The sequence below is a fragment of the Nesoenas mayeri genome (assembly GCF_963082525.1).
Source record: "Nesoenas mayeri genome assembly, chromosome: 31".
Classification (NCBI taxonomy): Eukaryota; Metazoa; Chordata; class Aves; order Columbiformes; family Columbidae; genus Nesoenas; species Nesoenas mayeri.
In genome coordinates this window covers 219958-362142 of record NC_137567.1, presented here as the reverse complement: position 1 = coordinate 362142, position 142185 = coordinate 219958, and the positions used below count along the sequence as shown (strand labels likewise).

At 53.6% G+C, this 142185-nt stretch overlaps 5 protein-coding genes across 16 annotated transcripts in view; all 5 read left to right on the top strand.

The window, feature by feature from the left end:
• Nucleotides 1-15036, top strand: part of WIZ (WIZ zinc finger) — a 57874-nt gene extending 42838 nt beyond the window's left edge. Inside the window, 9 exon segments of the mRNA XM_080361377.1 lie at nt 1037-1125; nt 1127-1202; nt 2647-3123; nt 4650-4927; nt 5027-5156; nt 8066-8596; nt 9641-10069; nt 12493-12688; nt 12796-15036. Of these exon segments, the coding sequence (XP_080217503.1) occupies nt 1037-1125; nt 1127-1202; nt 2647-3123; nt 4650-4927; nt 5027-5156; nt 8066-8596; nt 9641-10069; nt 12493-12688; nt 12796-12964 (2375 nt within the window). The 3' untranslated portion in view covers nt 12965-15036.
• Nucleotides 15037-16885: 1849 nt separating this feature from the next.
• On the top strand, nt 16886-29298 carry AKAP8L (A-kinase anchoring protein 8 like). 2 transcript variants are annotated; one of them, XM_080361379.1, is made up of 14 exons: nt 16886-16931; nt 17847-17879; nt 18135-18354; nt 19883-20351; nt 20793-20910; nt 20993-21048; nt 21272-21308; nt 21748-21856; nt 23043-23184; nt 24913-25018; nt 26211-26341; nt 26699-26794; nt 27724-28135; nt 29207-29298. In XM_080361379.1, the coding sequence occupies exons 1-14, from the start codon at nt 16919-16921 to the stop codon at nt 29215-29217; spliced, it is 1953 nt and encodes a 650-aa protein (XP_080217505.1). In that variant the 5' UTR covers nt 16886-16918; the 3' UTR covers nt 29218-29298. The 2 variants fall into 2 exon arrangements, with proteins under 2 accessions (XP_080217505.1, XP_080217504.1); XM_080361378.1 differs by lacking the exon at nt 29207-29298 and having other exon boundaries at nt 27724-28741.
• Nucleotides 29299-33386: 4088 nt separating this feature from the next.
• AKAP8 (A-kinase anchoring protein 8) lies at nt 33387-55246 on the top strand. Of its 6 annotated transcripts, XR_013923435.1 has the most exons (15): nt 35278-35386; nt 37259-37297; nt 38471-38503; nt 38616-38889; nt 40133-40724; nt 42309-42450; nt 44438-44487; nt 45000-45030; nt 45823-45913; nt 46439-46580; nt 48728-48821; nt 50320-50450; nt 52332-52427; nt 53402-53574; nt 54367-54503. XR_013923435.1 is itself a non-coding variant. In XM_080361369.1 (14 exons), the coding sequence occupies exons 1-14, from the start codon at nt 33462-33464 to the stop codon at nt 54775-54777; spliced, it is 2145 nt and encodes a 714-aa protein (XP_080217495.1). In that variant the 5' UTR covers nt 33387-33461; the 3' UTR covers nt 54778-55244. The 6 variants fall into 6 exon arrangements, 5 of the variants coding, with proteins under 5 accessions (XP_080217495.1, XP_080217492.1, XP_080217491.1 ...); XM_080361369.1 differs by lacking the exons at nt 35278-35386; nt 53402-53574 and adding an exon at nt 33387-33480 and having other exon boundaries at nt 54367-55244; XM_080361366.1 differs by lacking the exon at nt 53402-53574 and having other exon boundaries at nt 44441-44487; nt 54367-55246.
• Nucleotides 55247-56743: 1497 nt separating this feature from the next.
• Nucleotides 56744-119576, top strand: BRD4 (bromodomain containing 4). Of its 6 annotated transcripts, none has more exons than XM_080361340.1 (22): nt 56744-56883; nt 73188-73270; nt 76479-76595; nt 77887-78205; nt 79199-79336; nt 80710-80845; nt 82029-82297; nt 83796-84155; nt 86395-86523; nt 90163-90372; nt 91929-92128; nt 94065-94363; nt 94938-95048; nt 100420-100472; nt 101755-102118; nt 102901-103443; nt 107691-107803; nt 107946-108105; nt 110473-110603; nt 113945-114156; nt 117357-117585; nt 118578-119576. In XM_080361340.1, exons 3-22 carry the CDS (start codon nt 76576-76578, stop codon nt 118644-118646), a joined length of 4065 nt encoding a protein of 1354 aa, XP_080217466.1. In that variant the 5' UTR covers nt 56744-56883; nt 73188-73270; nt 76479-76575; the 3' UTR covers nt 118647-119576. The 6 variants fall into 6 exon arrangements, with proteins under 6 accessions (XP_080217466.1, XP_080217462.1, XP_080217464.1 ...); XM_080361336.1 differs by having other exon boundaries at nt 94062-94363; XM_080361338.1 differs by having other exon boundaries at nt 76476-76595; nt 94062-94363.
• A 3056-nt stretch (nt 119577-122632) lies between these two features.
• LOC308051030 (epoxide hydrolase 3-like) lies at nt 122633-138175 on the top strand (the record flags this gene model as incomplete). Its single annotated transcript, XM_080361303.1, has 7 exons — nt 122633-122646; nt 125124-125388; nt 126616-126701; nt 129057-129373; nt 132155-132258; nt 136064-136212; nt 137947-138175. 7 exons carry the CDS (start codon nt 122633-122635, stop codon nt 138173-138175), a joined length of 1164 nt encoding a protein of 387 aa, XP_080217429.1.
• Nucleotides 138176-142185: the final 4010 nt, after the last annotated feature.

Sequence of the window (142185 nt, the reverse complement as noted above, 5' to 3'; positions counted from 1 at the left end):
TGTCCCCTTCCCCACTATGAGGTGCCACCTGCTCTGTCCCCTTCCCCACAGGGAGGTGCCACCACTGGTGTCCCCTTCCCCACTATGAGCTGCCACCATCGGTGTCCCCTTCCCCACAGGGAGGTGCCACCATCAGTGTCCCCTTCCCCACAGTGAGGTGCCACCACTGGTGTCCCCTTCCCCACAGGGAGGTGCCACCATCAGTGTCCCTATCCCCACAGGGAGGTGCCACCATCGGTGTCCCCTTCCCCACAGGGAGCTGCCACCATTGGTGTCCCCTTCCCCACTATGAGCTGCCACCATCGGTGTCCCCTTCCCCACAGGGAGGTGCCACCATCAGTGTCCCCTTCCCCACAGTGAGGTGCCACCACTGGTGTCCCCTTCCCCACAGGGAGGTGCCACCATCAGTGTCCCTATCCCCACAGGGAGGTGCCACCATCGGTGTCCCCCTTCCCACAGGGAGCTGCCACCGTCACTGTCCCCTCCCTGGTAGGGAGGTGCCACCGTCCCTGTCCCTTTCCCTACAGGGAGCTGCCACCTTCCCTGTCCCCTCCCCACAGGGAAATGCCACTGTCCCTGTCCTCCCTGCTACAGCGAGGTGCCACCATCAGTGTCCCCTCCCCACAGGGAGGTGCCACCTGCTCTGTCCCTTTCCCCACAGGAAAGTGTCACCTTCCTTGTCCCTCCCCAACAGGGAGGTGCCACCATCAGTGTCCCCTCCCTGGTAGGGCGGTGCCACCGTCCCTGTCCCATCCCCACAGGGACCTGTCAGAGCTGTCACCTTCCCTGTTCCCTCCCTGGTTGGGAGGTGCCACCATCAGTGTCACCCCATGAAACCAACACCGTCCCCTCCAAGGGACCTTCCACCCACCACGTCACCGCGTCTCAACGCCGTGTCACCTGTCACCGGGGCCATTGTCCCCTCCTTACCCCCCACCCCTGTGCGCAACACCTTAAATCCTCCCCACCCCCCCCCTAGTGACCCCTCTCGGTCACATTTACCCACCGGCGGGGTGACAATGTCCTTCTCTTGCAGTCCTGGCTCCGGAGGACGACGACTTGGTGGCCATGGAGTTGGGGTCCCCTCCGCTCCCCAAAAAACCCACCCCCGGGGGGCAGCTGGACCCGCCCCCCCCCCCGCATCGGGACCAAACTCTCCCCGGAGCCGCCTGGGAACAAACCGGAGCCCCAGGACCCCAAAAGTGAGTATTTCACCCCATTTTTCCTCATTTCCAACAGTCGTTGTCGTGGGGAACCCGGCGGGTGTTTGTTTAACACAATCCAGCAGGGGGGGTCAGGTCCTTTTGCTTAATTAATCCTGTAATTAAGCAGGCGGCCGCATTGCTCCCCAGTATCGCTGCTTTGCATTCCCTAGTCGCTCTTAAAACCGGGAGCGACGTGTCCATCCTAAACCCCCCCAGTCAACCCTTCCCCTCCTAATTAACAATGTTCCCCTCCTAATTAACAGTGTTCCCCTCCTAATTAACAAGAAGCAGGAGAACCTCTCTGACCTACTGAGCACCCCCTTCTAATCCCCCCCAGGTCCCATTGGCTTCCTGGCCACAAGGGCCCAGTGCTGGCTCAGCCTACAGCACCCGCTATTCCCAGCTGGTCTCCCATCCAAGCACTGACCGGGCCCGACCCTGCTTAGCTTCCCACATCAGACGAGATAGGGCATTCTCAGGGTGCTATGGCTGTATATATTATATATATTTGTATATATATATATTCCCCAAGTATATCTTGATAATATCTCAACTAAAGGGCAGAGTAGAGGGCCAGGAGAACCTCTCTGACCTACTGACCACCCCCCTTCTAACCCACGCCAGGTACCATTGGTCTCCCATCCAAGCACTGACCGGGCCCGACCCTGCTTAGCTTCCCACATCAGATGAGATGGGGTGTTCTCAGGGTGCTATGGCTGCATATATATATATAAAATATATGTTCCCCGAGTATATCCTGACAGTATCTGAACTAAACCCTTTACTCAAGGGCAGAGCAGAGGGGCAGGAGAACCTCTCTGACCTACTCACCACCCCCTTCTAATCCATTCCAAGTACCACTGGCCTTCTGGTGGTCTCCCATCCAAGCACTGACCGGGCCCGACCCTGCTTAGCTTCCCAGATCAGATGAGATAGGGCGTTCCCAGGGTGCTAAAGCTGTTTATATTTTATATATATCTATATGTTCCCCAAGTATATCTTGATAATATCTGAACTAAAGGGCATAGCAGAGGGGCAGGAGAACCTCTCTGACCTACCAACCACCCCCTTCTAGCCCCCCCCAGGTCCCATTTGCTTCCTGGCCACAAGGGCCCAGTGCTGGCTCATGGTCACCCTGCTGTCCCCAGGACCCGCTGTTCTCTAACAGCTCATTCCCCAACTCACACTGGACCCTGGGGCTGTTCCTGCCCAGATCAACACTCTACACTTGCCCTTATTATATTTCTCTTTAAATTCCTTTCTCTTTAAATTCCTTTCTCTTTCTTTTTCAAATTTCTCTTTTGCCACCTCTTTTAAAACTTCCCTTTAAAACCTCATTTTCCTTCACTTCTTCCCCATTTTTTTTTGGTCTCTCCATCACATTTTCCCTTCGAAAACCCCCATTTCTCTTTCCTAACCCTTTTCCCTTCACCTCCCGCAGCCCAGAGCCTGACGACGTGCGAGGTGTGCGGCGCCTGCTTCGAGACGCGCAAGGGCCTGTCCAGCCACGCTCGCTCCCACCTGCGCCAGCTCGGCGTGGCCGAGTCCGAGAGCAGCGGCGCCCCCATCGACCTCCTCTACGAGCTCATGAAGCACAAACCCAACAGTGGTGCTCCCGGCGTCCCCCTGCTCACCAAAAAACCCCCCAAAGACGCATCCGCCGCCCGCCCGCCGCTGCTGCCGCTGGCCGAGCGCCCTCCCGACGCTCCCCTCAACAAAGCCATTAAATCCCCGCCCGGCTTCGCCAAAACCCTCACCCGCCCGGCTTCTCCCGGCCTCAAGAAGGTGCCGGCGGCTCTTTCGGGGTCCCCGTCGCCTAAAAACTCCGAGGAGAAAAGCTCCAAGCTGTCGTTGAGCCCTTTACAGAGCTCCCCAAAGGCGCAGTGGCCGCAGGACGAGGAAGGACCCCTCAATTTAAGTGAGTTGCTGTGCTTTTTGCTATTTGCCCTTCGGCGGTTTCTCGCGGCGTTCGGTAACAGGGGGAACACGCGCCGCCCCATCGCGTTTCACTGATTTTCCACCCCCCTGAGCCCTTCGTGTCTCTTCCCTCTGCACCAAAACGGTGGGTTTGGCCGGTCCCCGACGCCGTCCCCACCGCGTCCCTTGTTGTCCCCAAGCTCCATCGGTGGCTTATTGTGTGACCACCAGGGGTTTTCTGCCCCCGCGAGGGTTTTGGAGCCATCAGGCGGTGAAATCGCCGCTGCTTCAATCTTCCCAAGCTGGAAAACACCGGGGTGGTAAAAACGGTGCCGATTCTCCACCGGAGAAGGGAGACGCTGCATTCGGCCCCGGGGCGTCCTTGCGGCTCCTTAAATGCTGGGAGCAGGGGCAAGAAAACACTTTGTGCTCATCTCGGAGCTGCTGCCGCGATTAATCGTCGTTAAGCTGCCTGCTAATGAAGCTGTAGGAGCAGATGAGCGGCCGGTGGATCCCAAACTGCAGCATGAGAAGCTGGCTGGTGCATCCCAAACGGCGGCGTGAGGAACCAGCCGACAGGGCCCAAAGCGCAGCTGAAGGATCTGGCCAATGGATCCCGAACTGTGGGTCAAAGATCTGGCCGACAGATCCCAAATCACGGCATGAGGGTCTGGCCAATGGATCCCAAACTGCGGCTCAAGGATCTGGCCGACAGATCCCAAACCGCGGCTCAAGGATCTGGCCAATGGATCCCAAACCGCGACATGAGGAACCGGCCGACAGATCCCAAACCGCGGCTCAAGGATCTGACTGACAGATTCCAAACCGCGGCTCAAGGATCTGGCCGACAGATCCCAAACCACGGCATGAGGATCTGGCCAATAGATCCCAAACCGCGACTCGAGGATCTGACCGACAGATCCCAAACCGCGGCACGAGGATCTGGCCAATAGATCCCAAACCGCGGCACAAGGATCTGGCCAGTAGATCCCAAACCGCGGCATGAGGATCTGGCCAATAGATCCCAAACCACGGCACGAGAATCTGGCCAACAGATCCCAAACCACGGCTCAAGGATCTGACCAACAGATCCCAAACCGCAGCTCAAGGATCTGGCCGACAGATCCCAAACCGCAGCTCAAGGATCTGACCGACAGATCCCAAACCGCAGCTCAAAGATCCGACCGACAGATCCCAAACCACGGCTCAAGGATCTGACTGACAGATCCCAAACCGCAGCTCAAGGATCTGGCCGACAGATCCCAAACCACAGCACGAGGATCTGGCCAATAGATCCCAAACCACGGCACGAGGATCTGACCGTGGGGTTTTCCAGTTCCCAGTGGGGTCGTGCCTCAGTTTCCCCTTCCCACCCAGTGCCGCTGGTTCAGGTTGCGCCTTGTTTTTGGTGTCCCGTGTCGTCTTCCTCCTCCTCCTCTTCCCCATCCGCGCGTCCAGCGACCGGCTCCGGCCGCGTCCGTCTGTCCGACCGCCGCCGATGTCTCTGTTCTCCCCCTCTCTCCGCAGCCTCGGGGTCGGAGCCGGTGCGCGACATCCGCTGCGAGTTCTGCGGCGAATACTTCGAGAACCGCAAAGGTTTGTCGAGCCACGCGCGCTCCCACCTGCGCCAGATGGGGGTGACCGAGTGGTACGTCAACGGCTCCCCCATCGACACCCTGCGCGAGATCCTCAAACGCCGCACCCAGCACAACCCCCCCGCTCCCAAATCCATGGCCAAGACCCTCCTGGGACCTTTGGAACCGCGCGGCGCCGGCGACATTCACATCCCCGCCCTCGGCAAGAAGGTCCAGCCACCCGGCAGCCCCGTGGGGGCTTCTCCTACCTCGTCCCCACCTCCCACCGCCCGCAAGATGTTTCCAGGCCTTTCTCCTCCCTCCTTGCAGAAGAAACTCAAACAAGATCAGCTGCGGATGGAAATCAAGCGGGAGATGCTGGCGGGAGGACTGCACGGGGAGCTGCACCCCTCGGACCCCGCCTGGGCCCCCCGGGACGACATGTCGCCCCTCAACCTCTGTGAGTCGCTGGGTGGCGCTGGATGGGGACACGGGGGGCTGAGGAAGCCACATCATCTTCTATGGGTCGTGGTTTTGCACCGGGATGGGGACACGGGGGGCTGGGGGAGCTGCATTGGCATCCGTGGGTCATGATTTTGCACTGGGATGGGGTCATGGGGGTCTTGGGGAGCCACATCATCATCTGTGGGTCGTGGTTTTGCACTGGGATGGGGTCATGGGGGTCTTGGGGAGCCACATCATCATCTGTGGGTCGTGGTTTTGCACTGGGATGGGGACATGGGGGTCTGGGGGGACCTGTGTTGGCTTCCATGGGTCATGGTTTGTACCACAGTGGGAACACGGGGGTCTTGGGGAGCCACATTATCGTCTGTGGGTCGTGGTTTTGCACTGGGATGGGGACATGGGGGTCTGAGGGGGCTGTGTTGGATTCCATGGGTCGTGGTTTTGCACCGGGATGGGGACACAGGGCTCTGGGAGAGCCACGTCACCTTCCATTGGTCATGGTTTGCACCAGGATGGGGACACGGGGTCTTGGGGAGCCACATCATCATCTGTGGGTCGTGGTTTCGCGCTGGGATGGGGTCACGGGGGGCTGGGGGAGCTGCATTGGCATCCATGGGTCATGGTTTTGCACCGGGATGGGGTCACGGGGGTCTGAGGGGGCTGTGTTGGATTCCATGGGTCGTGGTTTTGCACCGGGATGGGGTCATGGGGGTCTGGGGGAGCCACATCATCATCTGTGGGTCGTGGTTTTGCACCAGGATGGGGACACGGGGGTCTTGGGGAGCCACATCATCATCTGTGGGTCGTGGTTTTGCACCAGGATGGGGACACGGGGGGCTGGGGGAGATGCATCGGCATCCGTGGGTCGTGGTTTTGCACCGTGGTGGGGATACGGGGGTCTGAGAGGGCCACATCATCATCTGTGGGTCGTGGTTTTGCACCAGGATGGGGACACGAGGGGCTGGAGGAGCCACATCGTCTTCTATGGGTCGTGGTTTTGCACTGGGATGGGGACATGGGGGTCTGAGGGGACTGTGTTGGATTCCATGGGTCGTGGTTTTGCACCGGGGTGGAGAAACAGGGGTCTGGGGGAGCCACATCATCTTCTATGGTTCGTGGTTTTGCACCAGGATGGGGACACGGGGGGCTGGGGGAGCCACATCATCATCTGTGGGTCGTGGTTTTGCACCGGGATGGGGACACGGGGGGCTGGGGGAGCCACATCGTCTTCTATGGGTCATGGTTTTGCACCAGGATGGGGACACGGGGGGCTGGGGTAGCCGCATTGTCTTCTGTGGGTCGTGGTTTTGCACTGGGATGGGGACATGGGGGTCTGAGGGGACTGTGTTGGATTCCATGGGTCGTGGTTTGCACCGGGATGGGGACACGGGGGTCTGGGGGAGCTGTGTTTGCTTCCATTGGTCATGGTTTGCACCGGGATGGGGACATGGGGGTCTTGGGGAGCCACATCATCATCTGTGGGTCGTGGTTTCACACCGGGATGGGGACACGGGATCTGAGGGAGCCATGTCGTCTTCTATGGGTCATGGTTTTGCACCGGGATGGGACACGAGGGTCTGGGGGAGCCGCATTGTCTTCTATGGATCGTGGTTTTGCACTGGGATGGGGACATGGAGGTCTGAGGGGGCTGTGTTGGATTCCATGGGTCGTGATTTTGCACTAGGATGGAGACACGGGGACTTGGGTGAACTGCATTGTCATCTGTGGGTCGTGATTTTGCACTGGGATGGGGTCACGGGGGGCTGGGGGAGCCACATCATCATCTGTGGGTCGTGGTTTTGCACTGGGATGGGGACATGGGGGGCTGGGGAGACCTGTGTTGGCTTCCATGGGTCATGGTTTGCACCACGATGGGGACATGGGGGTCTTGGGGACCCACATCATCATCCGTGGGTCATGGTTTTGCACCAGGATGGGGACACGGGGGCTTGGGTGAACTGCATTGTCATCTGTGGGTCGTGGTTTTGCACTGGGATGGGGTCACGGGGTTCTTGGGGAGCCACATCATCATCTGTGGGTCGTGGTTTTGCACCGGGATGGGGACACAGAGGCTGGGGAAGCCACATCGTCTTCTATGGGTCATGGTTTTGCACCAGGATGGGGACACAGGGATCTAGGGGAGCCACATCATCTTCTATGGGTCGTGGTTTTGCACCGGGATGGGGACACGGGGGGCTGGGGGAGCTGCATCGGCATCCGTGGGTCGTGGTTTTGCACCGGGATGGGGACATAGGGGTCTGGGGGAGCTGTGTTGGCTTCCATGGGTCATGGTTTGTACCACAGTGGGAACACGGGGGTCTTGGGGAGCCACATTATCGTCTGTGGGTCGTGGTTTTGCACCAGAATGGGGACACGGGGGGCTGGAGGAGCCACATCGTCTTCTATGGGTCGTGGTTTTGCACTGGGATGGGGACATGGGGGGCTGGGGGAGCTGCATCGGCATCCGTGGGTCGTGGTTTTGCACTGGGATGGGGACATGGGGGGCTGGGGGGACCTATGTTGGCTTCCATGGGTCATGGTTTGCACCACAATGGGGACACGGGGGTCTGGGGGAGCCGCGTTGTCTTCTATGGGTCGTGATTTTGCACTGGGATGGGGACACGGGGGTCTTGGGGACCTATGTTGGCTTCCATGGGTCATGGTTTGTACCACAGTGGGAACATGGGGCTCTTGGGGAGCCACATCACCATCTGTGGGTCGTGGTTTTGCACCGGGATGGGGACACGGGGGTTTGGGGGAGCTGCATTGGCTTCCATGGGTCGTGGTTTCGCACCACAACAGGCTCACGGGGGTCTTGCGGAGCCTCATCATCACCCATGGGTCGCGGTTTCGGGGGTTTTGAGCACCCAGGGGGGCGTCAAAGCCGCCGTTTCCTCCCCACAGCCTCCCGAGCCGACCCGGTGCGCGACATCCGCTGCGAGTTCTGCGGCGAATACTTCGAGAACCGCAAAGGTTTGTCGAGCCACGCGCGCTCCCACCTGCGCCAAATGGGGGTGACCGAGTGGTCGGTCAACGGCTCCCCCATCGACACCCTGCGCGAGATCCTCAAAAAGAAAACCAAACCGTGCGTTATCAAGAAAGAACCGCACCCCGCCGCCATCGAACCCCCGAAATCCATCGGGGACGACGGGTCGGAGCCCAAATCCCCCGGTAAACTCCTGCAGGGTCTCGGTTTACCCGCGTTAAGCGGGCGACCGGGCAAACCGGGTCCCGGCGCCGCATCGCTCGGCCGGGACATCACGTTGGTGCCGTTGAGCGCCAAAGCCACCGGTGGCTTCCTGACGCCGTTATCGGCCAAACGGCCGCTACCGGATGATCGGTTGGGACCTCCCGGCGACGTGAAGCACAAGACGTTCATCCAGAGCGAGCTGCCCTTCAAGGCCAAGGCCGCGCACGAGAAACACGCGCACACGTGTGAGTGGGGGACCGAACCGGGTCGGGGGGACGCGGTGTCGCCCCCTGTGCTGCGGCCAAGTGGAGATTTGGGGGTGTCATTTCCCCTTAAGCCAAATCTCATTGGTTTATTGGGTGGCTTCCCCAGTTCAGACCCCCCCAGGGAGCTGGAAAATGAGGAGGATTTCCACAATTTGTAGATTTTGGAGAATTTGGGGGGGGGTGGGATTAAATTGGGGTGGAAGGGTTAGATAGGGTTGATGGGTTTAATTGAGGTGGAGGGGTTAGATTGGGTGGGGGGTTTAATTGGGGTGGAGGGGTTAGATTGGGGTGAGGGGTTTAATTAGGGTGGGTAGATCAGGGTTGGGAGGGGTTTAGACCAGGCTGGGGGGCTTTAGACCAGGCCGGGGGGGGGTTATACCAGGCTGGGGGGCTTTAGACCAGGCTGGGGGGCTTTAGATTGGGGTGGGGGGGTTTAGACGGGGCTGGGGGGGTTTAGACCAAGGTGACGGTGTTTAGACCAGGGTGAGGAGGATTTAGACCAGGCTGGGGGGGCTTAGACAGGGGTGTGGGGGTTTAGATGGGGCTGGGGGGGTTTAGACCAAGGTGAGGGTGTTTAGACCAGGGTGAGGGGTGTTTAGACCAGGCTGGGGGGGCTTAGGCTAGGCTGGGGTGCTTTAGACCAGCCTGGGGGGGCTTAGACAGGGGTGTGGGGGTTTAGACCAGGGTGAGGGGGGTTTAGACCAGAGTGAGGGGAGTTTAGACAGGGGTGTGGGGGTTTAGACCAAGGTGAGGGTGTTTAGACCAGGGTGAGGGTGTTTAGACCAGGGTGAGGGTGTTTATACAGGGGTGTGGGGGTTTAGACCAAGGTGAGGGTGTTTAGACCAGGGTGAGGGTGTTTATACAGGGGTGTGGAGGTTTAGACCAGGGTGAGGGTGTTTAGACCAGGGTGAGGGGGGTTTAGACCAGGCTGGGGATCTTAGACCAAGCATGGGGGGGTTTAGACCAGGCTTGGGGGGGAAACGTCTCCCTGCTCACCCCCATGTATTTTGTGTCCCCCCACAGCCACCGAAGCCTGTTGCGAACTCTGCGGCCTCTACTTCGAGAACCGCAAAGCCCTGGCCAGCCACGCGCGGGCCCACCTGCGGCAATTCGGCGTCACCGAGTGGTGCGTCAACGGTTCCCCCATCGAGACGCTGAGCGAGTGGATCCGGCACCGCCCCCAAAAAGCCGGCGCTTACCGGAGTTACATCCAGGGGGGTCGACCCTTCACCAAGAAGTTCCGTAACTCGGCGCACGCCGGCGGCGCTCGCCGGGTGCCGTTGGGGCTCCAGGGCGGCGCCGTGGCGCTGCTGGGGAAGGGTTTGCCGGGAGATTTGGCGCACGGCGACGCCGCGAAGCTGCTGGACGGGGGGAGCGGCGCCGAGAGGCCCCTGGTCACGTCCCCCCTGTCGCTGGTGAAGCTGGAGGAGCATCAACGATCCAACATCAGTAGTGAGTTGGGGGGAAATAAAGCACCCCAGGCTGGTCTAAACCTCCCCAGGCTGGTCTAAACCCTCCCCAGGCTGGTCTAAAACCCCCCAGGCTGGTCTAAAACCCCCCAGCCTGGTCTAAACCCGCTCACCCTGGTCTAAAACCTCTCACCCTGGTCTAAAACCTCTCACCCTGGTCTAAAACCTCTCACCTTGGTCTACACCCCCTCACCTTGGTCTAAACCCCCTCACCCTGGTCTAAAACCTCTCACCCTGGTCTAAACCCCTCTCACCCTGGTCTAAACCCCCTCACTCTGGTCTAAACCCCCTCACTCTGGTCTAAACCCCCTCACCCTGGTCTAAAACCTCTCACCCTGCTCTAAAACCTCTCACCCTGGTCTAAACCCTCTCACCCTGGTCTAAACCCTCTCACCCTGGTCTAAACCCTCTCACCCTGGTCTAAACCCTCTCACCCTGGTCTAAACCCTCTCACCCTGGTCTAAAACCTCTCACCCTGGTCTAAAACTTCTCACCCTGGTCTAAACCCCCTCACTCTGGTCTAAACCCCCTCACCTTGGTCTAAACCCCCTCACCCTGGTCTAAAACCTCTCACCTTGGTCTAAACCCCCTCACCCTGGTCTAAACCCCCTCACCCTGGTCTAAACCCCCTCACCCTGGTCTAAACCCCCTCACCCTGGTCTAAACCCCCTGACCCTGGTCTAAACCACCCCCAGCCTGGTCTAACACCCCCCCAGCCCTGTCTAAACCCCCTCATCCTCGTCTAAACACCCTCACCCTGGTCTAAACCCCCCTAGCCCCATCTAAACCCCCACACCCCTGTCTAAGCCCCCCCAGCCTGGTCTAAAGCCCCCAAGCCCGGTCTAAACCCCCTCACCCTGGTCTAAACTCCCCCAACCTGGTCTAACCACCCTCCCAGCCTGATCTAAACCCCCCCACCCTGATCTCCCCCCCGCCCTAATCTAAACCCCCCACTCCAATGTAAACCCCCTCACCCTAGTTAAACCCCCCATTCCAATCTAATCCCACCACCCTAATCTAACCCTTCACCCCAATTAGACCCCCCACTCCAATTAGACCCCCCACCCCAATTAAACCCCCCACCCATCTAACTCCCCCGCCCAATCTAACCCCCCCATTAGACCCCCCACCCCAATTAGACCCCCCCACCCCAATTAAACCCCCTACCCTAATCTAACCCCCCCAATCTAACCCCCCACCCCAATCTAACCCCCCCAATCTAATCCCCCCACCTCAATTAAACCCCCCACCCCAATTAAACACCCCCCCAATCTAATCCCCCCACCTCAATCTAACCCTTCCACCCCAATCTAATCCCCCCCACCCCAATCTAATCCCTCCACCCCAATCTACCCCCCCCCAATTAAACCCCCCACCCCAATCTAACCCCCCCAATCTAATCCCCCCACCCCAATTAAACCTCCCACCCCATTTAAACCCCCCACCCCAATCTAACCCCCCACCCCAATCTAACCCCCCACCCCAATCTAAACCCCTACCCCAATCTAACCCCCCACCCTAATCTAACCCCCCACCCTAATCTAACCCCCCACCCTAATCTAACCCCCCACCCCAATCAAACCTCCCACCCCAAACCCCCCCACCCCAATTAAACCCCCCACCCCAATCTAACCCCCCCAATCTAATCCCCCCCACCCTCAATCTCCACCACCACCAATCTAACCCCCCACCCCAATCTAACCCCCCACCCCAATCTAAACCCCTACCCCAATCTAACCCCCCACCCTAATCTAACCCCCCCAATCTAACCCCTCACCCCAATCAAACCTCCCACCCCAAACCCCTCACCCCAATTAAACCCCCCACCCCAATCTAACCCCCCCAATCTAATCCCCCCACCTCAATCTAACCCCACCACCACCAATCTAATCCCCCCACCCCAATCTAATCCCCCCACCCCAATCTAATCCCCCCACCCCAATCTAACCCCCCACCCCAATCTAACCCCCCACCCCAATTAAACCGCCTCAATCTAACCCCCCACCCTAATCTAACCCCCCTAATCTAACCCCCACACCCTCATCTCACCCCCCCACCCCCATCTCACCCCCCACCCCCATCTCACCCCCCACCCCAATCTAACCCCCCCACCCCAATCTAACCCCCCACCCCAATCTAATCCCCCCAATCTAATCCCCCCAATCTAATCCCCCCAATCTAATCCCTCCACCCCAATTAAACCCCCCACCCCAATCTAATCCCCCACCCCAATGAAACCCCATACCCCAATCTACCCCCCCCCCAATCTAATCCCCCCACCCCAATCTAACCCCCCACTGCAAATAACCCTCCAGCCCCAATCTAACCCCCCCTACCCCAATCTAACCCCCTCCCCCCACAACGAACCCCCACCCCCCCATCTAACCCCTCCACCTCCCCCCGCAGAGTTCGAGCGGCGCCAGCCCCGTTCCCTGGACCCCCCCCTGCGCCGCGACAAGGACGGCGCCGAATTCCCCCCCAAGCTGGAGGAGCCGCGGCGGCCGCCCCCTCCCCGCGTGCGCCCCGTGCCCTCCCTGGTCCCGCGGCCCCCCCAGACCTCCCTGGTCAAGTTCGTGGGGAACATCTACACCCTCAAGTGCAGGTAGGGAACAACACCCATCCAAAATCACCCATTTCCCCCCCCCATTTCACACCCCCCTCACGGTTCAAACCGCGGCCGTCCCGGCGCTGAAACCCCTTTATCCGCAGGTTCTGCGAGATGGAATTCCAGGGCCCCTTGTCCATCCAGGAGCAGTGGGTCCGGCACCTCCAGCACCACATCCTCGAGATGAATTTTGCCAAAACGGATCCGTTGCTTGGGGGGGGCGAAGCTCCCCCGGCCCCCGAGCCGCCGCCTCCCCTCGCCGAGGCTCAGTAACGGCGCCGCCGAAACCCCCTTTCTCGCGTTTGGGGGGGAAAACGGGGCTGAAATCGCTGCGTTTCGCCCCCTTTTTACCCCAAATTTGGCTATGGGGGGGGGGGGGTAACCCCAGCACTACACGGATCCCACCGGGGATCGCTCCTCGCACCCCGTTTTTGGAACCCAAAGAACAAACGGTGTCGCCTTCACCGGCGGCGAGGGGGGCGAAACCGCCGGGGAAAACTCTGTGGATTTTGTATATGACCCTTAGATTAATGTATATTCGATTTTTCGGTTGGTTTTTATTTTTTCTCCATAGGCGACGATGGGATTTAGTGTCGCGTAGGTGTCGGAATCGCTTGGTTCCGGGGCTTGCATGTTGCCCAAAATCCCCTTTTCCCACACCGAAAGAGCCGCCGGTTTGCCGGCGCTTTGCCACCGCGGCAAAACCAATGGCAACGGATTCAGCGTTTCATCCCCCGCGGCCGGTTCGCCTCGAATTGCGCCGGAGACGGTGAAAGAGCAACGGGGGGATGGGGAAATTTCCGGGAAATTCATGGGAAATTTCCAGGAAATTTCCGGGAAGCTCCTGGGAAATTTCCGGGAAATTCATGGGAAATTCGTGGGAAATTTCCGGGAAATTAATGGGAAATTTCCAGGATATTTTCGGGAAATTAATGGGAAATTCCTGGGAAATTTCCAGGAAATTCGTGGGAAGGTCTTAGAAAATTTCTAGAAAATTCCTAAAAAATTTCTGGGAAATTTCCAGGAAATTCCTAGAAAATTCCTGGGAAATTCACAGGAAGTTCTTGGGAAGTTCCTGGCAAATTCCTGGAAAATTTCTAGAAGATTCCTGGGAAAATTCCTAAAAGATTTATGGAAAATTTCCAGGAAATTCCTGGGAAAAATGCCTAAAAAATTTTGGGGAAATTTCCAGGAAATTTCTGGGAAAATACCTAAAAAAATTTTGGGGAAATTTCCAGGAAATTTCTGGGAAAATGCCTAAAAAAAATTGGGGAAATTCCCAGGAAATTTCCAGAAAAATTCTTGGGAAATTCCTAGATAATTCCTGGGAAATTTCCAGAAAAATTCCCCAGATATTTCCAGAATATTCCTAGAAAATTTGGGGGAAATTCACAGAAAATTCCTAGAAAAATTCCCCCCAAAATCCTGGGAAGTTTCCAGAAAATTCCCCAAAAAAATCCTGTGAAATTTCTGGGAAATTCCTGGGAAATTCCCGGGAAATTATCAGAAGAATTCCTGGGAAAATTCTGGAAAAATTGCCATGAAATTCCTGGGAAGTTTCCAGAATATTCCTAGAAAATTTCTGGGAAATTCACAGGAAATTCCTGGGAAATTTCCAGAAAATTCCCCCCAAAATTCCTGTGAAATTCCAGAAAATTCCTGGGAAATTCCTGGGAAATTCCTGGGAAATTATGACACAAAAATCCTGGGAAAATTCTGGAAAAAAATCCCAAGAAATTCCTGGGAAATTTCCAGAACATTCCCAGAAAATTTTGGGGAAATTCACAGAAAATTCCTAGAAAAATTCCCCCAAAATTCCTGGGAAATTTCCGGAAAATTCCCCCAAAATTCCTGTGAAATTTCCGGAAAATTCCTAGAAAATTTCTGGGAAATTCCGGGGAAATTATGAGACAAAATTCCTGGGAAAATTCCCTGGAAATTTCCAGATTATTCCTAGAAAATTCCAGGGAAATTTCTAGAAAAATTCGGGGGAAATTTCTACAAAGTTTCTGGGAACTTCCCGGAAACTTCCTGGAAACTTCCTGGAAACTTCCCGGAAACTTCCCGCAAGTTTCACGTCCTTCTCTCTTTATTTCCCGTTTCTCCTCGTCTAGTTCCATAGACTCGACTTTTTTAAGCTCTAGATTTGTGTAGAAATGAGGAACGTTCGTTCACTTTGCTTTGGAAAACTCCCACAATTCCACATTTCCGAAGGAATTTTAATGGTTCGTATTTTTGGGTTTATTTTTTTCCCCTTTTTTTTTTTAAATTTCCGATTATTTTTGGGGCACATTCTGGTGATTCTTGTACCCGGGAATATGGGACGATGGATTAAATTCTTCTGGAAATGACACGGGGGGAGTCTCTGGTACCCGAGATGGGGGGACGGGGACGTCCCCGCAGGGGTGGGGACACAGTTTTGGGGACCATTTGGGTGGTTTTAGGTGAAGTTTAAAGGAACAGGGGGTGGGTTGTGACCTTGACCTTGGAAATGGGGACACTGGGGTCATAATGTGGCCTTGACGCTGGCAATGGGGACACAGGGGTCACAATGTGACCTTGACCCTGGAAATGGGGACACCAGGGTCACAATGTGGCCCTGTCCTCCAATAAGGGGACACTGGGGTCAGGATGTGACCTTGACCCTGGAAATGGGGACACTGGGGTCAGGATGTGACCTTGACCCTGGAAATGGGGACACTGGGGTCACAATGGGATTGTGTCCTAAAATATGGGGACGCTGGGGTCAGGATGTGACCTTGACCTTGGAAATGGGGACATTGGGGTCACAATGTGGCCCTGTCCTCCAATAAGGGGACACTGGGGTCGGGATGTGACCTTAACCCTGGAAATGGGGACACTGGGGTCACAATGTGACCTTGACCCTGGACATGGGGACATCAGGGTCACAATGGGGTTGTGTCCTAAAATATGGGGACACTGGGATCAGGATGTGACCTTGACCCTGGAAATGGGGACACGGGGGTCAGGATGTGGCCTTGACCCTGGAAATGGGGACATGGGGGTCAGGATGTGGCCTTGACCCTGGAATTGGGGACATTGGGGTCAGGATGTGGCCCTGTCCTCCAATAAGGGGACACTGGGGCCAGGATGTGACCTTGACCCCTGGAAATGGGGACACTGGGATCACAATGAGGGTGTGTCCTCAAATAAGGGGACACTGGGGTCAGGATGTGACCTTGACCCTGGAAATGGGGACACCGGGGTCACAATGTGGCCCTGTCCTCCCATAAGGGGACACTGGGGTCAGGATGTGGCCTTGACCTTGGAAATGGGGACACTGGGGTCAGGATGTGACCTTGACCCTGGAAATGGGGACACTGGGGTCACAATGTGACCTTGACTCTGGAAATGGGGACATCGGGGTCACAATGGGTTTATGTCCTCAAATAAGGGGACACTGGGGTCAGGATGTGGCCTTGACCTTGGAAATGGGGACACTGGGGTCAGGATGTGACCTTGACCCTGGAAATGGGGACACCGGGGTCACAATGTGGACCTGTCCTCCCATAAGGGGACACTGGGGTCAGGATGTGGCCTTGACCCCTGGAAATGGGGACACTGGGGTCAGGATGTGGCCAGATCTCATGGACATGGGGACCCACATGTGGCTCCATGTCCTGGGATATGGGGACATGGGGGCGACATGACCCTGTTCTCACCTATGGGGACACCGGGGTCAGGGCGAGGCCACGCCCACTATGGCCACAACCACGGGGGGTGTGTCCCTTTAAATGGTGCCGCGCAGGTCCCCGGCGGGGCGGGGCTTCCTCAGCCTCAGCCAATAGCAGGAGGCGCCGCGGCGCGGGGAGGCGGGTGTGCAGTCCCATTGGCGCTCCCAGGGGCAGCCCGCCCCTCCGCTGGCCAATCACAGATCAGAGCGGTGGCGCTCACGGCCCCTCGCGAGCTTTACCAATCAGCGCTCGCCATTGAGCGAGCAACCCCCGGCGCTCTGATTGACATCCCCATTCACCAATCACCGCGGGCGCCGCCCCGTGGCACGCCAGGGAGGCGGCGAGCGTCATCCAATGAGACCCACGCATCACGCGGGGAGGCTGGACCAACAGCGGCGGGGCGCGGAGCCGCTGACCAATGAGAGCTGAGGAGGCGGAGCGGCGCGGCCAATGGGGCGGGGAGGCGGGGCCCGCGCGCCGCCGTTACCGTGTCGCGCAGGAGGAGGCGGCGGCCGCCGGCGGCGCCGCCATCATGAGTTACTCAGGTGAGGGGCGGCGGCGCCGCAAGATGGCGGCGGGGGCGGCCCCGCGGGGCACCGGGGGGGTGTCTGTGAGGCGGGGGGATCCCGCACCCCGCGGGGGGCGGCGGGCGCTGCCGCTTCCCGCTGCCCGCAGGGCCTGAGGCGCCTCCTGCCCCGTCCCCGCGGAGTCCCCGGTGCCCCCCCCCCCCCCCCCACGCTGTTTCTGACAGGAAAATTACTCAAAATTACGCTTTTACCCCTCATTCCTGTGGCGAATTCCTCGGCCGTTCTTCTCCTCGCCCGGTTTAGCGGCGCTTTCACCTTTTCCTCCCGTTAATCTTGAGGTTTTTACCCCTTTGGCTCCTCACCTGTGGAGCGAAGCGATTTCCCGCTTTATTCACCATCATTCCTTTGATTCTGTGAGGAAAAACTTCCAATTCAAAGGGAAATCACCATAAGAACCCTCAAGGTGTTGCTGTTTCCCACATGGCTTGAGGCGCTTTGCATACAAACCCTGGTTAACGAGGCTGGAATTAATTAACACGGCAAATTAATTGGGGAAACTAAGGGTTTCTCGCCCGGACAAAGCGCGGAGACATTTTACCCCAAAGCATCAATCCCCATATAAATAATGAAATTAAAATACCTCAAATTGCCCCTAATCTTGCTTATTTTAGGGCTTCATTCCGCGCGAGATCCCGAATGTTTCACCCAAATTTCAGCGCTGAAAATGGTTCCCAGCTTAAAATTAAACCTGGTTTTGTGTAAGACAAGTGAATAGTGGTGACGTTAAAGTCCCGTTTTTGGCCATTTGCTGTAAAATTAATGGATTCTTGGGAGCGCCGCTAAGTTTGGAAGCTTCAAAACGACCGTTTCTTCATTAGCGAGCGCCCCCGCTAACGAGAAACTCATTTCTAATTGCTCTGTGCTCTTTTTTAGGTTATGGAGACTGGAACTCTGGGACAAATAGAGGCAAGTATGGTAAAACCATGAGGAAATCGTTGGTAAATTGGTTTGTTACCTTCTAGGAGGGAACTAAACGCTGTGGTTGTGATTTATGGGACTTAAGCATCAATTCCATTCAAGCTTTATGAGGTTTATTAGCGGCTTAAATAGAAATTTGAGCGGGGTTTTTAATTATAACGCCCCGCGGCGTTTCCTTGGGGTAATAAACAATTAGCAAAGGTGGATCTAAAGCAAAGCGTTGAGTTGTTGCCGTCCTTGCAGGTTATGAGGGTTATGGTTACGGCTATGGCTACGGTCAGGACAACTCGGGGAGTTACGGCTACGGCGTCGCCGCCTCCAATTCATGGGAAATGGGCAATTCGGACGTGGACGTGAACCCCGAGGGCTCCGGCGGCGCCGAAATGGGGAAGATGAACCAGCGCTTGGATATGGTGCCGCACATGGACGCCGACGCCATGCCCGGCGGCCACTATGGCGACAGGTGGGTGCTAACGACCTCGTTAAGCTCATTAAGCATCATTGGGTTGTTCCTTGTCTCTTTGTGCCTTTTCCAGCGTCACGAGGCGGCTCCGTCGTCCTCCTAAAATAGGATTTAATGCTTCATTTTCATCAATATCTTGCAAAAATAGATGTAAATATAGGGCGGGCGGCTTTTCCGGTGGTCGCGGAATTGCGGGTTCTTAAGGAAAACCATAATTATGATTAATGAATTTATGATTAATGAATTTATGATTAATGAAATTATGATTATGAATGTTCTCACGGCTTGTTTCTGTCCTAGAGCGGTTCTAAGCAAAACAAGGCGCTATTTCATACTTAATCTCAGCTTAAGTCACAATATCATATTTAAGCTTGATGAACGGGTTGATCACAGCGAGAGTCTTGTAGCCAATCACCCACCTCCCCGCTGATGGTTATTAACGCTTAAATACTAATCAATGGGATTATTTCGCCGTCTATTTCAAATTTATGAATGTACGCTGTAGATTTTGAGCCAGGACTTGGTATTTTTACCAAGTGGTCGCTTCTTAATGCTTAAAATGAGTAAAAGATTTTTCCCCTGACATTGGAGCGGGGAAAACATCATTTTCCCCCCAATTCCTCCCTCTGTGCGCTCGATGTGACGATGGGGACTCATTTGGCCTCGCGATCTTCTCTTGAGCATCAGGTCACTCGAAGCGCCCAAATTATGCTACAAAATGTTTTAATATCGTCGATATTAAAAAATCTTTCGCTGCTTTATTTCCAGGGGGTGGTCAGTAGGTCAGAGAGGTTCTCTTGCCCCTCTGCTCTGCCCTTTAGTTCAGATGCTATCAGGATATACTTGGGGAACATATATATATATACATATACATAATATATACAGCCATAGCACCGTGAGAACGCCCCATCTCGTCTGATCTGGGAAGCTAAGCAGGGTCGGGCCCGGTCAGTGCTTGGATGGGAGACCAATGGTACCTGGGGTGGATTAGAAGGGGGGTGGTCGGTAGGTCAGAGAGGTTCTCCTGGCCCTCTGCTCTGCCCTTGAAAAAAGGGTTTAGTTCAGATATTATCAGGATATACTTGGGGAACATATATATGTACATATATATAATACATACAGCCATAGCACCCTTGAGAACGCCCCATCTCTTCTGATCAGGGAAGCTAAGCAGGGTCGGGCCCGGTCAGTGCTTGGATGGGAGACCAATGGTATCTGGGGTGGATTTGAAGGGGGTGGTCAGTAGGTCAGAGAGGTTCTCCTGCCCCTCTGCTCTGCCCTTGATAAAAGGGTTTAGTTCAGATACTATCAGGATATACTTAGGGAACATATATATACATATATATATATATATATATATATATATATATAATATATACAGCCACAGCACCCCCTCCTCTGCCACCAGAACGAAAACCTTTGAGCTCCACCAGCAGCAAAACATGTCCCTATTGAAAAATAACCCTAAAACCCCCATTTTGGCCACTTTTTACTCACCGGCGACATCCGCCCTTCGCGTCTCTTGCAGATACGACACATACGACCCCTACGACTCCAGATCTCCCATGAACGACCGCAACATGTACCGCTCCGGCTACGACTACGACTACACCGAATCGGAACACGACAACGACAACGCCTACGAGGGGCCCTACGATAACTTCTACGGGAACCGTCGCGAGCAGTATCAGAACCGATACAACCGGGACAACTTTGCTCAACGGGGGCAGAACTGGGGTCGGGACGGTCGGAACAACCGCTCCGGCTCGTCCCCATACGGCGGGCGCGCGGGGGGACAGTGGGACGAGCCCCCACCGTCCGTTGCTTCTCGAGGCTTCGGTTCCAACCGCCTCCCGTCCCTTTTCTCCCATAACATCATCCCCGAGCTCAACATGTTCCAAGGCATGCGGGGATTTTCGGGAAACATGCGGTACGGGGGAGGGATGATGAAACAACGCATGAGGAGAAACTGGAGGATGTGGGACTCGGATTTTAGGGTGAGTATTTGCACCGTGTCGTTATTTCCCGACAGACGGGCTCCAAAATACACCCCGGGGAAGCGAAAAGCTTTATAGCGGGTTTTCTGTGCTTGGTTGCGGAGCAACATTGATACAGGATTGTGTCCCCACCTCGGAGCCGAGAAAACACCTATTTCCCCCCAATTCCTCTCTCCGTGCGCTTGTTGTGATGATGGAGCCTCGTTAGACGGGGCTTTTGGTACAGGAGATGTTTTAACCCTCAAAATGTTGAAGGAAGGAGAATCTTACGGCCCTTTTGGGTTTAATTCCTTATATTCTGGGGTAGGCTGTGGTGGGTTATATCCATCCCGCTCAAACTTAACGCGCGAAGCTTCGCTCGCTAAAAACCACTAAAATAAGACGTTTTTATCGCGGATTAATCCCACAAGGATTCACTTCTCAACCTCCCTCTCCTCCCAGAGAAAGAAAATGAGGAAAGACCCCACGGCGAAGAAACGGAAGCAAACGAACAGCTCGGATGAGCCCGACAGCAAAGCGGCCAAGACAGATTGTTCCGACAACTCCGATTCGGACAACGGTGAGTCTTGATTTTAGGCGGCGTCGCGGGTTTAAGGTGCCGGTTGAGCCGGTTCTTTCTAGCAATGCCACGTTTCTTTCAGACGAGGGAACGGAAGGTGAATCGGGGGAAAGAGAAGACAGAGAAGGTTCCAGAGGGGTGAGTAACTCTTGGAAAGTGCTTTATTGAGGTGAAAAGGCGCAATGAGGGTGGATTCCCCACCTTATTCCCAAAGGGATTCGGCTGAGTTTGGGGTGAGGATGGGAAGATAAAGCTCCTTTAAGGGAAGCGTCGGGAGCTTCTCAATGAAGAGTAAAATACCCGTTTAATTAAAAACCCTCTTAATGGGTTTAACTTTAACCTCCCCCCATTGTGTTCGCAGGAGGGGGAGGATGAAGAAGGGAGAGATTTGGAGAAAGGTGAGTTGGGAGCTCTGATTTCCAATTAAATCCCGGTCTAATTAGCGCCTTGGAGTCTTTGTTTTGGCCCTTCTGGTCTTGTTGATCTGAGTTAAACCTTCTTGGTGATGAGAAATGCAGCCGCATAGAAAACCAGCTTTTCTGTCCCCAAAATCAACGCTGGAAACTCAGCCGAGTGTTATTGCGACGTCAGGGCGATGTTAATCAAACCTGTAATTAATGAACTATTCAAACCTTATCAAACCACTAGAAGGGAAGAGTAATTACAATCAAGAGCTGAGAAGTCACACTAGAGTCTGTGGTTCCCCTCCGCTCGCCAAAACTGTCCCAGCGTGGCTTTTTTAGGGGGAAAAAAGGTAATTTGGGGTGGGCGATGCTGTGGTTTGTGTGTTGGCCTCGGCTCGTTAGGGGAATGGTCGTTAACGAGCTGTTTTCCCAGGTGCGCTGACCATCCAGGAGGAGATCAGCCAGATCAAGCGCAAACTGCAGGCGGGTCGGAAAACCCAGGACAGGCAGAAGAAGAGACACCGGGACCGCATGGTGGAGAGGTGGGCGCTCCGCACCGCCGAGGCTTGCTTGGACTGCTTCCTTTGGCTTTTAATCTGCTTGCCCCCCCCCTTGCTCCGCCCCCCTTGCTCCGCCCCCCTTGCTCCGCCCCCCTTGCTCCGCCCCCCTTGCTCCGCCCCCCCCTTGCTCCGCCCCCCCTTGCTCCGCGCCCCCCTTGCTCCGCGCCCCCCCCCTTGCTCCAACCTTGCTCCCCGCCTTGCACCTCCTCTCTTGCCCCCCCCTTTCTAGCCCCCCCCCTTTCTAGCCCCCCCTTTCTAGCCCCCCCTTTCTAGCCCCCCCTTTCTAGCCCCCCCTTTCTAGCCCCCCCCTTTCTAGCCCCCCCCCCCCTTTCTAGCCCCCCCCCCTTTCTAGCCCCCCCCTTTCTAGCCCCCCCTTTCTAGCCCCCCCCCTTTCTAGCCCCCCCTTTCTAGCCCCCCCTTTCTAGCCCCCCCCCTTTCTAGCCCCCCCCCCTTTCTAGCCCCCCCCCCCTTTCTAGCCCCCCCTTCTTGCCCCCCCCTTTCTTGCCCCTCCCCCCTTTCTTGCCCCTCGCCTCTTTCTTGCCCCTCCCCTCTTTCTTGCCCCTCCCCCCTTTCTTGCCCCTCCCCCCTTTCTTGCCCCTCCCCCCCTTTCTTGCCCCTCCCCCCCTTCTTGCCCCTCCCCCCCTTCTTGCCCCCCCTTCCCCACCTTCCCCCCTTCCCCCCCTTTCTTGCCCCTCCCCCCTTTCTTGCCCCCCCCTTTCTTGCCCCCCCCTTTCTTGCCCTCCCCCCTTTCTTGCCCTCCCCCCTTTCTTGCCCTCCCCCCTTTCTTGCCCCTCCCCCCCTTCTTGCCCCCCCTTCCCCGCCTTCCCCCCCTTCCCCCCCCTCTCTTGCCCCCCCCTTGCCCCCCCTCCTCTCTTGCCCCCCCCTCCTCTCTTGCCCACCCCCCCCCTTGCCCCTCCTCCTCTCTTGCCCACCCCCTCCTCTCTTGCCCCCTTCCTCTCTTGCCCCCTCGCCCCCTCCTTTGCACCCCCCTTTGCCCCCCTGCCCCCCCCTTGCCCACCCCCCTTCTCTCTCGCCCCCTCTCCTTCCTTCCCCCCTTCCTTTTTCTTTAGTACATCCCATCGCTATCCAAAGGCTTGGAAACCTCATTAATGGAATCACTTCATTATCTCGCCCCTTGACGTCTCTCTCCCTCGGCCTCTCTCGCCAGGATCCAGTTCGTGTGCTCGCTCTGCAAGTACCGAACCTTCTACGACGACGAGATGAACAACCACCTGGAGAGCAAATTCCACAAGGAGCATTTCAAGTTCGTGGGCACCAAATTACCCCAACAAACGGCCGATTTCCTCCAGGTGAGCGTCTCCACCCCCTCCGCTTCCAATCGGGGGTCGTTTAATTACTATTAATCACAGTATCACAGTATGTTTGGGATTGGAAGGGACCTCAAAAGCTCATCCAGTGCAATCCCCCCATGGAGCAGGAGCGCCCAGGTGAGGTCGCACAGGAACATGTCCAGGTGGGTTGGAATGTCTGCAGAGAAGGAGACTCCACACCCCCTGGGTACCCCGTTCCAGGCTCCGTCACCCTCACTGAGAAGATGTTTCTTCTCATATTTAAGTGGAACCTCTTGTGTTCCAGCTTGATCCCATTCCCCCTTGTCCTATCACTGTTTCCCACCCAGAAGAGCCTGGCTCCATCCTCGTGGCACTCACCCTTTAGATATTGATAAACATTAATAAGGTCACCCCTCAGGCTCCTCTTCTCCAAACTAAAGAGCCCCAGCTCCCTCATTCTTTCTTCATAAGGGAGATGCTCCACTCCCTTCATCATCTTCATTGCCCTACGCTGGACCCTCTCCAGCAGTTCCCTGTCCTGCTGGAACTGAGGGGCCACAACTGGACACACTATTCCAGATGTGGCCTCACCAGGGTGGAATAGAGGGGCAGGAGAACCTCTCTGACCCACTGACCACCCCCTTCTAACCCACCCCAGGTCCCATGGGCTTCCTGGCCACAAGGGCCCAGTGCTGGCTCAGCCCACAGCACCCGCTATTCCCAGCTGGTCTCCCATCCAAGCACTGACCGGGCCCGACCCTGCTTAGCTTCCCACATCAGACGGGATGGGGTGTTCTCAGGGTGCTGTGACTGTATATATTATATGTGTATATATATGTGTTCCCCAAGTATATCCTGATAGTATCTGAACTAAAGGGCAGAGTAGAGGGGCAGGAGAACCTCTCTGACTCACTGACCACCCCCTTCTAACCCACCCCAGGTCCCATTGGTCTCCCATCTAAGCACTGACCGGGCCTGACCCTGCTTAGCTTCCCAGATCAGCCGAGATGGGGTGTTCTCAGGGTGCTATGGCTGTATATATTATATAGATATGTATATATATGTGTTCCCCAACTATATCCTGATAATATCTGAACTAAAAGGCAGAGTAGAGGGGCAGGAGAACCTCTCTGACTCACTGACCACCCCCTTCTAATCCCCCCCAGGTCCCAGCTGGTCTCCCATCCAAGCACTGACCGGGCCCGACCCTGCTTAGCTTCCCACATCAGATGAGATCGGGCGTTCTCAGGGTGCTATGGCTGTATATATTATATATATATATGTTCCCCAAGTATAACCTGATAGTATCTGAACTAAAGGGCAGAGCAGAGGGGCAGGAGAACCTCTCTGACCTACTGACCACCCCCTTCTAATCCCCCCCAGGTCCCATTGGCTTCCTGGCCACAAGGGCCCAGTGCTGGCTCATGGTCACCCTGCTGTCCCCAGGACCCCCAGGTCCCTTTCCCCTACACGTCTCTCTAATATATAATTTCCCAACCTATACTGGACCCTAGGGCTGTTCCTGCCCAGATCAAGACTCTACACTTTCCCTTGTTAAATTTCATCAGGCTTTGGTGAAGCCAAAGTAGACCACATTCATATCATAATTAATTTGGAGACACCCTGAAGCTCCCAAACTGCTCCTCTGAGTAACCTCATTGCAAAACGCTCCAAAAAGCGGAATATACTCGAGCTAAAGCGTCGGAGCCGCTGCTTTGGGTGACCGGGAAATGTTGTGTCGTCCAGGAATACGTCGCCAATAAAACGCGCAAAACCGAGGAGCGGCGTCAAGCGATCGACGACATCAACGCGGTGATCCAGCAGATCTACAGGGACCAGGATCTCACGCAAGGTCAGAGTTCTGTGCCGGATCGGCCGCCGCGGGAGTTCCATTAATAGGGAGCTCGTGGTGGCCAAACTGGGAGCTTGTGGTGGCCAAAAACTAGCACTCGTGGTGGCCAAACCAGGAGGTTGTGGTGGCCAAAAAACAGCACTTGCAGTGCCCAAACTGGGAGCTCGTGGTGGCCAAACACCAGAGCTCGTGGTGGCCAAACTGGGAGCTCGTGGTGGCCAAAAGCCAGCACTTGCAGTGCCCAAGCCACAAGGTCGTGGTGGCCAAAACCCAGAACTCATGGTGGCCAAATAGGAGCTCGTGGTGGCCAAAAGCCAGTGCTCATGGTGGCCAAACCAGGAGCACATGGTGGCCAAAGAACAGAGCTTGTGGTGGCCAAAACCAGCACTTGTGGTGTCCTAACCAGGAGCTTGTGGTGGCCAAAACCCAGAGCTCATGGTGGCCAAATGGGAGCTTGTGGTAGCCAAAAGCCAGTGCTCATAGTGGCCAAACCAGGAGCACATGGTGGCCGAAGACCAGAGCTTGTGGTGGCCAAACAACAGCACTTGTGGTGGCCAAAAACCAGCACTTGTAGTGTCTAAACTGGGAGCTTGTGGTGGCCAAATGGGAGCTTGTGGTGGCCAAAACCCAGAGCTCGTGGTGGCCAAAAGCCAGTGCTCATGGTGGCCAAATGGGAGCTTGTGGTGGCCAAAAACCAGCACTTGCGGTGGCCAAATGGGAGCTTGTGGTAGCCAAAAGCCAGTGCTCATGGTGGCCAAACCAGGAGCACATGGTGGCCAAAAAACAGAGCTCATGGTGGCCAAAAGCCAGTGCTCATGGTGGCCAAACCAGGAGCACATGGTGGCCAAATGGGAGCTTGTGGTGGCCAAAAACCAGCACTCGCGGTGGCCAAACCAGGAGCTCGTGGTGGCCAAAACCCAGTGCTCATGGTGGCCAAACCAGGAGCACATGGTGGCCAAACAGAGCTTGTGGTGGCCAAAACCAGCACTTGTGGTGGCCAAACCAGGAGCTCGTGGTGGCCAAAGCCCAGAGCTCATGGTGGCCAAATGGGAGCTTGTGGTAGCCAAAAGCCAGTGCTCATGGTGGCCAAACCAGGAGCTTGTGGTAGCCAAAACCACACGTAGAATTGATGCTGGGCCGAGGTGCATCGCTCGGATTGTTTTGTGGCGCGTGACGCCGGTTTGGTTTGCAGACGTGGGCATGGAGCATTTCATCAAGAAGGTGGAGGCCGCTCACTGCGCCGCCTGCGACCTCTTCATCCCCATGCAGTTCGGCCTCATCCAGAAACACCTCAAGTCGCTCGACCACAACCACAACCGCCGGGTGAGCCGGAGCCCCAATTTGGGGCGGGTTTGGTTAATTTGCTTCTTGAAACCACTGGGGGCTTTTCACCATCCTCTTCGGTGCTTCTTTCTGGTTTGCGGTTCATTTTGATGGTCTTATATCCCCCAAAACCTCAATCTGCCCTTAATTGGGTGGTTTTACGTCCCCTTTGCGACGCCGTTGATCGAGGCGTTCGCAGGATTAAACCCCCTCCCGCAAATCCTCCCAACACAAGACCTTGTTTCAAGCTTTTCTCACCTAAACGTATCATCACCCACTGAGCTGTGACTAATTAACGGCCTTGCGTTAATTGAGGGCGCAGTCTAAGTGCGTTTTGTGCTTTTCTCCGCGGTCCAGGCCATGATGGAGCAGTCCAAGCGCTCGTCGCTCGTGGTGGCGAGGAGCATCCTCAACAACAAGCTCATCAGTAAGAAACTGGAGCGGTACCTAAAGGTGGGTGTCCAGCCGCAGCTCAATTTTGAGGCGATTCGGGGTGTTTTGAGAACATATCGGATTTCCGATCACTGCTTATTGAGTCTGCGGTGTGGGTGACTTATTCATCATCTCCTGAGCGACTAGGATGAGCTTAAACTTGGGCCTAAGAGCTGACTATTGCACATGGTCTGCCTTGGCTTGAGTAAGGCGTTGGACACAGCACCCTCAGCGCAACTCAGGGAGCACGGGCTAGATGAGCGGGTGGGGATTAGAAGGGGGTGGTCGGTAGGTCAGAGAGGTTCTCCTGCCCCTCTACCCTGCCCTTTAGTTCAGATACTATCAGGATATAGTTGGAGAACATATATATATATACACATATATAATAATATATACAGCCATAGCACCCTGAGAACGCCCCATCCCATCTGATATGGGAAGCTAAGCAGGGTCGGGCCCGGTCAGTGCTTGGATGGGAGACCAATGGTATCTGGGGTGGGTTAAAAGTGGGTGGTCAGTGAGTCAGAGAGGTTCTCCTGCCCCTCTACTCTGCCTTTTAGTTCAGATATTATCAGGATAGAGTTGGGGAACACATATATATACATATATATATAATATATACAGCCACAGCACCCTGAGAACGCCCCATCTCGTCTGATCTGGGAAGCTAAGCAGGGTCGGGCCTGGTCAGTGCTTGGATGGGAGACCAGCTGGGAATAGCGGGTGCTGTGGGCTGAGCCAGCACTGGGCCCTTGTGGCCAGGAAGCCAATGGGACCTGGGAGGGATTAGAAGGGGGTGGTTGGTAGGTCAGAGAGGTTCTCCTGCCCCTCTGCTCTGCCCTGGGGAGGCCACATCTGGAATATTGTGTCACATCTGGAATAGTGTCTCCAGTTGTGGCCCCTCGGTTCAAGTCTGCGGCAGCAGACGAACGTTTGTCTTCTGGTTTTAGGGTGAGAATCCATTCACGGACGACCCGGAGGAAAAGGAGGAGCACGAGGAAGGAGATGGAGGAACCAGCGGAAACGTGGAGGAAGGAACAGCGGAAGGAGGGGATGAAAACAAGGATGAGGAGGAAAACCCGGAGGAGGAAAATCCCGAGGAGGAAAACCCGGAGGAGGAAAACCCCGAGGAGGAAAATCCCAAAGAGGAAAACCCAGAGGCGGAAAATCCGGGTGATGAAACTAAAGATCCCGACAAATCGGAAGATACAGATCCCGAGAAATCGGAAGCGGAAGGAGCCGAAAACGAAGGGGAGCGAGAAGAGCCGGCAACAGAGACACAAACGGAAGCACCAACGCAACGGGGGGAAGACGCGGAGCAGCCGGATTCGGCGCCGGCCGAGGAAGAGGATGAGGAGGAAGGTGAGGAAGCCGCCGCAGCGCCTGACGCCGACGCCAAGTAGCAAAGACCCGTTGTTTCCTTTCGAAACCATAACTATCTGTGAATTTCATAGCACACGTTCCGAGTTCTCATTCTAAACACATTTAGGCAGTTGAAGCCTTTACTGTAAAGTGGTTTCTTTTGAAAAATAGATGAATTTTGTCTCTTTTTGTTACCAAATCTTCATTTTCGTAGCTCGGTTTAGTGCGGTCTCTTTTTTAGATGGCTTTGTACTAGATTTTCCTTTCGAGCATGTGTGCGAATCTGTACGACTTCATCCAACCGACGGAACTTATTGCCCTTTAAATTGACATATTTTCTATATTTAACAAAAATGTGGTTTGTCCCCTTCACTTGTCTGTCTGAAAACACCCCAAAAACACCCCAGATTCCATTCCGGGGGTTTAATTAAGTTCTGCGTAACATCCACGCGACCGTAACGTTCCCCCGGATGTTTTATTCTTCATTGAAACGCGGAGCGAAACTTAAACGGTGTCGACGTTGTGTTGTTTGTAAAATGTTTTCATTTGAAAGGTGGATGTTTGGTGAGTGGAGATAAAAAAGGACCTTCCTGAGGTCGCCTGTGATTCTGCCTTAATTTCCTGGTAAAGCTCGGGAGAGGTTCGACTTAGACCCGACCTACAAACCCGCGCTCTGGGTTGTTCCTTGGGTTGGGCTCAGCTTTATTGCAGCGCTGAGGATGGAGCTGTAAATGCTTCATTGAAGCTACCATTGGTTAATTATCAACTGGAGTATTGATTGTGCTGCCTGAAATGATTGAGGAATAGAGAAATCAGCGTTTAGGACGTGAAAATTGTTTGTATGAGCCAAGTTTTCCGCCAGCAAAATGTGATGAGCTCCAGAATATCGAACATTTTACCCATTTTGTGCTGGGATGGATGTGACGAGCTCCAGAATATTGAACATTTCACCCACTTTGTGCTGGTGATTAGTGCAACAAACTCCAGAATATTGACCATTTCACCTATTTTGTGCTGGGATGGATGTGACGAGCTCCAGAATATTGACCATTTCACCCACTTTGTGTCCAGGATGGATGTGACGAGCTCCAGAATATGGAACATTTCACCCATTTCATGTCCAGGATGGATGGGACCAACTCCAGAATATTGACCATTTCACCCATTTTGTGCCGGGATGGATGTGATGAACATCTCACCCACTTCTGCTGGGGATGGATGTGACGAGCTCCAGAATCTTGAACGTTTCACCCACTTTGTGCCGGTGATTAATGCAACAAACTCCAGAATATTGAACATTTCACCCATTTTGTGCTGGGATGGATGTGATGAGCTCCAGAATATTGACCATTTCACCCACTTTGTGTCCAGGATGGATGTGACGAGCTCCAGAAATGGTACAATTCACCTAATTTGTGCTGGTGATGAATGCAACAACCTCCAGAAAATCAACCATTTCACCCACTTTGTGCTGGGGATGGATGTGACGAGCTCCAGAATATTGAACATTTCACCCACTTTGTGCCGGTGATTAATGCAACAAACTCCAGAATATTGAACATTTCACCCATTTTGTGCTGGGATGGATGTGACGAGCTCCAGAAATTGTACAATTCACCCACTTTGTGCTGGTGATGAATGCAACAACCTCCAGAAAATCAACCGTTTCACCCATTTCGTGCTGGAAACGGACGCAACAACCTCCAGAAAATGAACCGTTTCACCCATTTCGTGCTGGAAACGGACGCAACAACCTCCAGAAAATGAACCGTTTCACCCATTTCGTGCTGGAAACGGACGCAACAACCTCCAGAACAGCAACCGTTTCACCCATTTCGTGCTGGAAACGGACGCAACAACCTCCAGAAAATGAACCATTTCACCCATTTCGTGCTGGAAACGGACGCAACAACCTCCAGGACATCAACCATTTCACCGCTCCGTGCCGGTAGGTGTATTCCCCATGCAACACCCAACCGGTCACCGCGACGTCACCCCCTCGCCTCCCTACACCGTGACCCCATCTCCTGTGAACAACGTGTCCAACCCATCCTGGAGGATTCTTTCCAGACATAATTAATACCCTGAGGCACTAAAAAGCTCGTCAGCGCTGTAATTAATTTGGTTTCTCCCCGTTAAGCCCACGGGTTGTTGGGAATCAACCGCTCGCCGCTTTATCCATGGGTTTAATTGCCCGTTTTGGGGTGTTTTGATGCATTAAACCTGATCTCAGGTCCCGCTTTGATGCCCAATTGAGAAGAGGGACCATGGGGAGGGGGGTAGGTTGTGTTGGACAAGCTGTGGAACATCTGGCATCATGCAGAACATCTGGCATTGACCAAAACATCTGCAGAACTTCTGACATTGAACAACATCTGGAGAAGTTCCGGTGTCGACGTAGCAGTTCTGGTGTCAACCAAAACATCTGTAGAACTTCTGGCATCAACCAACAGCATCTGTAGAATCTGTGATGTCAAACAACAACATCTGTAGAACCTCTCGTGTCAACCGAAACATCTCGGAGGAGCCATCGCGGATGGAACGGGATGGAATGGAATGGGATGGAATGGAATGGGATGGAATGGAATGGAATGGAGGAGCTGTCCCTGAGGATGACATGAAGGAGCCATCACTGAGGGGATGGGATGAAGGAGCCATCAGGGATGGGATGGGATGGGATGGGATGGGATGGAGGAGCCATCAGGGATGGGATGGGATGGGATGGGGGAGCTGTCCCTGGGGATGACATGGAGGAGCCATTGCTGAGGGGATGGGATGGGATGGAGATAGAGGAGCTGTTACTGAAGGGATGAGATGGAGGAGCCATCAGGGATGGGATGGGATGGAGGAGCTGTTAGTGATGGGATGGGAGAGCCATGGTGGATGGGATGGGATAGGATGGAGGAGCCATTGCTGAGAGGATGGGATGGGATGGGATGGGATGGGATGGGATGGGATGGGGGAGCCATCGCTGATAGGATGGAATGGAGGAGCCATTGTGGATGGGATGGGAGGGAAGAGCCATTGCAGATGGGATGGGATGGAAGAGCCATTGGGGATGGGATGGGATGGGATGGAGGAGCCATTGCTGAGGGGATGGGAGGGAGGAGCCATTGCGGATAGGATGGGATGGGCTGGCAGAGCCATTGCTGATGGGATGGGATGGGGGAGCCATCTCTGAGGGGATGGGATGGGTTGGGGGAGCCATCACTGAGGAGATGGGATGGGATGGAGGAGCCATCACTGAGGGGATGGGATGGGAGAGCCATCGCAAATGGGATGGATGGGAGGGGATGCAGGAGCCGTTGCTGAGGGGATGGGAGGGAAGAGCCATTATAGATGGGATGGGATGGGGGAGCCGTCACTGAGGGGATGGGATGGAGGAGCCATTGTGGATGGGAAGGGATGGGATGGGATGGGGGAGCCATCACTGAGGGGATGGGAGGGAGGAGCCATCACGGATGGGATGGGATGGGATGGAGGAGCCATCACAAATGGGATGGATGGGATGGGATGCAGGAGCCGTTGCTGAGGGGATGGGATACAGGAGCCATCGCTGATAGGATGGGATGGAGGAGCCATCACTGAGGGGATGGGATGGGGGAGCTGTCGCTGATGGGATGGGATGGGATGGGGGAGCCATCACTGAGGGGATGGGATGGGATGGGATGGGATGGAGGAGCCATCACAAATGGGATGGATGGGATGGGATGGGATGGGATGCAGGAGCCATCGCTGATAGGATGGGATGGAGGAGCCATTGCAGATGGGATGGGAGGGAAGAGCCATTGCAGATGGGATGGGAGGGAAGAGCCATCACTGAGGGGATGGGATGGGATGAGATGGGATGGAGGAGCCATCATGGATGGAATGGGATGGGATGGGGGAGCCATCGCAAATGGGATGGATGGGATGGGATGCAGGAGCCGTTGCTGAGTGGATGGGAGGGAGAAGCCATTGCGGATGGGTTGGGATGGAGGAGCCATCACTGAGGGGATGGGAGGGAGGAGTCGTTGCAGATGGGATGGGATGGGATGGGACGGGATGGGATGGGATGGAGGAGCCATCGCAAATGGGATGGATGGGATGGGATGCAGGAGCCGTTGCTGAGGGGATGGGAGGGAAGAGCCATTGGGGATGGGATGGGATGGAGGAGCCATCACTGAGAGGATGGGATGGGATGGGATGGGATGGGGGAGCCATCGCAAATGGGATGGATGGGATGGGATGGGATGCAGGAGCCGTTGTTGAGGGGATGGAAGAGCCATTATAGATGGGATGGGATGGGGGAGCCGTCACTGAGGGGATGGGATGGAGGAGCCATTGTGGATGGGATGGGATGGGATGGGAGGGATGGGATGGAGGAGCCATTGCAAATGGGATGGATGGGATGGGATGCAGGAGCCGTTGCTGAGGGGATGGGAGGGAGGAGCCATTGCGGATGGGATGGGATGGGGGAGCCATTGTGGATGGGGTGGGATGGGATGGGATGGAGGAGCCGTCACTGATGGGATGGGATGGGATGGAGGAGCCGTCACTGAGGGGATGGGATGGGATGGGATGGGATGGGATGGGATGGAGGAGCCGTCACTGAGGGGATGGGATGGAGGAGCCATCCCTGAGAGGATGGGACAGGATGGGATGCGATGGGGGAGCCATTGTTGATGGGATGGGATGGGATGGGATGGGATGGGATGCAATGGGGGAGCCATTGTTGAGGGGATGGGATGGGATAGAGGAGCCATCGCTGAGGGGATGAGACGGGGGAACTATCGTGGATGGGATGCGATGGAGACGGAGGAGCTGTCACTGAGGAGATGGCGGAACCATCGCTGAGGGGCTGGAGTTGAGGGTAATCGATATTCTATTAATAATTACAATTGCATGGTAAATTGAGGGGCTGGAGCTGAGCTGGGGCAGCCCCTGGGGTCATGGCCGGGGACCCTGGGGACACTGAAGAGCCGCTTGGGGAGCCGAGAGGCGAAGGTGCCGGGTGAGAGCCATGGAGACCCCGCCACCGCCATCATCCACCCTGAGCAGGCGCGCCCCGCGCCGCCGCCCAATCAGAACAGGGAATGCCTGTGATTGACAGGCACGGAGGCAGCGCCTCCACCAATAGGATCGAGGGATGCACGACGAAAAGGGCGGGCTGCTCAGTGGCGAGCTCGGCCAATGGCAGGCGCGGGGGGCGGGCTTCTGGAGCGCGGCCAATGAAGAGCTTCGTGGGCGGGCCAGAGCGGACGCAGCGACCAATGGGTGGCGGGCGCCGTGCGCCTGCGCAGCGGGCGGGCAGTGCGGAGCCGCTGGCCGGAGGCGGAGGGCAGCGATGGAGCAGGGATACGGCGGTAAGTGCGGGGCGGCCCGGGGGCGCCGCGGGGACCGGCCCTTCCCCTCCCCCGGGACGGCGTCTCGCTTCCCCCGCCGCCTCAGCGTCGCTTCCCCGCGGCGGCGGGGGGTTCAACCCCTACGGGAGGCGTTATGCCCGCCTCCCATGAGGAGGAGGGGGGGGGCGCGGCCGTTGATTGGCTGAGCGCCGCGTCGCTCCGCGCTAGGGCGTCGCTGATTGGTGGGCGGGTGCTGGTCAAGGCGGGAGTTGCGGGGGGGGGGGGGTTGTTGTGTGAGGCGGCGGGGGGGGGGGGGGGGGGAAATGGAGCCGGTCCCATTTTTGAAGACGACACAAAATGGCGGCCGCGCGGCCACGCCCCCCGCCGCGTGCGGCGCGTTCCCGCCTCTTCCCGAAGCCTCTGAGGGGACCCGGCGCCTTTTGGGGGGTCCCGGGGGGGTTTAATGAGGGGGGTTTTCCTCATGGATCAACTAAACCCCCCTTCCCGGTATCGACTTCACCGCGGGGGCGGCCGAAAACCCCCCTGGGGAGCAGCAGCGGTTGGATGTGAGGAAAAACTCCCCCCCAAAAGGGTTTTTAGGGGTTGGAAGAGGCTGTGGTGGCGCCGCCATCCCTGTGGGGGGGTGAAAACATGAGCTCCTTGGGGATATTTAGTGACACATTATGGTTGGACTCAATCTTGAGGGGCTTCCCCACCCAAAACGATTCTGTGATGCCACAAGAACCACCCGTGACCGCTCAGACACCCACTCGTGTTTTCACCCTGAGGCTTTTCCTTCCTCTTTAACATCAATTCAACCAAACGGAGCCCAAAAAACCACCAAACCAGCGCAAAAAACACCATTATTGCTCTTACGGGCTCAATTTGTGACACAAAAACCCATCGGCAAAGCAGCAAACGCTGCCGAGTCCTCCTTGGCTGTTTATTTTATACCTTTTTTACCAAACTGGCAGGAAGTCGCCACAATTTACGTCGAATATTCAAGTCCCTCGGTGAAGCTTATTTAGAGACGCACAAGAACCACTTTTACTTCGCTATTTCAAACGCCTCCTTGGGTTTTATACCATAATTACCATTATAACCAACACCAAGCGCTTCTGTGGGTGTTTTAGCAAGTTCCCAAGACCCCACAAAGTCACTTTTTCTATGGAGATTGTTAATAATTAACCCGAATGCCACGTTGAGGTCAAACCTGTGGACAAGTTGCTTTTAAAGCGCTTCAATCCGTTCTTAAGGTGTCAAAATGAGAAGCTGCGATTGGATTAAAACCACCCAAAACGTGGGTTGAATCCTACAAGTGCTGGTTTTTGTTCGCCGAGCCCAATAAACACCTGGGGAGAGCGCCCTTTATAATTAAGCTTTGCGAGTGGGTTAATTAGCCACCGAGCTCTTAATTACCGCGGTTTTAAGATGGAGCGAAAGCTTGAGGGCTTTGCTTGAAAAGTCAAGGTCTTGGCTTAACGCGGATTAATTAATTTATTGATATAAGATGATAATTGGGGATGAATGCGACGTGTCTCAGCGAGCCCGATACCGACGTGTACGCACGGGGATGAACCACGAGGAGCTTCATCCTATAGAATGCGGAGGTTTGGCTGGAAAACGGGGCATTTTGGGCCAAACAGCCTCTGTTTTCCTCAAGGGTTTGCGCTGGACCTGGTTTTACTGCCTGGATTAGCGGATGGTTTAAGAAGCGAAGGGGAGGAGCTCATTTAGACCTGACATCTGCTTGGGGTCGATAACACGAGGGCTGGGCCTGGTTTTGGCGTCGATGGGTGAAAAACAGATGGACCGACCCACGGAGAAGCTGATTTTGGGTTCTTTTCCCCATTTATGGTGCCAACAAGCGCGTCCGGTGACAACCGGGGACGCGGCATCACTCGATACGGTCACCTGTGTTCGGGGGGTTCGTTTCTAGAGGTGGAGGAGGGAGCTTTAGAACTGGGTTCTGGTTTAAAGTCAGGCTTTAGGAGGCTGGAATTGGGGTTTATCCTCAATTTCTGTTCTCTGACACAACCGAGGAGGTTTAGAACTGAGTTCTGGTTTAAAGTTAAAGTCAGTCTTTGGGTGGCTGAATTGGGGTTTATCCTCCATTTCTGTGCTCTGGCACAACTGGGGAGCTCTGGATTCAAGTCAGGCTTTGGGAGGCTTGAATTGGGGTTTATCCTCCATTTTTGTTCTCTGACACAACCGAGGAGGTTTAGAACTGAGTTCTGGTTTAAAGTCAGGCTTTGGGTGGCTGAATTGGGGTTTATCCTCCATTTCTGTGCTCTGGCGCAACTGAGGAGCTCTGGATTCAAGTCAGGCTTTGGGAGGCTGGAATTGGGGTTTATCCTCCATTTCTGTTCTCTGACACAACCGAGGAGGTTTAGAACTGACTTCTGGTTTAAAGTTAAAGTCAGTCTTTGGGTGGCTGAATTGGGGTTTATCCTCCATTTCTGTGCTCTGGCACAACTGGGGAGCTCTGGTTTCAAGTCTGGCTTTGGGAGGCTGGAATTGGGGTTTATCCTCCATTTCTGTTCTCTGACACAACCGAGGAGGTTTAGAACTGAGTTCTGGTTTAAAGTCAGGCTTTGGGTGGCTGAATTGGGGTTTATCCTCCATTTCTGTGCTCTGGCACAACTGGGGAGCTCTGGTTTCAAGTCAGGCTTTGGGAGGCTTGAATTGGGTTTATCCTCCATTTTTGTTCTCTGACACAACCGAGGAGGTTTAGAACTGAGTTCTGGTTTAAAGTCAGGCTTTGGGTGACTGAATTGGGGTTTATCCTCCATTTCTGTGCTCTGGCACAACTGGGGAGCTCTGGTTTCAAGTCAGGCTTTGGGAGGCTTGAATTGGGGTTTATCCTCCATTTTTGTTCTCTGACACAACCGAGGAGGTTTAGAACTGAGTTCTGGTTTAAAGTCAGGCTTTGGGTGGCTGAATTGGGGTTTATCCTCCATTTCTGTGCTCTGGCACAACTGGGGAGCTCTGGATTCAAGTCAGGCTTTGGGAGGCTTGAATTGGGGTTTATCCTCCATTTTTGTTCTCTGACACAACCGAGGAGGTTTAGAACTGAGTTCTGGTTAAAGTCAGGCTTTGGGTGACTGAATTGGGGTTTATCCTCCATTTCTGTGCTCTGGCACAACTGGGGAGCTCTGGTTTCAAGTCTGGCTTTGGGAGGCTGGAATTGGGGGTTTATCCTCAATTTCCGTGCTCCAGCTGAACTGGGGAGCTCTGGTTTAAAGTCAGGCTTTGGGAGGCTTGAATTGGGGTTTATCCTCCATTTTTGTTCTCTGACACAACCGAGGAGGTTTAGAACTGAGTTCTGGTTTCAAGTCAGTCTTTGGGTGGCTGAATTGGGGTTTATTCTCCATTTCTGTGCTCTGGCACAACCAGGGAGCTCTGGTTTCAAGTCAGGCTTTGGGAGGCTATGGTTGGGGTTTATCTTAATTTTGATGCTCAGGCTCAACTGGGCAGCTCTGGTTTCAAGTCAGGCTTTGGAAGCTGGAATTGGGGGTTTATCCTCAATTTCTGTTCTCTAACACAAATGGGGAGCTCTGGTTTTAAGTCCGGCTTTAGGAGGCTGCAGTTGGGGGTTTATCCTTAATTTCCGTGCTCTGGCTCAACTGGGGAGCTCTGGTTTCAAGTCAGGCTTTGGGAGGCTGAATTGGGGGTTTATCCCTCATTTCTGTTCTCTGACACAACCGAGGAGCTTAGAGCTGAGCTCTGGTTTCAATTCCGGCTTTGGGAGGCTGGAACTGGGGTTTATCCCTCTGATGGCCCGCTGTCTGTTTTGCAGGTTACGGCACCTGGAACGCCGGCGCCACCAACGCTCAGGGTCAGTTTGCTTTTCCTTCCCCGCCCTTTTTCCTGCCCCCCGCCTTTTCCCCTTCCCCCCCTTTTTCCTGCCCCCCTTTCCCCCCCTTTTTCCTGCCCCCCTTTCCCCCCCCTTTTTCCTGCCCCCCTTCCCCCCCCTTTTTTCCCGCCCCCCTTTCCCCCCCCTTTTTTCCCACCCCCCCTTTCCCTCCTTTTTTCCCGCCTCCCATTTCCCCCCTTTCCCCCCCTCCATTTCCCCTGTTTTTTCCCCACCCCTCCATTTCCCCCCTTTTTTCCCCGCCCCCCCTTCCCCCCTTTTTCCCGCCCCCCCCCCCCTTTTCCCACCCCCCTTTTTTCCCACCTCCCCTTCCCCCCCTTTTCCCCGCCCCCCTTCCCCCCTTTTTTCCCACCCCCTCTTTTTTCCTGCCCCCCTTTTTCCCCATTCCCCCCTTTTTCCCTGTCCCCCCTTCCCCCCCTTCTCCCCCTTTTCCCTCCCTTTTCCCACCCCCCCTTCCCCCCCTTTTTCCCACCCCCTCTTCCCCTCTCTTTTTCCCACCCCCTCTTCCCCCCCCTTTTTCCCGCCCCTCTTTTTTCCCCACCCCCTTTCCCCCCTTTTTCCCGTCCCCTTTTTCTTGCCCCCCTTCCCCCCCTTTTTCCCACCCCCCTTCCCCCCCTTTTTCCCACCCCCTCTTCCCCCCCTTTTTTCCCTCCCCTCTTTTTTCCCCACCCCCTTTCCCCCCTTTTTCCCGTCCCCCTTTTTCTTGCCCCCCTTCCCCCCCCTTTTCTTCCCCCCATCCCCCCCCTTTTCTTCCCCTCCATCCCCCCCCTTTTCTTCCCTCCATCCCCCCCCTTTTCTTCCCCCCTTCCCCCCCCTTTTTCTCACCCCCTTTCCCCCCCTCTTTTTCTCACCCCCTCTTCCCCCTCCATTTTTTCCTGCCCCACTTTTTTCCCCTCCCCCCTTTTTCCCACCCCCCTTTTTTTTTGCCCCCTTCCCCCCTTTTTCTCGCCCCCTCCTTTTCCCCCCTTTTCCCTGCCCCCCCTTTTTTCCTCCCTCTTTTCCACACATTCCCCCCCTTTTCCCGCCCCCTTTCCCCCCCTTTTCTCCCCCCATTTCCCCTCAATGAAACCCAACAATCCCTATTGAACCTCCTGTCTCCATTTCTTTGCACTGACCCTTTTCCTTTGCCCCATGCAGGTACCTACGCGGCCAACGCTCCGAGCTGGCAAGGTGAGCGCTCCCCCAATTCCCCCCGTGCTCCCCACCCCGGCACCTCCATTCGCCTCTCAACCCTCCGCCCTCGTTATAATCATCACCCTAATTGGATTGAATTTGATAACAGGCTATGAAGGCTACGACTACTACAACCCCCAAACCACGGCCGCCAACACCGCGGCCACTTACAACTACGCGGCCGGCGGCTCCGGCGCCTGGGAGACGCCCAAGGGCGCGGAGCTGGGGCTGAGTGCTGGCGTAACCGCTGCCATCCCGGCCTACGGCGCCGAGCCCGCGCCCGCCGAGAGCTCCGACTCCATCATCGCCAAGATCAACCAGCGCCTGGACATGCTGTCCAAGGAGGGCAGCGCCGCCGGCGACGGGCTGGACGATCAGGAGAGGTGACGGTTGTTTTACGTGCCCCCATGTTTTTATATATATATATATATATATATATGTATAGATTAAACATATTAAGGCTTTTCGCTGCTATAAGTTCAGGTCAAGCCGTTGTGGTTGCGCAGACGCGATGCAGCGTTTGCTCCCTGGAAAAGGAGTTTGACTCTTATTGTTTTATCTGTAGGCAGATGTGTTCGTATTTTACATATATAGAGAAATATCTATCTATCTATATCCATGTCTATCTATATCTATCTAGATCTATATAGAGAGATATCTGTGTCTATATCTATCTATATCCATCTATAGAGATATCTGTGTCTATGTCTATCTAGATCTATCTACAGAGATATCTATATCTATCTAGATCTATCTATAGAGATATCTATCTAGATCTATCTATAGAGATATCTATCTATATCTATCTATAGAGCTATCTGTCTATATCTATCTATAGAGCTATCTGTCTATAGAGCTATCTATATCTGTCTATATAGATATCAATCTATATCTATCTATAGAGCTGTCTATCTATATATCTATATACCTATATATCTATATATTTTTTTATATATCTATATCTAGAGATATCTATGTCTATATCTATCTATCTATATATAGAGTTATCTACGTCTGTACCTATCTATCTATATCTATATATAGAGATATCTATGTCTATATCTATCTATATCTATATGTAGGGATGTCTCTCCCTCTCTGTCTGTCTGTGTCTCTCTGTCTCTCTGTGTCTCCATATCAATCTCTATACCTCAAACATATCAAGGCTTTTAACTGCTATAAATTCAGATCAAGATGTTCTGGTTGTGCAGGCATGACGCAGCGTCTTTATTTTTATATATATATATATGTATGTATGTATCTATATAAAACATACCAAGGCTTTCAATGACTATAAATTCAGATTAAGCTGTTCTGGTTGCGCTGGCGCGATCCAGCGTTCACTCCCTAGAAAATGGGCTTGTCTCTTATTGTTTAACTGCACACATACATGCACGTATATTATATATATATGTATTTTTATATATATATATATGTATATTTATATATAAAAGCATATGAAGGGAGAGTAAATCAAGCCGAAGCAGGTGCAGAAAATTATGGTTACGCTTGGTTTATAAATATTTTAATCCCATTTTTCTGGCTAAAGACATTGAGATTACGATACAAACCGACGCGAACGCACATCAGGTGTTAATTTAGGTCCCGATTGTCGTCCCCCCGCAGCTCCTTCCGCTTCGAATCCTTCGACTCGTACGACTCGCGGCCCTCGCTCAACGACCGCGACGTGTTCCGCCCCGGCTACGACTACGGCGACGCGGCCGCCGAGCGCGGCGACTCCTTCGGCGGCCAATTCGACGCCCGCCGGGATCAATCCCGCAACAGGGGGAACAACTACGGGCTGATCCGCGGCCGGGGCCAGAACCGCGCGCCGAACCGCGGCCGCTCGGGTGGATTCAACCGCTCCGAGCACTTGATGCCGTCGTCCAGCTCCGAGCGGCTCTCGGCGCGGTGGAATGAGCTCAACTACATGGGCGGGCGCGGGATGGGCGGCGGCGGCTCCAACCGCCTCCCGTCCCTCTTCTCCCAAGCGCTCGTCCCCGATTATGGCGATTACGGCGACTACGGCGATTACGGTGACTATGGGGATTACGGGGATTATGGAGATTACGGAGATTACGGCGATTACGGCGACTACGACTACGGAGCCATGGGGATGGCGGGCATGGGCCGGTACGGGAACGCGCCGTACGGGATGGGGCGGCAGCGCAACCGGGAGCGCGCGGGCGCCGCGCCCTGGCACCTCAGCACGCTCGCCGTAAGTTGGGCAAGTCGGGGGGGAATGGGGGAGATTTCCCTGGATAGAGCAGAATGTCCCCTTATATTATTCTGTTATTCTATTATTAATAGTATTAATAGTATTAATATTATTATAATAATATATTCCCTGGGTAGAGCAGAATGTCCCCATATATGTATATAATATATATACATATATCTATATCTATAAAAAATATATATTCCCTGGATAGGGCAGAATGTCCCCATATATATATATATATACACACATATATATACACATTAAAAATATATATATATACACATTAAAAATATATATATACACACATTAAAAATATATATATTCCCTGGATAGAGCAGAATGTCCCGAGATATATATATATATATATATATATATATATATATATATATATAATGTATCTCTATAAATACAGACACACACACATATAGATATATAGATAAAAACCACCCATTTGCACCTAAAATAGAAGCTCTGGAAATCATTTACATTTCCTGGATAGAGCAGAATGTCCCCATATACATATATATATGTGCGTGTGTATATATATGTGTGTGTGTGTATATATATACGTATAGATATGTGCGCGTGTGTGTATATATATACGTATATATATGTGCGCATGTGTGTGTATATACGTATATATATGTGCGTGTGTGTGTATATACGTATATATATGTGCGCATGTGTGTGTATATACGTATATATATGTGCGTCTGTGTGTATATACGTATATATATGTGCGTCTGTGTGTTTATACGTATATATATGTGCGTGTGTGTGTTTATACGTATATATGTGCGTGTGTGTGTTTATACGTATATATATGTGCGTCTGTGTGTTTATACGTATATATGTGCGTGTGTGTGTTTATACGTATATATATGTGCGTGTGTGTGTTTATACGTATATATATGTGTGTGTATACATGCATACAAATATATATACATGCATACACAAGTGTATATACACGCATGCAAATATATATACACGCATACAAATTATATATATATATATTTATGTTTCTCTGTATATGTCTACATGCACACACACACACACACACACATATATATATATATATGAAAAACACCAATTTGCACCTAAACCAGAACCTCTGGAAAGAATTTCAGTATCACTGGATAGAGCAAAACGTCACCATTTATATACATATGTATATATATGTGCGTAGATATATATATGTGTGTGTATATATCTCTACATGCACACACACATTCTTATACATATATGTATATACATATATATATACACACACGTTCTTATACATATATGTATATACATATATATACAGACACACACACACACATATATATGTGTATATATATATATGTATATGTGTGTATATATATATATATAAAACACCAATTTGCACCTAAAATAAACCCTCTGAGCTCTCCTTGTGTCCCACACCCGCTCCTCGGGGCCTTAACCCCCCTATAAATCCTTTATCACCCCAAACCCCTCTATGGGACACCCCAAATTTCACCCATAGCAACGAGACTCCCCCCTTCGATTTGAAGCTTTTTTGTTAACCAGGGACTAACAACCAATTTCTTGGCATTTCAGCCCAAACGAAGAGGTTTCCGGAGCCGCTCGGGCGGGCGCCTGGAGGGCGACGGAGCCCGCAAGCGCAAACAGTCGCAGAGCGGCGACGAGCCCGACAGCAAACAGGCCAAGAGCGACAGCGACGCCGACGACTCTGACAACGGTACCTTCACCCTTCCCCCCTGTTCAGTGCTTTAATCTCTCAATTAACCCATAATTAGCCCATTCAAAGGTGTTTTTAGCCATTAGCGTTGTTATAATCTACGTATTTCGTGCCCACGGACAAAATTCGATGCCCAAGAAGTCACGACCATCGGGACAATTTACAGGAGCAACCAGTGAGCCCTTGGTGACCTCACAGGCGTTTTGAGCCGTTATCCCACTTTCTGGTGCTTTTTAGGCCCCTTGGAGCATTAAAGGAGAGAAAACCCCCCAACACAACCCTTTCCCCCCAATTTTCGGTGGTTTATCTCTCAATTAACCCATAATTGTCCTATTCAAAGGTATTTTAGCCCTTAGCGTTGTTATAACACTCCGTAGCTTTTATAATCTGTGGATTTCGTGCCCAAGGGACCCAAAGTGTTGTGACCATCGGGACAATTTACAGGAGCAACCAGTGAGCCCTTGGTGACCTCATGGGCGTTTTGAGCCGTTATCCCACTTTCTGGTGCTTTTTATGCCCCTTGGAGCATTAAATGGGAGAAAACCCCCCAACACAACCCTTTCCCCCCAATTTTCAGTGGTTTATCTCAATTAACCCATAATTGTCCCATTCAAAGCTTTTTAGCCCTTAGGGTTGTTATAACACTCTGTAGCTTTTATAATCTGTGGATTTCGTGCCCACGGGACCCAAAATGTCGTGACCATCGGGACAATTTACAGGAGCAACCAGTGAGCCCTTGGTGACCTCACGGGCGTTTTGAGCCGTTATCCCACTTTCTGGTGCTTTTTAGGCCCCTTGGAGCGTTAAAGGAGAGAAAACCCCCCCAACCTGACCCTTTCCCCCCAATTTTTGGTGGTTTATCTCTCAACCAACTCATAGTTGTTCCATTCAAAGGTGTTTAACATCTTTATTGATGATGTCGATGAGGGGATTGAGACCGTGATGATGGCACCAAGTTGGGGGGAGTGTGGAGCTGCTGGAAGGCAGGAGGGATCTGGATAGACCGGAGAATGAGCCGAACCCAATGGGATGAAGTTCAACAAGGCCAAGTGGCCACAACACCCCCCTGCAGCGCTCCGGGCTGGGCACAGAGTGGCCAAAAGGGACCTGGGGGGACTAATGGCCGGGAAGCTCAACATGAGCCACCAGTGTGGCCAAGAAGGCCAATGGTGTCCTGTCCTGGATCCAAAATGGCGTAGTTGGCAGGATAAGGGCAGTGATGCTCCCCCTGTGCTCTGCATTGGGGAGGCCACACCTGGAGTGTTGTGCTCAGTTCTGGACCCCTCAGGTCAGGAAAGAGATTGAAGTGCTGGAGCGGGTCCAAAGAGCAACAAGACTGGGGAAGGATTGAACACAAGCCCTATGGGGAGAGGCTGAGGGAGCTGGGCTTGTTTAGGCTGGACAAGAGGCTTAGAGGTGAGCTCAGAACTCTCTAGAACCACCTGAAGGGAAGTCAGAGCCAGGGGAGGATTGGGCTCTTCTCCCAGGCTCTTCGCAATAGGACAAGGGGGCTTAAACTTGAATTTAAGCTGGAGATTAGGAAGCAATTCTGTGCAGAGAGGCATTGGAATGGCTGCCCAGGGAGGTGCTGGACTCGCCGGCCCTGGAGGGTTTTAAACTAAGACTGGACTTAGTGCCATGATCTAGTGAACGGGCTGGAGTTGGACCAAGCCTTGAACTTGATGATTTCTGAGGGCTTTTCCACCCCACTCCATTCTGGGATTCTGTGATTTTAGCCCTTAGCGTTGTTATAACACTCCGTAGGTTTTATACTCCAGATATTTCATGGCAACGGACAAAATTCAACGCCCGTAACGCTGTGACCATCGGGACAACTTCCAAGAGCGCCCAGCGAGCCCTTGGTGACCTCACGGGCGTTTTGAGCCGTTATCCCCCTTCCTGATGCTTTTTTAGGCCCCTTGGAGCACTAAATGAGACAAACCCCCCCCCACACCATCTAAACGATGATTATTTTGCCTTCCCGCAGCAGACGAAGGCGACGGGGACGACAAATCCGCGGACGAAGCCGACAAAGGTGTAAGTAGCTCCTTTTGATGAGTTTTATGGCAAATACTCAAGCGATCCCTTCTCTCTTTCCACCTCACCGAGGGGCGGAACATTTAACCCCCATCAATGCCATTTTAAGCCTATATATTGTGGAATATTCGCTCCTCGTCGTTTCCTTGGCCTTATAATGAAAGGTCGGATGCTGCGCTTGTATTGCGCTCCCGGCGCGGCTCGTTAGGCCTGAATTCCAATTAGTGGTCGCTTCCTTTCCTCGTTTGGGCTCGTTGCCGCGTGTTTTATTCGCCACCATCACTCATTGCTCCTTTAGGCATCTCCCAATTATTTAAATATATAGCGACAAGCTATAAATTAGAAACACAGCAACAAACGCCACTCGGCAACGGCTACGACCCCATAGATTAAAAACGGCGCTATTTTTGAATTAAAACAGGTTTTAAATCCCCAAACGGCCCAAATATCGCGCCGAGAACCCCCAAACCCCCCAAAATAACCGCGGTGCCTTTTGTGTTTCTCTTTTCCAGGAGATCCGGGGCCGTTTGGCGGCTGAATTTGGTGCATTACCCCTATGGGATTAACCCCGCGCGTGCCCCATCGCCTTCAATACCAAAAACGTGATGCTGTTAATTGATTTTAGTTTCTATCATTCGTTGGTATTGAGTTTATTTCAATCACTGGTTTGTTTTCATTTTATTAATCAATGGGGATGTATCGAGGTGCATTAGAACACTTGATATAGAACAAGGTGGTGTCTGAAGCAGCTGAAACATCTTGAGCTGCTTTGGGATCGTTCTTTATGGGTCACGACACATCAAAACCACACGTGGGATTTTCTCGCCACGTCGAGGTTGTTTTTAGGGTTAAACCATCGGAGCTGGATGTTCAATTCTTATTTTATCCCATATTCAGCTCCATTCAAAGAATACGAGGAGAATAAAACCAAGTTGCGTCTTCACAAATGAAGAGGAAATTAGGGGGTGTTGGAAAAGTCCCTTTTCCCCACGTTTTCCGCTTCAGATCCCCAAAATCCTTCTATAATTCTAAAATATTCACTCACCGCTGAGCAAATTCAATACAAGTTGTTTCCAAACCATTTCCCCAAAACACCCAATAATTTAATCGGAATATTCCCTGATGCTTGGTTTGATTAAATCACTGCGTTTCTCTAAAGGCCTCATCATCACCCCAAGTTTTAGTGACAAAATGACGCTTAACGAGAGAGAAACTTAATTAAAAGGTGCTTTTATAGCCTGGTTTCCCTCCAACGCCGCTTATAATCGGGTCCCAAAATCCCTCGGTGGTCGATTTGTAGTCGCAATAATCCTGATTTATCCTTTTCCTCCCCAGCATCTGGTTGTGAAGATGATGATGAGGAGGTGAAGAAGAAGAGGGAGAAGCAGCGGAGAAGAGATCGGATGCGGGATCGCGCTATGGACAGGTGAATAATGTTAATAATATGAATATATACCCCGGTTATTCCTCCCCGCGATCCCGGTTTGGGGCTCCACTTGCTGATTTCAACCCATTTATCCCCCCGCTTTTGTGTGTTTTACGACTGTTTTAAGACGAGAACACGGTGGTGTTTATAAGCAATAATCTATACATTCAGAGGGTGTTTTAAGTGGTGTTATGTGCAGCTTTAGTATTCAAATCAGACTAAACTACTGACATTTCTATACGTTGAGTCTTTCCCACCCCAAGGAGATGATTTTAATCTCCAGGAGTTTAATTCACCTCCCACCATTGCGATTCCTCCGGTTGCTTTTAAACTCCTGCGGGGTTTTAATGTCCAGTTCTGTAGCATAAACCAGGTTTTACGGAGACGTAGGCGCAGGTTTTAGAGCCGTTACAAAGTAAAATTGGGCAGGAAAAACGAAGAGGTGGAAAATACAAGGGGCTGGTGCCGTCTCCGTGTTGATGTGCTTGTTAAGCTGAGCTCATTCCTAATTCGCCGCCCATTTAGGATCCAGTTTGCCTGTTCCGTCTGCAAGTTCCGCAGCTTTGAGGAGGAGGAGATCCAGAAGCACCTCCAGAGCAAGTTCCACAAGGAGACCCTGCGGTACATCGGCACCAAGCTCCCCGACAAAACCGTCGAGTTCCTGCAGGTACCGGGGCTGCTCGGCTTCAATGCAGCCCTTCCGGCGCCCGAGGGGACGGCCAGGCTTAGGTTGGGTCAGCTAGGCTTAATAAGGGGCATGCAGGCTTAGCGTGGGGTGTCCAGGCTTAGTGTGGGACGTCCAGGCTTAGTTTGGGTCAGCTAGTCTTAATAAGGGGCATCCAGGCTTAGTTTGGGTCATCGAGTCTTAATAAGGGGCATCCAGGCTTAGCGTGGGACAGCCAGGCTTAGTTTGGGTCATCTAGTCTTAAAAAGGGGTGTCCAGGCTTAGCATGGGACGGCCAGGCTTAGTGTGGGTCATCTAGGCTTAATAAGGGACGGCCAGGCTTAGTTTGGGTCATCTAGGCTTAATAAGGGGCGTCCAGGCTTAGTTTAGGTCATCTAGGCTTAATAAGGGGCGTCCAGGCTTAGTTTGGGTCATCTAGGTTTAATAAGGGACGTCCAGGCTTAGCGTGGGGCAGCCAGGCTTAGTTTGGGTCATCTAGTCTTAGTAAGTGACATCCAGGCTTAGGTTGGGTCAGCTAGTCTTAATAAGGGGCATCCAGGCTTAGCGTGTGGCAACCAGGCTTAGTTTGGGAGATCTAGGCTTAATAAGGGATGTCCAGGCTTAGTTTGGGTCATCTAGGCTTAATAAGGGACATCCAGGCTTAGTTTGGGTCATCTAGGCTTAATAAGGGACATCCAGGCTTAGTTTGGGTCATCGAGGCTTAATAAGGGGCATCCAGGCTTAGCGTGGAGCATTCAGGCTTAGTTTGGGATATCTAGTCTTAATAAGTGACATCCAGGCTTAGGTTGGGTCAGCTAGGCTTAATAAGGGGCATCCAGGCTTAGCATAGGACGGCCAGGCTTAGTTTGGGTCATCTAGGCTTAATAAGGGACGTCTAGGCTTAGTTTGGGTCATCTAGGCTTAATAAGGGACATCCAGGCTTAGTTTAGGTCATCTAGGCTTAATGGACATCCAGGCTTAGCGTGGGATGTCCAGGCTTAGTTTGGGTCATCTAGGATTAATAAGAGACGTGCAGGCTTAGTAAGTGACATCCAGACTTCTCATGGGGTGTCCCGGCTTAGTTTGGGGTGTCCAGACTTAATAAGGGACATCCAGGCTTAGCATGGGATGTTCAGGCTTAGTTTGGGTCAGCTAGGCTTAATAAGGGACATCCAGGCTTAGTGTGGATCGTCCAAGCTTAGCATGAGTCATTTAGGCTTAATAAGGGATGTCCAGGCTTAGTGTGGGTCATCCAAGCTTAATAAGGGATGTCCAGGCTTAGTTTGGGTCATCTGGGCTTAATAAGGGACGTCCAGGCTTAGTTTGGGTCATTTAGGCTTAATAAGGGACGTCCAGGCTTAGTTTGGGTCATTTAGGATTAATAAGGGACGTCCAGGCTTAGTTTGGGTCATTTAGGCTTAATAAGGGACGTCCAGGCTTAGTTTGGGTCATTTAGGCTTAATAAGGGACGTCCAGGCTTAGTTTGGGTCATTTAGGATTAATAAGGAACGTCCAGCTTAGTTTGGGTCATTTAGGCTTAATAAGGGACATCCAGGCTTAGTTTGGGTCATCTGGGCTTAATAAGGGACATCCAGGCTTAGTTTGGGGTTTCCTGGCTTAGTTTGGGTTATCTAGTCTTAGTGTGGTACATCCAGGCTTAACATGGGATATTTGGGCTTAAGGGGGGATTTCCAGGCTTAGTTTGGGATTTCCAGGCTCCGTGTGGCACATCCAGGCTTAGTTTGGGATTTTTAGGCTTAACGAGGGATATCTAGGCTGAAATTTGGGCTTTCCAGGCCCAGTTTGGGATTTTTAGGCTCACGCGAGCGCCTAAAGGGGCTACAAACTCATCTCTCATACGGCAGAGATTGTTTCCACCATCTCCACATCTAAAGCTGAGGAAGGAGAGATGAGAACCGAGACGGTGACCAACGTTTTGGGGCCGTTTATCGAGGATTTGGGCTTTCCCATGAGGAATTTGATGGCGACGCCAGAACGGGGCTCATTTTGGGGCCGATTCGGTCCAAATTAGAGGCGATGGGGAGGGGAAAACAACTGCCTGGTCTCGTTAACTCGCCCCAGTTTGCTCTGGAGAGCTCGTTTCCCTTTGGATGCGTATTAAGGAGGAGTTTTGTCCCGGTCCTTTCCAGGAATACATTGTCAACCGGAATAAGAAGATCGAGAAGCGGCGCCAGGAGCTGACGGAGAAGGAGGGAACGAAACAGAAACCGGATCCTTTCAAGGGTGAGTGACCCAAAGAGACCAACGCAAAGGTGAAGGATTTAGGGCAGGTCCTGAGGATCCCGTAGCGCTGAGGCCCCAGGGGAAGGGCAGGATGATGGAGCTTGAAACTGATGGAACGACTTCTCCTTCTCCAGCGCAACTGAGGGAGTGACTGCGAACTGGGGAAGGGAAGAAGCCAGAGAGTCATGGGATAATGGGGCAGAGGCCACTTGGGGCCACGGGTCTATATTATTCGATATATCCATCAATGATTTGGTAGAGGGAATAGAGTGACTGTCACCCAGTTTGCTGGTGCCACCAAGCTGGAGCAGCGGTGACACTGGGAGCTGTGCTGCCATCAGAGACCTGGACAGGCTGGGGAGGAGAAACTCAATGAAATAGAACAAGTGTAGAGTGTTGATGTGGGCAGGAACAGCCCCAGGGTCCAGTATAGGTTGGGAAATTATACATTAGAGAGCAGTGTAGGGGAAAGGGAGCTGGGGGTCCTGGGGACAACAGGGTGACCATGAGCCAGCACTGGGCCCTTGTGGCCAGGAAGCCAATGGGACCTGGGCGGGATTAGAAGAGGGTGGTCAGTAGGTCAGAGAGGTTCTCCTGCCCCTTTACTCTGCCCTTTAGTTCAGATGCTGTCAGGATATACTTGGGGAGCATATATATATACACATATATAACATACACAGCCATAGCACCCTGAGAACGCCCGATCTCATCTGACCTGGGAAGCTAAGCAGGGTCGGGCTCGGTCAGTGCTTGGATGGGAGACCAGAGGTACCTGGGGTGGATTAGAAGGGGGTGGTCGGTAGGTCAAAGAGGTTCTCCTGCCCCTCTACTCTGCCATTGAAGAAAGGGTTTAGTTCAGATACTATCAGGATATACTTGGGGAACATACAGATATGTAATATATACAGCCATAGCACCCTGAGAATGCCACATCTCATCTGATCTGGGAAGCTAAGCAGGGTCGGGCCCGGTCAGTGCTTGGATGGGAGACCAGCTGGGAACAGCGGGTGCTGTGGGCTGAGCCAGCACTGGGCCCTTGTGGCCAGGAAGCCAATGGGACCTGGGGGGGATTAGAAGGGGGTGCTCAGTAGGTCAGAGAGGTTCTCCTGCCCCTCTGCTCTGCCCTGGGGAGGCCACATCTGGAATAGTGTGTCACATGTGGAATATTGTGTCCAATTGTGGCCCCTCAGTTCCAGGACAGGACACATTCCTGTGTCACCTCAGCTGGGTGTTCCCGCTCCGGGGGGTTGGATGGATGAGCTTTGAGGTCCCTTCAACCCTTGATATCTCATGATTATGTGAACAAACCTTCTGTTCCTCTTATACTCGGGTGCCGTATACGCTCTGTTTTAGAGGCAGAAATAAACCTCTCTTAGAGCAACGTAGTGATTGGTTTTGTGTCTGGAAGCAGAAACCGGAAGGAACGTTGGCGCTGGGGTTGTTGGGGGGCGAGAAGGCGACGTGAACTGACCGTGTCTGTTTTTTGGGGGGGCCGCAGGGATCGGCCAGGAGCATTTCTTCAAGAAGATCGAAGCCGCTCACTGCTTGGCCTGCGACATGTTGATCCCGGCGCAGAACCACCTCCTGCAGCGGCACCTGCGATCGGCCGACCACAACCGCAACCGCAGGGTGAGCCCACAACCTCCCCGGTCCACACGCTGTCCAATGGGGTTTGTGACACACACGCTGTCCAATGGGGTTTGTGACAGACACCCTGTCCAATGGGGTTTGTGACACACACGCTGTCCAGGGGTGTTTGTGACACACACGCTGTCCAATGGAGTTTGTGACACACACACTGTCCAATGGGGTTTGTGACACAGACGCTGTCCAGGGGTGTTTGTGACATACACGTTGTCCAATGGGGTTTGTGACACACACACTATCCAATGGGGTTTGTGACACACACGCTGTCCAATGGGGGTTTGTGACACACACACTGTCCAATGGGGTTTGTGACACACACACTGTCCAGTGGGGTTTGTGACACACACGCTGTCCAATGGGGGTTTGTGACACACACACTGTCCAATGGGGTTTGTGACACACACACTGTCCAGTGGGGTTTGTGACAGACACCCTGTCCAGGGGTGTTTGTGACACACACCCTGTCCAGGGGTGTTTGTGACACAAACGCTGTCCAATGGGGTTTGTGATACACACACTGTCCAATAGGGTTCGTGACACACACGCTCTCCAGGGGTGTTTGTGACACACACGCTGTCCAATGGGGTTTGTGACACACAAGTTGTCCAATGGGGTTTGTGACACACACACTGTCCAATGGGGTTTGTGACACTCACACTGTCCAGGGGGGTTTATGACACACACGTTGTCCAATGGGATTTGTGACACACATGATATCCAATGGGGTTTGTGATACACACCCTGTCCAGGGGTGTTTGTGACACAAACGCTGTCCAATGGAGTTTGTGACACACACCCTGTCCAAGGGGGTTTGTGACACACACGCTGTCCAATGGGGTTTGTGACAGACACGCTGTCCATGGCGGTTTGTGACACACAGGCTGTCCAGGGGTGTTTGTGACACACAGGCTGTCCAGGGGTGTTTGTGACACACACGCTGTCCAATGGGGTTTGTGACACACGCGCTGTCCAGGGGTGTTTGTGACACACACACTGTCCAGGGGGGGTTGTGACACACACGCTGTCCAATGGGGTTTGTGACAGACACCCTGTCCAGGGGTGTTTGTGACACACGTTGTCCAATGGGGTTTGTGACACACACCCTGTCCAATGGTGTCTGTGACACACACTCTGTCCAATGGGGTTTGTGACACACACGCTGTCCAATGGGGTTTGTGACAGACACGCTGTCCATGGCAGTTTGTGACACACACGCTGTCCAATGGGGTTTGTGACACACACACTGTCCAGGGGTGTTTGTGACACACACGTTGTCCAATGGGGTTTATGACACACACACTGTCTAGGGGGGTTTGTGACACACACGCTGTCCAGTGGGGGTTTATGACACACACGCTGTCCAATGGGGTTTGTGTCACACACACTGTCCAAGGGGGTTTGTGACACACACGCTGTCCAATGGGGTTTGTGACACACACCCTGTCCAGGGGTGTTTGTGACACGTTGTCCAATGGGGTTTGTGACACACACCCTGTCCAGGGGTGTTTGTGACACGTTGTCCAATGGGGTTTGTGATACACACACACTGTCCAATGGGGTTTGTGACACACACCCTGTCCAGGGGTGTTTGTGACACACACGCTGTCCAATGGGGTTTGTGACACACACGCTGTCCAGGGGTGTTTGTGACACACACATTGTCCAATGGGGTTTATGACACACACACTGTCCAATGGGGTTTGTGACACACACACTGTCCATGGGGGTTTATGACACACACGCTGTCCATGGGGGTTTGTGACACACACACTGTCCAGGAGAGACGGGGTCTTAAATCACACCGGGAGACTAAACCAGGCACGGACACAGCGCCGCTGACCCCCATGTTCATTCCCTTCCCAGATGGCTGCGGAGCAGTTCAAGAAAACCAGCTTACACGTCGCCAAGAGCGTCTTGAACAACAAACACATCGTCAAGATGTTGGAGAAATACCTCAAGGTGAGTGCAAGGAGGGGCCGGCAGCTCCGGAGCCGCGTCTCGCCGCGACACGACGCCACGTCCGCTGCCTTTTGTCCGCGAACCTTGCTCCGCTTGCTTCTCTCGTAGGCGTTTTGCCGTTTCTCTTGTTGGTTTGGTTGTATTCTTATTGTTTCGTTGATTGATTGATTGACTCGCCGACTGTACCTACGGTCGGCGCCCCGGCATGTGTAGCTCGATTACCGAACGCTCCAAAATGGAAATAGCCCTGGGCCCCCATTGATTTTTATGGCCCACCTCTTCCCATCGGGAAGCGGCCGATCTTCAGAGCCCAGACGGAACACAAAGTCAGGCTTAGGGCTCGTTTTAAATCCAACCCGGCGTTCGGAATGACAGAAAGAAGCCCGGAAGGCGCAGACTTCGGCACACGGGGGGTTAAGCGCGGCTTAAATGGCCTCCCCGGTGAGCGCGGGTCCAGTCGGAACCTCCTCCGGCAAGCGAAGAGGAACGGAAGCGCTTTTGGCTACTGGTGCGTTCCCTGGGAATCCGCGTTGGGAGCCGCCCCCGTGCACCCCCAAACCGGGGCAGCGCGTTCCCCGAGTCCCAGCACCACCCGGGTTTTAGTTCTGCTCTAAGCCCGGCTTAAGCTCGCTCTCATCATGCCGGGTCTGTGCTAAAACCTAGCCTAAAAACTTAAACCCCTGCGACTCCACCCACTGGGTCCAGTGCAAAGAGACTTTGAGCTGAGACGTCGGCGCGGGACGGGCGTCCCCCCGCGCTAAACCCGGCGTCTCCCCCCCTAAACCCGGCCTATCCTACCTGTTGAGCAGGAGGGGGAGACTAAAACCCTGCGGTACCCCCCAGGAGCCAAATAAGGGGGCAGGCGAGGCGGCGCCTCCGCCGTCCCTCTGCGCAGCATTAACCGCAAACCTATAACCATAAACCTTCCGCAAGGCCGGAACCGCTCAAGTGCAACTCCCGTCTACCCCCGCCAGGGTCCGCAGGCGCCTCCACAGCTCATGGGCAACGGTATCAAAGGCTGGCGGCAGAATTAAATCACCCCGCGGCACGAGGAGAGCTCCGGATCCATCCCGGCGCCGGCTCCGTATCATTCCCGGGTGCAAAACCAGCCTGAAAAGGGGTGGAGAGGAAAATCTGAGGATCTCAGGTAATGCCAAGAGCCGCCTTCGCCATTAAAATAACCCGCTCTGGGCAAGGAAGCGCCGGAGCCGCGAGGCGAGGCGTTAAGTTAAACCAGGACTTGGCCGCAGCAAGAGGTGATTTAAGGCTCCCGAATGGCGGGGGCTCAGCCCCAGCGCGGATGGTGCAGCCGGATCGCCCGGTAAAACCAGGTTTAACCCCTTGCCACCCGAACGTTGAGGTTTCTCCTCCGCCTCAGGGGTCGAGATGGACCCACGGGATTCAGAAAGGGGGGAAAAGCTTGATCCTTCCCCCTTTAAAATAAACCCCGCGCCGTGCGCCGCGGGGGTTTTGGTGCCGATCGCGCCGGCGCGGTGAAAACAAACCCATAAAATAACGGGAGTTTTGAGGAGTTTGGGTTTGCACGGGGATGGTGAACGTGGTGAAGATCAACCGGGATGCGCCGGAGCGAGGTAACGAGGCCAAAAAGCGACTTAAAAACCACGAGAAAGAGTAGAAAACGGGCCAAAACGTGGAGGGTCTTGTGCCGCGAGGCGACACCGGCGCCTGGATTCCTCCGTTTGCCGACGAGCCGGAAGCTGGAAGCCCTTTGGATTTAAATCGCCTCCTTTAACCCCAAAATTGCGCCCGGGGGAGCGGAGCCGCCGGCGCCGATTCGGCGGCGGTTCCGTAAGCGAATCGCCAGCGCGGCGTCTTCTCTGGCCGCGGATCCTTTCGGGGGTTGTTCCACGGTGGATTTGGTTGGATTTGGTGGGTTTTCGGCGCTGATTCGCGGTGTTTCCCGTTGTGTTTCCAACAGGGGGAAGATCCGTTCACGGACGAGATCGCCGATCAGGACGTGGATGACGCGTTGGACGGTGGTGCCGCCGAACCGCCGGTGAGCGCCGAGGGTGACGCCGCAACCGCCGAACCCGCCGAAACAGCCGAACCGCCCCAAATTGCGCCGGAATCACCAAAACGGGAGGAATTCCTGAAGAACCTCGGCGAGCAAAACCAGCTCCTGATGCCGCCGTTCCTGCAGGACGACGAGCCGGAGGAAGTGACGTCAGAGGTGACGTCAGAGGTGACATCAGAGGTGACATCAGCGCCGCCAACAGCGGTGACGCCGGAAGCCCCGGCGCCCGCGGGCGACACCGAAGATGCCGAAAACCCCCCAAAATCACCCGTTTCTCCCCAAAACGAACGCGAGGGGCGGGATGAGGAGCAATAACTGTCAATAGAAGATTTGCCGCCGTTTTCCAGCGAAAACACCCAAAACGGGGCCAATTTGGCTTCTAATTAACGGGAGGGCCGCGCCCGCTTCGTTAGGGACCAGCCCCTCCCCCTTCCGTTTCGCTTCGTTTGCCGCCAATTCCGCATTCCCGGTGCTTTTAGGACGAAAAGCGCAGGAATTTACCCCAAAATCCCCCCCGCCCTGAACCGGATGCGGCTTTTTGGGGCGAATTTAGAAAGAAAAAGGTAATTAAACAGCAATTTGAGCTTTGGGAACGTTGTAATTAATGAATCCCGGCGCCGATTTGGGTCGAAACGCGGCAAAACGGGCGCCGAAAAGACACATTGTTGAGGTTTTGCCCCAAAACGGTGGGTTTTTTAATCGGGGAAACGCATTAATTTGCATCGATATATTATGGGGGGGTGGTAATTAATCTTTTAAGCTTAATTAATTAAACACCAGGCGGGTGTTTTGAGGAAATAAAGGTGGTTTTCCCCAAAAACGCCGGTTTTGGCAGAATTTGGCGTCCGGGCGAACCCAAATCCGGGCGGTTTTGCCCCAAATCTCAGGGGCTGTTGGGGACATTGGAACCAAAACCCTCAGGGTCGTTGCCCTAAAAGCGCCTTTTTTACCCCAAATCTCAGTGGTTTGCCCCAAAATGTGGAGTTTTTACGCCAAAATCGTGTTCCCCAAAATCCCATTTTTTCCCCCAAATCTCTTTTTTTCCCCAAAATCTTTTGTTTTTCCCAAATTTCTTTTTTGCCCAAAAATCTCCTTTTTTACCCCAAAATCCTTTTTCCCCAAAATCTCTTTTTTTCCCCCAAATCTTTTTTCCAAAATCTCTTATTTTTCCCCAATAATCTTTTGTTTTCCCCCAAAATCTTTTTTCCCCAAATCTGTATTTTTTGCCCCAAAATCTCCTTTTTTACCCCAAAATCCTTTTTCCCCAAAATCTCTTTTTCCCCCCCAAATCTTTTTCCCCAAATCTTTTTTTCCCAAAAATATCATTTTCCCCCCAAAATATCATTTTTCCCCAAAAATCTCTTGTTTTCCCCCAAAATCTGTTTTCCTGAATCTGTTTTTTGCCCAAAAATCTCCTTTTTTACCCCAAAATCCTTATCCCCAGAATCTCTTTTTTTCCCCCAAACCTTTTTTTCCCCCAAAATATCATTTTTCCCCAAAAATCTCTTTCTATCCCCCAAATTTTTTCCCCCAAAATCTCCTTTTTTTCCCCAATAATCTTTATTTCCCCAAAAATATTTTTCCCCCAAAATTGCTTTTTTTACCCCAAATCCTTTTTCCCCAAAAATACCTTTTTTCCCCCAAATATTTTCCCCAAAATCTTTTTCCCCAAATCTCCTTTTTTCCCCAAATCTCCTTTTTTCCCCAAAATCTCCTTTTTTGCCCCCAAATCTTTTTCCCCAAATCTCTTGTTTTTCCCCCAAATCTCTTTTTTTCTCCAAAATATCATTTTTCCCCAAAAATCTTTTATTTCCCCAAAACATCTTTTTCTTCCCCAAAATATTTTCCCCCAAAATCTCTTTTTTCCCCAAAAAATCTTTATTTTCCCCCAAATCTTTTTCCCCCAAATCTCTTTTCCCCCCTTTTTTTCCCAAAACCTCCTTTTTTCCCCCCAAACCGCCCCCTCCCAGTGGCTTCAATGGCCCCAAACCCGAATTGGTGCCGTTTACCCCTCAACTCCTCCTCCTCCCCCCCCCACGCTGTGACGTCGCTTTCCCGCGCTGTGACGTCACCCCCGCGCCGTGACATCACCCCCCCCGCCCCGCCTTGACCCGCCCCCTTCTCCCGCCCCTCCTCCCGTGACGTCACGACCGTGGCCTCCGGCGGGAGCGGGGTGGGCGGGGCCCGCTGCGCCGTGACGTCAAGGCGCAGCGCGGTGAGGTCAGTGCGGCGCCGCTGCCGGACCCGCTGCCCCTCGGTGCCCGCGTCCCCCCTCCCCCCGCCGCGGCCGGTTCCCCCCCCCCCCTTCCCCTTCCCTTCTCCTCCCCCCGCCGCTCCGTGACGCCTCCGCGGGCCCCGGCGGGAGGGCGGCTCGCCCGGCCCGGCCCGGCCCGGCCCGGCCCCTTCCCGCTGCCGCCTGAGGTAAGAACCGGCCGGGGCGCGGGGAGCGGCGCCGCCGCGGCGGGGTGGGCTGAGGAGCGTTGCGCCGCTGGGGAGGGGGTACCGGGATTCACCAACGCCTCGTACGTCGCCCCGCCGGCGTAACCCGCATTGCGTAGTGCGGCCGCTGCGTCAGGGAGGCCTACGTAAACTGCGCCGCGGAACCCGCCCGGAGGTGTGAGGCCTGTTGCGCAAATGGCGTAAAGCAGGGGAACAGGGGGGGGTGTGGGGCCGCCGGTAGCGTAGCGCCGGTCACGCGCCGGGTGCGTAGGCCCCTGCGCAAAGGGGAGGGCGGGGGTGGAGGGGGGGCGGTGTTCTGCGCGCCGTACGCACTTTGCGCAATCATCAGCCGGCTGTTTGGCGGGAGGACGCGCGGCCCCGCGGCCGGTACCGGGCGCTGCGCAGGCTGCGGGGAGCGGGGGGGTCGCTCCGTACGCGGGGCGTCCGGGGAGAGAGCGGTGAGCGCCCTCCCGCCTGCGCTCTGCGGGTTACGCCGTTTGCGTAAAGCCGGCGCCGCGCTGCGTCCTTTGCGTCCGATGGGAATGCGCTGCGGGGGGGGTGGCGGGCGCCCTAACTCTCTGCGCCGCTAGCGTAAATCCACTAGTGAATCGCAGCGGTGCGGGCCGGGTTACGCCGTTGGCGCTCCGCTCCGCAGAGTGCGCTGCGCGGGGCGGGGCGGGGCGGGCGGCGCGGGGGCACTTCCTGCCGCCGCCATTTTGTCAGCGGCCGGGAGGAGGAAGCGGCGACTCCTGCGCGGAGGCAGCGGCCCCGGGGCCCGCGGTGAGTGACGCCGCCTCCGCCTTCCCCCCGCGTCCCCCGAACCTACGGGACCCCCGGCTGGGCTGCGGGACAGCGGCCGTGGGCGCGCAGAGCGGGAGGAAGGCCCCGCCGCGCCGTTAGGCCTCGGCCGCCCGCCCCCGCCCTGGCCCTGCGGCCGCTCGCTCGGCCTGAGGGGCGGACACGCAGGGAGCGGGACCGGGGCGGGGGTGCGTGGTTCCCGGTGCCCTTTGCTCCCCCTCAGGGCCATTCCCGCCGCTCCCGCCATCGCGCTTGTTCCTCCGCCGCTTAACGGCCCCCGGGGCCCCTTTTAGTGCTTCCCCCCCCTTTTCCCTCACGTTGTTTTCTCCTCGTATCCAAGTTATTTGGAATTTGGGGCCGTGGCAAAACTCTTCAGCCGCTTTCTCACCATTTCGAGTGGGGAAAACACGGGTGGGATGGGCGGCTGCTGCTTCCCCGGGGGATTTGGGGTTGAAATGTCGTAGAATCGGGGTCTTTTGGGACATCACTTCCCACAGCCACTCAGTCCCTGTGTTTGTTTCCCACTAATTAACTTGTGGTGTGAAAATGAAGATTCCGAAGGCGCTTTGGTTGGGGGAGATGAAGAGTTTATGCGCCTAATTAACAGCGGGGAGTAAAACTCTGTTGGTTATAAACTCACATTGTTATTAACCCCTCCGTCCTCATCCTCACGTGCTTTATATCAATTGGTTTATACCCTGAGCTTTATAAAACCTCGTTAATAGCATTTATTCTAATTATTGGTGAAGTTTCGCCGCTCTCTTTGCAGGACTTTCCCCCATTGAAGCGCCGTTACCTTCTCGGCCCCTTTGGCGTCCTCCCCTACCAGCGTGGTTTGAAAAACAAATACCAGGCGGCGCTCATAGGGCTGAATGACAAACAATTAAGCCGATCGATGGTAACGAGCTTTCGGTTGTGCAACCCCGGGCTCGCCGCTTTGGTTCATTTTGGGGCGTATTGTTGGTATTCGCGTCATCCCTTAAAGTTCTGGGGTCATTCGGGCAACAAAACGCTCACAAAGAGTTGGGTTGTAAGCTTGGTTTAAGCCGATTTAATCTCTTTAAGCTCGATTTAAGCGTCTCGTGGTAAAGTTTAGCTCGGTTTAGGCAACAAAATGAACCAAATCGCTTCGGGCAAGCGAAATATTGAGGATTTCACCTTAAAAGGTGGTTGGTGAGCGATTCTGTTTGGTGGGGTTGTTGCTAATACAAGCGATTGCGGAGATGGATGTAAATCAAACGTACGTCCTGGTGCTCGACCTAAGGCCGCGCGAGCTAAATTTTGGGTTAAAAAGTGGATTTAATGTGTTTTCTTAGTGTTTTAAAGCACGAGGTCAAGGGAAGCATGGGGAGTTCTCCACACCCGAACTCGAGGAACCGCGATAGCGGCTGTAAATAAACACGGTGTTCCCACACGGCCTCTAATCTTTGCCCCTTGGCAGAGCCCGCGATTACTCACTTTAAAGCACTAAAATGCGACTTTCCTGCTTGTTTTATCCCCTCTCAACTGCTTTAATTACTTAAAGCGGGATAATTAGCGCTGACGATACGCCGAGCGTGACTTTGGAGCCGAGCGGAGTTCCCATCCTTGGTGTCAATACACCTTATTTTATCGCCGATAAAACAGGAATCGCGCTTTGGTTGCAAACGGGCGCAGGTAGGAAGCGATCTCACCCCGCCAAACGAGCCGTCGGTCTCCCTCGCGCTGCTAATTACCTTTAATTAAGTTCTTTTTGATCTTTGGCGCTTTGGTAACGGGCTGTAGGTCACCTCGCTCGTTTGGAACGGTTCCTCCTCAATCAACTTGACCTGGTAATTATCTACCGGCGTTTGGAACCGGTTCAGGAACGTCAACGGGTTTGTTGCAGGGGGATGTTTTACCGTAACCCCCACGTGAAATCCTGGGGTGAAATCCACTGGATTGGAGTCGCTTAGAACTCAAAGATGATCTTAAAACGCTAAAATCTGAGTTGGGGCACCATCCCTATTAAATCCAAGGTGAAATCGCCGCTCAACGTGGAGCGGGGAATGAATCTATCGCGGTAGCGCCCGCGGAAGGGTCGGAATCGGGCTCTTTTTGCCGTGAAAACGGAGAAAAACGAAGCGTCCGTGAGCTTACGAGGGAATCGGGAGGATTGTAGCGGGGTCTAATTGAATAATAGGTGTTTTAAAGCTCTTTAATATCTAAATCCGCAAGCTTTCGGAGCGATATTGGCAGCATGGCTGGGTTTCCTAGGCCGGGATTAACGCAGGGCAGAGAGCCGGTGCGCAAGGATCCCAAAGCCCGGCTTGCACGGCCAAGAACGCGGCGTTTCACCCCAAAACGGAGCGTTTGCGGCGCTATAAGACGGCCAGTGGATTTATCCGCATCAAAGGTGAATGTTCGTTATGCAAACGAGCGACGTTCATCATAAAAACGCCTGATTTTAGCTTCAAACAAGCGCTCGGCCGCCTCCGATTGTTAAACAGCTTGGAAGAGTCGGATGTTCGTTAAACACCGAAAGGTTTGGGTTTAAAAGCAAAAGCCAAACGTTGGGGGTTTTCTGCTCCCGTTTCTTGAGGAATTTTGGCGGCGTTTGGGGAAAACGTCGTAAAACCACCGTTTAGTTTCTATCCTAAAAGCATCAAACGCACGATGAACTTTTAGTGTTGAAATTCCCGTTTTCTGCCTTTGAATGGATGGAAATCTCAGTCAGGACTAAACTTTTTCCTTACAAATCCACATTTCACTTGGAGGGGATGGGAAAGGACCCAAAACACCTCGATTGAAATGGGAATTCACAGCTTGAAACCGCCCAAGCGGACCCAAAACTCTTGTTTTTTGCCACTTTTCACCCCTATTTTGTGACATTTTGGGGGCTTTTCCCACCAAACTTTGCACATTCTGAAACCGGAGGGAAATTGGGAGGTTTCACCCCAAATTATTTGGGTGATTTACGAGTGGTTCGATGCTTTGGGTTGAAAAACGCATCGTTTGGGAAAGCGATGGAGCCGATGGCGCGCGGGTTTTATCTCCTCGATCGATCCCGATCGCTGATATTCGTTAATCGAGTCGTTATTAGGACGCGTTTCAAGCCTAATTAAGCTTCGCAAGATTCTATCGCGGCGTTGAGAATATCAACCCCATTGATTTGCCTGATAAAGGGTCAAATTGCGCTCGGGTCGCTCGAGCCCTCGTTAGCGCTGGCGGATAACGAGGCCTAACGAAGCGGTTGGTGTTGTATTTAAATTAAAACCTGAGATTTATAGGTCAGTTTTGCTCTTTTTTTAACGTGATGAGCATCGCGCTTAAATCGGGACGATGTTAAATGAATCGGCGCGTAATTAAGCAATTATGTGTTTAAACAAACCTGGGCGCTTCGGCAATTAAATGGTCTTTTCCAGTATCGCGTCGGCTTAATTTAATTAATGTCTGCCAGCACGTTGGCTTTAATAACCGAGATACGAAAGCAAAACAAGCTCCGAAACTTCAATTATATCACAGCCGCTAATTAAAATAACGTGGAAAATTTATTAGAGCGCTTTGGAGTTGATTTATCCCAGAGATTCATGTTTGGAGCCACCGGTTATGGGTTAATTAAAGAATAATCCTGGAGTTCCTAATAAGTGATTAATTACGGGAGGTGAAGTGTGAGGAAGGAAGAGTTTTGGGTTAAAAAGTGGCGGAATTGGTGCAGAGGGAGCGTCGCTTTGTATCCATTTCTGGAGGCGCGACTGCGACTCTGTTAATCTCAACTTTAGGCAAGATCAGTTAGGCGAGATCAAGGATGGAACTCGTTTTCGCCTCGGTGGGGGTTTAGAAACTCATTGTTGGGAAAGCAAAAGAGATGCCGGATCAGGTGTAAGTCTTGCTCGGTGGTTTAACTTCTACACTTGGCTTTGTTAGTCCTGTTGGGTGATTTAACTTCTACACCTGGGTTTGTTAGTCCTGCTCAGTGGTTTAACTTCTGTGTGGGGTTTTGCTAGTCCTGTTGGGTGATTTAACTTCAACACAGGGCTTCGTAAGTCCTGCTCGGTGGTTTAACTTCTACACCTGGGTTTGTTAGTCCTGCTCGGTGGTTTAACTTCTACACTTGGCTTCATTAGTCCTGCTCAGTGGTTTAACTTCTACATGGGGCTTTGTCAGTCCTGCTCAGTGATTTAACTTCTACACCAGCTTTGTTAGTCCTGCTCGGTGATTTAACTTCTACACCAGGCTTTGTTAGTCCTGCTCGGTGATTTAACTTCTACACCAGGCTTCATTAGTCCTGCTCGGTGGTTTAACTTCTACGTGGGGCTTTGTTAGTCCTGCTCGGTGGTTTAACTTCTACGTGGGGCTTTGTAAGTCCTGCTCGGTGGTTTAACTTCTATGTGGGGCTTTGTAAGTCCTGCTCGGTGGTGTAACTTCTGTGTGGGGCTTTGTAAGTCCTGCTCGGTGATTTAACTTCTACACCAGGCTTTGTTAGTCCTGCTCAGTGGTTTAACTTCTACGTGGGGCTTTGTTCATCCTGCTCGGTGGTATAACTTCTGTGTGGGGCTTTGTTAGTCCTGCTCGGTGGTTTAACTTCTACGTGGGGCTTTGTTAGTCCTGCTCGGTGGTTTAACTTCTACACCTGGCTTTGTTAGTCCTGCTCGGTGGTTTAACTTCTACTTGGGGCTTTGTTAGTCCTAAAGCAGCTTCCTTTCTTGAGCTGGTTCTTAATCACCCGCTCACCCTTTTGATGTTAATTTGATGAGCTCAAGAGTTATTAAAATGAGGCAAAAAACCCTGAAAAAACCATCACCTTGGGACAGAAGTTTCTCCACTCAACTGCATCTCCTGAAACTTTAAGCCGAGCTTAAAGCTCCGCGGTGCTTTTAGTCTGCACCTACACCCTTTTCTTGCTTAAGACCCGAACGATGGGAAATGAGACCAGTGAGGTTGCCTGGAATTACTTAGTGCTGATCGATCAAATAGATGATAATCAATGAAGTTGGGTTGGGAATTTGGGGACGGGAGGCGTCGAATTTTGGGACGGGGCGCCCCAGAATTTTGGGGACAGGGTGAGTTGGAATTTGGGGACAGGATGCATCAGGATTTTGGGGCGCATCAGTATTTTGGGACGGGATGCGTCGAGATTTTGGGACGGGATGCGTCGAGATTTTGGGACGAGATGAGACACCTCAAAATTTTGGAGGCGGGAGGCGTCGGAATTTGGGGACAGGGCACCTCACAATTTGGGGACAGGACGTGTTGTCTCAGCAATTTCGGGATGGGACGCGTTGGAATTTTGGGACACCTCGAATTTTGGGACGGGAGGTGTCGGGATTTTGGCGCTGGGGTCCTCGAGATTTTGGGACAGGGTGCCTCAATTTTGAGACATGAGGCTTTGGGGTTTTGGGGACGGGGCGCTGCGCCTCAAATTTTGGGGACGGGACGGGGCACCTCGGCATTTTGGGAACAGGGCGCGTTGCCTCCAAATTTGGGGACACAAGCCATCGGGATTTTGGGACGAGGCGCGTCGGATTTTGGGGACGGGGCATGTCGCCTCGAAATTTGGGTTGCGTTACCTCAATTTTGGGACGGGGCGCCTTGGAATTTTGGGACCGGAGGCGTCAGAATTTGGGACACATCACCTCGGGATTTTGGGACACGAGGTGTTGGGATTTTGGGACGGGGCGCGTCGCCTCAAAATTTGGGATGCGTCGCCGGAATTTTGGGACGGGACGCATTGGAATTTGGGACGGGAGGCATCAAAATTTTGGGATGCGGTGCCTTGAATTTTGGGACAGGAGGCGTCGGATTTTGGGATGGGGCACCTCAAATTTTGGGACGCGTCGCGTTGGGATTTTGGGACACAAGGCATCAGGATTTTGGGGACTGTGCGCGTCGGATTTTGGGGATGGAGCGTGTTGCCTCGAAATTTGGGACCCGCCGCCTCAATTTTGGGACATGGTGCCTTGGAATTCCGGGACAGGGCGCGTCGGGATTTGGGGGCGCATTGGAATTTGGGATGGGAGGCATCGAAATTTTGGGACGTGACGCCTCGAAATTTTGGGACAAGACGCGTCGGATTTTGGGACGTGGTGCGTCAAAATTTTGGGACCCCTCGGGATTTTGGGGACGGGACGCATTGGAATTTTGAGGACGGGGATTTGGGGATGTGGCACCTCAAATTTGGATATGGGGCACCTCAGAATTTTGGGATACGTCACCTTGAATTTTGGGATGCATCATCACATCGGGATTTTGGGACATGAGGCATCGGGATTTTGGGACTGGGCTCATTGGATTTTGGGTGTGTTGCCTCGAATTTTGGGACAGGAGGCCTCGGAATTTTGGGATGCAGCACCTCAGAATTTTGGGATGGACGCGTCAGAATTTGGGACGGGAGGCGTCAAATTTTGGGACGCAGCACCTTAAAATATGGGATGGGGTGCGTCACATTTTGGGGACGGGGCACAGTGCCTTGGAATTTGGGGATGCGGTGCCTCGGAATTTGGGGACGTGTCGGGATTTGGGGACGCGGTGCCTCAAATTTTGGGACAGGAGGCATCAATTTTGGGACACCTTTAATTTTGGGACAAGATGTGTTGGAATTGGGACGGGAGGCGTCAGAATTTTGGGGACGGGGCACATCAGGATTTTGGAGATGGGAGGTGTCGGAATTTTGGGACGCATCACCTTGAAATTTGGGGACGAGACGCGTCCAAAAATTGGGGATGGGTCGCGTCGGAATTTGGGGATGCGGCACCTCGGAATTTTGGGAACAGGAGGTGTCGGGATTTTGGGAATGGGGGCATGTCGGAAATTTTGGGACGGGACACCTCAAATTTTGGGACAGGGCGCATCGGAATTTTGGGACGTGGCGCCTTGGATTTTGGGACACGAGGCATCGGGATTTTGGGACTGGGCACGTTGGATTTTGGGGACGGGGCGCGTTGCCTCGGAATTTTGGGACACGTCACCTCGGAATTTGGGAATGGAGGCCGTCCAAAAATTGGGGACACGGTGCCTTGGAATTTTGGGGCCGAGAGGTGTTGGGATTTTGGGACTGGGTGTGTTGAATTGTGGGGATATGGGGCGCATCACCTCGAAATTTGGGACACGTCACCTCAATTTTGGGATGGGGCGGAATTCGCCTCGGAATTTTGGGATGTGGTGCCTCGGAATTTGGGGACGGGGGCGTCGGAATTTTGGGATGCCTCAAATTTGAGGATGGGACAACTTGTAATTTTGGGGACGCGGCGCCTCGGGATTTTGGGATGGGATGTGCCGAAATTTTGGGTCGTGGCATGTCGGAATTTGGGACACGTTGCCTTGGGATTTTGGGACGGAGCACCTCAGAATTTTGGGGACACCTCGAATTTTGGGACAGGGGGGAGCGTCCACATTTGGGACAGGGGGACGCATCGGAATTTTGGGACGTGGTACCTTGGAATTTTGGGGACGTGGCGCCTCAGGATTTGGGGACGGGGCACATCGGGATTTTGGGACGCGACACCTCGAAATTTGGGACAGGAGGCGCATTGGAATTTGGGGGCGCCTTGGGATTTGGGCCGGGGCGCCTTGAAATTTTGGGATGCCTCAAATTTGGGGACGGTGCGCGTCAGGATTTGGGACGCGAGGCGGCACATCGGAATTCTGGGATGGGACCCATCAGCATTTTGGGACACGGCGCCTCCGAATTTGGGAACGGGAGGCATCAGGATTTTGGGAACGGGGCACCTTGGAATTTTAGGAGAGGGTGCCTTGGGATTTGGGGACGGGACACCTTGAATTTGGGGCCGTGTCGCCTTGGAATTTTGGGACAAGATGCGTCGGAATTTGGGATGGGAGGCATCGAAATTTTGGGATGCGGCGCCTCAACTTTTGGGATGGGCCACGTCGGATTTTGGGACCCAGCACATTGGGATTTGGGGATGGGGCGTGTGGGATTTTGGGGACGGGGCGCATCGCCTTGACATTTGGGATGTGGCGCCTCAATTTTGGGACACGGCACCTTGGATTTTGGGGACGGGGCACGTCTGGATTTTGGGATGGGGTGCATCAGCGTTTTGGGACACGGTGCATCAGAACTTGGGGACAGGGTGCCTCGGAATTTTGGGACAGGGTGCCTTGGGATTTGGGGACGGGACACCTCGAATTTGGGGCCATGTCGCCTCGGAATTTTGGGACAAAACGCATCGGAATTTGCGATGGGAGGCACCGAAATTTTGGGATGCGGCGCCTCAACTTTTGGGATGGGCCACGTCGGATTTTGGGACCCAGCACATTGGGATTTGGGGATGGGACGTGTGGGATTTTGGGGACGGGGCGCATCGCCTTGACATTTGGGATGTGGCGCCTCAATTTTGGGACATGGCACCTTGGATTTTGGGGACGGGGCGCGTCCGGATTTTGGGATGGGGTGCGTCAGCATTTTGGGACACGGCGCATCAGAACTTGGGGACATGGTGCCTCGGAATTTTGGGAACGGGAGGCATCAGGATTTTGGGAACGGGGCGCCTTGGAATTTTGGGACAGGGTGCCTTGGGATTTGGGGACGGGACACCTTGAATTTGGGGCCGTGTCGCCTCGGAATTTTGGGACAAAACGCATCGAAATTTGGGATGGGAGGCATCGAAATTTTGGGATGCGGCGCCTCAACTTTTGGGATGGGCCACGTCGGATTTTGGGACCCAGCACATTGGGATTTGGGGATGGGGCGTGTGGGATTTTGGGGACGGGGCGCATCGCCTTGACATTTGGGATGTGGCACCTCAATTTTGGGACACGGCGCCTTGGATTTTGGGGACGAGGTGCGTCCGGATTTTGGGATGGGATGCGTCAGCATTTTGGGACGCGGCGCCTCGGAATTTTGGGACGGGAGGCATCGAATGGTTGGAAACGGTCCCTCTAAAGAGCTGAATTGCCCTTTTTCCCCTTGAAAATCAACTTTCCCACCTGCGCCCAAGGGGTGGAACGAGTTCCGTGTAATTTGGCGACACCTTAACGAGGATCTGTAATTAGCGCCCAAAGGCACCTCTGCCCCCAATATGGAGTTTACAACAGATTTCTGCCTCAAAACGAGGAATTTGTGCCTTAAATTTGTCCAAATTGCGCTCAGATTGTCGATGTTAATTATCAACGTTGCCACGTCGGTGCTAATTACCTTATTGCAAGAAACATCACAAAATAATCAATTAAAGTCACTTGCCGTTCAATCAATTGAATTAATCCTTTGAGTCCTGGTGTTCAGGACTTGTCAGGATCACCGATATATTCTTAATGTTCTTAAATTAAGCACAATATTAATTCCTGATATTTAGTACATTTGATCGCTGCTTAACGAAGAATTCGGTGACGAGGACAAGAATTAATTAAGAAAGATCTAAACTACCCATCGCTGTTATTTTAATGTATTTACGGAGACAATTCCCAACATTGTGCTGCTCCCAACCCCCCGGCGGGATCGTTTGTGCTGAATTGGGTGTAATTAGGGTTAATTAGGGCACCTGGGGGAAGGTGTTGCCCATGGGATAAAGTCTCATCTTTCCTTGATTTAAACCCCTCTTTTTCCTATAGAATCACTGGGAAAAAGGGTGATAATTAGATTTATTATCCTATTTCTAACAGAATTAAAGGTGAGAGCGCAGGATAAAGGTAAAAAGGACCTTTTGCTGCTCCGTCGCGGCCGGAAGAATCCGCTGTACAAACCCTATGGGGTTACAAGATTCCAGCTGGTTTGTGCTGCCGTGTTTGCATTGAGGGTTGGGTGGTTCGTTGAGGGTGTCATGGAGACACCCCAGTTGGACGCCTGTACCGAGTGCAGTGCCCCAGGGGTCTATATTATTCAGTATATCCATCAATGATTTGGATGAGGGAATAGAGAGTGTCACCCAGTTTGCTGGTGCCACCAAGCTGGAGCAGCGGTGACACTGGGAGCTGTGCTGCCATCAGAGACCTGGACAGGCTGGGGAGGAGAAATGCAATGAAACAGAACAAGTGTAGAGTGTTGATGTGGGCAGGAACAGCCCCAGGGTCCAGTATAGGTTGGGAAATTATATATTAGAGAGCAGCGTAGGGGAAAGGAAGCTGGGGGTCCTGGGGACAGCAGGGTGACCATGAGCCAGCACTGGGCCCTTGTGGCCAGGAAGCCAATGGGACCTGGGGGGGATCAGAAGGGGGTGGTCAGTAGGTCAGAGAGGTTCTCCTGCTCCTCTGGTCTGCCCTTTAGTTCATATACTATCAGGATATAGTTGGGGAACATATATATATGTACATGTATAATATATACAGCCATAGCACCCTGAGAACGCCCCATCTCATCTGATGTGGGAAGCTAAGCAGGGTCGGGCCCGGTCAGTGCTTGGATGGGAGACCAATGGTATCTGGGGTGGATTAGAAGGGGGTGGTCGGTAGGTCAGAGAGGTTCTCCTGCCCCTCTGCTCTGCCCTTGAAAAAAGGGTTTAGTTCTGATACTATCAGGATATACTTGAGGAACGTATACATATACATATATATAATATTTACAGCCATGGCACCCTGAGAACACCCAATCTTGTCTGATGTTGGAAGCTAAGCAGGGTCAGGCCTGGTTAGTACTTGGATGGGAGACCACTGGAAGACCAGTGGTACCTGGGGTGGATTAGAAGGGAGTGGTTGGTAGGTCAGAGAGGTTCTCCTGCCCCTCTGCTCTGCCCTTGAATAAAGGGTTTAGTTCAGATACTGTCAGGATATACTTGTGGAATATATATATGTAGACATATATATAGTCTATTCAGCCATAGCACCCTGGGAACGCCCCATCTCATCTGATCTGGGAAGCTAAGCAGGGTCAGACCCGGTCAGTGCTTGGATGGGAGACCAGCTGGGAACAACACTCCAGATGTGGCCTCCCCAATGCAGAGCACAGGGGGAGCATCACTGCCCTTGTCCTGCCAACTACGCCATTTTGGATCCAGGACAGGCCACCATTGGCCTTCTTGGCCACACTGGTGGCTCATGTTGAGCTTCCCGGCCATTAGTCCCCCCAGGTCCCTTTTGGCCACTCTGTGCCCAGCCCGGAGCGCTGCAGGGGGGTGTTGTGGCCACTTGGCCTTGTTGAACTTCATCCCATTGGGTTCGGCCCATTCTCCGGTCTATCCAGATCCCTCCTGCCTTCCAGCAGCTCCACACTCCCCCCAACTTGGTGCCATCATGATGGTCTCAATCCCCTCATCTAAATCATCGCTAAAGACCCAACACCGCCCCCTGGGGGACACCACTGGTGACATGCACCCCCATTCTCCCACACTCATATTGAGTACAGAAACTGCACAGTCGCAGTTCTGCAAGGAGAGATACACGTGCAAACATGCACAGGATATTACACGTGCTTATGTGGAAGCGCGGGAGGAAAATACACTCGTGATTAGGCGAGGATTAATTTATATATGTATTGAGCATGGAAAGTACGCATGCAAATGTGCACAGAAAGTATAAATACACGTGCAAATGTGGAAGCACGGGAGGAAAATACACTCACGATTAGGCGAGGATTAATTTATACATGTATTGAGCATGGAAGGTACGTGTGCAAATGTGCCCGGAAAGTATAAATTCACGTGCAAATGTGCATGGAATATTACACGTGCTTATGTGGCAGCGCAGGAGGAAAATACATTCGCGATTAGACGAGGATTAATTTATACACGTGCTCGTATTGAGCATGGAAAGTATGTGTGCAAATGTGCACGGAAAGTATAAATACACGTGTGAATGTGGAAGCACGGGAGGAAAATACACTCGTGATTAGGTGAGGATTAATTTATAGACGTGCTCGTATTGAGCACAGAAAGTACGTGTGCAAATGTGCGTGGAAAGTATAAATACACGTGCAAATGTGGAACCACGGAGGAAAATACACTCGTGATTAGGCGAGGATTAATTTATACACGTGCTTGTATTGAGCACAGAAAGTACGTGTGCAAATGTGCACGGAAAGTATAAATACACTTGCAAATGTGGAAGCACGGGAGGAAAATACACTCACGATTAGGTGAGGATTAATTTATACATGTATTGAGCATGGAAAGTACGTGTGCAAATGTGCACGGAAAGTATAAATACACGTGCAAATGTGGAACCACGGAGGAAAATACACTTGTGATTAGGCGAGGATTAATTTATACACGTGCTTGTATTGAGCACGAAAAGTACGTGTGCAAATGTGCATGGAAAGTATAAGTACACGTGCAAGTTTGGAAGCACGGGAGGAAAATGCACTCGTGATTAGGCGAGGATTAATTTATACATGTATTGAGCATGGAAAGTACACGTGCAAATGTGCACGGAAAGTATAAATACACTTGCAAATGTGGAAGCATGGGAGGAAAATACACTCACGATTAGGCGAGGATTAATTTATACATGTATTGAGCATGGAAAGTATAAATACACGTGCAAATGGGGAAGCACGGAGGAAAATACACTCGCGATTAGGTGAGGATTAACTTATATATGTATTGAGCATGGAAAGTACGTGTGCAAATGTGCACGGGAAGTATAAATACACGTGCGAATGTGGAAACACGGGAGGAAAATACACTCGCGATTAGGCGAGGATTTATTTAGACGTTCTCATATTGAGCACGGAAAGTACGCATGCAAATGTGCACAGAAAGTATAAATACACGTGCGAATGTGGAACCACGGAGGAAAATACACTCGCGATTAGGCGAGGATTAATTTATGTATATATTGAGCATGGAAGGTACGTGTGCAAATGTGCCCGGAAAGTATAAATTCACGTGCAAATGTGCATGGAATATTACACGTGCTTATGTGGCAGCGCAGGAGGAAAATACATTCGCGATTAGACGAGGATTAATTTATACACGTGCTCGTATTGAGCATGGAAAGTATGTGTGCAAATGTGCACGGAAAGTATAAATACACGTGTGAATGTGGAAGCACGGGAGGAAAATACACTCGTGATTAGGCGAGGATTAATTTATACACGTGCTTGTATTGAGCACAGAAAGTACGTGTGCAAATGTGCACGGAAAGTATAAATACACTTGCAAATGTGGAAGCACGAGAGGAAAATACACTCGTGATTAGGCAAGGATTAATTTATATGTGTATTGAGCATGGAAAGTACGTGTGCAAATGTGCACGGAAAGTATAAATACACGTGCGAATGTGGAAGCACGGGAGGAAAATACACTCGCGATTAGGCGAGGATTAATTTATAGACGTGCTCGTATTGAGCACGGAAAGTACGTGTACAAATGTGCACGGAAAGTATAAATACACATGCAAATGTGGAAGCACGGGAGGAAAATACACTCATGATTAGGCGAGGATTAATTTATATATATATTGAGCATGGAAGGTACGTGTGCAAATGTGCACGGAAAGTATAAATACATGTGCGAATGTGGAAGCACAGGAGGAAAATACACTCGCGATTAGGCGAGGATTAATTTATACATGTATTGAGCATGGAAGGTACGCGTGCAAATGTGTGTGGAAAGTATAAATACATGTGTAAATGTACACGGAATATTACGCATGCTTATGGGGAAGCGTGGGAGGAAAATACACTCGCGATTAGGCGAGGATTAATTTAGACGTTCTCATTGAGCACGGAAAGTACGTGTGCAAATGTGCACGGAAAGTATAAATACATGTGCAAATGTGGAAGCACAGGAGGAAAATACACTCGCGATTAGGCGAGGATTAATTCATACACGTGCTCGTATTGAGCACGGAAAGTATGTGTGCAAATGTGCACGGAAAGTATAAATACACGTGCAAATGTGGAAGCACGGGAGGAAAATACACTCCTGATTAGGCGAGGATTAATTCATACACGTGCTCGTATTGAGCACGGAAAGCACGTGTGCAAATGTGCACGGAAAGTATAAATACACGTGCAAATGTGGAAGCACGGGAGGAAAATACACTCCTCATTAGGCGAGGATTAATTTATAGACGTGCTCGTATCGAGCACGGAAAGTATGTGTGCAAATGTGCATGGAAAGTATAAATACATGTGCAAATGTGGAAGCACGGGAGGAAAATACACTTGTGATTAGGTGAGGATTAATTTATAGACGTGCTCATATTGAGCACGGAAAGTACACGTGCAAATGTGTTCAAACCATCTTTTGGGGACTATCTTATTTTTAGACGGTGTCAAAATGAGCGAAAGGTTGTGAAAATAGATCTTTGCTTAACAAATCGTCGTCGTAACATGACCCGGGATGACTTGGAGCTCTTAAATGTGGTTTGACGTTCTCTTCTGATCAAACGGTTTTGCTTTGAACCGATTTTACCATCCTCCAGGTTTTCAGCTGGTTTGGTTTTAATCTCGGGGCGGATTTAATTGCTTGAGAACGCCGCGTTTTGCCCACTTTGCAAACGTTTCTGGTTTCCTTTCGCTTTTCCCCGCTTGGTTTTGCGATGATCTTGGCTTATCCTCCATTCCTGGGCTCCCCGTCGGGATTTGGGGGGAAAAGCGGCTGTTTCGGGAGCCCCGAATTGTGCGGATGGTGAAAACACACAAAGAACGTGGGCGGGAGTCACCGCTAAACCGAGACTAAAGCTTCAGAGCCTAAAACATGCATCCCAAAATTCAACACTTAGATTTTTGTAGGTAGGAAAACGAGGCAAAAGAGCTTTTCCAAAGAGAATCATTGATAAGCCCAGCTTAAGACTGAGGTGAGTTTAGGCTCCGCATCTGAATATAGGATGATAATCCTGACTTTTTTAGCAGGAAATTGCCTTTTAGCTGTCAGTTTTAAGCCTGGTTATTGATCAGATACGCTGAGGTGTCCATCAAGAGCTTAGGTTTAAGCGTTGCCTCTTAAAACCAAGCTTAAAGGAGGTGGGTGACCCGTCTGTGGATTAAGAAACTCAAGATAAGTCCAGGAGCTTGTGGTGGAGGAAGAGTCACCATTTTGCTTTCCTACAAATGCTTAAAGTTTAAGCTGAGCTTAAAGTTAAAGTTTAAGGTCAGCTTAAACTTTAAAGCTGAGCTTAAAGTTAGTCAGAGCTGTTAAGCTGGGCCTTCTCTGGCCTCTTTCTGGACGTGCTGAATTCCTTTCGTAGGGGGCAAAATGTCGCATCTTCCGTATCCCTGAAAGTGAAATTAAAGTGTTTTTTTAATTGGTTTAATTAATTTATTGGCTCTAATACGCGAGGAGCTGGTTTTGGAGGATTTAACAGGTATTTAGTGCCTATTTAACGAGCGCAAACGACAGTAAATGACGTTGATATTAAAAAGACGTCGTTTGTGGTTACAATTGTCTTCCTACAAGCTTAAATTTTTGGTGATTTTGGGCAATTTGGGGTGATTTCCTTGAAAATCCAAAGCGGGAACAACGGATCAATCGCCGCTCTGGCCTCCAGGCGTTAAGGCACTAAGCTGGGCTTTGAAACACTTAAACCTGCGTTAAACCCAGGCCTTGGGACCGGCTTAAGCTGGGAAGGCCTTTCTGGGCTGGAAAGATCTTTTTGGGCCGTAATTCTGGATTAACGGGTGTTTCTTGTCCTTCCAGATCTTTCTTTCGATAGTCGCGTCGAAAATGAAGGTCAGAGGGTCGAGCTGGTGAAGAACCCAAAGGATCGACTCCCATTTCAGGTAATTCTTCTCAGTTTCAGTCCTTTGCCCACAAGTGGGAATTATCTTTATCGCCGGCGTTTCGGGGCAGAAACGGCTCTTTTTGGGGGTCAGCGGAGGGACCACAGGAATTAATTAATTAGAGCTGCGCTCGTTATCTCGGGCGCTTCAGATTGAGTTTGGTCCCGTACGAGCCGCAGCAAATGCATCCACGGATTGGCCAGATTTACCGATGGGGTTAAATGAACTTCCAGCTTCGTTAACGCTGGATCCAAGTTGATGGTCCTGATGCTTCGTTAGATGATGGATTCAAATCCGCTTTCCGGAGGGAGACGGTTCCGGCAGCGAAAATGGAGCCGTGGGTTGCACAGTGGACATCTGCTCCACCATGGATCTCCATGGGGACATGTGCTCCGTCATGGACTTCATGGGTGCAGGGACGTGTGCTCCATCGTGGACCTTCATGGGTGCAGGGACACGTGCTCCATCGTGGACCTTCATGGGTGCAGGGACACGTGCTCCATCGTGGACCTTCATGGGTGCAGGGACACGTGCTCCATCGTGGACCTTCATGGGTGCAGGGACATGTGCTCCATCGTGGACCTTCATGGGTGCAGGGACGTGTTCCATCATGGACTTCATGGGCTGCAGGAACATCTGCTCCACCGTGGTCTTCACCATGGGCTGCAGGAACATCTGCTCCACCGTGGTCTTCACCATGGGCTGCAGGAACATCTGCTCCACCGTGGTATTCACCATGGGCTGCAGGAACATCTGCTCCACCGTGGTCTTCACCATGGGCTGCAGGAACATCTACTCCACCGTGGTCTTCACCATGGGCTGCAGGAACATCTGCTCCACCGTGGTCTTCACCATGGGCTGCAGGGTGGACATCTGCTCCATTGTGGACCTCTGTGGGCTTTCAGGATGGACATCTTCTCCACCGTGGATATCTATGGGCTACAGGAACATGTCTTCCACCATGGTCTTCACCACAGGCTGCAGGGTGGATGTTTGCTCCACTATGGACCTCTGTGGGCTTCAGGATGGATGTGATCTTCACCATGGGCTTCAGGGTGAACGTCTCCACCATGGATCTCCATGGGGTGAAAGGGCTTTTACTCCACCATGGTGTTCACCATGGGCTTCAGGGTGGACATCTGCTCCACCATGGGTCTCCATGGGGTGAAAGGATGTGTTCCACCGTGTCCTTCACCGTGAGCTGCAGAGTGGATGCTTGGTCCACCATGAACCTCCATGGGCTTCAGGATGGACGTCTTCTCCACCATGGATCTCCATGGGCTGCAGGGACATCTGCTCCACCACGTTCTTCACCATGGGCTGCAGTGTGGATGTTCGCTCCACTATGGACCTCCATGGGCTTCGGGGTAGATGTCTGCCCCACCGTGGTCTTCACCATGGGCTTCAAGGTGGACGTCTCCACCATGGATCTCCATGGGCTTGTAGGAACATCTGCTCCACCACGTTCTTCACCATGGGCTGAGGAGTGGATGTTTGGTCCACTTTGGACCTGCGTGGGGTGAAAGGGCATCTGCTCCACCATGGTCTTCACCACGGGCTTCAAGGTGGACGTCTTCTCCACCACAGATCTCCATGGGCTGCAGAACATCTGCTCCGTGGGTTCCAGGGTGACCAACCAGCTCCACCGCGACCCTCTGGGTTTGGATGATGCTGGAGGGTGTTGGTGGGACCTCATATTCACATCACTTGTACTGGGGGCACCTCTTGATCCCACTTGATGGCAATTCAGCCCTTAAGCCTGGCTCAGCCCTTAAGCCTGGCTCAACCCTTAAGCCTGGCTTAACGCTCCAGCATTGGTTTAAATCACCCTTTGTGAACGGGGTGAAGGAGCCGCTCAGATATTCACCGACTCAACCCAACATGATTTCCGCGCCGGCTTCTACCCCCGCAATCCATAATGTTGGTGATAAAATGATGGATAAACCGCTTATCGCGTCATCGACCCCCTCGGGATCTCAGTGTGTAAGATATTAATTGATTAAAGTCGATTATTGTCCAAAATACATCGAAATGTTGGCCCCCCTTTTTGTCCCTCCCCCTCCCCCCCCCCCTTTTTGTGTACGTGTCCCCCCTTTATTGTGTGTCCCCCCCCCTTTATTGTGTGTCCCCCCCCCTTTATTGTGTGTCCCCCCCCTTTATTGTGTGTCCCCCCCCTTTATTGTGTGTGTCCCCCCCCTTTATTGTGTGTGTCCCCCCCCTTTATTGTGTGTCCCCCCCCTTTATTGTGTGTCCCCCCCCTTTATTGTGTGTCCCCCCCCTTTATTGTGTGTCCCCCCCCCTTTATTGTGTGTCCCCCCTCCTTTATTGTGTGTCCCCCCCCTTTATTGTGTGTCCCCCCCCCTTTATTGTGTGTCCCCCCCCCTTTATTGTGTGTCCCCCCCCCTTTATTGTGTGTCCCCCCCCTTTATTGTGTGTCCCCCCCCTTTATTGTGTGTGTCCCCCCCTTTATTGTGTGTGTCCCCCCCTTTATTGTGTGTGTCCCCCCCTTTATTGTGTGTCCCCCCCCTTTATTGTGTGTCCCCCCCCTTTATTGTGTGTCCCCCCCCTTTTATTGTGTGTGTCCCCCCCCTTTTATTGTGTGTGTCCCCCCCCTTTTATTGTGTGTGTCCCCCCCCCTTTATTGTGTGTGTCCCCCCCCCTTTATTGTGTGTGTCCCCCCCCTTTATTGTGTGTGTCCCCTCCCTTTTATTGTGTGTCCCCCCCTTTTTTTTGTGTCCCCCCTTTTTTGTTGCCCCCCCCTTTCCCTCCCCTGTTCCTCCCATTTTTTGCCCCCCCCTTTTTGCCTCCCCTTTATTGTGTTGTGTCCCCCCCTTTATTGTGTTGTGTCCCCCCCTTTGTTGCCCCACCCCCTTTCCCTCCCCCTTTCCCCCCCTTTTTGCCCTTATTTTTTTGGCCCCCCCCCCCCTTTTTTTTTGCCCCCCCCCCCCCCCACTCTATTTCTGCCCCGCCCCCCCTTTTCCAATCTGCCCTTAACAGCCGAATTTCAGGAAGGAATTTGCCCTGAGAGCAGAAAACCACCCACACAAACCTTCCCCATCGGTGCCGCTCCCACGGTCCCCCCGTCCGGCGCCTGGTGTCCGTCCCCCCGTCCGGCGCCTGGTGTCCGTCCCCCCGTCCGGCGCCTGGTGTCCGTCCCCCCGTCCGCCGCCGTACGTCCGTAACAGCCGATCCCTGTTGTTCCCAGCAGGCCCGGGACCCGAAGGCAGCTGTGCCTGCACCCGCAGGACATCGATGGACAAGCCAGGCGACCTCTGACCGCGCATCGGCTTCTGGGGCTAAATCCTATGGCAATGTATCCCACAAGGTACATTTGTTAGGCGAGAGCATCCCTTTAGTACCGGGCTTAGTAAAACCAGCGCCGAGCCCCAGATAGTTAAACCCGACGTCCAAAGCTCCAAATCTGCGCTGCTAGCGGTCGGTGTTGGGTTTAGACCAGCACCAACAACAAATTTAAGCGGGAGTTTAAGACTGATGTCAGGATTAAGACTTTGAGGTTTTATTAGCACTGGAGGCCCAAAGCGAATCGATGACCCCTCGATGAGAAACGTTTTCTTCCTCGTTTTCCTCCTCACTTTTCCCCCGTATCACTCGGAACTGGTGACTACCGAGGCTCTCGCACAATATAGAGTGATCTTTAATTAATAGCTGCGTGTTTTCTCTAATTTATAGCTGCGTTTCTTAAGCTTAAGACGGGCTACATGTGCTTTAGCTTATCTACCTAAAAATGATCCGTCTAAGTTATCGATTTATCTGCCTAAGGATGATTTATCTACCTAAGGATGATTTGTCTACCTATAGATGATTTTTATCTACCTAAGGATGATTTATCTACCTAAGGATGATTTATCTACCTAAGGATGATTTATCTACCGAAGGATGATCTTTGTAAAAATTATATCTAAATTTATATCTAAATTATATCCACCGCAATATTGTCTACCTAATTATCTGCCTAAACACGGTCAACCTAAGGATTAGCTACCGAAACAATCTACCTAATGTTATCTACCTAAATTATCTACTTAAAGTTATTATCCACCTAGACTGTCTACCTGAATTAGCTACCTAAAGATTATCTACTTAATTAACGACCTGGAGATTATCTACTTAAATTAACTACCTAAAGATTATCTGCTTAGATTAACTACCTAAAACTCAGCTCAGCGCGCACCCAAAAAGCAGATTTTTGGCGTTAAATTGGGGCGGTTGTTGCCACCGAGGAGCTGCCGAGCGTTGGCCAACACCAACTCAACTCCTCATGGTGTCGGCAAAGCCAACCTGGGGCGTTTGGCTCGTTAGAGCCTCGTTTAGAGTTAACGAAGACTCTTCATAGAGAATAAAGACTATTCATGGAGAGCGAAGACTCTTCATGGAGAATGTAGACTCTTCATGGAGAACGTTGTTGAGTAGATTATGTAAGAACAGGTCTAGAACAGCGTAGAATGTTCGTTACGTTTGGAACGTTGACATGATTTGTTGTGGCAACAGCGCTGTCGCTAAGGCCTGGTTGCCCAAGCTAGTCTGGTTGAGTTTCACCAGTTTAAGCTGAGCTTTGTACCCAAAGCCGTATTTGAGGTGCCCTCATGTCTCCACAGGGTGTCCGGTGAGGAATGCAATGGGATCAACAGCATGTCGACGGAAAGCGGCCCCGGAACGAGACTGAGGAACCTGCCGGTGATGGGGGATGGACTGGAGACCACCCAGATGTCCGCGGCGCAGTCGCAGGCTCAACCGCAGCCCGGCGGCGTGGTCGGCGTGAACCCCCCTCCACCGGAGACTTCCAACCCTAACAAACCCAAGCGTATGACCAACCAGCTGCAGTATCTGCTCAAGGTGGTGCTGAAGACGTTATGGAAGCACCAGTTTGCGTGGCCTTTCCAGCAGCCTGTGGACGCCGTCAAGCTGAACCTCCCCGTGAGTAGAGCTGGAGGGAGAGCGAACAGGGATGGAGACCGGGGGTGGATGAGGGGAGAGCTTCTTGCTCATCTTGGGGCTCAAAATGGCGCCAGAATTGCCTCAGGGCTCAAAATGGCGCCAGAATCACCTCAGGGCTCAAAATGGCGCCAGAATCACCCCAAGGATCAAAATGGCGCCAGAATCACCTCAGGGTCAAAATGGCACCACAATCACCTCAGGGCTCAAAATGGCGCCAGAATCGCCTCAGAGCTCAAAATGGCGCCAGAATCACCTCAGGGTCAAAATGACGCCAGAATTGCCTCAGGGCTCAAAATGGCGCCAGAATCACCTCAGGGTCAAAATGGCGCCAGAATCACCTCAGGGCTCAAAGTGGCGCCAGAGTCACCTCAGGGCGCAAAATGGCGCCAGAGTCACCTCAGGGCGCAAAATGGCGCCAGAATCACCTCAGGGTCAAAATGGCGCCAGAATCACCTCAGGGTCAAAATGGCGCCAGAATCACCTCAGGGCTCAAAGTGGTGACCCCAGGGGTGGCGAGATGACCTCAGGGCTCAAAATGCCACTAAAATGACCTCAAAACACAAAATGGCGACCTCAGGGATATCAGAATCACCTCAGGGCTCAACATGGGGCACCAGGGGCACCAACATCACCTCAGGGCCCAAAATGGCGCCAGAATCACCTCAGGGCTCAAAATGGCGCCAGAATCACCTCAGGGCCGAAAATGGCGCCAGAATCACTCGATCTTAAAGGTCTTTTCCAACCCAAATCATTTAACGATTCTCAATTAGCTGTTTTAAGACAAAACAGCTCTAAATATATAATCTATTACCCCGCCATTAAGCTATTTAATACCGTCGCAGCAGGAACGAGGACACGGAGAGCACCGATTCTTTATCAACGGACTTTCCAGCCCTTAATCTCCATAAAAACACATATTTGGGGTGATTTTTGCCTTCCCACACCCACAATCTCCCTCTTTGCCCTTTGCAGGATTATTATAAGATAATTAAAACTCCGATGGATATGGGAACAATAAAGAAACGCTTGGAGAATAATTACTACTGGAACGCTCAAGAATGTATCCAGGATTTTAACACCATGTTTACAAACTGCTACATCTACAACAAGGTACAAAACGATCCCGCGACACCGAAGTTATCAAAGAAATACTTAAAAATTGGGTCTGCGCTTCGTATTTTGTGACAAAGGCGATTTGAGGCTGGTTGGAAACTGGGATCTGGTGGGGGGCAAAGATTTCTGGTCTGATAGGGATGAGGTTTCTCATCTGTGGTAGGAATTGGGGTAAGGAAACCGGAGCCTCGAACCGTCGTTATCTGGAGATTAGGAAACCCAAATGTAACGATCAATACAGATGAGATCTCCGATCGAATAGAGATCAGATGTCTAGTCTAGAATAACTACAGATGTCTAGTCTAGAGTAACTACAGGTATCTAGTCTATAATACATCTGGATGTCTGGTCTAGAATAACTACAGGTGTCTGGTCTAGAAGACATCTCGATCTCTGGTCTATAATAACTACAGGCGTCTGGTCTAGAAGACATCTCGATGTTTGGTCTAGAATAACTACAGATATCTAGGCTAGAATAACTACAGATGTGTAGGCTAGACTGCATCTCGATGTCCGGTCTAGAATAACTACAGGTGTCTAGTCTAGACTACATCTCAATGTCCGGTCTAGAATAACTACAGGTGTCTAGTCTAGACTACATCTCAATGTCTGGTCTAGAATAACTACAGGTGTCTAGCCTAGACTACATCTCAATGTCCGGTCTAGAATAACTACAGGTGTCTAGTCTAGACTACATCTCAATGTCTGGTCTAGAATAACTACAGGTGTCTAGTCTAGACTACATCTCAATGTCTGGTCTAGAATAACTACAGGTGTCTAGTCTAGACTACATCTCAATGTCTGGTCTAGAATACAAATCGGTTTCTAATCCCAAACGCAAACCAGTTTCCAATCCAGAATGTGAACCGGTTTCCAATCCAGAGCACGGCTCGATCTCTAATCCAGAGCACGGCTCAATCTCTAATCTAGAGCGCAAACCAACCGATTTCTAATCCGGAGCACGTCTCGCTTTCTAATCCGGAACACACCTCAATTTCTAATCCAGAACACGTCTCACTTTCTAATCCGGAACACACCTCAATTTCTAATCCAGAACACACCTTGATTTCTAATCTATATTATAGATTAGATTAAGAAAGCCTGAACACAGCACTGTCTTAATCTGTAGATTAATAAAACCTGAGTGTAACACCATCTACAGCACAGTCTATAACACGGATTAGACTTCTGATCTAACCCAGATTTGATTTCTAATCTAGAACATAGATCAAGCAAACGGAAACATTGCACTCTATAGGTTTAAAAAGCCTGAAGGCAGCATCTGTAGCAGCAAACCCCTTTATTTATATCGAGATATATGTTTCCATATATACGTCTGGCTTAATTTGCCGTGTGTCCCTTTCCCGCAGCCAGGGGATGACATAGTCTTAATGGCGGAAGCTCTAGAGAAGCTTTTCCTGCAGAAGATCTCGGAAATGACGCAGGAGGAGACGGAAATCGTTATCGCGCAGACCAAGGGGAGGGGGCGCGCGAGGAAGGATCCAGGTACGGCCCCCGCGTCCATCCCGCCGTTAAGCCGGGCTTAGCGTGGCGCCTGGTTTGATCCGGACTCGACTTGGGGGGTTTAATGGGGGTGTTAGTTAAAGCCAAGCGTCGTTCCGGGTGTTCTCAGCGCCTCGTTTGATTGCGTTGAATGGCGAAGGGGAAGGGAAGAAAGGAAGGGGAAAGAAAGGGAAAAGGAAAAGGAAGGGAAGGGAAAAGGAAGGGAAGGAAAAGAGAGGCAAGGGGAAGGAAAAGGAAGGGAAGGGAAATGAAGGGGAAGGAAAAGGAAGGGAAGGGGGAAGGGAAGGGAAAAGGAAGGGAAGGAAAAGAGAGGCAAGTGGAAGGAAAAGGAAGGGAAGAGAGGGAAAAGGAAGGGAAGGGAAGGAAAAGGAAGGGGAAGGAGAAGGGAAGGAAAATGAAGGGAAAAGGAAGGGAAAAGGAAGGGAAGGGAAGGAAAAGGAAGGGGAAGGAAAAGGGAAGGAAAATGAAGGGGAAGGGAAAAGGAAGGGAAGGAAAAGGAAGGGGAAGGGAAGGGAAAAGGAAGAGAAGGGAAGGAAAATGAAGGGGAAGGGAAAAGAAAGGGAAGGAAAAGGAAGGGAAAGGGAAAAGGAAGGGAAGGAAATGGAAGGGAAGGAAAGGGAAAGGAAGGGAAGGGAGAAAAAGGAAAGGGAAGGGGAAGGAGAAGGGAAGGAAAGGGAAAGGAAGGGAGAAAAAGGGAAGGGGAAGGAGAAGGGAAGGAAAGGGAAAGGAAGGGAAGAGAGGAAAAGGAAAGGGAAGGGGAAGGAGAAGGGAAGGAAAATGAAGGGGAAGGGAAGGGAAAAGGAAGGGAAGGAGAAGGAAAAGGAAGGGAAGGAAAAGGAAAGGAACCAAAAGAAGGAAAGGAAAAGAGGGATTCCCCCTCCTGGGCCAGGGAAGGGGCCTTAGGCCTGAGCTCGAGCTTTTTCCGGGCAGGTCTTGTTACCGTTTTTGGCTCCGTTTTGCCCAACGAGCCATCAAAACAACCCTCACGAAGGAAAAACGCGGCCGGTGTTCATCCCCGTTCGGTTCCTCGAGAGCCGCAAGTCGGCCATTAAAACAACACGAACCTTCATCGAGCAGCCTCGTTCCAAAACACTTAATTGCTTTTCCCCTCCAATTAACGCCGTTTGAAGCGCGCAACCATTTCCTCTGTGTTTTCTCTCGCCAGTGACATCCAAACCGGGATCATCGGCCGTTCCCAACGCCACCCCGGCCTCCTCCCCGGCGCAGCCGCCGCCGCAGCCCCTGGCGGCGCCGCCACCGCCGCACCCCTTCCCCCCCGTCACCCCCGACCTCATCGTCCCCGCGCCCGTGATGACGATGGTGCCTCCGCAGCCGCCCGCGCCGGCCCCCCCGGCCCCCGCGCCGCCCGCCCCAGCCCCCCAGCCCCTCCAACCGCACCCGCCCGTCATCCCCACGCCCGCCCAGCCCGTCAAGGTGAGTCTTCCCTTCATTACCTTAACGACACGGGCGCAATGACCCAAAAATCCATGTTTTGCCAATGATTCTTTGCGTTGAGTGGAAAAGGTGCTGCGGTGGCTCTCTGAGCCGGCCTAAAGTTAAACTTGACTCATAGCGCCTGCTTAAAACCTTCCTTGAGCTTTGCGCGACTCAAGGGTTCAGTCTTGACTCGCGCCATTGACTTTTGTTGGTGGAGATGAGATAATCACAGAATCCCAGAATGTCGGGTTGGAAGGGACCTCAAAGCTCATCCATCCAACCCCCCGGAGCGGGAACACCCAGCTGAGGTGACACAGGAACGTGTCCCTGTCCTTGAACTTGAACTGAGGGGGCAGAACTAGACGCACTATTCCAGATGTGACACACTATTCCAGATGTGGCCTCCCCAGGGCAGAGCAGAGGGGCAGGAGAACCTCTCTGACCTACTGAGCACCCCCTTCTAATCCCTGCCAGGTCCCATTGGCTTCCTGGCCACAAGGGCCCAGTGCTGGCTCAGCCCACAGCACCCGCTATTCCCACCTGGTCTCCCATCCAAGCACTGACTGGGCCCGACCCTGCTTAGCTTCCCAGATCAGACAAGATGGGGCATTCCCAGGGTACTATGGCTGTATATATTATATATGTATATATGTGTGTTCCCCAAGTATATCCTGATAGTATCTGAACTAAAGGGCAGAGTAGAGGGCCAGGAGAACCTCTCTGACCTACTGACCACCCCCTTCTAATACACCCCAGGTACCATTGGTCTCCCATCCAAGCACTGACCGGGCCCGACCCTGCTTAGCTTCCCACATCAGATGAGATCAGGTGATCTCAGGGTGCTATGGCTGCATATATTTTATATATATATGTTCCCCAAGTATATCCTGATAGTATCAGAACTAAACCCTTTTTTCAAGGGCAGAGCAGAGGGGCAGGAGAACCTCTCTGACCTACCAACCACCCCCTTCTAATCTCCCCCAGGTCCCATTGGCTTCCTGGCCACAAGGGCCCAGTGCTGGCTCATGGTCACCCTGCTGTCCCCAGGTCCCTTTCCCCTACACTGCTCTCTAATATATAATTTCCCAACCTATACTGGACCCTGGGGCTGTTCCTGCCCACATCAACACTCTACACTTGTTCTATTTCATTGAGTTTCTCCTCCCCAGCCTGTCCAGGTCCCTGATGGCAGCACAGCTCCCAGTGTCACCGCTGCTCCAGCTTGGTGGCACCAGCAAACTGGGTGACACTCACTCTATTCCCTCCACCAAATCATTGATGGATGTACTGAATAATATAGACCCCTGGGGCACTGCACTGGATCCAGGCCCCAACAGGACTCTGCCCCATTGCCCACAACTCTCTGGCTTCTTCCCTCCTGGTTTTTACGTAGAGCTTAACAAATCTCGGTATTAGTGTTGGAGCCCAAGCGCCGGCAAATCCGGCGAGAAACGCGACACCGGGTGTAAAATTGCCTTTGTCCTTTGTTTTGTAGACAAAAAAAGGGGTGAAGAGGAAAGCAGACACCACGACCCCCACCACCATTGACCCGATCCACGACTCCTCGTCGCTCCCCGCCGAGCCCAAAGCCACCAAATGCGGCCCGCGGCGGGAGAGCAGCCGCCCGGTAAAGCCGCCCAAGAAGGACGTTCCCGACTCCCAACAACACGCGGCGGAGAAGAGCAGCAAGATCTCGGAGCAGTTGAAATACTGCGGCGGGATCATCAAGGAGATGTTCGCCAAGAAACACGCAGCCTACGCTTGGCCATTCTACAAACCCGTGGACGTGGAGGCGCTGGGGCTGCACGACTATTGCGACATCATTAAACACCCCATGGATCTGAGCACCATCAAGGTAAGTCGGACGTTCGGGGCGGACAGACGGACAAAACTACTCAATACATACAAACCAACCCTGTTATTATTCAAACCCTAGAGAACGGAAACCACAGGAATGCGGAGATTTGATTTAAAACACCATTTTTGCAGCTTTTCTGCCCAAATCGGGCTTGTCTTAAGCACACGTAGTTCCCTCCACTTCCAAATCGCTTTGTTTTGATGAGCGGCTGCAAATTAATCACCCTCGAAATTCCCCTCGAAATGTTAATTAATCATCGCGCTCGTTGCGTTTGCAAATTGCAACATCGTCCCAGTTTGCCCTCAAAATGCTCATTTTTCGTTCCAAATCTGAACTTTTAAGTCAGGAAACCTTAATTCCTTACGTCAAAATGCACGGCTTTTTAGTTATCAATTATTAATTCGTTATTTTGAAGGTTTTAAGTTTAATTACCAAATGCTAAATGGCGATTTAGAAGTTGTGAGTTTTTTAGTTACCGAACCTCAATTCGTTATTTTGAAGTCGTTAATATTTTAGCGACCAAACGTTAATTTACGATTTAGAAGTTGTTATATTTTAGCTACCGAACCTTAATTGATGATTTTGAAGTCGTTAATGTTTTAACTCCGACTCCTTCGCCCACGTTGGGTTTGGTTTTAAACCCTTGATGCTGTTCAGAAGGAAACGACATGTTCTCTGTGACTCCTTTGGGTCAAAACCAACCAATTTTGGTCAAAAGAAAGACTCATTTTGGTCAAACTACTAATTTTGGTCAAACGTGCCATTGTTCTTTTGACCCAAATTAGTTGTTTTGTTGCCCAAAATCAGTCGCTTTTGACCAAAATGAGTCATGGAGCGCACATCGGCCTCTTCTGAACCGCATCGAGGACGCCCGTAGGCTGCTCTAATCTTCATAAACCATCTGCAATCCTTCATTTGACCCAAATTAGTTGTTTCTTTGACCCAAATTAGTTGTTTCTTTGACCCAAATTAGTTGTTTCTTTGACCCAAATTAGTTGTTTCTTTGACCCAAATTAGTTGTTCCTTTCACCCAAACTAGTTGTTCTTTTGACTAAAATCTGTCATTCCATTTAGGGCCCTGAGGTGATTCAGGCGCCATTTTGACCCTGAGGTTATTCAGGCGCCATTTTGAGCCCTGAGGTGATTCAGGCGCCATTTTGAGCCCTGAGGCGATTCTGGCGCCATTTTGAGCCCTGAGATGATTCTGGCGCCATTTTGAGCCCTGGGGTGATTCTGACGCCATTTTGATCCCTGGGGTGATTCTGACGCCATTTTGATCCTTGGGGTGATTCTGGCGCCATTTTGATCCTTGGGGTGATTCTGGCGCCACTTTGATCCTTGGGGTGATTCTGGCGCCATTTTGATCCCTGGGGTGATTCTGACGCCATTTTGATCCTTGGGGTGATTCTGGCGCCATTTTGATCCTTGGGGTGATTCTGGCGCCACTTTGATCCTTGGGGTGATTCTGGCGCCATTTTGATCCTTGGGGTGATTCTGGCGCCATTTTGAGCCCTGAGGTGATTCTGGCGCCATTTTGAGCCCTGAGGTGATTCTGGCACCATTTTGATCCTTGGGGTGATTCTGGCGCCATTTTGAGCCCTGAGGTGATTCTGGTGCCATTTTGAGCCCTGAGGTGATTCTGGCGCCATTTTGATCCTGAGGTGATTTTGGGGCCATTTTGAGCCCTGAGGCGACTCTGGCGCCACTTTGATCCCTGAGGTGATTTTGGGGCCATTTTGATCCCTGAGGTGATTCTGGTGCTATGTTGATCCTTGGGGTGATTCTGATGCCATTTTCATCCCTGAGGTGATTCTGGTGCCATTTTGAGCCCTGAGGTGATTTTGGGGCTGTTTTGAGCCCTGAGGTGATTCTGGCGCCATTTTGATCCTTGGGGTGATTCTGGCGCCATTTTGAGCCCTGAGGTGATTTTGGGGCCGTTTTGAGCCCTGAGGTGATTCTGACGCCATTTTGATCCTTGAGGTGATTCTGGCGCCATTTTGAGGCACTTGGGGGTCGCTCCTTGGTTCTCCTGCCCCTCTGCTCTGCCCTGGTGAGGCCACATCTGGAATAGTGTGTCACATCTGGAATAGTGTGTCCAGTTGTGGCCCCTCAGTTCAAGGACAGGGACATGTTCCTGTGTCACCTCACCTGGGCGTCCCTGCTCCACAATGGATGATTTTCGAGGTCCATCCAGCCCCTGCCATGCTGTGATTTGCACCTTTTCTCTCCCATTTAGTCCAAACTGGAGAACCGGGAGTACCGAGACGCTCAGGAATTCGCCGCCGACGTGCGACTCATGTTCTCCAACTGCTACAAATACAACCCGGCCGACCACGAGGTGGTGGCCATGGCGCGGAAACTGCAGGTAAGGCTGCGATCTGTCCACTCGCCGCCTATTTATCCAGCCTAAAACCCATCAAATAACACCAAAATTGGTCAACGTGGTGGATAACGGTGCAAAAACTCATCCTTTTTGCCATGGAAGTGATGCAACATGGCCCTCGCTCCGCCCAATTAGCCTCTTTAAACTCATTATTTCATCCTTTTTTGTGTCCTTTGAGGGTATAGGGAGGGAAAGCGTGGCTCCAAAATGATGCTTTTTCGCCCAAAAAACACCTAGGGGGGAGGGGGGGATTAGAAGGGGGTGGTCAATAGGTCAGAGAGGTTCTCCTGCCCCTCTGCTCTGCCCTTTAGTTCAGATACTATCAGGATATACTGGGGGAACATATATATATATAATATATGCAGCCATAGCACCCTGAGATCACCTGATCTGGGAAGCTAAGCAGGGTTGGGTCCGGTCAGTGCGTGGATGGGAGACCAGTGGTACCTGGGGTGGATTAGAATGGAGTGGTCAGTAGGTCAGAGAGGTTCTCCTGCCCCTCTACTCTGCCCTTTAGTTCAGATACTATCAGGATATACTTGGGGAACACATATATATACACATATAATATATACAGCCATACAATGGTGAGAACGCCCCATCCCATCTGATCTGGGAAGCTAAGCAGGGTCGGGCTCGGTCAGTGCTTGGATGGGAGACCACTAGAAGGCCAATGGTATCTGGGGTGGATTAGAAGGCGGGTGGTCAGTAGGTCAGAGAGGTTCTCCTGCCCCTCTACTCTGCCCTTTAGTTCAGATATTATCAAGATATACTTGGGGAACATATGTATATATATATATATATATGTATATACATACATACATATATGTGTATATATATATGTATATACATACATATATATATATATACACATATATAATATATATAGCCATAGCACCCTGGGAACGCCCCATCTTGTCTGATGTGGGAAGCTAAGCAGGGTCGAGCCCGGTCAGTGCTTGGATGGGAGACCAGGTGGGAATAGCGGGTGCTGTGGGCTGAGCCAGCACTGGGCCCTTGTGGCCAGGAAGCCAATGGGACCTGGAGGGGATTAGAAGGGGGTGCTCAGTAGGTCAGAGAGGTTCTCCTGCCCCTCTGCTCTGCCCTGGGGAGACCACATCTGGAATAGTGTGTCACATCTGGAATAGCGTGTCCAGTTGTGGCCCCTCAGTTCAAGTTCAAGGACAGGGACACGTTCCTGTGTCACCTCAGCTGGGTGTTCCCACTCCTGGGGGTTGGATGGATGAGCTTTGAGGTCCCTTCAACCCCTGACATTCTGGGATTCTGTGATTCTGTGAATTAATTAATAAAAAAGCCCCAAAACTTAACGCACGCTCCACAAAATCATCTCAATTCCGTCTTTTCTTATTAAAGAAATAATTTATTTGTGTTTAATAACTTCATTGGGACATGTGTGATACAAACCAGACGGCCCCGGAGTCCCCTATCAAGAAGCATCATTTGCTGGTGATAATCACTTTCTGATTCACGGAAAACAATAATTAGGTTATAAATAATCACTAATTATAGTGATTCAGTGATAATTACAGCGTGTGCGTCCGTTGTCCCAAATTGGTGCCGTTCCTGGCAAATCTCGTCTATTCCTCCCGTGTTTTCCGCTCGTTTTCACTGAAATTTAAGCCCAAGCGCGTCGATGAATTTAATGGTGTTTCTAATTAATTTAATGGCGTTTTTAATTAATTAAACGGCATTTTTGAAACAAATTTAAGCAGCAAAATATCTCCGGCGCCCGGAAAAGGGAAAAAAAACCCCGAATTAAAGTGGGAGGAGTTGAGCCCATTCATGAAGTGGCAACTTGGGGGGAAACGTGGGGGATTGGGTGCAAGTGGCACTTGGTCCCTTCAAGGAACCGGCAAAATACGCTATAACGTTTCCTTGAGATGAAATCAGTGGTGCTGAGGGATAGAACCGGGTCTAAATGGAGCCAGGCTGTCAGTAAAGCCAGGTCTAAATGCAACCAGGATGTATATAAAGACAGGTCTAAACACAAGCAGGTTACAACACAACTAGGTTGTAAATAAAACCAGATCTGAACACAACCAGGCTATAAATAAAACCAGGTCTAAACACAACCAGGTTAAAACACAACCAGGTTGTAAATAAAACCAGATCTGAACACAACCAGGCTATAAATAAAACCAAGTCTAAACACAACCAGGCTCTAAACGCAACCAGGCTGTCAATAAAACCAGGTCTAAACCAGACTCTAAACACGACCAGGCCGTAAGTAAAAGCAGGTCTAAACACAACCAGGCCGTAAGTAAAACCAGGTCTAAACACAACCAGGCCGTAAGTAAAAGCAGGTCTAAACACAACCAGGCCGTAAGTAAAAGCAGGTCTAAACACAACCAGGCCGTAAGTAAAAGCAGGTCTAAACACAACCAGGCCGTAAGTAAAAGCAGGTCTAAACACAACCAGGCCGTAAGTAAAAGCAGGTCTAAACACAACCAGGCTGTAAATAAAGCCAGGTCTAAACACAACCAGATCTAAACATAACCAGGCTGTAAATAAAGCCAGGTCTAAACACAACCAGGTCTAAACATAACCAGGCTGTAAATAAAGCCAGGTCTAAACACAACCAGGCTGTAAATGAAGCCAGATCTAAACACAACCAGGTTAAAACACAACCAGGTTGTAAATAAAACCAGATCTAAACATGACCAGGGTGTAAATAAAACCAGATCTAAACACAACCAGGCTGTAAATAAAACCAGGTCTAAACACAACCAGGTTTTAATACAATGAGGTCTAAATACAACCAGGCTCTAAATAAAACCAGGTCTAAATACAACCATCTCTAAACACAACCAGCCTTTAAACACAACCAGGTCTAAGTAGGACCAGGCTCTGAATAAAACCATCTTGGAGACCATGAAAACTCCAGGAGAGTTGGAGGTTTTGAGGGTGGGACCCCCCATCACCGACCCTGGTGTCACTGACCTCCCATCACCGACCCTGGTGTCACTGACCCCCCATCACCAACCCCGGTGTCACCGACCCCGGTGTCACTGACCCCCCATCACCGACTCCGGTGTCACCGACCCGGTGTCACTGACCCCCCATCACCGACCCTGATGTCACCGACCCCCCATTACTGACCCCGGTGTCACCGACCCGGTGTCACTGACCCCCCATCACCGACCCCGGTGTCACCGACCCCAGTGTCACCGACCCTGGTGTCACCGATCCCGGTGTCACCGACCCTGGTGTCACTGACCCCTCATCACCGACCCTGGTGTCACTGACCCCGGTGTCACCGACCCCCCATCACCGACCCCAGTGTCACCAATCCCGGTGTCACCGACCCTGGTGTCACTGACCCCCCATCACCAACCCTGGTGTCACCGACCCCCCATCACCGACCCCGGTGTCACCGACCCCGGTGTCACCGACCCCAGTGTCACCGAGCTGGTGTCACCAACCCTTGTGTCACCGACCCCCCCATCACCGACCCCAGTGTCACCAATCCCGGTGTCACCGACCCTGGTGTCACTGACCCCCCATCACCGACCCTGGTGTCACCAACCCTGGTGTCACCGACCCCGGTATCACCGACCCCGGTGTCACCGACCCTGTCCCCATTTCTCCCCCATTTTCCAGGACGTGTTCGAGATGCGTTTTGCCAAGATGCCGGATGAGCCCGAGGAGCCGGCGGTTCCGGCCTCGTCGCCGGCCGCGCTGCCCCCGCCCGCCAAGGCCACCGTCCCGTCCTCCAGCGACAGCAGCAGCGACAGCAGCAGCGACAGCGACAGCTCGTCCGACGACTCGGAGGAGGAACGCGCCCAGCGCCTGGCCGAGCTGCAGGAGCAGGTACGCGCGGCCCCGGCGCTCGACTTGGCGCCGGTTGTGTCGCAAAATGGTTGGGGAACGCAGAGGAGTTGGTGGTGGGGTGTGTGTGTTCCGGGGGGACACACGAGAGGGGTTGCGAGGGTGGGAATTGGCTGCCTGTGGTTGGGTGGGGAATCCAGAGCGGGAAGGAGAATCTGAGTGGGCAGGACAAGGCAGGAGAATCTGGAGCAGGCAAGAGAATCTGGAGCAGGCAGATTAATCTGGAGCGGTCAGGAGAATCTGAGTGGGAAGGAGAATCCGGAGCAGGACAGAGAATCCAGAATGGGCAGGACAAGGCAAGATAATCTCGAGTGGGCAGGAGATTCCAGAGCAGGCAGATTAATCTGGAGAGGTCAGGAGAGTCTGAGTGGGAAGGAGAATCCGGAGCAGGCAGATTAATCTGGAGCGGTCAGGAGAATCTGAGTGGGAAGGAGAATCCAGAGCGGGCAGGAGAATCTGAATGGGAAGGACAATCCGGAGCAGGCAGATTAATTTTGAGGAGGAAGGAGAATCCAGAGTGGGCAGAAGAATCCAGAATGGGCAGGACAAGGCAAGAGAATCTGGAGTGGGCAGGAGATTCCAGAGCAAGCAAGAGAATCCGGAGCGGGCAGGAGGATCCAGAGCAGACAGGAGAATCCGGAGCAGGCAAGAGAATCCAGAGTGGGAAGGAGAATCAGCACGCAGGAGAATCTGGAGCAGGCAGAAGAATCCAGAGTGGGCAGGACAAGGCAGGAGAATGCGAAGCAGGTAGATTAATCCGGAGCGGACAGGAGAATCTGAGCAGGCATATTAATCCGGAGTGGCCAGGAGAATCTGAGTGGGAAGGAGAATCCAGAGCAGGCAGAGGAATCCAGTGTGGGCAGGACAAGGCAGGAGAATCCGGAGTGGTCAGGAGAATCCAGAGTGGGAAGGAGAATCAGGAGCACACAGGAGAATCTGGAGTGGGCAGAAGAATCCAGAGTGGGCAGGACAAGGCAGGAGAATCCAAGCAGGCAGATTAATCCGGAGTGGGAAGGAGAATTTGGAGTGAGAAGGAGAATCCCGAAGGGGCAAGAGGATCCAGAGTGGGCAGGACAAGGCAGGAGAATCTGGAGTGGGCAGGAGATTCCAGAGCAGGCAGATTAATCCGGAGTGGGCAGGAGGATCTGGAGTGGGAAGGAGGATCCAGAGCAGGCAGGACAAGGCAGGAGAATCCAGAGCAGGCAGATTAATCCGGAGCGGGCAGGAGAATCTGGAGCAAGCAGGAGAATCCCAAACAGGCCAGACTCTCCTCAGCTGCATCTCCTGCATCCTTCCCGTTAGCACCGCTAATTAAAGCATCGTTAGCGCTGACGAAGGGAGCAGCCGCTTCTCCCTTAGAATCGCTCCAGAGCGGTTTGTCTCCAGCTGCAGCGGGTGGTGCTTTAATCCACATAAACCAGCGCGCCGAAAAGCTGGAAAAATTAATAGTAATTAATATAAAAAGTGAGCATTTGGTAATTGAGAACCAAAGTTAATTACTACGGGGATAAGGGCGTTAATTGGTGTGTGTTTGGCAGCTGAAGGCCGTGCACGAGCAGCTGGCGGCTCTGTCCCAGCCCCAGCAGAACAAACCAAAGAAAAAGGAGAAAGACAAGAAGGAGAAAAAGAAGGAGAAGCACAAAAAAAAGGAGGAGCTGGAGGAGGCCAAGAAGAGCAAAGCCAAGGAGCCGCCCACCAAAAAGCCCAAGAAGAGCAACAGCACCAGCAGCACCTCCAGGTGAGCCCTGACTGCTCCCGGTACCGGCAGGGACGCCCATCGGCCATTGCTGGGGCTTAAACTGAGCTTTGGGTGTCTAAGAGCAGCTTAAACTGAGCTTTGGGTGTCTTAAGAGCGGCTTAAACTGAGCTTTGGGTGTCTAAGAGCGGCTTAAACTGAGCTTTGGGTGTCTTAAGAGCGGCTTAAACTGAGCTTTGGGTGTCTTAAGAGCGGCTTAAACTGAGCTTTGGGTGTCAAACAGCGGCTTAAACTGACCTTTGTGTGTCTAAGAGCGGCTTAAACTGAGCTTTGGGTGTCTAAGAGCGGCTTAAACTGAGCTTTGGGTGTCTAAGAGCGGCTTAAATTGAGCTTTGGGTGTCTGAGAGCATCTTAAACTGAGCTTTGTGTGTCTAAGAGCGGCTTAAATTGAGCTTTGGGTGTCTGAGGGCAGCTTAAACTGATCTTTGAGTGTCGAACAGCAGTTCAAATTGAGCTTTAGGTGTCAAACAGCAGCTTAAACTTAGCTTTGGGTGTTTGACAGCAGGTTGAGCTCAGCTTTGGGTGTGTAACAGCAGTTTAAACTGAGCTTTGGATGTCTAACAGCAGCTTAAACTCAGCTTTGGGTGTCTAACAGCAGGTTGCGCTCAGCTTCGGGTGTCTAACGGCATCTTAAACTGAGCCTTGGTTGTCTAACAGTAGCTTAAACTCAGCTTGCGGTGTCTAGTAGCAGTAGCGGGTTGAACTCAGCTTTGGTTGTCTAAAAGCAGCTTAAACTGAGCCTTGGGCATCTAGCAGCAGGCTAAACTCAGCTTTGGGTGTCTAACAGCAGATTAAACTCAGCTTTAGTTGTCTAGCAGCAGGTTGAGCTCAGCCTTAGGGGTTTAACAGGAGGTTGAACTCAGTTTTGACTGTGTGGCATCAGGTTAAGCTCAAATTCAGGTGTATAACAACGTGTTGAGCTCAGATTTATTGCCTGACATGAGCCTGAGCTCAGTTTACTGCATCCCAACCTCACGGTCAAGCTTACTGCTGAGCTCACGGTTGAGCCTTAAGCTCAAGCTTTCAGTGCCAAAGCTGCACATTTCCAGGACGAAAATTAAAAATATTAAATCCCAACTGATTTAGTGGTAAAACCTCAGTGGTTAGACCTGAGTGGCTGACATCAGCTTGAGCTCAGCTTACTGCTGAGCTCACGGCTGAGCATGAATTAAGCTCAAGCTTTCATTGCCTAAGCTGCACCTTTCCAGGACACAAGTTTAAAATACTATATTCTGAGTGTTTTAGTAGTTAAACCTCAGAGATTAGACCCGAGTGGCCAACATCAGCTTGAGCTCAGCTTACTGCATCCCAGCCCCCCTCAGCTGAGCTTTCAGTGCCAAAGCTGCTCCTTTCCAGGCCAAAAACTCAGAAATACTAAATCCCGACTGATTTAGTGGTAAAACCTCAGCGTTAGATCTGAGTGGCCGACATCAGCTTGAGCTCAGCTTACTGCTGAGCTCACGGCTGAGCATGAATTAAGCTCAAGCTTTCAGTGCCTAAGCTGCACCTTTCCAGGATGAAAATTAGAAATATTAAATCCCGACTGATTTAGTGGTAAAACCTCAGTGGTTAGACCTGAGCAGCCAACATCAGCTTGAGCTCAGCTTACTGCATCCCAACCGCTGAGCTCACGGCTGAGCATGAATTAAGCTCAAGCTTTCAGTGCCTAAGTGCACCTTTCCAGGATGATTCTGAGTGTTTTTAGGCATTAAACCTCAGCAGTTAGACCCGAGTGGCCAACATCAGCTTGAGCTCAGCTTACTGCATCCCAACCCCACAGCTGAGCTTTCAGTGCCAGAGCTGCTCCGTTCAATCAAAAATACTAAATCCCGAGTGGTTAAATCTGAGCTTAGACCCGAGTGGCTGCTTGGGGATGTTAGGCCGGGTTTATTTTAACACTGCTCCTTGTTTGAAGTAGTAAGAAGGAGGCTGCGGTGCCCAAGAGCAGCAAAGCGGCGCCGGCCTACGAGTCGGAGGAGGAGGAGAAGTGCAAACCCATGTCGTACGAGGAGAAGCGGCAGCTGAGCCTGGACATCAATAAACTCCCTGGTGAAAAGTTAGGCCGGGTTGTGCACATCATCCAGTCCCGGGAACCCTCGCTTAAAAACTCCAACCCCGACGAGATTGAGATCGATTTCGAGACCCTCAAACCCTCCACCCTGCGCGAACTCGAGCGCTACGTCACCTCCTGCCTGCGCAAGAAGAGGAAAGCCCCGGGTAGGTCAGGCTTAAACGCGGGTTTAGTCTTTCAATACATTGTAAATCTATTGTAAAAATACTTTAAATACATATTTTTCTAATTAATATCAATAAGCAATTTGCTGTTTTTCCGCCGCCTCCTCAGATCAACATGTTGGTGCAGCTTAAAACAAAAAAAAGGGAGTTTTTAGGCCCGGATTAAACGCCTGGCTGGGCCTAAGGAGGAGATATGCCTGGTTTTAGGCCGGCCTAAAGTGGCTGGGTAAAGCCAGACCTGCTGGGATTAAGCACATGGCTGGACTTAAGGAAGAGAAGACCCCACTGGTCTTAGGCCAAACTAAAACTGCGGTCTAAAGCCAGACTTTTTTACCCCGGAGGGGTTTAGGACAGGCTTAAATCCCATGGGATGGTGACACAAGGGACAGACGCCCCTAGTGAAAAAACATCACTCCAAAGCCTTGGAGACCCCGCTAAGTCCGGCCTAGTGTAGGCCAGCAACAGAAATAAGCAGAGACATGGGTTTAAAGCTTGGCTTAGCCCATCTCGGGGAGACTAATTACCCCTTAACGATGTCATTATGGTCTCGTTGCAGCGGAGAAGGTGGACGTGATCGCCGGCTCCTCCAAGATGAAGGGATTCTCCTCCTCGGAGTCTGAGAGCACCAGCGAGTCCAGCTCATCTGACAGCGAAGATTCAGAAACAGGTTAGACGCGGCTTATTTAATGACTTAAGTCCTAGACCTGCCTTCTGTATAAATAAATACGTTTTCATTCCTGTCTCGGTCTTTTAATTCTTACTCGAGAACGGAAAAGCCAAACCCGCTGGTTTTGCCGCGTGTTTGGGCTTGACATGGACGCCTTGGCGGTTCTTAAGCCAGACACAGTGATTTTTCATAAGCTTTGCCTTGCTGAACTTAGGCCTGAGCATGGGAGCCTAAACCCAGCGAGCTCATTGGCTGCTTAATGACCTAGATTGGTGGTTTTAGGAAAACGCCATATTTTCCCTCAAAGGAGAGACTTAAACTGAGGAAAAAAATGGGGGTTTATGGCAAAAACTCGCTGTTTCTCCCTCCTTGGGCTCAAATTAGGCTGAGCTTATGTTCTTGTTAATCATTAAGCTTTTCCTTGCAACCGTTCCCTCTGTGGATTTGGGGATGCAAAGTTTGTGCCACCGCTTAAAACTGGTTTTACCTCCCAGCTGCTCACTCAGCTCACACTGCGGAGGTTAAGCAGAGCTTATCCAAGTTAGGCTAATGTTGAGGTTGGGGAGTTTTGATGGGGAAGAGCAAAACCTGCCGTATTTATGCTCTTCAGTGAGTTTTAGCCAATTTAGCTTGATTTAAACCAAAATAGACCGCAGTGCTGGGGTTTAGCCAGCCCAGCTTATCGTGCCTCCTTGAACTTGGCCCACCCCAAATCTGGAGTTTTAATCCCGGTTTTAAACCCAGCCGATCCAATCTACCCCACTAAACCCGTCCCGTACAAATCCCCAAATTGCGTTTTGTTTCAATTTCACTGGTTTTTCCCCCAAAAAACCCAGGGGGTGGATTTCAGGGAATCAAAAATGGGAATTATGGGATGCGCCAGCGCTAATTAAAACCCCCAAAAGCGCCCCAAAATTGCCCAAAATGCTGGTTTTTTGCACGTTTCTCCCCAAAAGGTGGCTGGGAGATGTAGAGGAGCACGAGTCGCCATTGAGTTTGGGGCTTAATTAAGACAATTAATCTCTTTAATCAATTAATTCCCAGGGCCGATGGGTTTCTGCTCCCTTCAACCATTTCTTTCCTCCCTTTCTGATAAAAATCTTTATAAATTCTCATTAAAAACCTCAAATTTGCCCCAAATCGCGATATCTCCATCCTCGTATCTGCACCGTTAGCGTTCAGTCACTTTTAAGCTGGACTTTAAGACTTCTTAAAGACCTTTTAAGATGCTTTCAGATAGTTTTACACTGTTTAAAGACCCTTTAGGTGCCTTAAGATGATTTAAAGACCTTTTAAGATACTTTAAGACCTGTTACTCTCAGGTTTAATTTGCAGGCACCTGAGTTTAACTTAAAGGTTTAACCTGCAGGTTTAATTCCCAGATACCCGGGTTTAAATCACAGGCAGCCAGGTTTAATTCCCAGATACCCAGGTTTAAATCACAGGCACCCAGGTTTAATTCCCAGATACCCAGGTTTAAATAACAGGCAGCCGGGTTTAATTCCCAGATACCCAGGTTTAAATCACAAACACCCGGGTTTAGTTCCCAGATACCCAGGTTTACATCACAGGCAGCCGGGTTTAATTCCGAGGTACCCAGGTTTAATTCCCAGATACCCAGGTATAAATCACAGGCAGCCGGGTTTAATTCCGAGGTATCCGGATTTAATTCCCAGATACCCAGGTTTACATCACAGGCAGCCAGGTTTAATTCCCAGATACCCAGGTATAAATCACAGGCAGCCGGGTTTAATTCAGATATACCCAGGTTTAAATCACAGGTACGCGGGTTTAAATCACAAGCACCTGGGTTTAGTTCCCAGATACCCAGGTTTAAATCACAGGTAACCGGGTTTAATTCAGATATACCCAGGTTTAAATCACAGGTAACCGGGTTTAATTCAGATATACCCAGATTTAAATCACAGGTAACCGGGTTTAATTCAGATATACCCAGGTTTAAATCACAGGCAGCCGGGTTTAATTTCCATATACCCAGGTTTAAATCACAGGCAGCCCGGTTTAATTTTCAGATACCCAGGTTTAAATCACAGGTACCTGGGTTTAATTCAGATATACCCAGGTTTAAATCACAGGTAACCGGGTTTAATTCAGATATACCCAGGTTTAAATTACAGGTAACCGGGTTTAATTCAGATATACCCAGGTTTAAATCACAGGTAACCGGGTTTAATTCAGATATACCCAGGTTTAAATCACAGGTAACCGGGTTTAAATCAGATATACCGGGGTTTAAATCACAGGTAACCGGATTTAATTCAGGTATACCCAGGTTTAAATCATAGGCACCCGGGTTTAGTTCCTAGATACCCAGGTTTAAATTACAGGTAACCGAGTTTAATTCAGATATACCCAGGTTTAAATCACAGGCAGCCGGGTTTAATTTCCAGGTACCCAGGTTTGAATCACAGGTACCCAGGTTTAAATCAGATATGCCCAGCTTTAAATCACAGGTAACCGGGTTTAATTCGGATATACCCAGGTTTAAATCACAGGTACCCAGGTTTAATTCCCAGGTACCCAAGTTTAAATCACAGGTACCCAGGTTTAAATCACAGGTACCCAGGTTTAATTCCCAGATACCCAGGTTTAAATCACAGGCACCCGGGTTTAGTTCCCAGATACCCAACAACCATCTTCAGTGGTGAAGAGCTTCATCCTTTGGTTGAGTTGGCCAAGCCCGTTGTGTCTACAAAGTCACCGGTGCCACCGGGTGATCCCTGGGACCATCGTGACTTTGCCATCATCTCCATTGGCTTCGTCTTCTTGGTGAAGACGTCTCCAACCAACATGAAACGCCATTGGGGTCAGAGATGGGACGGGACTTCTTGGTGTCATTGAGGAGACGCCGGTAGAGACGTTGAACCACTCAACGCCAAATGTGACCCAACAACCATCTTCAATGGTGAAGAGCTTCATCCTTCAGTTGGGTTGGCCAACCAAAGTCTCCGGTGCCACCGGGTGATTCCTGGGACCATCTTGGCTTTGCCATCATCTCCATTGGCTTCATCTTCTTGGTGAAGACGTCTCCAACCAACATGAAACGCCATTGGGGTCAGAGATGGGACGGGGCTTCTTGGTGTCACTGAGGAGACGCCGGTAGAGACATTGAACCACTCAACGCCAGATGTGACCCAACAACCATCTTCAATGGTGAAGAGCTTCATCCTTCAGTTGGGTTGGCCAACCAAAGTCTCCGGTGCCACCGGGTGATTCCTGGGACCATCGTGGCTTTGCCATCATCTCCATTGGCTTCGTCTTCTTGGTGAAGACGTCTCCAACCAACATGAAACACCATTGGGGTCAGAGATGGGACGGGACTTCTTGGTGTCATTGAGGAGACGCCGGTAGAGACGTTGAACCACTCAACGCCAAATGTGACCCAACAACCATCTTCAATGGTGAAGAGCTTCATCCTTCAGTTGGGTTGGCCAACCAAAGTCTCCGGTGCCACCGGGTGATTCTTGGGACCATCTTGGCTTTGCCATCATCTCCATTGGCTTCGTCTTCTTGGCGAAGACATCTCCAACCAGTGTAAAATGCCATCGGGGTTGGAGATGGGACGGGACTTCTTGGCGTCGTCGAGACGCCGGTAGAGACATTGAAGAACTCAACACCAAATGCGACCCAACAACCATCTTCAACGGTGAAGAGCTTCATCCTTCGGTTGGGTTGGCCAAGCTCGTTGCGTCTCCAAAGTCACCGGTGCCACTGGGTGATCCCTGGGACCATCGTGGCTTTGCCGTGGTCTCCATTGGCTTTGTCTTCTTGGCGAAGATGGGACGGGGCTTCTTCTCGGTGCTCTTGGTGTGTGGGGAGATGCCAAACCACGCCACGCCAACCGTAACCCAACAGGTGTCTTTGACAGTGAAGAACTTTGTCCTTTGGCTTGGCGGGTGGGAGGAGACAACGGGTCCAGACCCACGGACACCCATTGGGACTCATGGAAACCCATCGGGAGCCACGGGCACCCATCCAGACCCATGGACACCCGTCCTGACCCATGGACACCCATCTGGGCCTTGGGGACCTTGGACACCAATCCGGGCCCACGGACACCCATCCAGATGCATGGACACCCATCCGGACCCATGGACACCTGTCTGGACCCACAGACACCTATTGGGACCTACGGACACCCATCTGGATCCGTGAACACCCGTCCAGACCCATGGACACCCATTCTGACCCATGGACACCCATCTGGATCCATGGATACCCATCTGGACCCATGGACACCCATTGATACCCACGGGCACTCATCTGAATCCACGAACACCCATCTGGACCTTGGACACCTATCCGGACATACAGACACCCATCGGGACCCATGGACACCCATCTGGCTCCATAAACTCCCATCTGGACCTATGGGCACCCATCTGGACCCACGGACACACATCCGGACCCACGGATACCCATCCTGACCCATGGACACCCATCTGGACCTTGGACACCCATCCCAACCCACGGACACCCCTCTGGATCCTTGAACACCCATCTGGACCTATGGACACCTGTCTGGACCCAGGGACACCCATCCAGACCATGGACACCCATCCAGACCATGGACACCCATCCAGACCCATGGACGCCCATCCGGACGCATGGACACCCATCCAGACCTTAGACAACCATCCAGACCCATGGACACCCGTCTGGACCCATCCGGACGCATGGACACCCATCCAGACCCATGGACACCCGTCTGGACCCACGGGTGCCCGTCTGGACGCATGGACACCCATTCAGACCAGCGGACACCCATCTGGATCCATGAACACCCATCCGGACCCAGGGACACCCATCCGGACCCAGGGACACCCATCTGGCCCCATGGACACCCATTGGGACCCACGGACACCCATCCGGACCCAGGGACACCCATCTGGCCCCACAGACACCCATTGGGACCCACGGACACCCATCTGGATCCATGGACACCCATTGGGACTCAAGGGCACCATCCAGACCCATTGGGACCCCCACACACCCCCCAAATCCGTGACCCCGCAGTTCGGGGGTTCCCACCCCACAGGCTCAAATCCTTTGCCGTATTTAAACCCAAACATTGCCGGCGGATGAACAGGAGCCCGATTGGTCCCTTCTTCCCTCCCTTCTCTTTTTTGGGTGATTTTTCCCCAAAACCCCTTATTTTTTCACCATTTCAGCCTCAAAGTGTGAAAAACGGCCCCTCCTGCTGAGTTTCTCATCAGCTCGAGCAAGAGTTTATTGGTTTTTGGGTCTTTCTTCACCCAAAATGCGCCGGTGTGGGCGTGGGGCGCGACGGGGCCGAGCGGCAGCGCCGCCGTTCTAACGCTTGCTCTGTTCCCCTCTTGTTTTTTGGCAGAAATGGCACCGAAATTGAAGAAAAAAGGGCATTCGGGGCGAGAGCAGAAAAAGGTGAGTGACGCGGTTAGCGGGCGGGAAGGCGGTTGTGGCCGGGTTGGGGGTTTGGTGACCAGAAAAAGGGGATTTGGGACCAGAAAAGGGGGTTTTGGTGACTCATATTGTGACCAAAAAGGTTTTTTGGTGATCCAGAAAGACGCTTTGGTGACCAGGGGTGTGTTCGGTGACACATTTTGGTGACCAGGGGATGTTTCGGTGACACATTTTGGTGACTGGGGGGTGTTCGGTGACACATTTTGGTGACCAAGGGGTGTTTCATTGACACATTTTGGTGACCAGGGGATGTTTCGGTGACACATTTTGGTGACCAGGGGATGTTTCGGTGACACATTTTGGTGACTGGGGGATGTTTCGGTGACACATTTTGGTGACTGGGGGATGTTCAGTGACACATTTTGGTGACCAGGGGGTGTTTGGTGACACATTTTGGTGACCAGGGGGGTGTTTGGTGACACATTTTGGTGACCAGGGGTGTGTTCGGTGACACATTTTGGTGAACGGGGGTTGTTTCAATGACACATTTTGGTGACTGTGACGGTGTTTTTATGACCATGAGGGAATTTTGGTGACCGGGAAGATGTTTCAGTGACACATTTTGGTGACTGTGAAGGTGTTTTTATGACCATGAGGGAATTTTGGTGACCAGGAAGATGTTTCGGTGACACATTTTGGTGACCAGGGTGGTGTTTCAGTGACACATTTTGGTGACTGTGAAGGTGTTTTTATGACCATGAGGGAATTTTGGTGACCAGGGGGTGTTTGGTGACACATTTTGGTGACCAGGGGGGTGTTTGGTGACACATTTTGGTGACCAGGGGCGTGTTCGGTGACACATTTTGGTGAACGGGGGTTGTTTCAATGACACATTTAGTGACCGTGAAGGTGTTTTTATGACCATGAGGGAGTTTTGGTGACACATTTTGGTGACTGTGAAGGTGTTTTTATGACCATGAGGGAATTTAGGTGACCATGGGGGTGTTCGGTGACACATTTTGGTGAACGGGGGTTGTTTCAATGACACATTTAGTGACTGCGAAGGTGTTTTTATGACCATGAGGGAATTTTGGTGACCGGGAAGATGTTTCGGTGACACATTTTGGTGACCAGGGCGGTGTTTCAGTGACACATTTTGGTGACTGTGAAGGTGTTTTTATGACCATGAGGGAATTTTGGTGACCAGGGGGGTGTTTGGTGACACATTTTGGTGACCAGGGGTGTGTTTTGGTGCCCAAAAAGATGTTTTCAACAACTCAAGGCTGTTTCCTCCCTCCCTCAGCATCACCACCACCACCACCAACCTGCGCAACAACCGCCGCCACCGCAGCCCCCGGCGCCGCCGCAGCCGCCTCCGCCGCAACCGCTGCCGCAAGCGCTGCCCCCCCAGCAGCCGCCGCCGCCGCCGCCCGTCCCCCAACAACAACCCCCCCAACCCATGAAATCGTCCCCTCCGCCCTTCGTCCCCGCTCAAGTCCCCGGGGTCCTGGAGCACCCGCTGCCGGGGAACATGTTCGACACCATGACGCATTTCAGCCAGCCCATCCTGCACCTCGCGCAGCCCGACATGGCGCCGCACCTGCCGCAGCCGCCCGAGCACAGCACTCCGCCGCACCTCGGCCAGCACGCCGTGGTGTCCCCGCCAGGTGGGCGATGGAGACGGGGTGGGTGGGGAGGGGGGGGATGGGATCTGTGTGGGGTGGAATCCAGGACAATGGGTGGAAAAGACACTCAAGGTTGAGTCCAAACATAAGCAAACTGTGGCCATTTTGAGCCCTGAGGGGATTCTGGCGCCATTTTGAGCCCTGAGGTGATTTTGGCGCCATTTTGATCCCTGAGGTGTTTCTGGCGCCATTTTGATCCCTGAGGTGATTCAGGCGCCATTTTGATCCCTGAGGTGATTCTGGCGCCATTTTGATCCCTGAGGTGATTCTGGCGCCATTTTGAGCCCTGAGGTGATTTTGGGGCCATTTTGATCCCTGAGGTGATTTTGGGGCCATTTTGACCCTGAGGTGATTCTGACGCCATTTTGAGCCCTGAGGTGATTCTGGCGCCATTTTGATCCTTGAGGTGATTTTGGGGCCATTTTGATCCCTGAGGTGATTTTGGGGCCATTTTGACCCTGAGGTGATTCTGGCGCCATTTTGATCCCTGAGGTGATTCTGGCGCCATTTTGAGCCTTGAGGTGTTTCTGACGCCATTTTGATCCCTGAGGTGACTCTGGTCCCATTTTGATCCTGAGGTGATTGTGGTGCCATTTTGATCCCTGAGGTGACAACCCAACCCCACCCCCACAATTCGCGGTTCTCCCTCCTCACTCACCCCTATCCCACCAACCCCACCATTACCCCCACACCCCTAACCCAGTATTCCCCATATCAAAGCCCCGTTCCTCACATCCCCGCCATGTCCCCCTCTCTCTCCCCAGCTTTGCACAACGCTCTGCCTCAGCAGCCCTCCCGGCCCAGCAACCGCGCCGCGGCGCTGCCCCCGAAGCCGTCGCGCCCGCCCGCCGTGTCGCCGGCGCTGGCCCAGCAGCCGCTGCTCCCGCAGCCGCCGCTGCCGCAGCCGCCGCAGGTGCTGCTGGAGGACGAGGAGCCGCCGCCGCCGCCGCACCACAACCTGCCTCTGAGCGCCAGCCAGATGCAGCTCTACCTGCAGCAGCTGCAAAAAGTGCAGCCGCAGACTCCGCTTCTCCCTTCAGTGAAGGTCCAGTCGCAGCCGCCGCCGCTGCCGCCGCCGCCGCCGCCGGCTCACCCCGCCGTGCAGCAGCTGCAGCACCAGCCGCCGCCGCGGCCCCTGCACATGCAGCCCCTGCCCTTCCCGCCGCACCTCCCGCAGCCGCAGCCGCCGCCGCCGCAGCAGCACCCGCCCCCGCAGCCGCCCCCGCCGCCGCCGCCGGCCAAGCCGCAGCAGGTCATCCAGCACCACCCGTCGCCGCGGCACCACAAGCCCGACCCCTACGCGACCGGTGAGCGGGAGGCGGCGCTGGAGACGCGGGTGGGGGCGCGGGGCGGAGGGGACGCGCCGGTGGGCGCGGAGGATGCACCGGTTCACCGGGGCATGGGGGAACCGCGCGGCAGGGCCCGTTGCCACGGCGAACCGCAGGGTTGTGAGGAAATGGAGTGCTCGAGTGACTCGGTTTTGAGGGTCTGGAGGTTTGAGGATCTTGAGGAACTCAAGGATCTCAAGTTCTTGAGAGTATCAGGTGTCCGAGCATCTTGAATGTCTCGATTTGAGCGTCTTGATGTTTCAAGATCTTGAGGAACTCCAGGATCTCAAGTTCTTGAGAGTATCAGGTGTCTGAGCATCTTGAATGTCTCGATTTGAGCATCTTCATGGTTCAGGATCTTGAGGAACTCAAGGATCTCAAGTTCTTGAGAATATCAGTTGTCTGAGCATCTTGAATATCTCAATTTGAGCATCTTCATCGTTCAGGATCTTGAGGAACTCAAGGATCTCAAGTTCTGGAGAGTATCAGGTGTCTGAGCATCTTGCATGTCTCGATTTGAGCATCTTGATGTTTCAAGATCTTGAGGAACTCAAGGATCTCAAGTTCTGGAGAATATCAAGTGTCTGAGCATCTTGAATGTCTCGATTTGAGCGTCTTGATGTTTCAAGATCTTGAGCTACTCAAGGATCTCAAGTTCTTGAGAGTATCAGGTGTCTGAGTATCTTGAATATCTTGATTTGAGCGTCTTGATGTTTCAAGACCTTGAGGAACTCCAGGATCTCAGGTTCTTGAGAGTATCAGGTGTCTGAGCATCTTGAATATCTTGATTTGAGCATCTTGATGTTTCCAGATCTTGAGGAGCTCCAGGATCTCAAGTTCTGGAGAATATCAAGTGTCCGAGCATCTTGAATGTCTCGATTTGAGCATCTTCATGGTTCAGGATCTTGAGGAACTCAAGGATCTCAAGTTCTTGAGAATATCAAGCGTTTGAGGATCTTGAATATCTCGATTTTGAGGGTCTTGGGGTTTCAAGACCTTGAGGAACTCAAGGACCTCAAGTTTTTAGAATATCAAGTATTGGATCAACTTGTTTTCGAGGATCTTGAGGTTTTAAGATCTTGAGGAACTCATGGATCTCAAGTTTTGGAGAATATCGAGTGTTCAAGCATCTCGTTCTTGAGGATCTCGAGGTTTCTAAATCTTTGAGGAACTCATGGATCTCAAGGTTTTGAGAAGATCAAGTGTCTGAGCATCTTGAATGTCTTGGTTTTGAAGGTCTTGATGTTTCAAGATCTTGAGGAGCTCAAGGATCTCAAGTCGTTGAACATATCAAGTTTTTGAGGACCTCAGAGTTCTCAGATCTTCGAGGAACTCAAGGATCTCACAATTATGAACATGTCAAGTGTCTGAGGACCTTCAGTATCTCATTTCTGAGGGTCTTGAGGTTTTAAGATCTTGAGGAACTCCAGATATTTTTAGAATATTGAGTGTTTGAGCATTTCATTTTTGAGCATCTTGAGGTTTCAAGATCTTGAGGAACTCAAGGATCTCAACTTTTTGATAATATCAAGCATTTGAGGATCTTGAATGTCTCATTTTTGGGGATCTTGAGTTTTTAAGATCTTGAGGAATTCCAGGATCTCAAGTTTTTAGAATATCAAGTATTGGATCATCTTGTTTTCAAGGATCTTGAGGTTTCAATATCTTGAGGAACTCCAGGATCTCAAGTTTTTAGAATATCAAGTATTGGATCATCTTGTTCTTGAGGATCTTGAGGTTTCTAAATCTTTGAGGAACTCATGGATCTCAAGGTTTTGAGAAGATCAAGTGCCTGAGCATCTTGAATGTCTCGGTTTTGAAGGTCTTGATGTTTCAAGATCTTGAGGAGCTCAGGGATCTCACATTTTTGAACACGTCAAGTGTCTGGGGACCTTCAGTATCTCATTTCTGAGGCTCTTGAGGTTTTAAGATCATGAGGAACTCAAGGATCTCAAGTTTTGGAGAATATCGAGTGTTCAAGCGTCTCGTTCTTGAGAATCTCGAGGTTTCAAGATGATGAGGAACTCAAGGATCTCACATTTTTTAACATGTCCAGTGTCTGAAGATCTTGAATCTTTAATCTTTGAGGATCCTGAGGTTTTGTGATCTTTGAGGAACTCAATCTCAAGTTTTTGGGGATCTAGGACCTCATTTGTGAGGAACGAGGGTCTCAGGTTTTTTAGGAACTTGGGGATCTCAAGTCTTTGAAGAATTAGAGGGTCTCAAGATTTTGAGAATATTCCGTATTTGAGGATCTTCAGGATCTCAAGTATTTGTGGATCTTGAGGTTCTCAAATCTTTGAGAAACTCAAGGACTCAAGTTTTTGAGGAACTCAGGGACCTTGTTGGTTGGTTTAGGAGATCCCGGATCTCCGTGGTGTCCATGGGCTCAGTGGTGCCACCACTGACGTTCCCAATGGAGAACATCTCTGGCCAAGATAATGTGACCATGGGACTCAACCTTCACGGTTGGCTTGAGAGATCCCAGATCTCCATGATGTCCATGGGCTTGGTGGTGCCACCATCTATGGTCCCAATGGAGAACATCTTTGGCCAGGACAACATGACCATCACGCTCAACCTTCACGGTTGGTTTGGAGATCCCAGATCTCCATGATGTCCATGGGCTTGGTGGTGCCACCACCGATGGTCCCAATGGAGAACATCTCTGGCCAGGACAACATGACCATCACGCTCAACCTTCACGGTTGGTTTGGAGATCCCAGATCTCCATGATGTCCATGGGCTTGGTGGTACCACCACCGATGGTCCCAATGGAGAACATCTCTGACCAGGACAACATGCCCATGGTTCTCAACCTTCACTGTTGACTTGAGAGATCCCAGATCTCCATGATGTCCATGGGCTCGGTGATGCCACCACCGATGGTCTGAATGGAGGACATCTCTGGCCAGGACAACATGGCCATGGGGCTCAACCTTCACGGTTGGTTTGGGAGAACCTGGATCAATCTCCATGATGTCCATGGGCTCGGTGGTGCCACCACTGACGTTCCCAATGGAGAACATCTCTGGCCAAGATAATGTGACCATGGGACTCAACCTTCACGGTTGGCTTGAGAGATCCCAGATCTCCAGGATGTCCATGGGCTTGGTGGTGCCACCATCTATGGTCCCAATGGAGAACATCTTTGGCCAGGACAACATGACCATCACGCTCAACCTTCACGGTTGGTTTGGAGATCCCAGATCTCCATGATGTCCATGGGCTTGGTGGTGCCACCACCGATGGTCCCAGTGGAGAACATCTCTGGCCAGGACAACATGACCATCACGCTCAACCTTCACGGTTGGTTTGGAGATCCCAGATCTCCATGATGTCCATGGGCTTGGTGGTACCACCACCGATGGTCCCAATGGAGAACATCTCTGACCAGGACAACATGCCCATGGTTCTCAACCTTCACTGTTGGCTTGAGAGATCCCAGATCTCCATGATGTCCATGGGCTCGGTGATGCCACCACCGATGGTCTGAATGGAGGACATCTCTGGCCAGGACAACATGGCCATGGGGCTCAACCTTCACGGTTGGTTTGGGAGAACCTGGATCAATCTCCATGATGTCCATGGGCTCGGTGGTACCACCACCAGCATTCCCAATGGAGAACATCTCTGGCCAAGATAATGTGACCATGGTGCTCAACCTTCACTGTTGGCTTGAGAGATCCCAGATCTCCATGATGTCCATGGGCTTAGTGGTGCCACCATCTTTGGTCCCAATGGAGACCATCTCCAGCCAGGACAACGTGGCCATGGGGCTCAACCTTCACTGTTGGCTTGAGAGGTCCCAGATCTCCATGATGTCCATAGGCTTGATGGTACCACCACCAGCATTCCCAATGGAGAACATCTCTGGCCAGGACAGCGTGGCCATGGGGCTCAACCTTCACGGTTGGCTTGAGAGATCCCAGATCTCCATGATGTCCATGGGCTTGGTGGTGCCACCACCAATGGTCCCAATGGAGAACATCTCTGACCAGGACAACATGCCCATGGTTCTCAACCTTCTCTGTTGGTTTGGAGATCCCGAATCTCCACGATGCAACAGGGGCCGTTTTGTCACCAACAACGTTACTATCGAACCAGCAACGTCGTGTTGACACCCCAACGACCACCCCCGTTCGCTCGCGGCGGCGCGCGGCGTTTTCGGGTGACGTTTGGACGCTGCCGGCCGCTTTAACTGATGGATGCCAAACCGTTCGCAGGTCACTTGCGGGAAGCCCCTTCCCCTCTCATGATGCATTCCCCACAGATGCCGCCGTTCCAGGGCTTGGTCCACCAGTCGCCACCTCAACAAACCATCCAGCCAAAAAAACAGGTAAAACCACCATAACCACGCAACTCCCGGCGCCGAAACTCACCGGGGATCGGAGCGGGGAGGGGAAGGGGTTCCATCGCCTTTTTCCGACCCGTTTTTGCGGGTTTCGGGCCCGTTTTTGACGCGTTTCTCCCCGCGGCAGGAGATGCGAGCCGCCTCGGTGGTGCAGGCGCAGCCGCTGGTGGGGAAGGAGGAGAAGATGCACTCGCCCGCCGTGCGCAACGAGACCTTCAGCCCCCCGCTGCGGCAGGAGCCGCCCAAGCACCCCGAGGGCGGCAAAGCGCCCGCGCACGGCCCGCAGCGTGAGTCGGGGGGCTGGGACCCCCAGCGGCCCCCTTTTGGGGGACCGACACACCTCCCCGGCACCCCCAGTTTGGTGGATGAGATTCCCCGTCACCCCAAATTATAGCGTCCGCGATGGCGTCTCTCCCTGTTTTGGTGCCTGAGAACCCATCGCCCCCATTTTGATGGTGGAGACCCCGTCACCCCAGTTTTGGTGCCTGAGACACCCCAGATTTGATAGTGGAGACCCCATCACCCCCATTTTGATGGTGGAGACCCCGTCACCCCAGTTTTGTGCCTGAGACACCCCAGATTTGGTAGTGGAGACCCCATCACCCCCATTTTCATGGTGGAGACCCCGTCACCCCAGTTTTGTGCCTGAAACACCCCAGATTTGGTAGTGGAGACCCCATCACCCCCGTTTTCATGGTGGAGACCCCATCACCCCAATTTTAGTGTCTGAGCCCCCCATCACCCCAGTTTTGATGGTGGAGACCATATCACCCCAATTTTGGTGGCCGAGCCCCCCATCACCCAGTTTCTATAGTAGGGACCCTCATCACCCCCAAATTTGGTGGCTGAGACACCCCCAGTTTTGATACTGGAGACCCCATCACCCCATTTTCATATTGGAGACCCAATCACCCCAATTTTAGTGCCTGAGACCCCACCACCCAAGTTTTGGTGGCTGGGACCCCCAGCGGCCCCCTTTTGGGGGACCGACACACCCCCCCGGCACCCCCAGTTTGGTGGATGAGATTCCCCGTCACCCCAAATTGTAGTGTCCGCGATGGCGTCTCTCCCTGTTTTGGTGCCTGAGAACCCGTTTTGATGGTGGAGACCCCATCACCCCAATTTTGGTGCCTGAGACACCCCAGATTTGATAGTGGAGACCCCATCACCCCCATTTTGATGGTGGAGACCCCATCACCCCAATTTTGGTGCCTGAGACACCCCCATCACCCCCAGATTTGGTAGTGGAGACCCCATCACCCCCATTTTGATGGTGGAGACCCCATCACCCCATTTTCATGGTGGAGACCCCATCACCCCAATTTCAGTGCCTGAGACCCCATCGCCCCAATTTTGGTGCCTGAGACACCCCCATCACCCCCAGATTTGGTACTGGAGACCCCATCACTCCCAAATTTGGTGGCTGAGACACCCCCAGTTTTGATACTGGAGACCCCATCACCCCATTTTCATATTGGAGACCCCATCACCCCAATTTCAGTGCCTGAGACACACCCATCACCCCCAGTTTTGGTAGTGGAGACCCCATCACCCCCAAATTTGGTGGCTGAGACACCCCCAGTTTTGATAGTGGAGACCCCATCACCCCATTTTCATGGTGGAGACCCCATCACCCCAATTTCAGTGCCTGAGAACCCATCACCCCAATTTTGGTGCCTGAGACACCCCCATCACCCCCAGATTTGGTAGTGGAGACCCCATCACCCCCATTTTGATGGTGGAGACCCCATCACCCCAATTTCAGTGCCTGAGACCCCACCACCCCCATTTTGGTGGCTGAGCCCCCCATCACCCCGCAATTTCTATAGTAGGGACCCTCATCACCCCCAAATTTGGTGGCTGAGACACCCCCAGTTTTGATAGTGGAGACCCCATCACCCCATTTTCATGGTGGAGACCCCATCACCCCAATTTCAGTGCCTGAGACCCCCCAGCAACCTCTATTTTGATTGCTGAGACCCCCATCACCCCACATTTCGGTGTCCGACACCCCAATTTTGGTGGCAGACACCCCATCACCCCCATTTTGATGGTGGAGACCCTATCACCCCCATTTTGATGGTGGAGACCCCATCACCCCAATTTTGGTGCCTTAGACCCCATCACCCCAATTTTGGTGCCAGAGACCCCATCACCCACATTTTGGTGGCTGAGACCCCCGTCACCCCCCAATTTGGTGCCTGAGACACCCCATCACCCCAGTTTTGGTAGTGGAGACCCCATCACCCCAATTTCAGTGCCTGAGACCCCATCACCCCAATTTTGGTGGCTGAGACACCCATCACCCCCCGATTTCTATAGTAGAGACGCCCATCACCCCCATTTTGATAGTGGAGACCCCAGCACCCCAATTTCAGTGCCTGAGACCCCATCACCCCCATTTTGTTGACCAAGTCCCCCCACATCACTCCCAAATTTTTCCGGCACCCCCGTCACCCCCCAATTTCAACAGTGGAGACGCTTAACACCCCAAATGGTGGTGGAGACGCCATCACCCCCATTTTGATGGCTGACACCCCATCACTTTGGTTACTTAGACCCCCCAATCACCCCGAATTCGGTGTCTGAGCCCCCGTCACCCCCATTTGTGGCGTCCCGGGGTCCCCCCCGTCTGACGCAGCCGCTGGTTCCAGGGCCGGAGCTGAAGCCCCTGGAGGGGGGGCGACCTGTGATCAGACCCCCGGAGCAGAACCCCCCCCAGCCCGGAGCGCCCGACAAGGAGCGGCAGAAGCAGGAGCCCAAGACGCCTGTCGCCCCAAAAAAGGTAACGTCCCAAACGGGAAATGTGCCAAAAGGGGGGGAAAAACTCACGGGATTGGGAGTGGAACTGCCCAAAATTGAGAAGGGAACCTCCCAAAATTGGGAGTGGAACGTCCCAAAAATTGGGAGTGGAACCACCCAAAATTGGGAATGGAACGTCCCAAAAATGGGAATGGAACCACCCAAAAATGGGAATGGAACCTTCCAAAATTCAGAATGGAACCTTCTTAGAATAGGGAATGGAACCTCCCCAAATTTGGGAGTGGAAGCTCCCAAAATTGAGAATGGAACCACCCAAAAATGGGAATGGAACGTCCCAAAAATTGGGAATGGAACCTCCCTCAAAATTGGGAGTGGAAGCTCCCAAAATTGAGAATGGAACATCCTAAAATTGGGAATGGAACCTCCCGAAATTGGGAATGGAACCTCCCGAAGTTGGGAATGGAACGTCCCAAAATTGGGAATGGAACGTCCCAAAAATGGGAATGGAACGTCCCAAAATTGCGAATGAAATGTCCCAAAATTGGGAATGGAACCTCACAAAATCTGGGAATGGAACCTCCAAAATTGGGAATGAAATGTCCCAAAATTGGGAATCGAACCTCCTTAAAATAGGGAATGAAAGCTCCCAATATTGGGAATGGAACCTCCCAAAAATTGGGAATGAACCTCCCAAGATTGGGAAGGGAACCTCCCAAGATTGGGAAGGAAACCTCCCAAAATCTGGGAATGGAACCTCCCAAAATTGGGAATGGAACGTCCCAAAAATGGGAATGGAACGTCCCAAAAACTGGGAATGGAACCTCCTTAAAATTGGGAATGAACCCTCCCAAAAATTGGGAATGGAACCTCCCAAAATTTGGAATGGAACCTCCCAAAAATGGGAATGGAACCTCCCAAAAGTGAGCATGAAACCTCCCAAAAATCTGGGAACAGAACCTCCAAAATTGGGAATGGAACCTTCCAAAATTCAGAATGGAACCTCCTTAAAATAGGGAATGAAACCTCCCAAAATTGGGAATGGGACCTCCCAAAAGTGAGAATGAACCCTCCCAAAATTGGGAATGGAATGTCCCAAAAATGGGAATGTAACCTCCCAAAATTCAGAATGGAACCTCCTTAGAATAGGGAATGAGACCTCCCAAAATTGGGAATAGAACCTCCCAAAAATTGGGAGTGAAACCTCCCAAAAGTGGGAATGAAACCTCCCAAAATTGGGAATGGAACGTCCCAAAAATGGGAATGGAACGTCCCAAAAATTGGGAATGGAACGTCCCGAAGTTGGGAATGGAACATCCTAAAATTGGGAATGAAACCTCCCAAAATTGGGAATGAACCCTCCCAATATTGGGAATGGAACCTCCCAAAATTGGGAATGGAACCTACTTAAAATAGGGAATGAGACCTCTCAAAATTGGGAATGAAACCTCCCAATATTGGAAATGGAACCTCCCAAAATTCAGAATGGAACCTACTTAAAATAGGGAATGAGACCTCCCAAAATTGGGAATGGAACCTCCCAAAATCTGGGAATGGAACCCCCAAAATTGGGAATGGAACCTCCCAAAAATGGGAATGAACCACGTTGTTCGGTGGTTCATCTCCACGGGGCTTTGAGGAGACCTCGAGTTCCACGTCCAGCTCCGGGTTCCTCGGGACATGAGGCTGTTGGAGAAGGTCCAGAGGACACCATGAGGACAACTGGGAGGACACTTGGGCTTCTCCAGCCTGGAGACGCCTCCGGGGGGACCTTCTTGTGGCCTTTCTGTCTATAAACGGGGGTTCTAAGGGAGATGGAGAAAGACTGTTGACCAAAGACCTTTATTCGAGGATCTTGAGCTTCTTTGAGGAACTTGAGGATCTCAAGTTTTGGAGAAAGATTTTTGACCATAAACCTTTATTTGAGGATCTTGAGGTTCTCAGATCTTTGAGGAACCCAAGGGTCTCAAATTTTGGAGAAAGACTTTTGACCAAAGACCTTTATTTGAAGATCTTGAGGTTCTCAGATCCTTGAGGAACTCAATGATCTCACTTGTTTAGAGAAAGACTTTTGACCAAAGACCTTTATTTGAAGATCTTGAGCTTCTTTGAGGAACTCAAGGTTCTCAAGGTTTTGGAGAAAGGCTTTTGACCAGAAACCTGTATTTGAAGATCGTGAGGTTCTCAGATCTTTGAGGAACTTGAGGATCTCAGGTGTTCAGAGAAAGACTTTTGACCAAAGACCTTTATTTGAGGATCTTGAGCTTCTTTGAGGAACTCAAGGATCTCAAGTTTTGGAGAAAGATTTTTGACCATAAACCTTTATTTGAGGATCTTGAGGTTCTCAGATCTTTGAGGAACTCGAGGATCTCAAGGTTTTGGAGTAAGATTTGACCAAAAACCTCTGTTTGAGGATCTGGAGCTTCTTTGAGGAACAAAAGGATCCACGTTTTTAGAGAAAGACTTTTGACCAAAGACCTTTATTTGAAGATCTTGAGCTTCTTTGAGGAACTCAAGGGTCTCAAATTTTGGAGAAAGACTTTTGACCAAAGACCTTTATTTGAAGATCTTGAGGTTCTTAGATCCTTGAGGAACTCAAGGGTCTCAAATTTTGGAGAAAGACTTTTGACCAAAGACCTTTATTTGGGGATCTTGATCTTCTTGGACAAACTCGAGGATCTCAAGTTTTGGAGAAAGATTTTTGACCGTAAACCTTTATTTGAAGATCCTCAGGTTCTCAGATTCTTGAGGAACCCAAGGGTCTCGAATTTTGGAGAAAGATTTGACCAAAAACCTTTGTTTGTAGATCTTGAGGATCTCAGATCTTTGAGGAACTCAAGGATCCAAGTTTTTGGAGGAAGATTTGACCAAAAACCTTTATTTGAAGATCTTGAGTTTCTCAGATCTTTGAGGAACTCGAGGTTCTCAAATTTTGGACAAAGACTTTTGACCAAAAACCTGTCGCAACAAGGCCCAGTGGTTTTAAACTGGAAGAGCGTAGACTTAGACTTGACCTAAGGAAGAAATACTTGATGCTGAGGGTGGTGAGAGCCTGGCCCAGGTTGCCCAGAGAGGTGGTGGATGAACCATCCCTGGAGACACCCAAGGTCAAGGTTGGACGGCGCTCTGAGCAACCTGAGCTGGTGAAGGTGGCGCTGGGTGACATTTGATGGTCCCTTCCAACCCAAACGGGTCCAAGATTTGGAATACGAGGAGCTGGTCGCATCCGCTTGGGTTTTACGGGAGGAGATGTTTCCTCCACCATCTTCTCCAGCCATGGGGAAGCGTTTGTGTGGATGACGCCATGACGGGGAACAGATTTGGTGGGTTCGGCCTTGCTGAACCGCTCTGTTCTTCTCTCCGCAGGACCTGAAGATCAAGAACATGGGCTCCTGGGCCAGCCTGGTGCAGAAACATCCCACCACGCCGTCCTCCACGGCCAAGTCCTCCAGTGACAGCTTCGAGCAGTTCAAGAGGGCGGCGCGGGAGAAGGAGGAGCGGGAGAAGGCGCTGAAGGCGCAGGCGGAGCAGGTGGAGAGGGAGAAGGAGCGGCTGAGGCGGGAGCAGGAGAGGATGAGGTGAGAACGTCGGCGCCATCGTCACCACCAAGGTGGCCACCGGTGTCCTGGTGTGTGTCTTTGGGGTGGGTTTGGGCCACTGAGCTCAGGGATCAAAATGGCACCAGAATCCCCTCAGGGATCAAAATGGCGCCAGAATCACCTCAGGGATCAAAATGGCGCCAGAATCACCTCAGGGCTCAAAATGGCGCCAGAATCACCTCAGGGTCAAAATGGCGCCAGAATCACCTCAAGGCTCAAAATGGCGCCAGAATCACCTCAAGGCTCAAAATGGCGCCTGAATCACCTCAGGGATCAAAATTGGCCCCAAAATCACCTCAGAGTCAAAATGGCGCCGGAATCACCTCAGGGTCAAAATGGCGCCAAAATCACCTCAGGCTCAAAATGGTGCCAGAATCACCTCAGGGTCAAAATGGCCTCAAAATCACCTCAGGGCTCAAAATGGCCCCAAAATCACTTGAGGGTCAAAATGGCCCCAGAATCACCTCAGGGCTCAAAATGGCGCCAGAATCACCTCAGGGTCAAAATGGTGCCAGAATCACCTCAGGGTCAAAATGGCCCCAAAATCACCTCAGGCTCAAAATGGTGCCAGAATCACCTCAGGGTCAAAATGGCCCCAAAATCACCTCAGGCTCAAAATGGTGCCAGAATCACCTCAGGGTCAAAATGGCCCCAAAATCACCTCAGAGTCAAAATGGCGCCGGAATCACCTCAGGGTCAAAATGGCGCCAGAATCACCTCAGGGATCAAAATGGCGCCAGAATCACCTCAGGGCTCAAAATGGCGCCAGAGTCACCTCAGGGATCAAAATGGCCCCAAAATCACCTCAGGGTCAAAATGGCGCCAGAATCACCTCAGGGCTCAAAATGGCGCCGGAATCGCCTCAGGGCTCAAAATGGCGCCAGAATCACCTCAGGGCTCAAAATGGCGCCAGAGTCACCTCAGGGATCAAAATGGCCCCAAAATCACCTCAGGGTCAAAATGGCGCCAGAATCACCTCAGGGCTCAAAATGGCGCCAGAATCACTTTAGGGTCAAAATGGCGCCAGAATCACCTCAGGGCTCAAAATGGCGCCAGAATCACCTCAGGGCTCAAAATGGCTCTAGGGGTGCCAAGACGGGCTCAGGTTGCCGTCCAAAGTGCCGCACAGTCTGATCCGCGGCACTGATCTGCTCTGATCGGCAGCACCATCCGGTTTCATGGCAGGAATCCCATCTCTTGGCGTGATCTGATCCGATCTCACGGCACGATCCCGTCCCAGCCCGTGGCACAAAGCTGAGCCTGTTATTTCGCGGCACAAATCCGATCCCATTTCGTGGCACAAACCTGATCTTGTGGCACAAATCCGATCCCATTTCATGGCACAAATCCGATCCCATTTCATGGCACAAATCTCATCCCATTTCGTGGCACAAATCCTATCTTGTGGCACAGATCTGATCCCATTTCATGGCATAAATCTGATCCAGTTTCATGGCACAAATCTGATCCCATTTCATGGCACGAACCTGATCTCATGGTGCAAATCTGATTCAATTTTGTGGCACGAATCTGATCCCATTTCATGGCACAAATCTGATCCCATTTCATGGCACAAATATGATCTTGCGGCACGGATCTGATCCCGTTTCATGGCACAAATGTGATACTGTGGCACAAATCTGGTCCAATTTCATGGCACAAACCTAATCTTGTGGCACAAATCCGATCCCATTTCTTGGCACAAATCTGATCCAGTTTCATGGCTCAAACCTGATCTTGCGGCACAAATCTGATCCGGTTTCGTGGCACAAATCGGATCTTGTGGCATAAATCTGATCCCATTTCATGCAACAAACCTGATCCCATCTTGTGGCACAAATGTGATACTGTGGCACAAATCTGATGCCATCTCGTGGCACAAATCTGGTTGCATTTCATGGCACAAATCTGATCCCATTTCATGGCACAAACCTGATCTTGTGGCACAAATCTGATCCCATTTCATGGCACAAACCTGATCCCATTTCATGGTACAAATCTGATCTTGTGGCACAAATCTGATCCCATTTCATGGCACGACTCTGATCCCATTTCGTGGCACAAATATGATCTTGTGGCACGAATCTGATCCCATTTCATGGCACAAGTCTGATCTTGTGGCACAAATCTGATCCCATTTCATGGCACAAACCTGATCCCATTTCATGGTACAAATCTGATCTTGTGGCACAAATCTGATCCCATTTCATGGCACGACTCTGATCCCATTTCGTGGCACAAATATGATCTTGTGGCACGAATCTGATCCCATTTCATGGCACAAGTCTGATCTTGTGGCACAAATCTGATCCCATTTCATGGCACAAACCTGATCCCATTTCATGGTACAAATCTGATCTTGTGGCACAAATCTGATCCCATTTCATGGCACAAATCTGATCCCATTTCGTGGCACAAATATGATCTTGTGGCACGAATCTGATCCCATTTCATGGCACAAATCTGATCTTGTGGCACAAATCTGATCCAATTTCATGGCACGAACCTGATCTCCTGGTACAAATCTGATCCAGTTTTGTGGCACAAATCTGATCCCGTTTCATGGCACAAATCTGATCCCATCTCATGGCACAAATCTGATACTGTGGCACAAATCTGATCCAATTTCATGGCACAAACCTGATCTTGTGGCACAAATCTCATCCCATCTCATGGCACAAATCTGATACTGTGGCACAAATCTGATCCAATTTCATGCCACAAATCCGATCCCATTTCATGGCGCAAACCTGATCTTGTGGCACAAATCTGATCCCATTTCATGGCACAAACCTGATCTTGTGGCACGAATCTGATCCCGTCTCATGGCACAAATCTGATCCCATTTCATGGCACAAACCTGACCTTGTGGCACGAATCTGGTCCCATTTCATGCCACAAATCTGATCCAATTTCATGGCACAAACCTAATCCCATTTCATGGCACAACTCTGATGCCATTTCATGGCACAAATCTGATCTTGTGGCACAAATCTGATCCAATTTGATGGCACAAACCTGATCTCATTTCATGGCACAAACCTGCTCCCATTTCACGGCACAAACCCGCTCTCATGCCACAAACCCAATCAGATCTCACGGCACAATCCCCCACCGCCCTCTCCGACCCCCAAAACCCCCAGAGCCACCCATCCCCATTTCGGTGCCTGTTTCGGCAGGAGCCGGGAGGACGAGGACGCCATGGAGCAGGCGCGCCGGGCGCACGAGGAGGTTCGGCGGCGCCAGGAGCAGCAGCAGCAGCAGCAGCAGGTGACGGCGGTGACGGTGACGGCGGCGGCGGCGGCACCGCAAGCCCAGAGCTCGCAGCCCCAGGCCTCCCAGTCCATGCTGGACCAGCAGCGGGAGATGGCCAGGAAGAGGGAGCAGGAACGGAGGCGCCGGGAAGCGGTGAGGACGGGAACACGGGGGTGCCGGGAAATCCCCGGGGAGCCTGGATATAAATCAGAGAGGGGCAGGAGAACCTCTCTGACCTACTGAGCACCCCCTTCTAATCCCCACCAGATCCCATTGGCTTCCTGGCCACAAGGGCCCAGTGCTGGCTCAGCCCACAGCACCCGCTGTTCCCAGCTGGTCTCCCATCCAAGCACTGACCGGGTCCGACCCTGCTTAGCTTCCCAGATCAGATGAGATGGGGCGTTCTCAGGGTGCTATGGCTGTAGATATTATATATATATGATCCCTGAGTATATCCTGATAGTATCTGAACTAAACTCTGTTTTCAAGGGCAGAGTAGAGGGGCAGGAGAACCTCTCTGACCTACTGACCACCCCCTTCTAATCCACCCCAGATACCATTGGCCTTCTTGGTCTCCCATCCAAGCACTAACCGGGCCCGACCCTGCTTAGCTTCCCAGATCAGATGAGATGGGGCGTTCCCAGGGTGCTGTGGCTCTATATATTATATATGTATATATATGTATGCTCCCCAAGTATATCTTGATAGTATCTGAACTAAAGGGCAGAGTAGAGGGGCAGGAGAACCTCTCTGACCCACTGACCACCCCCTTCTAACCCACCCCAGGTACCACTGGTCTCCCATCCAAGCACTGACCGGGCCCGACCCTGCTTAGCTTCCTCAAAAATTCACTGAGGATGCAAATTAATTCCCCAATTTTCCCCTTAAAATTAAAATCTTGGGGCTGAAAAATTTTCGGAATATTTAGAAAAAATTTCTGAGAATTCTGCAAAAATTGGGAGAATTTTAAAAAATTGCAAGAATTTTAAAAAATATATAAAAAAATTGCTGAGGATGCAAAAAAATTCCCTGTAAAAAATTCATTTGAATTCTGAGAAATTCCCCAAAAATGCGCCAAAAACTTGAAAATTTCCCCCAAATTGATGTGTTTCCCTTTAATTCCCTTTAATTTCCCTTAATTGCAGATGGCGGCGACGATCGACATGAATTTCCAGAGCGATTTATTGGCAATATTCGAAGAAAACCTTTTCTAGCGGCGCCTGGAGATTTTTGGGCTCATTTCCTCCGGATTTGACTCTTTAAAAAAAAAAAAAATGGAAAAAAAAAACACACAAAAAAAAGCAAAAATTCTCCTTTTTTTCCCCCATTTTCCCCAGCAGGAAAAAGAGAAAAAAAAAAAAGCTTCGGACTTTCCGTTAAGTGTTAAAAAAGAGGTGAAATAGTTGCGGGCTGGAGCTCGGGCGGCGCAGGGAGCGGCGGGTTTGCCTTACCCCCCCCCCCACGGACTTATTTTGGGTCATTTTCCTTCGTTTTCCTCAGTTTCCCCCCATTTCGCAGCAAAAGACGCCGAGAAAAATCCTCCAGATTTGAAGGCAAAATCGCAACCGGGACGCAAAACAAGGTGCCCCCCCCCCACCCCCTATATTGATATTCACTGTATAGCCTGGGGTGATTTTTGGGTTCATTTCTCACGGTTTTGGGGGTTTTTGGGGAGCCGGGTTGGGGGGTTCGCACCCAAAAGGCCCCGGTGGAATGTGGCGGCTGGTGGGGGGGGGGAGATGGGCGGGGAAAGGGGGCGGGGCCATATGTAGCCCCGCCCCTTTGCGCCTTTGGGGGCGGTTCCTCCCCTTTTTCCCGCCTTTTTTTCCCCCTTTTCCCATTTTCTTTCTCTTTTTTCCTCCTTTTTTCCTCCTTTTTTCCTCCTTTTTTCCTCCTTTTTTCCTCCTTTTTTCCTCCTTTTTTCCTCCTTTTTTTCCTCCTTTTTTTCCTCCTTTTTTCCTCCTTTTTTTCCTCCTTTCTCCTTTTTCTCCCTTTTTCTCCTTTTTTCTCCTTTTCTCATTTTTCTCATTTCTCTCATTTTTCTTCTCCTTTTTTCTCCTTTTTCCTCATTTTTTTTCTTTTTTCCTCTTTTTTTCCTCTTTTTTCCTTTTTTCCTCTTTTTTCCTTTTTTCCTTTTTTTCCTCTTTTTTTCCTCTTTTTTCCTCTTTTTTTTCCTCTTTTTTTTCCTCTTTTTTTTCCTCTTTTTTTTCCTTTTTTTTTCCTTTTTTTTCCTCTTTTTTTTCCTTTTTTTTTCTTTTTTTTTCCTCTTTTTTTCCTTTTTTTTCCTCTTTTTTTCCTCTTTTTTTCCTCTTTTTTCCTCTTTTTTTTTCCTCTTTTCTTTTCCTCTTTTTTTCCTCTTTTTTTTCCTCTTTTTTTTCCTCTTTTTTTCCCTCTTTTTTTTCCTCTTTTTTTCCTCTTTTTTCTCTTTTTTTCCTCTTTTTTTTTCCTCTTTTTTCCTCTTTTTTTCCTCCTTTTTCCCTCCTTTTTCCCTCCTTTTTCCCTCTTTTTTCCCTCTTTTTCCTTTTTTCTCTTTTTTCCTCTTTTTCCTTTTTCTTCTTTTCTCTTCTTCCTCTTTTTTCCTCCTTTTTTCCCTCTTTTCTTTCTTCTCCTTCCCCTATTTTCCTCTTCCCCTCCTTCCCCCATCCCCTCCCCATCCCCCTCCCCCCCCAAAACCCGCCATTTCCTCATATTTTTTTTACTTTTTTTTTCCCTTCAAGTTGATTTTTTTTAAAAAACCAAGAAAAATACCCCCAAAAAACCCCCCCCCCCCACAAGCGCCACCAAAATCCCGGTCGCCCCGGCGCCTCCGCTCGTTCGTTACCGCGCTGTTCTCTTATTGCTCCGGCGGTTTCGTCCCCACTCGGTGCCATAAACCCCCCCCCCCTCCTCCTCCCCTCCCCCCCCCCGCCCCCGCCCCCTTCCCCCCGCCCCCCCCGCTCCCGCCGCCGCGTTTCCCGCGTTTCCCGCCGTTCCCGCCGCCGCGTTTCCCGCCGTTCCCGGGAAGTCGCCGCCGCGGCCGCGAATTAAACGCAGCTCTTGGGTTTTGTACAAAAATCGCCGCGTTTCGCCCCATTTCTTTGCCCCCCCCCACTTCAAGCAACAGGGACACGGGTGGGGGGGGGTGGAACATTCCATTAAAATGGAAAATAATATGTAAAAAAGAATTTAAAACTCACAATTGACATTGAGAAGTTTTGAAACTTCACGGGAAAATTTAAAGGGGAAGCAAAGCAGCAAAAGGAAAGGAAAAAAGGTACAAAAGTGGGGGAAAAGGGTAAAAATTAAATAATAAGAATAAAAGTGGCGAAGCGGGGGGGGGAGGGGAAAAAAAAAAGGAAAAAATTTAAAAAAAATATACAGAAATTGGTGCGTTCGGGTCCGGTTCCCCCCCCCCCAACCCCTGGGGGTGGTTCCCGCCCCTCACGTGACGCCTCTCGCGGTCCCATTGGGTGCCGCTCGCGCGGCCCCGCCCCCTCGCCCCCGGTGCTGACCAATGGGCGGGAGGGGGCGGGGCCGCGCTTGGCTGAGCTCGGGCGGGAGGAGGAAGCGGCGAGAGAAGGTCGGGAAGTGGGGGGGGGGGCGGTGACAGGAACCGGGACAGAGGGACAGGGGGACAGAGGGACGGGGGGACAGAGGGACAGGGGGACAGAGGGACAGGGGGACAGGGAGACGGGGACACCCCCGGGGACAGGGGACAGGGGGACAGAGACACCAGGACAGGGACTAAGGGGACCAGGGACAAGAACCAGGACAGAGGGACAGGGGGACAGGACAGAGGGACACAGGGACACGGGACAGGGGGACAGGGACACTTGGGGACAGGGACAGAGGGATCGGGACAGAGGGACAGGGACACCGGGGCAGGGACTAAGGGACCAGGGACAAGAACCAGGACAGAGGGACACAGGACAGGGGGACAGGGACATGGGACAGAGGGACAGGGACACCAGGAAAGGGACTATGGGACCAGGGACAAGAACCAGGACAGAGGGACAGGGACACAGACAGAGGGACACAGGGCAGGGACTAAGGGACCAGGGACAAGAACCAGGACAGAGGGACAGGGGGACAGGACAGAGGGACACAGGACGGGGACTGAGGGACAGGGACATCAGGACATGGGGACAGGAACACGGGACAGGGACACTTGGGGACAGGGACATGGGACAGGGGGACAGGGACAGAGGGGCAGGGACAGAGGGACAGGGACACCTGGGACAGGGACAAAGGGACCAGGGACAAGAACCAGGACAGAGGGACAGGGACATGAGACAGGGGGACAGGGACACCAGGAAAGGGACTATGGGACCAGGGACAAGAACCAGGACAGAGGGACAGGGACACAGGACACAGGGACACAGGACAGGGACATGGGACAGGGGGACAGGAACACAGGACAGGGACATGGGACAGGGACACTTGGGGACAGGGACATGGGACAGAGACACCAGGACAGGGACTAAGGGAGCAGGGACAAGAACCAGGACAGGGGGACAGGGACATGGGACAGGGGGACAGGGACACCTGGGACAGGGACACCAGGAAAGGGACTATGGGACCAGGGACAAGAACCAGGACAGAGGGACACAGGACAGGGACATGGGACAGGGGGACAAGGACACCAGGAAAGGGACTATGGGACCAGGGACAAGAACCAGGACAGAGGGACAGGGACATCAGGACAGGGACACTTGGGGACAGGGACAGCTGGGACAGGGACATGGGACATGGGAACAGAGACACCAGGGCAGGGACTAAGGGACCAGGGACAAGAACTAGGACAGAGGGACACAGGACAGGGGGACAGGGACATGGGACAGGGGGACAGGGACAGAGGGACAGGGACATGGGACAGGGGGACAGGGACACTTGGGGACAGGGACATGGGACAGAGACACCAGGACAGGGACTAAGGGACTAGGGACAAGAACCAGGACAGAGGGACAGGGACATGAGACAGGGACACAGGACATGGGGACAGGGACATGGGACAGGGGGACAGGGACATGGGACAGGGACATCAGGACATGGGGATGGAGACACAGGACATGGGGATAGGGACATGGGGACGGGGACATGGGGACAGGGACACGGGACAGGGACCCCCCCATGGGGGAACCCCCAGTGCCAGGGACACCCCGATGTCGTGACAAGCCCGTGACGGGGACACTGAGGTGACAACGGGGACACCGAGGTGACGATGGGGACACCGAGGTGACGGAGACGCGTTGGTGACGGGAAAACCCCTTGTTGCGACACCCTGGTGACACCGAGGGGACAGGGACACCCCCATGGTGGGACCCCCTGGTGACATGGGACACCTGGTGACATGGGACATTGGGTGACCCTGGTGATGTGGCACAACAAGGGAGGGACACGGTGGTGGCAGAGCCACCCTGGTGATGGTGACACCCTGATAATGGCACAGCCCAGTGACACAGCACCCGGGAATGGGGACAAGGGGGACACCCTGGGGACATGGGACATGGGCACATGGCTATCTTGATGATGGATGGGGCCACCTTGGTGACACGGCCACTGTGGGGATGGGACACCTGGTGACATGGGACCCCGGTGACATGGTCACCATGGGGATGGAGCCACCACAGGTATGGGACACCGTGGTGAGATGGGACCCTGGTGACATGGGACATGGGGACACGCTGGTGACATGGGCACCATGGGGATGGGACACCCTGGGGACATGGGACCTTGGTGACATGGTCACCATGGGGATGGGACCTTGGTGACATGGGACCCTGGTGTCATGGGACATGGGGACACCCTGGTGACATGGTCACCATGGATATGGAGCCACCATGAGGATGGGGCACCATGGTGACATGGGACCCTAGTGACATGGGACCCCGATGACATGGTCACCATGGGGATGGGGACACCCTGATGACATGGGACCCTGGTGATGGGGCCACCATGGGGATAGGACACCCTGGGGACATGGGGGCACACTGGGGATGGGACACTCTGGTGACATCAGACCCTGGTGACATGGGACATGGGGACACCTTGATGACATGGGGCCGTGGTGATGGAGCCACCATGGGGATGGGACACCCTGGTGACATGGGACCTTGATGCCATGGGACATGGGGACACCCTGGTGACATGGTCACCATGGGGATGGGGCACCCTAGTGACATGAGACCCTGGTGACATGGTCACCATGGGGATGGGACACCCTGGTGACATGGGACCCCAGTGACATGGGACCCTGGTGACATGGGACATGGGGACACCCAGGTGACATGGGACCTTGGTGACATAGTCACCATGGGAATGGGACACCCTGGGGACATGGGACCCCAGTGACATGGGACATGGGGACACCTGGTGACATGGTCACCATGGGGATGGGACACCCTGGGGACATGGGACCCCAGTGACATGGGACCCTGGTGACATGGGACATGGGGACACCCAGGTGACATGGGACCCCGGTGACATGGTCACCATGGGGATGGGATCTTGGTGACATGGGACCTTGGTGACATGGTCACCATGGGGATGGGACATCCTGGTGACATGGGACCTTGGTGACATGGGACATGGGGACACCTGGTGACATGGTCACCATGGGGATGGGACACCCTGGGGACATGGGACCCCAGTGACATGGGACCCTGGTGACATGGGACATGGGGACACCCAGGTGACATGGGACCTTGGTGACATGGTCACCATGGAGATGTGACACCCTGGTGACATGGGACCCTGGTGACATGGTCACCATGGGGATGGGACATCCTGGTGACATGGGACCCTGGTGACATGGTCACCATGGAGATGTGACACCCTGGTGACATGGTCACCATGGGGGTGGGACATCCTGGTGACATGGGACCCTGGTGACATGGTCACCATGGGGATGGAGCCACCATGGGGATGGGACACCATGGTGACATGGGACCCCGGTGACATGGTGCATGGGGACACCCTGGTGACATGGGACCCCGGTGACATGGTCACCCATGGGGATGGAGCCACCACAGGTATGAGACACCGTGGTGAGATGGGACCCTGGTGACATGGGACATGGGGACACGCTGGTGACATGGGACCTTGGTGACATGAGACATGGGGACACTTGGTGACATGGTCACCATGGGGATGGGACACCCTGGGGACATGGGACCCTGGTGACATGGTCACCATGGGGATGAGATGCCCTGGGGACATGGGACCTTGGTGACACGGTCACCATGGGGATGGGACCTTGGTGACATGGGACCCTGGTGACATGGGACCTTGGTGACATGGTCACCATGGGGATGGGACACCCTGGGGACATGTGACCCTGGTGACATGTGACATAGGGACACCCTGGTGAGATGGGACCTTGGTGACATGGGACCCTGGTGACATGGGACATGGGGATGGGACACCCTGGGGACATGTGACCCTGGTGACATGTGACATGGGGACACCCTGGTGAGATGGGACCTTGGTGACATGGGACATGGGGACACTCTGGTGACATGGTCACCATGGGGATGGGACACCCTAGTGACATGGGACCCCGGTGACATGTGACATGGGGACACCTGTTGCCATGGTCACCATGGGGATGTGACACCCTTGTGCCACGTGCCATGGGGACACCCTCATGCCACGTGACCCCGGCACCACGTGACTCTCCTTCCCCAACCACCCCAGGGGCTGTTGTCCCTTAGGTGTCCCCAGGTGTCCCCAATGCTGCTGTCGCTGTGCTGGCTGTTACTGGCCCCCACCCGGCTCCTGCTGGCCCTGCGCCGCCTGCTGGCCCATCTGGGGGTGGCGGTGGCCGCGGTGGCCGCCGGGGCGGCCTATGGGCTGTGGGGGGTGTTGCTGCTGCTGCGCCGCGGCCCCCGCTGCACGTTTTGGTGGCGCCTGCGGGACAGACCCCCCCCCGGGCTGGCCGATGGTACATTCGGGGAGCACCGCTACCTGCGCCTCAAGGTGCGGGGGGGGGGGATTTGGGGGGGCGGGGGGGTTAATGGGGGTTAATGGGGGTTAATGGGGGCTTGGGGGGGGGTCTGGGGAGCATTTGGGGGGTTCCCTAATGGGGGGTTTGGGGGAGTCTGGGGGTTTTGGGGGGAGTCCAGGGGTGGTCTTGAGGGTTAATGGGGGTTAATGGGGGTTAATGGGGGCTTGGGGGGGGGGCTTGGGAGCATTTGGGGGGTTCCCTAATGGGGGGTTTGGGGGGGGTCTGGGGGTTTTGGGGAGTCCAGGGGGGGTCTTGAGGGTTAATGGGGGCTTGGGGGGGGGTCTTGGGAGCATTTGGGGGGTTCCCAATGGGGGGTTTGGGGGGGTCTTGAGGGGTCATGGGGGGGGTCTTGGGGGTTAATGGGGGCTTGGGGGGGGTCTGGGGAGCATTTGGGGGGTTCCCTAATGGGGGGTTTAGGGGGGTGTGGGGGTTTTGGGGGGAGTCCGGGGGGGGGTCTTGAGGGTTAATGGGGGTTAATAGGGGCTTGGGGGGTGGGGTCTGGGGAGCATTTGGGGGGTTCCCAGTGGGGGGTTTGGGGGGGTCTTGAGGGTTAATTGGGGGTTGGGGGCTTGGGGGGGTCTTGAGGGTTAATGGGGGGTCTGGGGGAGGTCAGGGTGTTTGGGGGGTCCTGGGGTTTTTTAGGGGTCCTGGAGGGGTCTTGAGGGGTCCATAGGGGGGTCTTAGGGGTTAATGGGGGTCTGGGGGAGGTTGGGGGGTTTGGGGGGTTAATTGGGGGTCTGGGGGCTTGGGGGGTTCTGGGGGTTTTGGGGGTCCCTGGGGGGTCTTGAGGGTTAATTGGAGGTTGGGGGCTTGGGGGGGTCTTGAGGGTTAATTGGGGGCTTGGGGGGGTCTGGGGGTTTTTGGGGGTCTCGGGGGGGGTCTTGAGGGTTAATTGGGGGTTGGGGGCTTGGGGGGGTCTGGGGGTTTTTTGGGGGTCTCGTGGGGGAGTCTTGAGGGTTAATTGGGGGTCTGGGGGCTTGGGGGCATCTTGAAGGTTAATGGGGGGTCTGGGGGAGGTCAGAGGGCTTGGGGGGGTCAGGGGGTTTCTGGGGGGGCCCCGGGGGGGTGTTGAGATTTGGGGGGTCTCGGGGGGGGGGCTCTGAGGGATTTGGGGGCAGGGGGCGGGGTTATATGGGGGGAGGGTCAATTTAGGGGGGTGGGGGGGTGAACCCACTGACACCCCCATTGTCCCCCCCCAGGAATCGGGGCTGCGCCTGCACTACGTCACTCGGGGTCCCCCCGACGCCCCGTTGATGCTGCTGCTGCACGGCTTCCCCCAGAACTGGTGGGTGTCCCCATGGGTGACACTGATGTCACCTCCCAGGGCTGGGGGTGTCCCCAAGGGTGACACCATTGTCACCTCCCTGGGCTGGGGGTGTCCCCATGGGTGTCACTGATGTCACCTCCCCACAGCTGGGGGTGTCCCTGTGGGTGTCACCATTGTCACCTCCCCCAGGGCTGGGGGTGTCCCCGTGGGTGTCACCATTGTCACCTCCCAGGGCTGGGGGTGTCCCTGTGGGTGTCACCATTGTCACCTCCCCCAGGGCTGGGGGTGTCCCCATGGGTGTCACTGATGTCACCTCCCCACAGCTGGGGGTGTCCCTGTGGGTGTCACCATTGTCACCTCCCCCAGGGCTGGGGGTGTCCCCATGGGTGTCACTGATGTCACCTCCCCAGGGCTGGGGGTGTCCCTGTGGGTGTCACCATTGTCACCTCCCCCAGGGCTGGGGGTGTCCCCGTGGGTGTCACCATTGTCACCTCCCCCAGGGCTGGGGGTGTCCCCGTGGGTGTCACCATTGTCACCTCCCAGGGCTGGGGGTGTCCCTGTGGGTGTCACCATTGTCACCTCCCCCAGGGCTGGGGGTGTCCCCATGGGTGTCACTGATGTCACCTCCCCAGGGCTGGGGGTGTCCCCAAGGGGTGACACCATTGTCACCTCCCCCAGAACTGGTGGGTGTCCCCAAGGGAGGTGACACTGACCACCCCCCAGTGTCACCACTGTCACCTCCCAGGGCTGGGGGTGTCCCCATGGGTGTCACCATTGTCACCTCCCCCAGAAATGGTGGGTGGTCCCAAGGGGTGACACCATTGTCACCTCCCCACAGCTAGGGGTGTCCCCATGGGTGTCACCATTGTCACCTCCCCCAGAAATGGTGGGTGGTCCCAAGGGGTGACACCATTGTCACCTCCCCACAGCTAGGGGTGTCCCCATGGGTGTCACCATTGTCACCTCCCCCAGAAATGGTGGGTGGTCCCAAGGGGTGACACCATTGTCACCTCCCCACAGCTAGGGGTGTCCCCATGGGTGTCACCATTGTCACCTCCCCCAGAAATGGTGGGTGGTCCCAAGGGGTGACACCATTGTCACCTCCTCACAGCTGGGGGTGTCCCCAAGGGTGACACTGATGTCACCTCCCCAGGGCTGGGAGTGTCCCCATGGGTGACACCACTGTCACCTCCCCCAGAACCGTTGGGTGTCCCCAGAACCACTGGGAGTCCCCAGAACCTGTGCGTGTCCCCATGAGTGTCACCACTGTCACCTCCCCAGAACCACTGGGTGTCCCCAGGAGAGGTGACACCACCCACCACCCCATGGTGCCACCACAACCACCTCCCCAGCACCAACAGGTGTCCCCAGAACTGCTGTGTATCCCCATGGGTGACACCACTGTCACCTCTCCCAGAACCACTGGGTGTCCCCAGAACCTGTCACTGTCCCCATGGGTGACACCACTGTCACCTCCCCAGAACCACTGGGTGTCCCCAGAACCACTGGGTGTCCCCAGAACCTGTCACTGTCCCCATGGGTGACACCACAGCCACCTCCCCAGAACCAGCGGGTGTCCCAGAACCTGTTGATGTCCCCATGGGTGACACCACTGTCACCTCCTCCAGAACCACTGGGTGTCCCCTGAACCTGTGGGTGTCCCCATGGGTGACACCACTGTCACCTCCCCCAGAACCACTGGGTGTCCCCAGAACCTCTGTGTATCCCCATGGGTGTCACCACTGTCACCTCCCCAGAACCACTGGGTGTCCCCAGAACCAGTGGGTGTCCCCTGAACCCATGGGTGTCCCCATGGGTGTCACCACTGTCACCTCCCCAGCACCTCTGGGTGTCCCCAGGACCACTGGGTGTCCCAGAACCTGTTGGTGTCCCCATGAGTGTCACCACTGTCACCTCCCCAGAACCACTGGTTGTCCCCAGAACCTCTGTGTATCCCCATGCGTGTCACCACTGTCACCTCCCCAGAACCAGCAGATGTCCCCAGAACCAGTGAGTGTCCCCTGAACCTGTTGGTGTCCCCATGGGTGACACCACTGTCACCTCCCCAGAACCAGCGGGTGTCCCCAGGACCGCTGGGTGTCCCCAGGACCACTGGGTGTCCCCATAGGTGTCACCACTGTCACCTCCCCAGAACCACTGGTTGTCCCCAGAACCACTGGTTGTCCCCAGAACCTCTGCGTATCCCCATGGGTGTCACCACTGTCACCTCCCCAGCACCACCGGTTGTCCCCAGAACCTCCGTGTATCCCCATGGTTGCCACCACAACCACCTCCCCAGCACCACCGGGCGTCCCCAGATGAGGTGACACCACCCCCTCACCACTGTCCCCATTGTCCCCATTGTCCCCACAGGTTCTGCTGGCGCTACCTGCTGCAGGAGCTGGGCGGCCGGTTCCGCACCGTGGCGCTGGACCTGCGCGGCTACGGCGCCTCCGACAAACCACGCGGCCGCGACAGCTACCGCCTGGAGCTGCTGCTCGGGGACATCCGCCAGGTCATCGAGGCGTTGGGGACACCCCCCGCGACGGGGGACACGGCGGCGTCACCCAAGTGCATCCTGGTGGGACACGATTTTGGGGGCCTCCTGGCCTGGGAGGTGGCGCTGAGCCACCCGGCGCTGGTGGACAAGTTGGTGATCATGGCGGCGCCGCATCGAGCGTGGATGGCAGGTGACGTGGCCTTGGGGACACGTGGTGGGTGGGGATGTGGTGGTGGCGTTGGGTGGGAGATCTTGGTGATGCTGTTGGTGATGCTGTCTCTTGGTGACACCATTGGGTGCCATCTCTTGGTGACACCATTGGGTGCCATCTCCAATGACCACACCATTGGGTGCCACCATTGGATGCCATCTCCAATGACCACACCATTGGGTGCCATCTCCATGACCACACCATTGGATGCCACCATTGGGTGCCACCTCCAATGACCACACCATTGGGTGCCTTCTCCATGACCACACCATTGGATGCCACCATTGGGTGCCATCTCCATGACCACACCATTGGGTGCCATCTCCAATGACCACACCATTGGGTGCCTTCTCCATGACCACACCATTGGATGCCACCATTGGGTGCCATCTCCATGACCACACCATTGGGTGCCACCATTGGGTGCCAACTCCAGTGACCACACCATTGGGTGCCACCTCCAATGACCACACCATTGGGTGCCACCTCTCTTGGTCCTGCCATTGGGTGCCATCTCCATGATCATGCCATTGGGTGCCACCATTGGGTGCCACCTCCAATGACCACACCATTGGGTGCCACCATTGTTGGGTGCCACCTCCAATGACAACACTATTGGGTGCCACCTCTCTTGGTCACGCCATTGGGTGCCATCTCCAATGACCACACCATTGGATGCCACCATTGGGTGCCATCTCCATGACCACACCATTGGGTGCCATCTCCAATCACCACACCATTGGGTGCCATCTCCATGACCATGCCATTGGGTGCCACCATTGGGTGCCATCTCCAATGACCACACCATTGGGTGCCACCATTGGGTGCCACCTCCAATCACCACACCATTGGGTGCCACCATTGGGTGCCACCTCCAATCACCACACCATTGGGTGCCACCATTGGGTGCCATCTCCATGACCACACCATTGGATGCCACCATTGGGTGCCACCTCCAATGACCACACCATTGGGTGCCATCTCCATGACCACACCATTGGGTGCCACCATTGGGTGCCACCTCCAATGACCACACCATTGGGTGCCATCTCCATGACCACACCATTGGGTGCCACCTTTCTCGGTCCTGCCATTGGGTGCCATCTCCATGACCATGCCAATGGGTGCCACCTCCAATGACCACACCATTGGGTGCCACCGTTGGGTGCCATCTCCATGACTATGCCATTGGGTGCCACCGTTGGGTGCCACCTTCAATGACCACACCATTGGGTGCCACTTCTCTTGGCCAGTGCCATTGGGTGCCACCTCCAATGACCACACCATTGGGTGCCACCATTGGGTGCCACCTCCAATGACCACACCATTGGGTGCCACCATTGTTGGGTGCCACCTCCAATGACCACACCTTTGGGTGCCACCTTTGGGTGCCATCTCCAATGACCACACCATTGGGTGCCACCTCTCTTGGTCCCGCCATTGGGTGCCATCTCCAATGACCACACCATTGGGTGCCACCATTGGGTGCCACCTCCGATGACCACACCATTGGGTGCCATCTCCATGACCACACCATTGGGTGCCATCTCCATGACCATGCCATTGGGTGCCACCATTGGGTGCCACCTCCAATCACCACACCATTGGGTGCCACCATTGGGTGCCATCTCCAATGACCACACCATTGGATGCCACCATTGGGCGCCACCTCCAATGACCACACCATTGGGTGCCACCATTGAGTGCCATCTCCAATGACCACGCCATTGAGTGCCACTATTGGGTGCCATCTCCAATGACCACACCATTGGGTGCCACCTCTCATGGCCAATGCCATTGGATGCCATCTCCAATGACCACACCATTGGGTGCCACCTCTCTTGGTCCCGCCATTGGGTGCCATCTCCAATGACCACACCATTGGGTGCCACCATTGGGTGCCACCTCCGATGACCACACCATTGGGTGCCACCGTTGGGTGCCACCTCCAATCACCACACCATTGGGTGCCATCTCCATGACCACACCATTGGGTGCCACCATTGGGTGCCATCTCCAATGACCACACCATTACGTGCCACCTCCAATCACCACACCATTGGGTGCCACCATTGGGTGCCATCTCCAACGACCACACCATTGGGTGCCACCATTGTTGGGTGCCACCTCCAATGACCACGCCATTGGGTGCCACCATTGGGTGCCATCTCCAATGACCACACCATTGGGTGCCACCATTGGGTGCCACCTCCAATCACCACACCATTGGGTGCCACCATTGGGTGCCATCTCCAATGACCACACCATTGGGTGCCACCATTGGGCGCCACCTCCATGACCCCACCATTGGGTGCCACCATTGGGTGCCATCTCCAACGACCACACCATTGGGTGCCACCATTGGGTGCCATCTCCATGACCACACCATTGGGTGCCACCTCTCTTGGTCCCGTCGTTGGGTGCCACCTCCAGTGACCACACCATTGGGTGCCACTTCTCCATGACCACACCATTGGGTGCCACCTCCAATGACCACACCATTGCGTGCCATCTCCAATGACCACACCATTGGGTGCCACCGTTGGGTGCCATCTCCAATGACCACACCATGAGTGCCACCATTGGGTGCCACCTCCATGACCCCACCATGGGTGCCATATCACATCCCACCTCCCACCAATACCACCGGGTTCCACCTCCCGTGGCCAACGCCGTTGGGTTCCCGGTCTCACAGCCATCCCATGCGGTGTCACCAGTGGCGGTGGCACCCATGGGTGACACGGGTGTCCCCCCGCGCAGATTTCACCGCCTGCCACCCCAGCCAGCTGCTGCGCTCCAGCTACGTGTTCCTGTTCCAGCTGCCGTGGCTGCCCGAGCTGCTGCTGGCGCTCGCCGACTTCCAGGTGGGTCCCCATGATGTCCCCACGCTGTCCCCACGCTGTCCCCACGATGTCCCCATGATGTCCCCATGGCCCCATGCTGGCCCCATGATGTCCCCATGGCCCCACGCTGTCCCCATGATGTCCTCATGGCCTCATGCTGTCCCCATGGCCCCATGCTGTCCCCACGCTGGCCCCATGGCCCCACGCTGTCCCCACGGTGTCCCCATGGCCCCACGCTGGCCACTGTCACCTCCTGTCCCAACCCAACCCAAGAAGATGGACCATCCCCATGTCCCCACCTTGTCCCCAAGTCCCCATCTCATCCCTATGTCCCCACCTCATCCCCATTCTCCTACCTTGTCCCCATGTCCCCACGCTGTCCCCATGTCCCCACGCTGTCCCCATGGCCCCATGCTGTCCCCATGCTGTCTCCATGGTCCCATGCTGGCCCCATGGCCACACACTGTCCCCATGGCCCCATGGCGTCCCCATGCTGTCCCCATAGCCCAACGCTGTCCCCATGATGTCCCCATGGCCTCATGCTGTCCCCATGGCCCCATGCTGTCCCCACGCTGTCCCCATGGCCCCACGCTGTCCCCACGGTGTCCCCATGGCCCCACGCTGGCCCCTGTCACCTCCTGTCCCAACCCAACCCAAGAAGATGGACCATCCCCATGTCCCCACCTTGTCCCCAAGTCCCCATCTCATCCCTATGTCCCCACGTCATCCCTATGTCCCCACCTCATCCCCATGCTCCTACCTTGTCCCCATGTCCCCACGCTGTCCCCATGTCCCCACGCTGTCCCCATGGCCCCATGCTGTCCCCATGCTGTCTCCATGGTCCCATGCTGGCCCCATGGCCACACGCTGGCCCCATGGCCCCATGGCGTCCCCATGATGTCCCCATGGCCCCACGCTGTCCCCATGATGTCCCCATGGCCTCATGCTGTCCCCATGGCCCCATGCTGTCCCCACGCTGTCCCCATGGCCCCACGCTGTCCCCACGCTGGCCCCATGGCCCCACGCTGTCCCCACGGTGTCCCCATGGCCCCACGCTGGCTCCTGTCACCTCCTGTCCCAACCCAACCCAAGAAGATGGACCATCCCCATGTCCCCACCTTGTCCCCAAGTCCCCATCTCATCCCTATGTCCCCACCTCATCCCCATTCTCCTACCTTGTCCCCATGTCCCCACGCTGTCCCCATGTCCCCACGCTGTCCCCATGGCCCCATGCTGTCCCCATGCTGTCTCCATGGTCCCATGCTGGCCCCATGGCCACACACTGTCCCCATGGCCCCATGGCGTCCCCATGCTGGCCCCATGGCCCCACGCTGTCCCCATGATGTCCTCATGGCCTCATGCTGTCCCCATGGCCCCATGCTGTCCCCACGCTGGCCCCATGGCCCCACGCTGTCCCCACGGTGTCCCCATGGCCCCACGCTGGCCCCTGTCACCTCCTGTCCCAACCCAACCCAAGAAGATGGACCATCCCCATGTCCCCACCTTGTCCCCAAGTCCCCATCTCATCCCTATGTCCCCACCTTGTCCCCTTGTCCCCACCTCATCCCCATGTCCCCACCTTGTTCCCTTGGCCCCACCTCGGCTCTGCATCCTCATCTTGTCCCCATGTCCCCCCATTGTCCCCATGTCCCCCCATTGTTCCCTTGTCCCAACCTCATCCCCATGTCCCCACCTTGTCCCCAAGTCCCCACCTCATCCCCATGTCCCCACCTTGTCCCCTTGTCCCCACCTCATCCCCATGTCCCCACCTTGTCCCCAAGTCCCCACCTCATCCCCATGTCCCCACCTTGTCCCCTTGTCCCCACCTCATCCCCATGTCCCCACCTTGTTCCCTTGGCCCCACCTCGGCTCTGCATCCTCATCTTGTCCCCATGTCCCCCCATTGTCCCCATGTCCCCCCATTGTTCCCTTGTCCCAACCTCATCCCCATGTCCCCACCTTGTCCCCAAGTCCCCACCTCATCCCCATGTCCCCACCTTGTCCCCTTGTCCCCACCTCATCCCCATGTCCCCACCTTGTCCCCAAGTCCCCACCTCATCCCCATGTCCCCACCTTGTCCCCTTGTCCCCACCTCATCCCCATGTCCCCACCTTGTTCCCTTGGCCCCACCTCGGCTCTGCATCCTCATCTTGTCCCCATGTCCCCCCATTGTCCCCATGTCCCCCCATTGTTCCCTTGTCCCAACCTCATCCCCATGTCCCCACCTTGTCCCCAAGTCCCCATCTCATCCCCATGTCCCCACATCATCCCCATGTCCCCACCTTGTCCCCACATCCCCAACTTGTCCCCATGTCCCCACATTGTCCCCATGTCCCCACCTCATCCCCATGTCCCCACCTTGTCCCATGGGGGTGTCCCCGCATCCCTTGTCCCATGGGGTGTCCCCGTGTCCCTTGTCACATGGAGGTGTCCCCATGTCCCTTGTCCCATGGGGGTGTCCCTTGTCCCATGGGGTGTCCCCACGTCCCTTGTCCCATGGGGGTGTCCCCGTGTCCCTTGTCCCATGGGGTGTCCCCTGTCCCATGGGGTGTCCCACGAGGTGTCCCACGGGGTGTCCATGGGGTGTCCCCATGTCCCCTGTCCCACGGGATGTCCCTTGTCCCACGGGGTGTCCCCATGTCCCCTGTCCCATGGGGTGTCCCATGATGTGTCCCCATGTCCCCATGTCCCGTGTCCCACGGGGTGTCCCCATGTTCCGTGTCCCATGGGGTGTCCCCATGTCCCCATGTCCCCTGTCCCATGGGGTGTCCCCCGGGGTGTCCCACGGGGTGTCCCCTGTCCCACGAGGTGTCCCCTGTCCCATGGGGTGTCCCGTGTCCCATGGGGTGTCCCTGTGTCCCATGTCCCATGGGGTGTCCCTTGTCCCACGAGGTGTCCCCATGTCCCTTGTCCCATGGGGTGTCCCCTGGGGTGTCCCCATGTCCCCATGTCCCATGTCCCACGGGGTGTCCCACGGGGTGTCCCCATGTCCCCATGTCCCGTGTCCCATGGGGTGTCCCCTGTCCCACGGGGTGTCCCACGGGGTGTCCCGTGTCCCATGGGGTGTCCCCTGTCCCACGGGGTGTCCTGTGTCCCACCGGATGTCCCTGCGTCCCTTGTCCCATTGGGTGTCCCCTGTCCCACGGGGTGTCCCCTGTCCCATGGGGTGTCCCCATGTCCCCTGTCCCACGGGGTGTCCCGCAGGGTGTCCCATGGGGTGTCCCCTGTCCCATGGGGTGTCCCCATGTCCCCATGTCCCCTGTCCCACGGGGTGTCCCCTGTCCCCCGGGGTGTCCCCATGTCCCATGGGGCGTCCCCATGTCCCTTGTCCCATTGGGTGTCCCTTGTCCCACGGGGTGTCCCCATGTCCCCATGTCCCCTTTCCCATTGGGGTGTCCCCATGTCCCTTCTCCCATGGGGGTGTCCCCATGTCCCTTGTCCCATGGGGTGTCCCTGTGTCCCTTGTCCCATGGGGTGTCCCGTGTACCATGGGGTGTCCCCTGTCCCATGGGGTGTCCCACGGGGTGTCCCATGGGGTGTCCCCTGTCCCATGGGATGTCCCATGGGATGTCCCACGGGGTGTCCCACGGGGTGTCCCCCGGGGTGTCCCCATGTCCCCTGTCCCCCGGGGTGTCCCATGGGGTGTCCCCCGGGGTGTCCCCATGTCCCGTGTCCCCCGGTGTCCCCATGTCCCCATGTCCCCTGTCCCCCGGGGTGTCCCATGGGGTGTCCCCCGGGGTGTCCCCATGTCCCATGTCCCACGAGGTGTCCCCCGGGGTGTCCCCCGGGGTGTCCCCATGTCCCGTGTCCCCCGGGGTGTCCCCAGCTGGTGCGGACGGTGCTGACGTCGCGGTGGTCGGGGATCCGGGCCCCCGCGCGGCGCCTGCGCAGCCGCGACCTGGAGTGCTACCTGTTCGGGCTGGCGCAGCCCGGGGGGCTCAGCCCCCCCGTGCACTACTACCGAAACCTCTTCCGGTGCGCGCGGGGACACGGGTGGGGGCATGGGGGGGGGGTCATGGGTGGGGACATGGGTGGGGACATGGGTGGGGACATGGGTGGGGACATGGGTGGGGGGACATGGGTGGGGACATGGGTGGGGGGACATGGGTGGGGGGACATGGGTGGGGGACATGATTGGGGGACATGGGTGGGGGGACATGATTGGGGGACATGGATGGGGGACACAGGTTGGGGGTCAGAGGTGGTGGTCATGGGGGGGGAAAAGGGGTGGGGGACATGGGAGGGGGACATGGGTGGGGGACACAAGTTGGGGGACATGGGTGGGGGACATGGGTGGGGGACATGGGGGGGACATGGGTGGGGGACATGGATGGGGGTCATGGGTGCATGGGTGGGGTTTATGGGTGGGAAAAAGGGGTGGGGGACATGGGTGGGGGACATGGATGGGGGGACATGAGTAGGGGACATGATTAGGGGATATGGGTGGGGGACATGGATGGGAGACATGGGTGGGGGGTTGTGAGCGAGGGCAATGGGTGGGGGACATGGGTGGGGGACATGGGTGGAGGGATATGGGTGGGGGGACATGGGTGGGGGACACGGGTGGGGGGACATGGGTGGGGAAATGGGTGGGGGTCATGGGTGGATCATGGGTGAGGGGTCAGGGGTGGGGGACATGGAGGGGGGACATGGGTGGGGGGACATGGGTGGGGACATGGGTGGGGGGACATGGGTGGGGGGACATGGGTGGGGGACATGATTGGGGGACATGGGTGGGGGGACATGGGTGGGGGACATGGGTGGGGGACATGGGTGGGGGGACATGGGTGGGGGGACATGGGTGGATCATGGGTGGGGGAAATGGGTGGGGGTCATGGGTGGGCGTCATGGGTGGGGGTCATGGGTGGATCATGGAGGGGGGGGTCAGGGGTGGGGGACATGGAGGGTGGGGGTCATGGTTGGGGGACATTAATGGCTCATGGGTGGGGGACATGGGTGGGCAGCCATGAATGGCTCATGGGTGGGGGACATGGGTGGGAGACATGGGTGGGGGGTTGTGAGCGGGGGCAATGGGTGGGGGACGTGGGTGGGGACATGGGGGGGGAAATGGGTGGGGGTCATGGGTGGGGGACATGGTGGGGGGGACATGGGTGGGGGGACATGAGTAGGGGACATGATTGGGGGACATGGGTGGGGGGACATGGGTGGGGGTCATGGATGGATCATGGGTGGCGGTCATGGGTGGGGGACATGGAGGGTGGGGGTCATGGGTGGGGGGACATTAATGGCTCATGGGTGGGGGACATGGGTGGGCAGCCATGAATGGCTCATGGGTGGGGGACATGGGTGGGGGACATGGATGGGAGACATGGGTGGGGGGTTGTGAGCGGGGGCAATGGGTGGGGGACATGGGTGGGGACATAGGAGGGGGAACATGGGTGGGGGGTCATGGGTGGGAGACATTAATGGCTCATGGGCGGGGGACATGGGTGAGGGTCATGGGTGGGGGAAATGGGTGGGGGGTCATGGGTGGGGGTCATGGGTGGGGGACATGGGTGGGGGACATGGGTGGGGGACATGGGTGGGGGACATGGGTGGGGATCATGGGTGGCGGTCATGGGTGGGGGACATAGGTCCCCCATTTGGCCATTTTGGGGTCTCCCATTGGGTGCTCCCATTGGGTCCCCCCATTTCGGGGTCCCCATGGGGTGCCCCCCCAACCCTTCCCTTCCCCTCCCCCCCCCCCAGGGACACCCCGATGCCGCGCGAGCCGCCCCCTCCCCCCACGTTGCTGCTTTGGGGGTCCCGGGACCGATTCCTGGACCCCGCCCTTGGCCCCGCCCTCTTCCGGAGGCTCCGCCCCTCGGCGCGCCTGCACGTGCTGCCGGGCGCCAGCCATTGGCTGCCCGAAGAGGAGCCCCGCCTCCTGGCGCAGCTCATTGGACAGTTCCTGGAGGGGGGGGAGGAGCATCCCTAGCGGCACCGATGGGTGGGGAGGGGGGGGGGGGGAATAAACGTCATTGGGGGGTGACCCAACATCTGGGAGGGGGGGGTCCAGTATAGGGGGGTTATTGGGGGGGGGGGTCAGTATGGGGGGTTATTAGGGGGGGTGACCCAACATCTGGGGAGGGGGGGGTCAGAATGGGGGGATTATTAGGGGGGGTGACCCAACATCTGGGGAGGGGGGCAGTATGGGGGTTATTAGGGGGAGTGACTCAACATCTGGGGGGGGGGTCAGTATGGGGGGGTTATTAGGGGGGGTGACCCACATCTGGATAGGGGGTGTCAGTATTGGGGTTGGGGGGAGGGCATAGGGTGATGACCCAACATCTGGGGGGGGGAGGAGGTCAGAATGGGGGGGTAATTGGGGGGTGACCCAACATCTGGTTGGGGGGGTGTCAGTATTGGGGTTGGGGGGAGGACATAGGGTGGTGACCCAACATTTGGTGGGGGGGGGAGGAGGTCAGAATGGGGGGGTAATTGGGGGGTGACCCAACATCTGGTTGGGGGGGTGTCAGTATTGGGGTTGGGGGGAGGACATAGGGTGGTGACCCAACATTTGGTGGGGGGGGGGGTCATTATGGGGGGGGCGTGGTGATTGGGTGGTGACCCAACATCTAGGGGGGGGGGGGGGGAGTATGGGGGGGATGAGGTCATGGGGGGTGACCTAATATATAGGTGGGGGTGTAAATATGGGGGGGCGGGGGGGGGTGACTCAACATCTGGATGAGGGTCTATATATATGGGTGGGGTGTGGTCATTGGGGGGGTGACCACAACATCTGGATGGAGATGTGGGACAATACATATGGATTAGGGTTACAACATCTGGATGGGGATGGGGGGGGGGCATTGGGGATGCATGGGATTCAACAACTGGGTAAAGCTCAGTTGCTTGGGAAGGGAACCAAACAGCTGGAATGTACCATTGAACATCTGGACAGGGCAAAAGGGGGGGGGGTGGGGGGGGAGTCTGAACATCTGGGTGTCAGGGCCATGTCAGGTTGGGTACAGTTATCACAACATCTGGATGGGGCACCTTGGATGGGGCACCTGGATGATCATGTCCCAATGAACACATAGGAACAAGAACACTGTTATTGTTATGAGGTGAGAACATCTGGATTGCATAGCAACATCTGGATATTGATCCTCACCGGTTCTAACCCCAATATCTGAATGAGATCTCAACATCTGGGTTGTCTTATCAACATCTGGATGTATCCGCACATCTGGATATCGAATCTCCTTGGTTTGGCCCCCAACATCTGGTTGGACAAACCACATCCATTTAAGTGCCTTGAACATCTGGATGATGGCGGCTCATCTGGATCGGGCCCCCCAACATCTGTTTGGGTGGTGACCTCAGGTCCAGCTGCTGACCTCACATCTGGAGGGGACCTCGGCATCCGGGCGGTGCCACCTGTCCCCAAGTGCCTTCAATAAATCATTGTCACCAGTGGTTGACGCCCCAGCCATGGGGAAGGGACCCAGGCGTCCAGGGGAGATGTGGGTGGCCCTGGGTGGGAGAGGTGGCACCCATGGGTCACGGTGTGGAGCACCCATGGGCGATGGGGCCATGTCCCCACTGCCACCCCCCAGCACCCATGGGTGACAACACTGGGTCCTTGGTGGCTCTGCCAGCACCCACGGGTGACAGGGACAGTCCTGGGTGTCACTACAGCACCCATGGGTGCCGGTGCCAAATAGGGGTGACAGTGTCAGCAGCCATGGGTGACAGTGACAGCCCAGTGCCACCCATGGGTGACAGTCCCAGTATCACCAGCGCCGTGTCCCCAGTGCCACCCATGGGTGACAGTGACAGCCCCAGTGTCACCAGTGTCCCCAGTGCCACCCATGGGTGACAGTCCCAGTGTCACCAGCGCTGTGTCCCCAGTGCCACCCATGGGTGACAGTGATAGTCCCAGTGTCCCCAGTGTCACCCATGGGTGACAGTGACAGCCCCGGTGTCACCAGCACCATGTCCCCAGTGCCACCCATGGGTGACAGTGATAGTCCCAGTGTCACCAGTGTCACCCATGGGTGACAGTGACAGCCCCAGTGCCACCAGTGACGTGTCCCCGGTGCCACCCATGGGTGACAGTGACAGTCCCAGTGCCACCAGCGCCGTGTCCCCAGTGCCACCCATGGGTGACAGTGACAGCCCCAGTGTCCCCAGTGTCACCCACGGGTGACAGTGACAGCCCCAGTGTCACCGGTGCTGTGTCCCCAGTGCCACCCATGGGTGACAGTGACAGCCCCAGTGCCACCAGCAGTGTCCCCAGTGGGTGCTTGGGGGGTACAAAGGGGGTGTCAGGAGGTGGGTGCTGGTGCAATGGGGGGGTCAGGGTGCTCATAGGGGGGTGGGTGCTTTGGGGGTGCATGGGGGGTCAGGAGGTGGGGGGGTGGGTGCTGGGGGGGGTCAGGAGGTGGGTGCTGGTGCAATGGGGGGTCAGGAGGTGGGTGCTGGGGAGTGCAAGGGGGGGTCAGGATGCTAGGGGGGGGTCAGGGTGCTCATAGGGGGGTGGGTGCTTTTGGGGTGCATGGGGGGGTCAGGAGGTGGGGGGTGGGTGCTGAGGGGGGTCAGGAGGTGGGTGCTGGTGCAATGGGGGGTCAGGGTGCTCATAGGGGGGTGGGTGCTGGGGGTGTCAGGAGGTGGGTGCTGGTGCAATGGGGGGGTCAGGGTGCTCATAGGGGGGTGGGTGCTTTGGGGGTGCATGGGGGGGTCAAGAGGTGGGGGGTGGGTGCTGGGGGGTGTCAGGAGGTGGGTGCTGGTGCAAAGGGGGGTCAGGGTGCTCATAGGGGGGTGGGTGCTTTGGGGGTGCATGGGGGGGTCAAGAGGTGGGGGTGGGTGCTGGGGGGTGTCAGGAGGTGGGTGCTGGGGGGTGCAAGGGGGGGTCAGGATGCTGCGGGGGTCAGGGTGCTCATAGGACAGTGGGTGCTTGGGGTGCAATGGGGGGGGTCGGGGTGCCCATCGGGGGAGGGGGTGCTGGGGGGGGGTGCAATTGGGGGGGGTCAGGAGGTGGGGGGTGGGTGCTGGTGCAATGGGGGGGTCAGGGTGCTCATAGGAGGGTGGGTGCTTTGGGGGTGCATGGGGGGGTCAGGGTGCTCATGAGGGGGTGGGTGCTTTGGGGGTGCATGGGGGGGGGTCAGGGTGCTCATAGCGGGGTGGGTGCTTTGGGGGTGCATGGGGGGGGTCAGGAGGTGGGTGCTGGTGCAGTGGGAGGGTCAGGGTGCTCATATGGGGGTGGGTGCTTTGGGGGTGCATGGGGGTGTCAGGAGGTGGGTGCTGGTGCAATGGGGGGGTTGGGATGCCAGGTTGGGGGGGGGGGTGTGGGTGCGGGGGGTGATTTGGGTGCCCCCCTCCCCCCCCCGCCCCATTAAGCCTCTTAAGGGGCCCCCGGCGGCTCCAGCCGGTGTCGGGGATTAACGGGGGGGAGGGGAGGGGAGGGGACCCAGGCGTCCGGGGCTGCCCCTCCCCCACAGCGCCCGTGGGACCCAGGCGTCCGGGGCCCCTCCCCCACCTCTCCCCGTCCCAGTTCAGCCGGTTCAACTGGTTGAACTGGGAGAAGCGGGGAGGGGGGGGGGGGGAGGGGCCCTGTGGCCACACCCTCGCCCCTCCCCACCCAAGGGTGTCCCGGACGCCTGGGTCCCCTGGGGGGGCGGGGGGGGTGTCAGGGAGGTCCCCAGGGTGTCAGCTGCTTGGGGACAGGGACACTGTGCTGTCCCCTCCATGACCCACCGTGTCCCCACATCCCCCTCGTGTCTGTGTCCCCATGTCCCTCCATGTCACCACGTCCCTATGTCCCCATGTCCCTCCATGTCCCCATCCCATGTCCCCATGTCCTTCTGTGTCCCCATGTCCCTCTGTGTCCCCATCCCCTGCATCCCCAGGTCCCTCCATGTCACCCTGTCCCTATGTCCCCATGTCCCTTCATGTCCCCATCCCGTGTCCCCATGTCCCTTTTTGTCCCCATGTCCCTCTGTG

Coding starts and splice junctions, on each gene's coding strand:
- AKAP8L (XM_080361378.1), top strand. Junction 17,880..18,134: donor GAACTCTGGGACAAATAGAG/GCAAGTATGGTA, acceptor CCGTCCTTGCAG/GTTATGAGGGTTATGGTTAC. Junction 18,355..19,882: donor GGCGGCCACTATGGCGACAG/GTGGGTGCTAAC, acceptor CGTCTCTTGCAG/ATACGACACATACGACCCCT.
- AKAP8 (XM_080361365.1), top strand. CDS start 35,314: ATGGTGCCAACAAGCGCGTCCGGTGACAACCGGGGACGCGGCATCACT. Junction 45,031..45,822: donor CCGTTTGGCGGCTGAATTTG/GTGCATTACCCC, acceptor TTTCCTCCCCAG/CATCTGGTTGTGAAGATGAT. Junction 50,451..52,331: donor ACCACAACCGCAACCGCAGG/GTGAGCCCACAA, acceptor TTCCCTTCCCAG/ATGGCTGCGGAGCAGTTCAA.
- BRD4 (XM_080361336.1), top strand. CDS start 76,576: ATGGCAATGTATCCCACAAG. Junction 80,846..82,028: donor GCGCGCGAGGAAGGATCCAG/GTACGGCCCCCG, acceptor TTCTCTCGCCAG/TGACATCCAAACCGGGATCA. Junction 102,119..102,900: donor CGCCGTGGTGTCCCCGCCAG/GTGGGCGATGGA, acceptor CTCTCTCCCCAG/CTTTGCACAACGCTCTGCCT.